The sequence below is a fragment of the Prionailurus viverrinus genome, chromosome B3 (genome assembly GCF_022837055.1).
Source record: "Prionailurus viverrinus isolate Anna chromosome B3, UM_Priviv_1.0, whole genome shotgun sequence".
NCBI lineage: Eukaryota > Metazoa > Chordata > Mammalia > Carnivora > Felidae > Prionailurus > Prionailurus viverrinus.
In genome coordinates, this window is record NC_062566.1 from 111,643,416 (window position 1) to 111,787,594 (window position 144,179).

Consider the following 144,179-nt stretch of genomic DNA (forward strand, 5'->3'; position numbering starts at 1 on the left):
ACAAGTCTCTAGTGTATGGCAAGTGCTTAATAAGTGTTCAATGAACGAATGATGATGTAAGTGATTTTAATAAAAGTCTTCTCTGCCGGTCCCTTTATCAAGTTGGTGCTGTGAAGGAGTTCTGTGGCACACTTCGTTCGCTCAAAAACACTTTCTCCCTTGGTTTGGAAGAAAAAGCAGCTGGAGTGAGCCAAAGAACTGAGCTGTTTTAAAGCTTCTGGCTCTGTGCTGCCCACTAGAGGAGCCTGAACTATACCAAGTGGAGCCTGTTTTAACATTCTTCATTGAATAAACATTTTTTAGCATGTGTTCACCTAGCACTGTTACAAATGTCAAAAACAGTGTCCCTGCTCTCAGGAGCTTGTATCCTCACACATAGTCACAAATGGAGATATGCAGGCTTTATGACCTTTAGAAAAAAATAATGGTCCCTACCCGACCCTTTGAACTGCGAGTGAACAGGAGGGTTTGTTCAATTGGTAGTCAGGATAACTAACGTTCAGCCCAGAATCATCTACTAAATCACCTGGGTGACCTTGGGCAACTCGTCTCTTTTCCTCTGGCTTCATATTCCTCTTCTGTAAAATAAGGATCTTATTCAAAGATGGGTGATCTTTTGAGAAAATTTCACATTCTCTTATTCTGACACCTTAATAAATGCAGGCCCTACATCAATTGTAGGAGAAACGGAGGCTTTTAGCTGGCATAAACTGATGAAGCGTCTAGATTTTTTTCTAGCAAAGAGTAGGAGATGTTATTTTCTGGGGCCAACTGTGGCCTGAGTGCATGGATTGGCACTTGGCTATCTATGGGCTTCTCTGATCTTTACATACCAGAACTTAAGAGAAAGATCATGGTAAAAGCAATTAGCAAAGGAAAAGGGGGAAAGAGGGAACAAGACAACTGTGGTGCTTCTTGATTTCCTTAATGGGAAAGGAAGGAAGCAGATAGGGGACAGAAGGCTGCCCTTGGGGCCTTCACAATATTGTAAAGTCCAAGGACCTGCTTAGGAGTGGACACCTTTACACCACTTTTTCAAGATGTTTTCCCTGTGTGCTTCCCAATATTCTTAGTCTGCTCGCCCAGGCCCTTCCCACAAAAATCACCAAACAAGCCTGAAGAACCTCCCTGCTGGGTCTTTGTTGGTGAAGAGCTGGGATTTCCAAAAGTGGGGTGTTTTCTCACACACGGTGTCCAGTGTAGGATTTGGGAGTTTCTTTTCTTGTTCCTCAATGCCTGAGGAAAACTTGATTTGCCCAGAAGAAATTCTCTAGATCAAGGAAAAGGTGATGTGCAAGGACATCATCCCTTTATGGCACAGGACTAAACATGCCCCCCGGTGATGACATGGACTGGTGACTCATGCTGCTGAGGGCAGACCTCAGAGCAACCTGCCAGGGCCACTGTCCCAGATGGTCCCTCCCCACTCAGGTGCCCACCATGTGCGTCTGGGTATGTGTACATGTGTCTGTGGGGAGCAGGATGTTTGTGAAGCAGCAGGTGCAACGGCCCAGCAGGAAGCTTTGATTATTACTGCCTGCAGGCATCTGATGCTCAGGAGCCCTGGTTTCTGGTGTCAAGGTTTATGTTGGCAAGAAAAGGGAGGTGAGAAAAAAATAGGAGAAAGCGGAGCACAAAGCATGAAGGCAGAGGGAACAGCTGTAGAAAGGGAGTAGAGCCCAGCTGGTTGGCAGCTCCTCAGAACACCAGATGTGGAAGATTTTCTCATCTGTGCTTTGTTAGGACTCCTGGTTGTGGAGTGCAGGGTTTACGTGGTTCTGATGCGCTGAAGGTGTCTGCAGGTCCTTGGGGAGCCAACTCTGCACACAGAGGACACAAGTAGCTGAGGCGGCCAAGGCGATTCGCCCAGCCTGGAATCTCCTGGCCTCACGGGATCTAAAGGGAGAATGCAGAGGGAGAACAGTCAGGATTCAGGATTATGGGACCCCTGTAGAGAGAGCAGCCCTACGCCGGGGCTGGGCTTCACTGAGTCAGAGCTGCCAAATTCAGTCTTGTGTGGTCTTAGCACGCCCTCTGCTGGCGTTAGGCAGTGACTCTAAGGCTTTCTCACACCGGGATGCTGGATGGGAGCATCACAGACGTCTCATGCCTCTCAACCCTGTCATCCTTGAATCTAGTCTCCACTCTCACAGTCTAAAAAATCCCACTGCAGAAATCCGTCGTCCACTTTCCCCCTATCATTTGCTGAGGCATCTAGAAGGTTTAAACATTGTTTAAGGGTCAAAAGGCAGAAAACCAGTTTAAAAAAAAAAGTTTTTAATGAATTATTTGAAGCCATGACTTCAGACAGAATGTCTATCATCTGTAAGCAAACCATTTTTCATCTACTGGCCAATGATAGTACCAACCACTCCTTTATCACCTATCTTCTCTGCCTGTTTCTCTGAGTGCCTCGCATACTTCACTAGGTTAACTGGCTGAGACAACTACAAAACTCCCAATTCACAGGCAAGTTAACGGAGACTGAAGTGGGTTATGTAATCTGTGTAAGATTTGTAATCTGTTTGTCATGTTTGTAATCTGACAAACTGACAAGATTCCAGTTCAAGTCTATCAGTTTGTGTATTTTCCCACTGAACTTTGCTGTGTGCAGAAGGGACATAGATCATGCAGATCTTTCCACACAGGACTGTTACTGATCGATGTCTGTGCAATGTTATTAAAATACTGTTTTAGATGTGACATTTTGTGAAGAACTTCGTTATTACTAATAATTGTTACCTATTTAATAGCTAACATCTGTCGAGTACTTTCTCTATGCCATTGTTGTAAGCTTTACATAACTAACTCACATCAACTCTATGATGTTGCTACTGTTATTCCCATTTTCCACATGAGGAAACAGGGCCACCAAGTAGTTAAATATTTTTCCCAAGACTATACATGTATATTTAAATTATAGCATGTAATGTTCCTCACTATGGTTCCTCACTAGTTCCCTGTGGCAGAAAAGAGCTTATTTTCTGTCAAGTGGTTTTCTGCATCTTGATAGGATTATGTGGTTTTTACTCTTAATTCTATTGATGTGGTATTACGTACTAATTTTTTAATGTTGTCAATCTTGCATTCCTGAGATAAACCTCACTTGATCATGATGTATAACTCTGTTATTGGATTCGCGTGCTCATATTTTGTTGAGAGTTTTTACATCTACATTCACAGGAGGTACTGGTCAGTTAACTTTCTCGTTATGTCTTTGCCTGGTATTTTTATCAGGATACTAGTTTCATAAAATGAGTTAGGAAATGTTCCATTCTCTTCTACTTTTTTGGAAACGTTTGTAAAGAATTGGCATTTGTTCTTCTTTTGAATATTTGGTAGAATTCACAACAAAGCCATCCGGGTCTGGGTTTTTCTTTGTGGGTATTTTTTTTAAAAACCAATTCAGTACCTTGTTATAGGTCTATTCAGATTTATATTCCTTCTTGAATCAGTTTTGGTAGTTTGTGTCTTTCTAGGAATTTGTTTATTTAACCTAAATTACCTAACTCATTGGCATAGAATTGCTTATAGCATTCCCTTAAAGTTTTTTTAACTTTTAATTTCTGTAAGGTTGCTAGTAATGTCCCCCTTACATTCCTGACTTTAATAGTTTGAGTCTTGTTTCTTTCTTTCTTTATTTATTTATTTTAATTTTTTTTTCAACGTTTATTTATTTTTGGGACAGAGAGAGACAGAGCATGAACGGGGGAGGGGCAGAGAGAGAGGGAGACACAGAATCGGAAACTGGCTCCAGGCTCTGAGCCACCAGCCCAGAGCCTGACGCGGGGCTCGAACTCACGGACCGCGAGATCGTGACCTGGCTGAAGTCGGACGCTTAACCGACTGCGCCACCCAGGCGCCCCTCTTTTTTTATTTTAATCAATCTAAAGGCTTGTCAATTTTGTTGCTCTTAAAAAAAAAAAAAAGAACCTTTGGTTCCATGGATTTCTCTATTGTGTTTCTGTTCTCTTCCGTTTACTTCTTTCTAATCTTTATTTACTTTGTTTGCTTTAGGTTTTGTTCACTCTTCTTTTTCAAGTGTGTTAAGGTGAAAGGTTAAGTCAATAATTTGAGATCTTTTCTTGACATAGGTGTCTATAGCTACACATTTCAATCTAAGTGCTGTTTTGAAGCATCCCATAGTTTTGGTATGTTGTATCTTCATTTGGATTCACCTCAAAGTATTTATTATTTCCGTTTTGATTTCTTCTCCAACCAGTCGGGACATTCAATTACACTTCATTTTCATATACATGTAAATTTCCAAAATTTTCTCTATAGTTGATTTCTTACAGTCCTAGAACATGTTTGAAATTAGTATGATTGAAATCCTTTTAAATTTATTGAGGCTTGTTTTATGGCAAAATGTTTATCCTGGAGAATGTTTCATGTGCACCTGAAAAGAATGTCTTCTTCTCTCGTTGGGTAATCCATAGATGTCAGGTCAAGTTGGTTTACAGTGTTGTTCAAGTTTTCTATTAACGTAGATAGATGGTCTTCTGCCTAGTTGTTCTATCCATTATTAAAGGTGGAGTACTTAGGTCTCCCACTGTAATTATAAAATTGTCTTTTTCTACATTTTTGCTTCTTATATTATTGGAATGTGTTGTTAGTTGTATATATGTTTTATAATCGTTATATCTTGACTATTGACCATTTATCATTATAAAATGTTCTTCTTTGTCTCTTGGAATAATTTTTGCCTCAAAGTATACTTTTTCTGATATTAGACAGCCAAAGCAACTCTCTTTGGTTACTATTTGCATGGTATACATTTTTCCATCCTTATACTCTGAACTTACAGTTTCTCTGAATCTAAAGTGAGCCTCTTGTAGACAGCATACAACTGGATCATGTTTTTTTATCCATTCTGTCAATCTCTGCTTTTAAATTTGTGAATATAATTCTTTTATACTTAATGTAAATTGATAGGGGCACCTGGATGGCTCAGTCGGTTAAGCATCCAACTTCAGCTCAGGTCATGATCTCACGGTTTGTGGGTTCGAGCCCCACATCGGGCTCTGTGCTGACAACTCAGAGCCTGGAACCTGCTTCGGATTTTGTGTCTCCCTCTCTATCTGCCCCCCCCCCCCGCTCTCTCTCTCTCAAAAATAAACATTAAAAAAAATTTCATTAATGTAAATTGATAAGTACCCTTTCGTCTATTTTTACTATTTTCTACCTGTCTTTTGTATTTGTTTCTTTTGCTTTCTTTTGTATTAGGAAGATATTTTCTAGTGTAACATTTAATACCTTTTATGATTTTTAACTACATTTTTGAGGGATTTTCTTAAAGCTTACTCTAGGGCTTACAATATACATATTACTTACCAGAATCTACTTCAGATTTATACTAACTTAATTCCAGTAAGATATAAAAACTTTCTTCCTATTTACCCTGATCTTTCCCTACTTTCTTGGTGCTATTATTTTTATACATATTATAGCTATGCATTTCACAAACCCAACAAACATTATAATTATTGATTTATGCTCTTCTATGTATTTGGAAGAAGTTTTAAAAAATTATAAACTTAAATACTAGCCTTCTTATTTATCATGTTTGGTTCTCTTCTTTGCTTCCTGTGGATTCAGTTATCTGGTATCATTTCCTTGCCCCAATAAAGCTTCATTCCCACTCCATTCTTTTACTGTATTATTGTCTAATATATTACATTTCTATATGTAGACCTCAAAATACATTTTATAGAAAGGGTTCTACTTGTTCTTAAACAAATTAAGAAGGGGAAAAATTGTAATTGTACTTTTTTTTAAGTTTATTTATTTATTTTGAGAGGTGGGAGGGGCAGAGAGAAAGAAAGAAAGAAAGAGAATCCCAAGGAGGCTTCATGCTGTCAGTACAGAGTCTGATGTGGGGCTCGGACTCACAAACTGTGAGATCATGACCTGAGCCAAAATCAACAGTCGGATACTTAAGCAACTGAGCCACCCAGGCGCCCCTGTAGTTGTACTTTGTAAAAAATAATTACCCAATTACCTTTATCAGTGCTCTTTTGTCATTTCTTATGGATTTAATTACTTTCTGGTATCATTTCCCTCTCTCTTTCCTCAGTCATATCTTCTTTTTTTTTTTTCTTTAGTCATGTCTATTCTATTGATGACCCCATCAAAGGCATTTCTGTTACACAGTTTTTGATTTCTAGAATTTCCCTTTAATTCTTTTTTTTTTTTTTAACGTTTATTTATTTTTGAGACAGAGAGAGACAGAGCATGAACGGGGGAGGGTCAGAGAGAGAGGGAGACACAGAATCTGAAACAGGCTCCAGGCTCTGAGCTGTCAGCACAGAGCCCGATGCGGGGCTCAAACTCACAGACCACAAGATCATGACCTGAGCCGAAGTCGGACGCTTAACCGACCAAGCCACCCAGGTGCCCCTTCCCTTTAATTCTTAAAACTTCCATCTCACTGCTTACATTACCCATCTGTTCTTGCATGTTGTGTATTTTTTCCATCAGAACTCTAAACATCTTAATTATAGTTATTTTAAAGTATCAACATGATAAATCCAATATTCCTACCATATATGAATCTGATTATAATGCTTGGCCTTTTCAAACTGTGCCTTTTGTATTTTCGTATGCCTTGTAGTTTCTTTGTTCAAATTTGGACATGATATCCAGTTGGACTGGGTAAAAGAAACTCCAGTGAAGAGCCTTTAGGGATGTGGTGGTAATGTGAAGGGGGAGGGGAACATTCTATAATCTTATGATTAGGTCTCAGTCTTCTAGTCATCGTGGTCCCACATGACCTTCACGACTACTTTTCAGTCTTCCTCCCCACATCCTCACCCCATTTAGGTGAACAGGAAGGCTAGAAGGGGCTGATGTCGGGTATTTCCCTTACCCCAGAGTTGGTTAGACTCTGGTAAAATCCAGTGTGATTAGTCTCTAGCAAAAGTCTCCTTTGAGGCCAGGCTTTTGTTAAAGAGAACAAAATTTAGGGGACATATTTCAGAATAGTTAATTTTTCCTCCCCCTACTGAAACCACAAGATTTTCCTCTACTATTCACTGCAAGAACCTGGTGGGGCCCCAGGAAGTAAACCTCATAAAAGTGTGCCCCTGGCCTGGTCTCTAGGAGTTTTTAACTCAAATTAGTCCATGCTCAGTCTCCAGTAATTAGGCAATTGCCCTTTAAGCATTCCTACCTGATGTGGCTTCCAGGTGGTTTCTCCTCCAGGTAACCTGTGATCCTCTGTATTTGCGTGTCTCAAATTTTCCAGTGGTGGTTTTGTTCTGTGTCCTCAATTCTCTCATGGATCAAAGAATAGTTGTTGATTTTCAGTTTTTTCAGCTTATCCTTTGTGTGAGGATGGGAGGTGTGACTTCCAAGGTTGCTATCTGTTGGACCGGAAACTGAAGTCCCCTATGCAGTTTTTAAAGAAACTGCCAAAGAATTTTCCAGACCACTTGTACCATTTTACATTATACCAGCAATGTGTTTGAGATCTAGTTTCTCCACATCTTTGCCAGCATTTGGAATTGTCCCTTTTTTATTTTAGCTGTTCTAATAAATGTGTAGTGATTTCTCAGTGTAGTCTAAATTTGTATTTCCCTAATGACTAGTGATGTCAATCATTCTTTTCAGGTGTCTGTTTGCCATTCATATACCCTCTTCAGTGAAATGTCACTTTATATCTTTTGACCATTTTCTGATTGGATTGTTTGCTTTTTTACAATTGAGTTTTTGGAGCTCTTTATATATTCTAGATATGAGTCTTTTAGCAGATATGTGGTCGACAAATATTTTCTCTCAGTCTGGAGAGGTATTTTCTTAACATGTTCTAATGGTATCAATGCAATCATCAGGTTAAGACTTTGGAGACTGATTAGTAGTATTATAAGCAAAACCAAAACTCTTATCAGCCTGTGATCAGTATTATTTTTCTACATAGGTTTGACATAAAATCACTGTGTGATGTTACTTTGACTTTTATCAAAAGTATCTGTCATCACATTGCTCGCATCCAGGCTTCTGCAGGTCTGAGATTTTCTTCCCACTGAATATGTAGCAAGAATTCCAGTGGATGGCATTTTTGTCAAAAAGAAAAAAAGAAAGAAAGAAAGAATCCACTTAGGTTGTTTTAGTCTTAGTCTTAAGGATTTCTGGATTTCGTCCTTGGAGGAGGTCAGGATCTTCCCAAGGCCTGGGTCCTCGAATATTCTTCCAGTCATCAAAAGTGGAATCCTTTATTTTCTATACAGCCACAAAAATTAAAGCACATATATTAGTGTAGGAGGCATGTAGCTTTGATTAGGACATTACTGATTCATCAATGAATAAATGAGTGGAAAAAATCCAATTTTAGCAAATAAATCAACTGCATACCACGCATATCTCTTAGGGTTTGGAAGTTTTCTTGCTTGCTAGTCATGTTAGTTAGACTATCTTTCCCCCCCATCAGAATAAAATTATCAAATTATAGAGGGTCTACATGCTTTATTTCTGAGAATACAAAGAAAGGGAAGAAGCTGGGAAAACAAAAATCCAACTCCGAAGGTTAAACGAACATAATAATGACTAGCAAGAGTTAGCGTGGGTAATGGTAGTAAGTAAGAGGGGAAAAACAAAGGTAGAGACCTTAATGGCTGCTAGAAGGAAGAAAAGAGGCCAAGATGATTTGTCCTGCACATGAGAAATGAGCCTGAGCCAGAGAATGAAAAGACATTCCCCAGAGCTGCCATGAGCCAATCCCTTTCAGTCAGTAAAACCTAGTTTCAACCAATCTGGATCACTGTACCTTCAGTGAGTGTGAACTATCTCTCAGCACAGAGGTAGGATAAAGGGAAGAATATAAAGGTTTCTTCACCCTTCAACACCACTCTGACAACAAGTTTTCTACAACTGCTTTATCTGTTCTCGAATTACTGCTGAAATAATATAGAAAAAGAGACTCACAGAACACAGAATAGCTTATATCCAAAGATAAGGAAAATGACATAAATTTACATGGACCCTTGTAACAAAAATAAAAAGGAGCATTTCTCTTTTACTAAGAAGCTGTATAACCTTGGGGCACCTGGGTGGCTCAGTCAGTCAAGCATCCGACTTTGGCTCAGGTCACGATCTTGCAGTTCACGATTTCGAGCCCCTCATCAGGCTCTGTGCTGACAGCTCAGAGCCTGGAGTCTGCTTTGGATTCTGCGTTTCCCTCCTTCTCTCTGCCCGTCCCCCACTCACACTGTCTCTCTCTCCCTCTCTCTCTCTCTCTCTCTGTCAAAAATAAACATTAAAAAAAAAAAAAGAAGCGGGGCGCCTGCGTGGCTCAGTCGGTTAAGCGTCCGACTTCGGCTCAGGTCACGATCTCACGGTCCATGAGTTCGAGCCCCGCGTCGGGCTCTGGGCTGATGGCCCAGAGCCTGGAGCCTGCTTCCGATTCTGTGTCTCCCTCTCTCTCTGCTCCTCCCCCGTTCATGCTCTGTCTCTCTCTGTCTCAAAAATAAATAAACGTTAAAAAATATATATATATTAAAAAAAAAAAAAAAAGAAGAAGAAGCTGTATAACCTTGGGCAAGTGATTTAAGCTGTCTGGGCACTATTCCCTCCTAAGTAATAATAAAAAGGCTTGACCAAATGGTCTACATGGTTTCTTCAGTTCTCAAATTCTATGATTTCCAAAATAAGTAAAGGAAAATTTATCCCCAGACAAACCCTCCAGAGCCATCACTACTGACATAGTGCTTATAGACCGAGAAGGAGCAAGTTACAGGCTTTGAAAAACTAGTGGGGAAGCAGAGAACTGAACCACTCTCTAAATTCCACTTATAGGATGTCTGTATTAAATATGTGTGGATGAACAAGATTGTACTAATTTAAGGTGCAGGAGAGTAAATTATTTTAAAGTTTAGTTATGAAATGATTCAGTTACAAAAGGGTCTGAAGAAAGAATAATGGCCTCTACCCAGGTAACGTAAGATATATGCTCAAGAGAACTGAAGAATAATTCTTCGATGGGATGCAAATTGGTAGAACAACTTCATGCGAGAGGGTTCCAAGTCTTCAAAGATCTTTGGTGAATGAAAGAGTCTCTGTGGAATTCTGCAAAACATGTACAGTCACTGAAGACTACACCGTACACGTGGTGGGCAAGACCACTTACGGCTTACCACTTAACCAACTGCTACAGAACTGAGTACGGAACGGAACCAAGAAGAAAGCAGTGTCAATACTGATTTTCAGCCCTGCTGGTGTGGGACCTCTCTTTAACACCGAGTTGCTCCTTTGGCATACAGCTGAGGCACCAAAAGCTAGTCTTTAGGAATAAGGATCATGCCAAGAGGAAGACCCGCGTTAGACTCAGTCCAACAGAGCTTAAGGCCAAGCTCTGACAAGATCCTCTGGGGAGGCAATTTGGAGAATGAGTCTCATAGGGTTACAGCAGTTTAGGGAACGCCAAGTCTTTCCACAGATCCTCCCTCAAAAAGACAAAACCGAGCTCAAAATGATCAGCCAATAATTGAAGGGCCTGCTAAAATGAGAGTCAACGTTCTTCAATGTATTATTTATAATGTTCACCTTTCAAGCAAAAATGATCAAACATACACAGAAATATGGGAAAATATGACCCACAGTCACAAAAACGAACGGACTCCAAGAAATGGAGCACACCCTCCTCACCACATCCTATATTAAACACTTTGGTTTCTGATCAGATGGGTGGAAAATGACACCTCATTATAACTTTAACTAACATTCCTGTAAGTTTAGTACCTCTTTATATGTCTAAGAATGATATTTATTTCCTTTTCTCTGTAGTCTTTACACGCTTTGCCCATGTTCCTACTGCCCACCTAAATTGTTAAACTTTTCCATATTGATCTGCAGACACTCTTCATATTTAAATTAATTCATCATGATAAGATAAACAACAGTTTTAGGATGTCTCATTTAACCAGTGACTTTACATACATTTTTTAAGCCTGAACTTTTGAATTTTTATATATAAACTCATCAATCTTTCCCTGTAAAGCTTTGGAATTTTGTATCACATTTGAATCAGCTTTTCTGACTCAAGACCACAGAAAAGAATCTCCGTTTTTTTTTCTCCTAGTATTTTTAGCATTGCTTTTTTACTTTTAAATTCTTGTTCCGTCTAGAATTCATCCATTTATAGTATATGAAATATAGATCCATCCTTATTTTCTTTCCAAATGACTACATAGTTAGTTGCCCCGATACCATACTGTTTAAGGTAAATAATTTTCTTCTGCACTGGTAAGCATTTCCGTTAACCTTAAGAGAGAGCGAATCATTCACTGACTGGGAAGACGGTTACAAAAGAGAGGCTGTATTAACATACAATACATATTAACGTATGTACCTCATACTCTGATTCCAATGACACTTTATTCATTTTCAGCTTTTTTTCTAATTCAGGATCAATCTGTAGAAAAGAAAGAGGAGCCGTAAGTTGTTCAAGTCTCTTACATTCAACTGTGAATGTAAAAAGTTATATAAGGGATGGCTGGGGTGGTGTGGCAGATGACAAACACGCGACAAAATCTCTCCCACCCGATCGCGTAATGACAGCCAATGTACTACCACCACTACTATAATTATCAGCAGCCTGTATTCGCCAGCACTCTTCATATGCCAGGCATTCTGACATACATTATCTCTTGTAATCCTCACCGAAACTTATGAGATAATTATTATGATGATGATCACAAGTGAAGATAATGGGACATAAGGAGTTCGAATCACTTGTTGAAGAGGAAGAAACTGGCTTTGAAACTTGGCCCTCTGCCTCCAGAGTCCATGCTGTTAACAACCACCCTAAATGATAAATAACATAAAATACAAACAAAATAACATAAAAATACTAATAAATATAGTGCTGCTCTTGAAAACAAAAAATAAGACCTTCAATACACCTGAAAAAAAGAAGCATCGAAGAAAAAATTCAACAGGAGTCCACAGTAGTAAACAGGAGCTGATGCCATGTTACCTATGCGTGGCAGTGTTGAGGAAAGAAGAATGTGATCACTGAAATTGATAAACAAACAACAGAACCCAAATTAAAATAAATGGAATAGCAGAATAGTAACTGAACACAGCTTAAGACCATTAATACACTAGGGTGCCTGGGTGGCTCAGTTGATTGAGTGTCCGACTTCAGCTCAGGTCATGATCCCAAGGTCATGAGATCGAGCCCTGTGTCAGGCTCCACATTGAAGGTGGAGCCTGCTTGGGATTCTCTGTCTCCCTGTCTCTCTGCCTTTTCCCCCACTCATGCTCTCTCTTTCTCAAAATAAATAAACTTAATTAAAAAAAAAAAGACCATTAATACACTAGAAATACCATTAGAATAATGCACAAGAATTGGGATGAAGGAAAGAAAAGGCCTATGATGAAAGCTACATCTAAAAACCCCAATATAGTTCTGTTAGGGATTTCAGAATTAGAGAACAGAGAGAATGGAGGAAGGGATATAATTAAATAATTGACCAGTAATTAACTGAGTAATATTTAGAAAAGCATGAGTCCTCAGCCTGAAACAACACAAGAAAAAATAACCACAACAAAACAAAAACAGCTATTCTTAATTGAGTAATAGTAAAGTGGTAGAATATTAAGAATAGGGGCGCGTGGGTGGCTCAGTCTGACTGAGTGTCTGACTTCAGCTCAGGTCATGATCTCGCGTTCAGTGGAGTTCAAGCCCTATGTCAGGCTTTGTGCTGACAGCTCAGAGCCTGGAGCCTGCTTCGGATTCTGTGTCTCCTTCTCTCTCTGCCCCTCCCCAACTTGTGCTCTCTCTCTCAAAAATAAATAAACATTAAAAAAAAATAACAGTCATTTGGCTTTCTCTTTCAGTGATGTTTGGACCATGCTGGCATTGGTATTGTAATTGTTCTCATTCTCATTATCTAAATCTTAGAAAACATGATCACAACATTAACAATGTTAAGAATTAAACTAGCTCTATTTCAAAGGAAAAAGAAAGACTTAATACTCAGGATTATAATGCACTTATATGCACACTTAGGTCATACTACTTGGAGCGATGCAACAATGGATGGTCCATTATTGTAGTTCCATGGTTGTTAGTATTAAGAGTCAGGAGAACAAAAAAGAACCACCACCACTAAGAATGGCGTAGATAAGGGGTGTCTGGGTGGCTCAGGTCAAAATCTCACAGTTCGTGAGTCTGGGTTCTCTGCGTCTGGCTCTCTGCATCCAGTTCTCTACGTTGAGCTCTCTGGTGTCAGCACAGAGCCCATTTCAGATCCCACTTCAGATCCTCTATCCCCCTTTCTCTCTGCCCCTCCCCCATTTGTGCTCGATCTCTCTCAAAATAAATAAATAACCTTAAAAAAAACCAAAAGAATGGCATAGATAAACTATGCCCTATGTATTTCACACTAGAATTGAAAGCTAGTGCTTTCAGTTCATTTTTTTAGCCCACCTCTTGGATTCTGTACTTTCCTTTCCACTTTCCTTACCAATGACTGAAAAGCAGGAGTTTCTGTGTTCTGGGATGCCAGACTTTCAGCACTAAAATCAGGACATTTCCAGGCAAACTAAGATGGCCAGTCACTCCAAATCAATACTATCTTTCTCCACCCTTCTCAACACTTCTCAGCTGAACTTATCCTAGTCTTTCTCAACGGCATTTGTACTCTCAACCTCAGACTTGACCCCCCCCTTAATCTCAGCAATTCTGTCCTTTTGACTCCCCCTTGCTCTTGGTCTCTCAACCCTAATAACCCCAGTTAACCTCAATGAATCATCCTGTTAATCCCTCTCACATTCAGTCCACCTTATCCTCTTTATCTTGTCTGAACTCAATCTCACCCAAACACTGACTCTTGACTTCATCTGAGTTTGACTTCTGAACATCAACCAACCTGGACTTCTCAATCTCAGGTCTTGTCCTCTGATCCTTCTCACTTGAACTCTGTCCACTCAGCCTCCTCCCATAGACCTTGACCAACTGCATCCTCTCAACCTTGTCCTCTCAATTGCAATGAACCTCATTCTATTTCACCTTTCTTCTCTTTACTTTAAGCCCATCTTCTAAACTTCTCCTATTAATCCAATCTCCCTCATTCTCTCTCCTTAACTCGGTGAATGGCGTCACCATTTATCCAGTCCACAAAACCAAAACCTCAAGCTGTGCAAGACTTTTTCATTTTTTTATATTATATACATCACATTAGTCATCAAATACTATCAATTAGCTGCTAAAAATTTTTTTTCTGGAACCCATTTATTTCTAACTTCATTGCAAATATTTTATTTCAAGTTTCATTACTGTCCATGTGTACTACTGCCAAAGCACCCTAACAGGTCTCATCTCTCCCCTTCCACCTTGCTCAATCCCCATCCATCTTGTCCCATCCATGGCCAGAGGGATTTCTAAAATGAACATCTGACGATATGCCCAATACTCCTCCTGTGTTATAGAATATCATTTTCAGCATTTAGCTAACACTCATCCAATTTTTTTTTAAGTTTATTTTGAGAGAGAGAGAGCATGCACACGTGCTCAAGGGAGGGGAAGAAAGAGAGGGAAAGAGAGAATCCCAAACAGGCTCTATTCTGTCAGCATGTGGAGCCCCACATGGGGCTCCAACCCACAAACACTGAGATCTATGAGATCTTTGAGAAACTGTGAGATCATGACCTGGGCTGAAATCAAGAGTCAGACTGAGCTGCGCAGGTGACCCAACACTTACTCATTCGTAGGGTCGTAATTCAAAGGTTAATGCCTCTAGCAAACCTTCTGTGATACCCCTTTCCCAAGTCTAAATTGTATGTCTCTAGTAATGTTTTATGCAAAACTCTAATATAGCATTTTACTGGGCAATGATGTAATTTGTTTGACTATATTTTAAAAAAAAATTTTTTTTAACGTTTATTTATTTTTGAGACAGAGAGAGACAGAGCATGAACGGGGGAGGGTCAGAGAGAGGGAGACACAGAATCCGAAACAGGCTCCAGGCTCTAAGCTGTCAGCACGGAGCCCGACGCGGGGCTCGAAGTCACACACCGCGAGATCGTGACCCAAGCCGAAGTCGGCCACTTAACCGACTGAGCCACCCAGGCGCCCCGACTACATTTTTATACTGGATGTCTTCCAGCCTAAATTATGCCACAAGCTTTGTAAGAACTAATTTCTTGAATCTTTATCTATAGGATCTGCCACATGATAAATACATATGACAAATATTCAATTATTTTTCAAATATGTATAGTCATCCCACTTTCAAAAGTCAGATTATTATAACTTTCATCTTACAGGGAAAGGGAAAAAAATTCCTTAATAAAATAAGTAGGATGCTAACAGACACTTTTTAATACAGTTGATAATTGCTCTATTACCCCACAGAAATCACACATTCTTTTTACATTTAATATTTACTCTAATATCTAATATCTTTAAGACTAGTTGGAATTGGCGTTTCTCTTAAATCATAAAATTAACCGAGAAAACTAAATAGGCCTTTACTCTTTATTTTCCTATCGATAATTATGAATTAATATTATATATTATATATATTTCATTAGCAGACCTCAGTAATATTGGTAGTAAATCATATATATATTTCATCACACATATATATTTATATTTTTATATAATATGAATATTAAATGTTATATATATTTATCATATATAAATAACTTGGAAAAAACTCAAATATCACAAATGGCCACAAACAAAAACTACATACTTCTGAAAGAATTAACCAGGGTTCTTATGTAACACTTGGCTTGAATTTTTAAGTAACCGTGTAATCACAGAAGGTGAGAATCCTAACACTACCTCGAAATAGTCATGTAACCTTAGGCAAGTTACTTAAGTTCTCTGAACCTCAGCTTCCTCACCTGTAAATTTCATATATATATATATATGTATATATATATATGTATATATATATACGTATATATATACACACACACATATAATTTATTATTTATAATGAAAATAATTTTCTTTTACTGTTAGTATATCAGTTTATATATCCATATAATTTATAAAATTACTGGTATTAATATGAAATGGAGTAATAAAATGGGAGTGAAACTGTCCCACATTCTTCAGTCCCTCCTAAATCCTAAAAACAACTACACCAGAGTTCATTTTATTGGAGAATACAGTATTGTAAATTTTCCAATGATGAAGAAGATTACTAAATTCTTTACATTTCATGATTCATTTCCAGATCATCACTCATGTTGTTTTACAGAATAAGGAAAAGTCCAAAGATTATATGGCCACCTTGAAAAGCAAGACAAAACTCAGACTGTTTAACACTGCATATACACATGTAAGCCAGAACATACATATACACAGACACATGCTGAACACCAATTACAGTCCTTACTTTAATTTTCACAGCATCGTAGCGGATTTGTGAAAACTCACGAAGACCAAAAGAACCTCCAACAATCAGCACCTAAAACAAAGAAAGGAAACAATGAAACAAAACAGAAGCGCAAAATTCAGTCTAGCTGTAGATTATTTATCTAAATGCCAACAGTGACCGCTTATATGGAATCCTATAGATTATTTTTCCTGGTGAGTTGCCATTCATCTGTTCAGAGTAAGTGCAGTATATACCATTACAAGAAAACATTTTAGCCCGTTACCAAATACCAGAATCAGTACCCCATACCTTCACTCGACCTGGTTTGGACAAGAAGGGAAGGAAAGTAGCATTAACATACACCTGGTATTCCAAGTCCTCTTCCGTATGTTCTTGAATAAAGATCCTAGGGAAGCATTAATACTTATCCAAGAAAGGAAATAATTTCAGCTTGAAGATAAATGTAGTACAGTAATTACGGCATATTTGACTGATACTCGATGAAAAGGACGTATCTTTTGAGGTCTTTCCAGTAGTGCTGGGTTTCACAGCACTGAATTCAACATCTTCCTCTTCAGTATTATTTATATGTTTAGGACTCATATTTTGAAACATGGTCCTCTAGGTCCAGTATAGACATAGAGACAAATATAGAGTAACATGTTTGGGGGAAAGGCTACTATGGTACTTTCTATTCCAAGAAATAAAACAAAACAGGAAACCTCTAACTAAGTATCTAGAAGGTACTTCAACACTAGTGGTTTTAAGATCCGGCTTTGGTGATTTTGAAAAATAAGAAACAAAATCATACTGGCACAAATGGCACATGCAGGTGACCTCAGGTTAGTGGCCACAATCACAATGCTTCTGAATGGATCTCCTTTTTGGGGCAGAGGAATCTATAGAGAGGATGGTTTTTACACATGCCCTGTGATCTACACAAATATAATTACTACACTACCTTTTAAGACAGTTTTCTTTAAACTTTTTTTAAGGTCACTTCTCTCCTTTTGTTCTGCTAAAATGCACAAAGCTGGTATCTTCACCTACACCAACACCTATTCATTCCAAAGTAATAAACTATTATGTATTTAAAACAAAGTGGCTTTTGTCCACATGCTGTACTGAAATTGTTTCATTTACTATGACATCAAGACTTGCTGAAGCAAAATAATTTGCCAAGGTGGATCAGCAAGTAAGAGGGGTTGTTGGGCTGGATTCCAACTCTGGTTGGTGTTATGTCAACCTCAACCTGTGTCTTCAAAGATGAATGAGATCTTCAGGGAACTCAGTGAGGGCTGTAGACAAACATATAAACATCACAACTACTTTCAATGTGCCTTAAAATTATCAATTATAATTTAGCGACCTTTTCAAAGCTGTTACAGTGTGGCAGGTACGGTGCTAACCACTCAATTCACAAGGTTTTACTGAACTCCTAACAACAACCCGGGAAGAATTAAACCAGTTCACAAACCAGGAAGCTGAAATATAGAGATGCCCGAAATTGTACAGTTAAAGTAAATACATCTATTTCGACGATCCACAGCATCGTCAAAGGGTAGCAACAGGTTAAAAAGGTAAGTTTAGTAATCACCCAGTGCTGGAATAAAAGGTGGTTCTGACCTCGCTCTCTGAAGCACATCCTGGTAACTCTTAGGGAGGGTAAAAGATCCCACTACCGGCGAGGGCAGAAGTCTAAGACTGCCTAGAGGCCTCTTCCTAGCCCAGGTTGCAGCTCCCCGACGGCCGCATCACAGACCCTCGCAGCCAGGATCCTGCCCACCTCGAGGCTCCACCCCTTTCGGAATCCGGACCCACCCCTTCCGGAATCCCGCCCCACACGTTTTCCTCCCCGCGCTCACCAGCATGGGGACTCCGTAGCGAAGGGTCTTGTTCTTGCGCAGGGCGCGCATCACCGCTTGTGTAGACATGACTGAACTCTCCGACGCGCTTGGACGTCTAGCTCAACAGGCCCAGCGCGGCCTCCCGAATCTCGGCAGCTCCAGCTCCCTCCCCACGAGGAAGACCTTCACTCACCTCCTTTCCTTGGCCTCCCGATACTCGGTCCTCCCTTGATAGGCCTCCTCCAGGCAAAAGCAGTCGATGCGTCGTAACACGCTAGCGCGTCCGGGCGGAAATTCGAGTGTCGGCGGTTTGGTTCCGGCACTCTGGTTTGCAATCGGGACTCCGGCGCGTAACCCTGTCTGTAGTCATCAGCAAATGATGTCGAAACCCGTACCTCCCACGTTTGGGGTCTTGGCCAACGTCTTCTTACCTTCCCAAGCATATAGCCGCTCTATAAAGTCAGCTAACCAAAAAGAAAAAAATTTTTGAAGCTAGTACTACAGTTTCTTGTACTCTGGCTATTTGTAGGATGGGGAGTTTACCGGCTTGATAGAGATTTTTAGAAATAAATAAACCGCCACGAAAGGGTAGGTTGAGTGGCAATCAGTGTAGTACCTTGCTATCACTGAACATTTAATGCTGGTACTTTTACTGCCAGATAGCCTGTAATCTTCAGCCGTTTATGAATGTCCATTTTCCAATCACTCCGCAACCCTCCGGCACACATTTTTGCAGGTCATTCGAAGGTTCGAAGACAACAGCGATGAAAAAAATAACAATCCCCGTCTTAAAGAAAGAAGCTGGCAATTTAATGGGCAAATGAACGTGCCTTAAGTACGACGGTTGCTTAGGAAACAGCTCCCACGTGCCATTTGCCAGGTGAGTCAGAGAAAAAGCCTCACCTACCGAGTACTATTTGAGATGCCATAATAGTATAAAATACAGGTGACACAGAGTAACATTTCCCAGGCTAGCCCTGAAATCTTTCCATCTGCCCCTGCCTCTAGTGCCACCGAAACGTTCGTAGTTGAATCCTTTGTTATCTTTCCACACGCTGAAGTCACCCCTGAGTGGTCTTCAGAAGAGAAATACCAGCTCTGCCTTTCAGCCGCTCTAATAATAGGCCCATGGGGTCAAATATGATAAAACAAACAGAACCCGAATGGTGGTTCTCAAGTCTGTCTTCCACACTGCTGAAAAGTTATTCAGAAAGCATAAACAATGAGATTCTCTCGGTTGGCTTTGTTCTTTGCCTACAGTAGTGACTCCAGTTTTCTTAGCAAGGAACTTCAGGCCCTTTGTAATATAGTATGACTTTGGCCTGCATTTTCTACCGCTCTTCTGCACTCACTCCATACTCCATCTTGGAAGAGATATTATTCCATGAGTATTGCATGAACTTCCACATCTTCAAAATGCAGTTTCAGGGACACCAGTAAGCCTCCCTTACTCCACAGGCGATATAAATTCTTCCCTCCTCGGAGCTGGAGTAGCCTTTGACTAATACATATCACACAGCACTATCACATGCTTCCCTAAAGAAGCATCACATGAACTGATCCAAGGGAGAGTTTGAAGTGATCAGAACAAGCTTTATTAAAGGGAGACTGAAAATTCCTCACCCCTATTTCTCCAATCTTCTATCACCCCAATCTGTCCAAGGAAGAAACTTCTTGCAAACTGGGGAGCATTTAGCCTGAGAGGTTAAGTCAAACTACCCAGTGGGGAGTGCTGGGGAAAAACTATGTAGATTCATGGGAAAGAGTCTGGAACAGTTATAGAATGCAGGAGAATTTAGGATTGAAGGGATGGCCTTATAGTTACTATGTTTTATGAATGGGGTCTCCTTCAATGTGATTTTGTTGTACTTTATTTTGAATTGTTTGACTTTTGCTGTTTGTTGTATATTTGTTCATATAATTCATCTCTCTGCAGAGAAGGAACCAGATAGGGCCATGAGATTTCTTACAGGATGTATTGTGAAGTATGCAAATTTTGCATATAGCTTTCCTTCTTTCCTCCTTCACTTCCTTTCAATATTTCAGAACTCATAGAGCATCCAGGTTAGTTCCGTATTATTTCTCCCACTTTCCCTCATATCCTAGATGTGAAGGGCATTCCTCTAAAGTCCAGGCCTTTTCTTACCTTCTCACTATATAAAACCTCTCCCTACTGGATCAGACATCAGTAAATGCTTACTGCATTAAGCTAGTAGTTAATAATGGATTAAGTCGTACACATATATTCTAGGTAATGCTGTAGCTAATAATCTGCTACCCTTTTTAGATAAAGCATATATTCAATTTAGGTAAATATAGGTCTTCAGCCTCTCATTTGTTCCATTATTTAAGTAAGCATTTATGAGATGGCTCTGAAGGAGCAACTAAATAGTCAAAATTACAAGTATGCTGGAAGATTGTCAGGGAGCAAAATTTGGAGCAATGGGAAATTTAAATGCCTAACAAATAATATTATATAGGTGGTAAACTCCATTGTCTGTGTTTAGTGCTCACCTTAAGCATTACTACGGTATACCTCAGTTTCTCTGTTAAATCCAAATAAGTGATATTTGTCACCCTTTTTATAATTCTTACAAAACCCACAAAATTCTTCATCAGTATGGGCTCTGTTGCCTTCTCAGAAACACGACTCAAATCCCATCTGTGCTTTCAGTGTTCATCAACAGTCACAGTGTTGATTCAGCCATCCCAACTGTCATACTTCCAAGGGGGAGGATATGAAAATGCACATCCAGGAAACAAGGCATCTCCACCACCCATGCCAGTCTTTTAGGACTCATATGTTTTTGATATGTAGGCAAGTTATGTTTTCCTCCAGTATCTGCTCTACCTTCACTTAACTCGTGCCAGTATATAGGAGCATTCGTATCAAAATGACCAGTCTTGAGAGCTTTAGCACTAAGGTTAAGTTTTAGAACTGTGGCCAAACTTAATGGCTATGGGTACCAAAAGATTAGTTACTTCACGAATCTTTGTTTGCTTTCCTAATTGACACCTAATATCTAAGTTGATTCACTCAAAAACCTTACGAAGTTTGGAAGAGCACGATTCCAGATCCATTTTACAGATGAGCACATTGGGGCTCAGAAAAGTTAAGAGGCTTGTACAAGGTCAAAACTGTGTGAAGTAGCACAAATGACCCGACTAGAACTAAACATCTATAGCATTTGACAATACTGACTATCTGATTCTTGAAATTTCCTCCGCCTGTGGCTTCTGTGGATGTTTGGCTCTCGTGGATCCTCGCCAACTTCGAGCCTTATAAATAAAAACTTCAGCCTTAGAAATCTTAGCTGGAGTTGTCAGCCTATTCCAGTTTTCTTCTCTATCTCAGTGACTCTCCAAGTCTAGTGTGCACAGAATCCTTGCGAGAGCTGATCAAAACACAGATTGCTGGGCTACATCCCAAGTGTCTGATTCAGTGGGTCTGGGATGGGACTTGAAAACTGGCTTCTCTAACAAGCTTTCATTCGTGTGATCCTTCTGCTGGTCTGGGGACTACTCTGTGAGAAACACTGCTCTGTCCTTGTTCCCACGCTCTATCCTCTTTCCCTAGGTAAAGTCAATTATCACATTGGCTTCAAATTTTATCGCACTGTGGATGAATTCTGGCATATTTCCAGCAGCATAAATGGTTTTCTAACACTTCAAAGTCAACATGCCACAAAGATTTTCCTTTTTTTTTCTTTCTTTTCCTTTTTTCTTTCTTTCTTTCTTTCTTTCTTTCTTTCTTTCTTTCTTTCTTTCTTTTTTTGTCCTTCCCTCCATTCCATCTAATTTCTCTGGCTATAACCACAGTGGCTGATAGTTGGCTGCTCAGTTTCCAATCCAGTCAAATGTGAAATCAGTTAAAAGGAAACCTTTGACATTATTCAGCTAGGAAAGAAATTGTTTCTCCCTTAATGCACATCTCTCTTGTGATAGTGATCATTAACATTATAGTTTTAGAATTATTCCTGTATTTGTCTTATTACTTTTTACAGAATATGAACTATGGGATGAATGTGACCATGTCTAATACACTTCTGTCTTCCCTGACTTCCTTTGTAGCCCTAAACCACGGTCCATGACTTTTGGGAAAACAAATAAAATGGCCGCAGCAAAGGTGACAAGAACTTCCCGTACCGTGCTTTATAGCGAAGACTCCCTGAGTAGTGATTCCTAAACCAAACACAAATCTGCTCTACAACACTGTGGAGAGAATCCAAGGTAAGTCTCCTGTACCAAAAAAAAAAAAAAAAAAAAAAAAAAAAAAGTGTTGGAAATCTCTTCTGTACAGATTAATGAAACCAAAATATTAACAAAATACAAAGTTAATTACATTGTCTCAAAATGCAGTATTAGCTAGATTACAGCAAATTTCATCATGTAGAGCAAATCAGGAAAACTCTAACCTTCCAATTGCCATGGGACTAAAGCCTATCTGAAAGCTTTCTAAATATTGTCTATTAAACTAAGGCTTCCTTTCTGGGTAGACGATTAGGTGCTTTTGTGATATAAGTCAACGGTGAAGTGGGATTTTATCTATTGAAATTTATGTTCAAAAAAGCTTTGTAGAAAAACGTCTATTGAGAATTGTAAAGACATGTTTGAATAAAGAGCAAGTAAAGTGTACTTTTATCTCAAGATACATTTTTTGAAAAGGAGACCATTTAAAAATGGCCTATTTGTGTCTTTTAAGTGTTTGAGTAACGTCTTTGTCCACCACCGGTTTTAAAAAAAACATGGGGTTGGGGTGCCTGGGTGGCTCAGTCGGTTGAGCGCCCGACTTCAGCCCGGGTCACAATCTCGTGGTCTGTGAGTTTGAGCCCCGCGTCAGGCTCTGAGCTGATGGCTCAGAGCCTGGAGCCTGCTTCCGATTCTGTGTCTCCCTCTCTCTCTGCCCCTCCCCCGTTCATGCTCTGTCTCTCTCTGTCTCAAGAATAAATAAACGTTAAAAAAAAAAAAATTAAAAAAAACAATTAAAAAAAACATGGGGCGCCTGGGTGGCTCAGTCGGTTAAGCGTCTGACTTCAGCTCAGGTCTGTGAGTTCGAGCCCTGCATCAGGCTCTGTGCTGACAGCTCAGAGCCTGGAGCCTGCTTCCGATTCTGTGTCTCCCTCTCTCTCTGACCCTCCCCCATTCATGCTCTGTCTCTCTCTGTCTCAAAAATAAATAAACATTAAAAAAAAAAATTTAGGGACGCCTGGGTGGCTCAGTCAGTTGAGCAACCCACTTCGGGTCGGGTCATGATCTCACGGTTTGTGAGTTTGAGCCCTGTGTCGGGCTCTGTGCTGCCAGCTCAGAGCCTGGAGCCTGCTTCTGATTCTGTGTCTCCCTCTCTCTCTGACCCTCCCCCACTCATGCTCTCTATCTCTCTCTGCCTCAGAAATAAATAAACATTTAAAAAAAATTTTTTTAATTAAAAAAATAAATAAATAATAAAAAAACACAACAGTTAAAAATCATTGTACATATAAAGTTTCCTATAAATCAAAACATAGTGTGCATCCAATAAAACTAAAACTTGACACTCAAAAGTGAACCTACTTCCTAAAGTAACCACTGCAGTCAAGTAACACTGTTTTTCAAATTTAAATTTTCCCAGCTTTACTGATATATAACGGAGATAGAACATTGTATAAGATTAATGCATATACCATAATGATTTGATTAAGGTACATATTGTGAAATGATCACCAAAGTAAATTTAGTTAAGATCTATCACCTCACATAGTTACAAAATTTTTTTCCTTGTAATAAGAATTTTTAAGATCTCCTACAACACTATTAATGAGACTATTAGTAACACTATTTTGAATAATCCCTAAATCATGAAGGATATCAAAATAACAATTATAATTCACATGGCAATTAATAAAAAGGAAAAACCATCATATGACAGATGACAGAAAATAAACTTTTGACTTGTAATGAAGAAGAAGAACCAAAAAAAAAGTATAGAAATTAGTGAAAATAAAAGCTAAAATAAAGGAAATGGAAAACAAACAAAACCAGAAAAATGGATTAATATAAATCCAAAAGCTGGTTATTAGAAAGAATCAATTCAAAGATTAAAGAAAAAACATTTAAATCTGTTAGGAATAAGACAGAAAACAAAAACAGAGATCTATAAGAAAGTAAAAAAGGGGCGCCTGGGTGGCACAGTCGGTTAAGCGTCCGACTTCAGCCAGGTCACGATCTCACGGTCCGTGAGTTCGAGCCCCGCATCAGGCTCTGGGCTGATGGCCTGGAGCCTGTTTCCAATTCTGTGTCTCCCTCTCTCTCTGCCCCTCCCCCGTTCATGCTCTGTCTCTCTCTGTCCCCAAAATAAATAAACGTTGAAAAAAAAAAAAAATTAAAAAAAAAAAAAAAAAAAGAAAGTAAAAAAGATTGCATAAGAATTTCAAGTTCTATTACCATACATTGAACAGCAAGAGAAATTGATGGTTTTGTGATAAAACATAAAAGTCAAACATACCAATTACTGAGGAAATTGGAAACTTACCATTAAGAAGGACTAGACCCTTGGCTGTGATACAGGAAAAAACATTCATCTTAACTGAGTCTAGCCATAACTATCTTTCAAAAGTCCAGTGAAAAACTGGTCTTTCTAGCAAACAGCAGTGTGAGTAGATTGGGCGAGGTTTAACAACAGTGGAAATAAAATATATTTTACTTACTCCTCAACATCCATCACAGCACCAGTTCTTATTAAAAAGGATAGCTGGGGTCTGGGTGACAGCGGCCTGCAGGTCCCCTACTGTCATCCAGAATTCTAAGGCTTTCTGCAGAGATTTGAAAAATGGCAACAAATGAAAGTATCAGCATCTTTAGTTCAGCATCCTTGGCTGTGGAGTAGATAGAGTCACTTTTACCTGAGAACCCTCTACAAGAACCATTAAAATTGCTTGGAACTATATAGTGAGTAATTACACATAGTTCCAGATTGCAACATGGGAACCTTGATAGTTCATGAGGCCCTTTATTTCTTGTTCTGTTTACCTAGATTTTTGTTTCAATTTATACTTTACATGGAAAAGTACAAAATTCAGAAAAATAAATCAGAAACATGAGAAAGCCAATAGAAATGTTTTAAAGTACTTCTCTTTAATCAGTTTTGTATCCAGCTTCCTTTGATTTGTGGAACTTATTATTTTACAGAGTATTTAAATATTCCTTATGATTGGGAAAGAATGCCAAGACGGTATATGCTGTTGGGAAGATGCGTAGGCTGTGCGGTGATTGAGGACACCTGGCACCATTTTCTGCATAGGCTCTTACATCACAAAAGAACACATAAAATATATTCATAAAATTCATCATGAATTTCAGGCGCCATTTGGGATGGAAGCTGACTATGCATATCCGTTGGAAACTCTGATTTTCGGAACTGGATTTTCCATTGGAATCATGCTTCTGGGTGATCGTGTCATTCTTCTTTGGGCATGGGTGACCATTCGTTCGATAGACACTATTGATGTCCATAGTGGTGGTGACATTCCTATCAACCCTTTAAATCTGATCTCTTTCATTGCTGGTTCTCAACATCATGATTTCCACCACATGAAGTTCATTGGAAATTACGCTTCAGCATTTACATGGTGGGATAGAATTTTTGGAAGAGACTCTCAGTTTATTGCCCACAATGAAAAGGTGAAGAAGGTTGTAAAAAAAGACTGAGTAAATATCTCTTCTAAACCTTCCTGAAGGTACTTTTCCTGAATTGAAGCGAGTAGCTAACATTGCTTCTGCGGAGCAGAAATGAACAAGCAGAAATGAACAACGGATACAAAGGACATTAACAACCTTGAACTATCTTCCTAGTGGGAACTTTTTCTACTCTACATAAAAGTTCTGTGTGTGTAGAAATAAGTAAATAGACATCGAAGTACGATTTTCACAAGGAAGTTTCAAAGGCCACGTTGCTAACCTTACAGAAAGGTTTGAAGTAATGGAAGAAGTATTCATCTATGTCTTTCCCCCAATAACACCATATTCCTGAAGTTGAAATTGGTCTTTAAAATCTTTTAAATATATAGTGGTCATTTCAAAAACTCTTAGCAGGGTGTTGGTCTCATATTGAACTTTAAGCATCTTTTAGAATTTGCCTAAACATCAAAGTATCACGGGTTGAATCACATCAAATGACAGTGTGAGTGAGGCTGCCGAACCAGGAAGAGCCAGCACCAAGAACCTCCACTCTTGTCCTCAGCTGACCAGTTTGAGGGAATTCTCTTTCTTTGAGAAGTCCTTTTGGATTGCAAAGTACTACTGGTTTCCATAAACGAAGGCCTTTCTGAATTGTTGTAAGTGGAATATTTTAGTCTGAAGGTTTTCGGGTTACTTGAATTTTTTTTTTTAAATTGAGCTTTATTTCTGCTGTTTACCCTTTCATTTTTGTAGGTTAAGTTTTCATTATACCTAAAACTGTATCTTGAAACATTGTGAACCGACTTGCTGTATTTGCACTTTGAACTATTGAAATAAATGTGATTTTTTTTGTCTGATTATCTTGTTTCCAATTTTGAACATCAGCTGTCATTTTTATTCTTATAAGGAAAAGTACAGAAACCATTAAATTATTAAATTTTGTAATAAAAGGAATAATTCTTTTAAAAAAAGGATAGTAGGAAAAAGGGCAAGGTAGGAAATAGGAGACTAGGAGAGAGGATAACATCTCCCTTGAAAAGATACTTTATGGTCTTATTATCTAAAAGAATTAACCTCTACTTAGCACATCCACAGAAAAGCCAGATTCATTTAAAGTCTGAAATAAATTTCCTGACCCCCTAAAGTAATACTGAGATAGAGAAAAGCTTTTAATACTTTCCCCACATCAGCAGTCTGTCATTCACTTTGTTCTAGGCAAGACCAGCTTTAAACGAGCCCTGTAGTGATGCTGTTAAATTTCCCTATACTTGTACTCCACACCCCCCACCCCCACCTGCAGCCAGAGCCAGATTAAAATACACTTGTTTCCTGTATCCCCAGCGCCCTGAAACATTGTATTCCTCCTCTAGTCAGTTCTTCTTGGGGACTGTTGTATAGGTAGTTTTACTGGTACTTTAAAGGAATTTGCCATTTCGTGAATTCAAGGGCCTTTTCCTTCTGAATGTATGATCATAGGGCTTATATCAACTTCCTCTGACAGTTAAGTTTCTGAAAGCATCTGAGTTCTTACGGCCGGTCCTTTGTGTCCTCCGTGGGAGGAAAGCTTTTTTACTGTCTCTATATATTGGTGTCCGTCAAACAAACAAACAAAAAATACTATTTTCTGTGCAAACCCAGAATTGATACCCAGAGAAAATATTAGAAGGACAAGGGGAAGGATTGGAGACTAGAGCACTGAGGAGAAAAAGAACCAAATTTGAAAACAAAACGTAAATGCAGAAGTTGGCATTAGGGTGGGCCGAGGGATGGAGAAGCTGATGTTAAAGGGCTAATTTGTGGAGGCTTCTGTGGCCAGGCAGATTGGGTTACAGGGAGCAGGTGCCAGATGGAGAGGAGCTGTGCAGGATGTAGCTGGTGCCCCCAGGACCAGACAAGCTTGAAAACAGAGGCTGAGAATTGACACAGAGGAAATGACACGGAGTTAACAATCTAGAAAAGAAGTGGAGGAGAAAACACACAAACTTTAAAGTTTATAGGAAGACCCTGAGGGGAAGAGCCTGACATTTCTGAGTAACCAAAAAGTTGGGGAGGGGAGGGATCAGAGAGAGAGGGTGGAGTGTGGGGTGAAAAGGGTTTGAAGAAGCAAGCGGGAACTAGATTGTGCTGGCCTTCAAGTATTTTGGACGGAATCCTAAGTGCAATGGGAAACTTCTAGGGGTTTTTAAGCAGAGGAGAGACATGTTTGAGATTTGTTTTTACCAGAATCTTTGTCTAAGACAAGCAAACGACTAATGATGAGGGCAGTTAGAAAGCTAATGCAGTGGTCCAAGCAAAACTGGATGGTGGTTTAGACTACGACTCAAGGAACAGTGTGACAGGCTGGGAATGGTCAGTACGAGATGGAATATAAAATGTGTAAAGCGACATGCCACTGAAATAAATGGGCACAAGGACTATAGGGTACCCAGGGTCATTTGACATGGCTGGAGATGGACCATTTTCCTTTGCCTTAGATAATAGTTGCCCAGAAAAGCGAACTTAAAACTTCCTTTTCCATAAAGTGGTTTCTAATTAACCATTGACCTCAGATACAAAGTTTGAAACACCATCGCACTGTGGTTGAGGGTGGATTAAAGTTGTGATATGAGAGAATCACTCCCCATTAACTACTTGGGGCCCTGGAGGGTATATATTGCCAGACCCCGCAGGCAGTGGAACTAGCCATAATTTTAACTAGTAATTTATTATGGATTAGGAAACCAGCTAACCGAACTTGTTAGAAAATTATATAAAATAAAACTGAGGACTTTTTGCACATGGATTTGGTGATATGTAGTTCTTTGGGTTTAAAAAAAAATCTTGTTGCTGCTTCTGTCCTTCTTGGTTATTTTCTAGATAGTTCAGATTACCTTTGGATATCTCAGTCACGTCTGTAGGTTTGGGAGTAAAGGTAGAAATTAGAGGGACAGAGAGCCCACTATAGTAGTAATGGTAGTGTATTCACTATGTAATTTATTTTCTGTATTTTGATGTTTTGACATCTGGGGCCTTGCTGACCCAGAAGGGACTGCTCCTCCCAGGGTTAGCCGGTTTTTAGAGTAAACAGCTGACTCTCTCATGAGCCTACTTTTCAAATACAAACCAACCAACCTGGAGCCTATGCTCCTTTGTGGAGCTCTCACACTCAGGGTCATTTATACACATGCCCTAAACACCCCAAGGCCAGGTACCAGAAAACTAGGGAGAGCTCCTCTGCCACACAGGCCACTGCAGTTGTTCAAAGTAGCCAATCCTAACCCTATATATCTGGTCTTGCCCGTTCCTTCCCATGCCACCATTGTGAAGGTTCTTGTCCATACTTCCTCCCTTTCCCTCTGCCTTATGCCCAATGCTAGTACTTCCCTGTATGGTCCCCATGGCATGGTGTGTCCCCTTCTCTTGGGAACTGTGCGTAACGAACTATCTTTTCAATGTCAGCAGTCTCCTGATCTTCTGGTCTTACTATACCTCAATTACTCTATTAAAACTACCAACCCTTTCTGATTCCCCATCTTCTATCTGCACCCAAATAGGCTTCTAGCAAACACATTTTCCATGAAAAAGTTATTATTCATTCTTCTACATTCTTCATTATTACTCATTCTTATATATTACTTATTATATATATTTTTCCTCTTTAACACACAAGCCAAGAGCAATGTGATGGAGTATAAGGAGCACAGACAAAGTTCTGGTCTGGCTTCAAATCTTGACCCCGATCCCCCATACTGTGAAGAGCTCAATCTAGCCTATTGGAAGATGAGAGGCCATGTGAAGAATCAAGGCACCCTAGCCAATAGCCAGCACTAAACGCCAAAATAAGGCCATTCTGGACTACCTACTTCTGTTCCACCATCAGATGGATGAAGCTGCATGTGACCCAGGTGTTAGCAGAAGAAACACTCTGAAACCCACAGAATATCACTAAAATATTGTGTTAACCCACTAGGTTTTGCAGTGGTGTATTACGTAATTGACAACTGACATATCTTCTTAGCTCCTCAAGGGAGAAAAGCCATTCTGTACACACAACGATAGACTAGTCCTTGGACTTCAGGTCTGAACTTTGTTTAAGCCATGTGACAGAGCAATGATGACCAAGATAAACTGCCTTTTCTCTTCATACCAAGGTCAGCTACATGCAAAGTAACTTGGACCAAAGGTCAATATTCAGTTTTGACAAGTCCGTTCTCATTCTGTGGCACAAACCTATTTCTGCCTTCTACGTATCTTGTCAGGCTTTGGGGGAGTAGAGAGGGTGCAAATAAGATAGTAAATGTTGGTAACTGTATGTGCCCTTATCCTTATCTCCTGTATCAAAGCTAAGCCCAAACTGGTCATTTAGATTTCTTCCTTTCCTCTTTCCATTATTCTGTCAGAATGCTATGCTGTTAGAAAAATAAGGACGTATTTATTCAATAGCCTCCAGAATAATGTGGAAAAAATATTGTAAAGGTTCACTGACAAATGCAACAAGTTTTTGTTGAATGCCAATAGGGCTAGGCAGTTAGATCTACTTTTACTTCATTTGCTATACCTGGTATCAATAGCAAAGCTTAGGAGAGATTATCAGCTATTTTAATGGCTTCCTTTACACATTTAATCTCTGGTGATATTCCCTAGGGACTAGGGTTTCATGTCCATGTGTCTTCCATTCCAAGTTGCAACAGGGCATCTATTTGATCTGAGAAACTGACAGCTGTTCAGATCCAGGCATCATAAGATCAAAGTAGAAAGGAAGCAAAATAAGGTTCATAAGGAAAATAATCTTATAAGAACTAACATTTTAGCCTGTGGGTAAAATGCACATATATTCAGGAATAAGAAACTCGTATTCAAATCAGCATTGCAAATACAGAATTAAATTGGAATTCAATTCAGAAATCTATAAACTAGTAAGAAGGGTCATCCCATTTGCCTGTGATTGGTTAATAAATTTAATGATTACAGTAAATACAAAGTTCTTTTGTAAATGACTCTGTTAATGATTGTCTTGCATTTGAAAACACACTTCAGCCCTCTCCCCCTGAAAAAAGAACATGAACAGTATGGAAAACGTTTAGGAACAAGACCTAATGTTTGTATAACTTCTTTAGACACAGCAATACTTTCTTTATAATATAGGCTGATATGGTCCCAAGTGCATCAGGTAAGCAGACCAAGTGCTTTATAGTATGTGTGTGTATATATACACGTCAACATCAGGCAAGAGTCTATGGCAGTTAAGAACCTGGTTCCGATCAGAACAGAATTCCTTCAAATACTGTCCTCCTTCTGATCACAGTTGTCCTTTTGGATGTGAATGCTGGTCTCAAGATCTGCAGACAAAAGAGGAACAGCAAAAGGGGCCTATTCCAGGACAGTAACCAAGTCTAAACCCATTATAGGTAAGAGGTTGAGAGCTTCGTAACTTAATCACCTACTTCTAGATGATGTTAGCAAAATACTTTAACATCAAGATCCCCAACAAATACCCCCCCCACGATCAGATAATGAGCCATTTCAGCTTAGAGTGACTGTATCTTATTTATCTTTGTATCCACCACCTAGTGCACACTAGACGCTCACTTGTTGAGAGAAACAACTCTCATCCGTCTAAAGATAAATTCTGACTAAAATTGACTAGAGTAAAATCTTTATTGGCTCCACGTGAGATTACATGAATACCACTCCCCCTCCATACTTGACAGCCTAATGGTTATGTTCCGTTTCTTTACATATTCCGTTTAAATTGCTATTTACACAATAAAAACAATGTCCAACATCAAAACACACACACACTTCTCTAGTTTAAAACTACTGGAATTTGTTTTAGAAGAGCTTGTGTGATTGAATTTGATATTAGAGCTTTCACAGATGATTCTGTGGATCTCCCAGTTTTGCCCAATGGCCTGCAATACCCTTCAGCTGTCAGTTCTTCCCGTCTCTGTTCAAGGCCCAAAGACAGAAGATACAAGTGGACGGAGATAGAAAGGACATTGTCTATGTTCATGTAGTGGATACATTCAAGTCACAAATATGAGATGGAAAGGGCACTTCTACAATAGACGAAGTCTTTGATCTGACTTAGATCTCAGATCTGTCAGTTTCCTCTCTGAGCTTGGATTTTCTCATCTCTAAAATAGATTAATCCTAGAATCTTTCTGGTTCCCTTTTAGCTCTAATGTTCTATGATTTGGCTCTAATTTATTTACTAGCTGCACACACTGAATCACTAATAACATTTTGCTGGCCAGTCCTTAGCAAATCAGAAGCCACAGAATGCTCCACTTCTCATTCCACATCCACACTTGGGCAGAAGCTCACAGTTCGGCTCTAAAAGGCCCAAGTGAGGGGCGCCTGGGTGGCTCAGTCGGTTAAACATCCGACTTCAGCTCAGATCATGATCTCACAGTCCGTGAGTTTGAGCCCCGCGTCGGGCTCTGTGCTGACAGCTCGGGGCCTGGAGCCTGCTTCAGATTCTGTGTCTCCCTCTCTCTCTGCCCCTCACCTGCTCATGTGCTGTCTCTGTCTCAAAAATAAATAAAAACATAAAAAAAAAAAAAAAAGGCCCAAGTGAAATTCTCATTTTAGACTGGAGCAATGCCTGCATGTGATTTGACAATTCAAGTTATTTAAGAATTTAAATGCCACAGAGCATTGTTTACTGACACTGCATACTGGAATGACCTGATGAACTTTATTTTACTGCTGCCTGAGTCCCACCCCCAGAGATTCTATTGAGTTGGTCTAGGTGCATCCGGGAACCAGAATTTTAAAAGCTCTCCAGATGATTCTAGCCTAAGAAAAAGAGGACGACTATTGGCATAGAGCAGCGATTCTCAAAGTTCACGGTCAACCAGTCACCTGGAGGGATTGTTACAACACAGATTACTTAGTGCTGTACTGCTTCTGATTCAGCAGGTCTGGGATGAAGCCCAAGAATTTACTTTTCTAACAAGGTCCCCAGTGATGCTGATGTTTTGACACTTTGATAACCACTGCGAATAAGAAATATCACTGACAGTGGCATCCAATGTCCTGAGTTAAATCCTGATTCTACCACTACCACCTATGTAATCTTAGAAAAGTAATTTATTATCTTTCCTTTGGTGTCTTTTTAAACAATACTTAGATCTCAGAGTTGTGAGTCATAAACATACAGTGTACCAATCAGGATTTAGTACACTATCTAGCACAAAATATGGTAACAAGTATTAATTTCCTTTTCTATTGTACATGGCTAGATGGTGTGAATAATTAAGTTAAATCAATAGCACAGATTAAAACTTGGCAGGAAAAGAAAACAGAGACAGTGGAAGCAAATGATGTCTTATTAAAATTATTCATATAAGATGATAAATACAGAAGAGTTTTAAGTATATTGTCTTAAAATACTTTCATTCAATTTTTAAAACTTGTACATAGTAATTTAGGTAGCAGGAATATTAGACACAATCTATAAAGTGAAAGATCTATATAGATCATGAATTTTTTAAATGACCTACAATGGACTTCAATACTTCATCCAGAATAAAAGTTTTCTAGAGAATCAGGAAAGTTGAATGGCATACTTGCCTAAAACTTGAATCATGCCTAAAACTTGGATCTTTTAATGCTGTTTAATTCCAGAAAAAAACTAAATTATTAAAGTGCATAAGAATCCCTATTATTAGACAAAGCAAAACTTCTACCAACAAGGGGATAAGTGTCCTATTTATTTTGAATGTCTCAAGGTCCTCTCAAGAGTTGATGTCCAAACCCTGAGATGAGTCCCAGGAGGTAAGCAGGCCCTTTGCGGAAGCTTCTGCACCAGCCTCCAAACACAGGGCGGGCATCCAGCGTGGTGCCTCCACAGCAGGACTGGTTGAGGTGAGAACTGGAATACCGTCCGTGCTCTCTGTGGGCCCTACAGGTACAGTCGTCTAAGTGAGTCTCAAAGGTACTGAACAGTTCAGGTGTAAGAGACTAAGTCCTACTGCGATTGTTTAAAGCAAGTTTCTCCTTAGAGCAATGGTTGGCCCAGAGGAAAGGTCTTACTAAGGTTTTTATTTTTAAAAGCCTTCCCTTTACACTCTGGCCTGATGTCATTATGTGACAGCTTTCTTTTTTGGAATTCCTGAAAAAAAAAAAAAAGTGATGGCTGCCTGCACATCTCTGTTGCTACATCATGTTCTGAGTTTCTTTTTCCATTTATTGTTTTCAACTGTTACTTAACCTGATGATATACTTTTAACTTCTCATCTATTTATGAATTGCCTTAATTAGACTGTGAGCTCCTCAAGGGTCCTCAATTTGTCCCCTTTCTCCAGGGAACTTTCCCAAGTGTTTTGAGTCTCAGGAACTGTTCCCTTTTGCTGTCTGCAGTATAAATTTGACATTCTTTGTACAAGTGTCTTAACAAAGCTGGTATCCAACCAACAAGTGTAAAATATTGACTAGATTATCCACGCTAAAAGTCGACACGGCTGGTTGCCTCAGGGCAGGTGTTCACACTATTGCTGTCGGGATCATGTAAGGCCTGTAGCTGATAGCCAGTATATCTGGAGGGCGGAAATGATTTCTTTTTAAGCTAGAGAATCTGTCTTGGTTCAGCTCTCCTTAGTTAGGGCCTTAAAACCAACATTCAGTAGCACATGAATGGACTGGTTCCTATCTCATTAATGTCTTTGGTATTCCTGAGCATCCATTCATCCATCTCCTTCTCTCAAGGTCTCCCCATGAAACATCCACCAAACTTCCCTGTCCACTAAGATAAATCTCTTTTCTTCCCCTTCCCTGCAAAATGGTTTGTTCATTAAAAGCCACAGCCGGTGTTCAGATCCTCTCAAAACTACCTGTGATCCGAACCCTCTCAACTGAGTTGTAAGCAGAGCTGCTTCATGCCTGTCCTGACAGAGAGCGGCTCCATCACTCAGAATTTGCCTATTTCTAGAGACCAAAAGTCTGTTAGATGGCCTGAGAGGGTTCAGGTGCCACCTGGGAGGCACCGTCCTTTTGCCTTTTAGAGTTTTCTCACTGGTTTGGTTTGGCCCCATCACTATAGCTCTGACCACAATCATGCCAGCTGATCCTTTAACAGGACTGTGAGGTACCAAAAAGGTCCCTAGGGCAGCCCAGAGACCAGTCAGATTTATCTTTGCATTTCAAAGGTTGGGGAACAGACTGACTTACATGAAGCTGGATTATGGCATTTTACCTCCACTCCACCACAGCTATTGTAAGAAGAAATATTGTTCTAAGATTTCTGATTAGTTGGTTTGGTCTTTTCTTTTTCTTTTTGGGCATCTTTGTAAGGCTCACTCCCTCAACTTCTGCTATGCATCGCATTCTTCCATTTAGAACATCCCTTATAACAGAAACCTGAAACCACAGAGCCGCTTTCCACTTCTTTAATTCTCCACGAGGCATCACTATTGTACTGTCATATATGGATGTGTATGTGTGTGTGTGCGTGTGTGTGTGTGCATTTGCTTTTTTGAAAAAGCAAAAATGCTCTCCTCACCATCCTGTGTTTGATATAGGCACCCAAGTATGTAGTTAGAAATTAAATAAAGGCCACAAAAACTTCCCAAGGAAGATCATTAAGGAGAAAAATCCTCTCTTCTCTTGCAGCACACAGCTGGCCTTTGAGGCATGCCAGCTAAGGAACAGGCATCACCCGTGCTGATGGGAAGACTGGACCTTTCCCTCTTTGGGTTGTAGCTGAACTTCTATTGGTGGTCCTAGCAAAACAGATTAACTCCCCATTTGTTCCAAGCCAAGTCTTGTCTTCAAACAATGCCTTCACTCTCCCCTTAGAATATAAGGACTTGGAGATTTGGGTGGCGAGGTCCTGGCTAGGTAGCAGTCTCTTAAAATGATGTGTTGGCTACGCAGAGAGGGAAGGATATGGGAGAATGGCAGGGGAGGAGGGTGAGAGGGAGAGAGAAATGTATCTTCTATTGGGAGCACTGGAAGACAGCAAGCTTTTCAAAGTCGTTGCCGGTATCTCATGAAGGCCCATGCTGCTACCATGGCGAGGGCAAACACTGGGACCAGCACCAGAGCTATGGGGATACCACTCGGCTCCCCTTCACTTCGATGTCCTATAGGCCCATTCTGCACCTGTAACTGGAAGGAAAAGAAAAACATTACTCTAGTGACCAATGTGTGTTTACCCCAACTGAAATGTCCACGCTGACACATGACCCGGGTCCAGACCACCCAAAGCTGTAACCTCCAAGAACTATCTAGCGGGAGCCCTCTCTGTTTGTTCCAGATTGACACATCAGCGTCATCAATTCTCTGGAAATAAGTCTGATGGGGAGGTGTTTAACCTTGCTGTGCTACTGGCCTAAAAGGATCCGAAGGTAAGCAGATAACCTCTTTCTGTTTCTGTACTGCCTCCACCAAGCTCTATGTCTATCATATTAGGACAATGAAGACATGAGCTGAAGCCTATTGATCCTGTGGGAAGCTAGAAATTATTGGGCGGGGGCAGGGAGTGTCGACCTTCCTAGAAATGTTTACTTAGAAAGATTGCCAGTCATCAGAAAACAGTAAGAGCAGATCTGAGCAATGTTAACACAGGTACGGTGCCATTTTGGGAAATACTTTGCAATTCCCAAAAGGCACCCACTCCCTCCTAATATAGGGTCATGTCCTTCATCTCTACTTTCTAGCACTGGGCACAGTAAAGATGAAATTTATATGAAACAGAAGTAAAAGACTCGGAGGGAAATAAGGAAAAAGAAAAAATCATATCCAAGTGGTAATAACCTTCCACTGCCTAGGCATTCCCTTTTGAGGCTGGTGGCCTTTCTTAATATTAACTTTTAATAGCTAACTTGCAATTATGAGTCATAATACCATCTTGTTTCAGTTCAATGGTATCGACCTCCTCATTGCAACCAGTGAAAAGTCTGACCATTCCATCTGAAAGGCAACACCGCACAAACTACCTTTTCTATCCTCTCTCCCACCTACCTCTACATCTTTCACTCATTTCCTGTTGAGATTTCCTGAGAAGGCATGCCAATAGTAAGATATGGTTTTTAGGGCTAGGCCAATTCTCTGACCAGAAATTTTATCAGGAGTTATTTATGGATGGTTCCTAAAATGTGAACTTTGAAAATCATTTCCCACATGCCTTCAAAAACACTAATCATACCTGAAGTGTATACCTGTGTTCGTTACTTGCCTTTATCTATTGCACAAAGCCTTCCATGCTTTAGAAACAGAAGAGCCAAGGCAGAAACAGCTGATTACCAATATTGTCACTTATGGATCTGTTTTCGAATCCAACACATGCAGATTCTGCTTGCAACCATGGCTGTTTTCTCAAGTGTCTTTCATGCCTAGCCCCTTCCAATTTTGTACTATCTCCTGTTAGGCCCTTCTTCACCCTCTGAAGCCTCACTCAAGAGCTGAGTGAGGCAGGACATCATTAATTTAAGAGGGAGTAACTTTAAAGGCACACTGAACCTATGCTGTAAACGCACTCTGAAGTCCTTGGTGCTATGGAAAGAATTAGGTCTACCTGGCTTCTCCACCCATCATCCAAATTATAAAACACTAGAAACTAAGACGTGGATGCAGGGACAGGTGCTGCTTTGATGAAACTCTGAAATCCATTTCCTTTTTCCTGGAGTTCCCCTTTGAGCATTATAGCTTTGGTCAACAGTGTCATCAAGATGGTAAGAAATGGGGTTCATGGTAGTGATAGGGAAAAGCACATAGTGGGTATCAAAAAATCCACCATCTTTCGTTTACACTTTGAGTTTCCTTAATAAGTATGTTCAAGGGCAGACATAGGCTTCCCTCCCTACTAAAAATAAAACTGATGCTGGTTGTATTTTTCCCCATTTATTTAAATTTTGTTGTCACGCTTCATATTTAAGGCACGTCACCTTGAAGCCAGGACCTAGGCTGCAAGCATACTGTTTGAATTTCCTATCATGATAAGCAGAAGTCCCTGCAGACCCCTGCCTGTGCCAGAGAAGCTCTTTAAAAAAGTGAGAATGGGAGGGAGAAAAAAAGCCAAACGCACTACCGAAGAGGCTTTATTCCCACAAAAGCCTGGTGCCAGCTCACTGGCTGCAAATAACACCTACCCTGTGCTGTACTCTTAGGGACACAGCATAGCCTGCGTTACGAAAGAGGTCTACAGCATCCTGGTGCAGCAAGTTCTTTAGGTCTTGGCCATTTACCTGTCAAAAACAGCAAGAAAAGTAGTAAGAGAGGGAGAATGTGAATTTTCCTAAGTCAAAGATTTACATTCATGTGACTGGACATTTAAAAAACTACAGAGCAAATTCCAAGGGCTAGGAGAATGGGAATGTTACGTAGAACTCAGAGTAACTTTTGTCATTTTTAAAGCTATGTTTTCCTAGAACTGAGGTTCCATGGGCCATGTGAAGAGCACCAAGGTTAAAAAAAAAAAAAGTCTCTCCTTCACCTTAGCTCTTACTGCCTGTCTCATTTTGACACTTGGGTTTCTGTTACAGTATTTGTGTGTCTTCCATGAGCATCAGCCTGCTTCCCTACAGCCGACATGGTCTTCCGAGTTATCCTCTATCCTTTATATTCCTAATCCTTGGCATTGCCAGTGTCAACTCCAGAAATATAACTTGATGAAACTCCACAAATGTAACTCTACGAAACAAACCTACTAGCCCATTTTATTGGTCTTGTTCAATTGTGAACAATTTCCCTTGATTCCATGAATACTCCCATCCTTCTCCAATTTACTAATTTTACACTATTTCTTTGATGATATAAAGTCCTAAAAAATGTTTCAGTGTAGGTCAGTCCTACCATTTAGAGGTGAGAGGTGACCGGTGGTAGTAATACTTTTTAGCGTCAGGAGTGACAGTGTCCACAAGTGACATCTATCCTATGCTGTACTCAGTGACACAGCATAGCCCACTCTACGCAAGATTTACACATCTTTGGTACATGTTGGTGTCTGCAACAGCAACAGCACCAAGAACGCTTAATGTATTTACTTGGTAGGTTCTGTGCTGTATGCTTCACATATACTACGTAATGTACTTCTCACAATAATCCTATGAGGTAGACACCGTTTTTATCTTGTCTTCACAATGAAGAAACTCTACCCTAAGTCATAGTAGGTATAGGAGCTAGGGCTAGTGTTTTTAAATACTGGAAGGTTAAAGTGCCCTTGCAATTTACTGTTCCTTCTGTGCTATTATTCTTCCACCTTGACTATTCTATTCCACCTTGACTATTCTTTTTTTGTTCATTTATTTTGAGAGAGAGAGACAGAGAGATAGCACTAGTAGGGGAGGGGCAGAGAGACAGAGAGGGAGAGAAAGAATCCCAAGCTTTACTGCATCCTTACCCATCTAGGAGTTCTTGCTGTCAGCAAGGAGCCTGATGTGAGCCTTGATCCCATTAACCATGAGATCATGACCTGAGCTGAAATCAAGTGCTTTGTTGAAATAACAGCACTTGCTGTTGGTTAAGAGTTGGACACTTAACCAACTATTGTCAGCTGAAGCTCAAGCCATTGACTTATTCAAGCCTCTCAACTTGTTACTATCTTCCTTCTCCAAGAGGTTCTCCATACAATCCCCTGCCAATGCCCTTGGTGAATTAATCTAACTAACAACACTTTGGTGTTACAGACTGTCTACCTTTCCATATTAACAGTTTCCTGCTCTATTCCACTTTAGCCACCAACTGGCGTATGCCTTTGACTTCAGCAATGGTCATGCTTCAGCTCCAATATCTCAAACTCCCGGACCACAATTTATACTCCTTTCACACTTCATATTCCTCTACTCAATGTGCTCATTATCCTCATCAAAATCTTTTAACCTTTTTAGGCTTTACTTGCATCCTTACCCATCTAGGAGTTCTTGCTGTTATTTCAACAAAGCACTTGGTAAACTATTCGAATCCCTAGCCCCTATGATCTTCTGCCATCTTTCCAGACCTGTACAACACACTGCATTTACTTTCCTTGTCCTAAGTTTAATGTTCCTGGGGAAAAATACACACACACACTTTCCAGCACAGATCCATGCTGGCTGACATTTGCTATATCCTCATGACCTCTCTACTAACCTGGTGAAACCCCTAATGAATTCCCAGCGGCAGCTGTTCCAGACCATTCCTACCATCAAACCCCAACTCCAACCCCATCTCTTCTCTCTGCAGATTCCTTTGCCTTATCTTTCTTGAGAATATGGATAACTTTCTACACACTCTCCATTTTCTTTCCTCCTCGTTCCAAGTTTCATGACAGCCTCCCACTGCTGCTTTGCCCTTCTTTCTGAACTAGATGTTTCCTTTACCAAGGCTAAGCTATTCCCTAGTGCTCTTGGTCATATCCCTTCTAGCCTTCTTACAGAACTTAAGTGGTCCCTTGCTCCTCTTGATTCCTTTATTATTGCTCTTGGCTCCTTCTCAACTAAAATTATCCTCATTTACACAGAAAACAATATAAATATTTCTTGAACCCACTATCACCCTCTTCCCATCTTTTCTCCTCTTCCTTTCATTGCAAACTTCGTTTGAAAGCACTATCCTCCACTTCTTCAGCAGCCATTCACTCTTTATTCCCTGGTACTGTCGTAATATAAGGTGGGAGGAAAGCATATGCTGTCCTGCAGCTCAGCAGTGACTTCCCATTACCAAATCCTACAGCCCTTCCTGTCTTCAGACCTCCTCCCTTTTGCAGTTCTCTCCAATCTCAGCTTATGCATACGTAGCTCTCCTAGTTCTTGAATGATTCCTTTCCTGATGCCTCTTCCCTTCCTTCCTCTTTAAGGCGAGTAAATATTCCTCCATGTCAGTAGTCCTCTGTCTTCTGAACTTCTCTGCCATGATGACCTTTCACAATTTCACCTGTAATCTGCAACACAACTCCCAAATGTTTATCCTTATTCCTACTTCTGGATTTGCCAGTTTCTTGTTGGGTGCCTGAACCCAAATATTCTGTTAGATCCCAATCAATATATCCAACGCCTCCTTTTTTACTTCCCACAAAACCAGACTATCCCAACTTCCCTCTTCTTGCTACTACCATTCCTTCAGACTAAAACTCTGATAATATTTTTAAACTCCACTCTTTGTCAATCTTCACATACAACAGACTATCAAATCCTATAGCCTAACATAGTATAATTCCTCGTACATGATTTTCTTTGAATTGCCTCTCTCTTTAGGCTGTGGATGCTTTCAGATGAACTATCATGATCACCTTCTCTCTGATTCATTTTCCTCTAGGCCCTCCCCCACTCTAACCTATTCAAACACTATGTCTCCAGATCAATCCTCCTAAAGTACAATCCTATGTATACCACTTTACTGCTTAAAAACAAAAACAAAACTGAGGCAGGGAGAATGACTGATTTTTCATTCTGGTATGCAAAGTCCTCCAGGAAATGGCTCCAACCCACATTCCCAGTTTAATCTCACGTGATTCCTTTTCATAACTGTGCTCTAAGTCATATAACTCACTGTCCCTAGGACATAAAACATATATTCTTACCTTCATACCTGTGCCCTAGCTATTTCCACCATCTGAATACACTTCCCTTTTTAAAAATTCTATGTACCTAACAAGATCAGTCTTGCTATCTATAATGTAGAAGTGAATATAGTTTTCTAGTTGATGGACTTTAATTTCATGCTACAAAGCCACCTTCTGATTAGTGTTGTTTTTTTTTTTTTTTTTTTTTTTTTGGTAGCCATGCCACAGGGAAAGAACTTCAGGAGTCCTAGAACCATCACAATGAATTCTCAACAACTCAACTTTCCAGTTAATTCCTGAGGGAGAGAATAGGTGTGAGACTGCTGATTATACTGAGAAGGCTCCTGTAACTAATCTACCCCATGTGATAACTGTATTTTTCATTGTAAGGAAATAAGTGTTTTCTCTTAGAGACAAATAATGAAGCAGTCATGTCAACAAATGCCAAAGATACCAGAGCTCAGTATGAGAGCCAAGTTTCATAATGACATGAACGCAAGTGGGAGAACTGAGTCACTACAAGACATGCGATGGCAGGAGTACTAAGGTCAAAGTCATCTTTGCAATCACAGCCAACACTAATTGCTAGGAATCACTCCATATTTATCATCATGTCTGGAGAGGTCTCTTCATTTTACATGTACTAACCTATTTAGTCTTCGCGATGATTCCATGAGTTAGGAACCCCCCATGTTATAGATGAAAAACTTGAAAGGCTATGCAGCTTGTCCACAGGCATAAAGAATGGAAGCAGCAAAGCCAGGACTCAAATAGCCTGGCCGCAAAACCTTCACTTTAAAATGCAAAACCATACGGGTGCCTGGATGGCTCAGTTGGTTAAGCAGCCCACTTCGGCTCAGGTCATGATCTCGCAGGTTCGTGGGTTCGAGCCCCGCTTTGGGCTCTGTGCTGACAGCTCAGAGTCTGGAGCCTGCTTTGGATTCTGTGTCTCCCTCTCTCTCTTTCTCTGCCCCTCCCCCACTCCTGTTCTCTCAAAAATAAAAAAACAACAACACGAAACCATAGAAGTTTACATCGTAAGTAAGGATTTGATTTCAGGAACATATCACTATCCATCATATTGGTGTTGTTCACTGAATTTTTACTGGTTTTACAGTTTCATTTGTTTCAAATGTTATACATTTAAAAATTTTTAGTTGTATAAAATATAAGTTGTTTATATATTTTCATTCATGTGCATATATTGAAGCAGCATTAAAATTTAAGAAGCTAAAATTTAGTCAAGTGCCACTTCATTGACAAGACCTTTCCAAAGAATTCTAGTGTGAGTGATTTACTTTTCTGTATCTCCATACTATTTAGTGATCTTAAAGCTCAAAGCGAACTCTGTCCTATATCACATCACTTTACATTGTACTGTAAATAACTTGGAAAGGCTGTATTGCAAAACTCATCATTATAACTCCTGTTATATCTAAAGAGTACTTTGAACAACACTTGAGTAGAATAAATGTTACGTGATCTCCTGAGGTTTGCTCATAGACTGCACCCTGTAAGAGCCCGACTGACCTATTATCAGTATTATACAATGCTGAAAGGCCTGGACTCTGACAGCAGCTTTATCTGCCAGTGACTCAGTGTGTAACCTTGGTCCTCACCTGAGCCTCCTTCTGCCAATGGGGAAAAAAGACATTGGTAATATCAGGCAAAAGAAGGTGCTAGACAGGGCACACGCCAATTATACCAATTATGCCTTTCAACTCTCCTAGTTAAGCCTAAAGGTATTCTAATATAAAAGGACACTTACTCTAATTACTTAAAAAAACAAAACAAAACCCACGGGGGCGCCTGGGTGGCTCAGTTAGTTAAGCATCTGACTCTTGATTTTGGCTCAGGTCATGGTCTCGTGGTTTCGTGGTTTTGAGGCCCACTCTGTGCACTGACTGCATATGGAGCCTGCTTAGGATTCTCCTCTCTCCACCCCTCCTCTGCTTGTACTCTCTCTGCCTCTCTCAAAATAAATAAATAAACTAAAAAAAACAAAAAAACAAAAACCAAACAAGAGGCTTTTAGACATTCCAAGGGAATTTCTTTTTTAAACCATTTCTTATCCTCAAGGTAAAACATCCCCATAAAACAAATTATGATTCTTTGTCTCATGACAAGGCCACCTCTAATCCAAAGCCAAACTGGCTTTCCAAAATCTGCCTCCTCTAAGCATTTTTAGATTCTACCTCATACTGACTAACCACCAAGTTCTGTAGATTTTACCCCTAAATGTATGTGGAGCTCACTCTTTGTCACCACCCATACTAATAAATGGAGGTTCTCGATATGTGATCCCAGAACCAGCAGCATTAGCATTCACTTGGGAACTTAAAAGTTAAAAGCAATCCATGCTTTCACAAGCCATCCACGTGATTCTGAGTTTGAGTTAATTCTAATCTAAACTAACTGAAACAAACTTTAGTGGTCTCTACATCCAGCCTACTTACCCTATTTAATACATATGCTGTGCATACACAGGTTTCATCAGTGATTTTCCATTTACCAAAGTAGTGATTTTCAAATATGAGTCTATTGACCCATCACAGAAGATAGTGAGGTCAATCCAGTGGGTCAAGAGCAGTATTTAACTTTAAAAAAGTGAAATTAGAAGAAAACATAACAGAATGTATCACATATAGAAGAGATATTATTTTCTTAAACTTTGCTTCAATTATGTCTGTATGCATGTGCATGTGTATTACCTACTATATAGGTCATAACGTGAAACGTTTCAATAGCACTTGCCTACAGTAATGCCGCTCAGAATTTATTCACATTTTTTATTCATACCCCAGGGATCGTGTTATAATGAAGATTTTGATTCCAGTAAGTCTGGGAGGGTTTCTGAGACTGCATTTCTAATAAGATCGCAAGTAATGGCCAGATGGTCCATGGATCTCACTTTTAGTACCAAGCTACTCAACCAAGAAACCTAGAACATTGCTAAACTTGCTACTTCAGCTTCCTTAACTCATGGCATAGTTTTATTGAACTTGAGATATGGCAGATTTGCAACATGCGAGAAAATTTTGCTGACTGAATATTCAGAGAACTATAATGGTGGTATTCTAGTTAACATATAGGGAAACATACATGTTTTTCCCTTTAACTATAGTTGTTAGCAGTCTTCAAAATGGAGTTTCCTATTTTCTGTCTTAGGAAATTAATAAACTGAGTTAAATTTAGTTTTCTTTGATGATTAAAAATTTTGAATAGCCTGAAAAAATTTTTTTGAATTGCCTCAAGAGCTCTAACTATAGAATAATATCAATATAAATGTATAAAATGTAGAGAAGAAATGGACTCAATTTAATAAGCATTGACTTCTGATTATACTCTGGATATTTTAATTTCTTGCCAAGATCCTGAAATGAACTTTCAGTCACCAAATTAAGAATTATATTTGACAAGAACAAGAAATGGAGCTGACTAGTGGCTCAATCTGTGTGTACCATTTTGTTATACAAGGGGTTTGGTCAAAATGGAATATTCATTTATTCAATGCAAAACTCAGCCACATCACCTTGAACTCCTGAGCTTCATAAAAATGTAGAGTTGGCCAAGGACTGACTATTCTTGACTATCCACCTCCCTTCATTGAGGCAGACACACAAGGAAAATAAACCTAGGCAGTTTAATTTTTTTCAGAAAAATAAAATTTCCCCAGGTTCCCTGGTAACCTATACAAATATTAAATCACCCTCACTATCACATGCACAAAATAAACTTTGGTGAGGAATCTCCATCTCCAGCCCTCATGTCAACCTCAGCTCTATTCCATCGGTAATATGTTTTTGTTTCATGGTGGTCAGATGCAATAGGGCCTTAAATTGCATGGTAAGTCATGCAATTATTTAATATTCCTTGAAAAACATGGGCATAATCTGGGGAGAAATGGAAAGATTGAATTGTTAATAATAATTCATAGGAAACCTAGATCCCTTAATGATACTTCTATTAGTTATCCAAAATGAATGTGCTAAGGAAGTGACTCCAAAGCCAGTAATCGGGTACTTAAGTACATCAAAGGGATAAAGTGAGTTACACAGGAGACATAACCATTTAGTGGTTAATGCCTAACAAGTTAACCTAAGGACAGAAAGGGGATAAGATGGTGAGGCAACAGAAGCTTATTTCTTAAGGAACAGGGTCTAGAAAGAAGAATTTTGGAGCAAACTCCTGGAAGGGAAACTGGAGTCAAATAAGATAGCCCCAGAAAGAACAGAGAAGGGTGCCTGGGTGGCTCAGTCGGCTAAGTGTCCAACTTCAGCTCAGGTCATGAGTTTGTGAGATCAAGCCCTGTGTCAGGCTCTATGCTGACAGCTCAGAGCCTGGAGCCTGCTTCGGAGTCTATGTCTCCCTCTCTCTGCCCCTCTCCCGCTCACGTTCTGTCTCCCTTTCTCTCAAAAATTAACATAAAGAAATTTAAAAAAAGAAAAAAGAATGGAGAGAATATACTGGCCTTGTCCTCCTGTACATGCTTTTTCTCTTTCTCAGCTTTCCTTTATTTCTCTCCATATCTGTCTTAAAATTTTGCCTTTTCTTTGCTGGGCATTTCCTCCCTCTTTTCTTTGCCATGTCTTAACTGGCCAAAACATAAACTTGAATCATTCTTTGTTATGTGTCTTACAGATATTTGTTTAATACTTAATATCTTTTATAGATCTTTGTAATATTTCTCATATTTCTTTTACTTTGATAAAGTAAAATCCTCCTTGCTATAAATTTTAAAAAGAAGCGAGTTGAGTTTTTTCGACATCTACTTTTTCTTTTCATGGACATTTATCTCCTACCATACCCTTTTAAAAAACTCGAGCGGACCTTCCAGTAATTTCTTTTCTCCGTGAGGCAATGACCCACATAAGTAAGGCCCCTCATCTCAGCTTATGTCTAATAAATTCTCTCATAGTGAGCTTTATGTCCTTTTTCCCCCTAATTCTATCCCTTATATTCAGTTTTTATATGAAACCATACATAAAATCTATTAATTCACATGCAACTTTCTGTTTAGGAGAACTAGTCTGAGCTCCTCATTTACCTCTTAGGAAGCAGTACAGTATACTGATTAAGAGTAAAGGCTCCCGGGGCGCCTGGGTGGCGCAGTCGGTTAAGCGTCTGACTTCAGCCGGGTCACGATCTCGCGGTCCGTGAGTTCGAGCCCCGCGTCAGGCTCTGGGCTGATGGCTCAGAGCCTGGAGCCTGCTTCCGATTCTGTGTCTCCCTCTCTCTCTGCCCCTCCCCCGTTCATGCTCTGTCTCTCTCTGTCCCAAAAAAAATAAATAAACTAAAAAAAAAAATAAACTAAAAAAAAAAAAAAAAAAAAAAAGTAAAGGCTCCAAATTCAGACAGACCAGTTTTAGCCCTCTGCCACCTACTAGCTGTGTGACCTTGGGCGAGCGGCTTGACTTCACTAAGAACTCAGCTTCTTTAGCTGCAAAATAGTCATAATAAACGTATCCACCTCGTAGGATTACCACAATATTAAACAAATTTAAAGTTCTCAGCATATTGCTCAGCATATGGTGCTCAAAAACTAACCATTCTCATTCTTCAATAATCTATCTTTTACCAAACTTTTTTGAATAACATGGTTGTTCTCCCCTATACTTTTCAAATGTAACCCAGGCCCCAGTTTCCTGGAGACAATGTGGTAAATGGCACTTTAAAATGCACAGTTTCTAACTACATGCTATACCTTTAACAACTCACTCTCAAATTTTCCTTAATGTACCATTCAAGCTGATTTCATGTTTTTAGGATATCTTTCTCCAGGGAGCCATAGGAAATAATCTGCTTGTAAGCTTCTCAGGATCGTTTTGGGATAAAGGTATTTATCACTGTACCTCTCAAATTAATAAACAGGATCTAGCAGCTCAATGGACTGAAAAGAGGCAAAACAGTTGGTGAGAAGGACGAAAATAGGATGTTACCATCCATGACACTGTATTTATATTTTGGATCAGCCAACCTTTCTGGGCTTGCCTGGATTTCTCAACCTGTTCATCTGTTAAATATATATTGAACATTGTGCAAGGATACAAAAAATTTAAAAAGATCCAGTCCCTGCCCTTGAGGAACTTCTAGAACATTAAAAAAACAAAAACAAAAACCTAATGCTTACCATGTAGTGTCTTATTACAAAATACATAGCAGAGTGAAATGGGAGCATAGTGGACACATATCCAAATGAGAATGCATTCCAATTTCCAATTCTTAGTAACAGGTGAGAAAGGATCTGAGTCTAAAAAGGACACTTTAATTCCTACCTTCCTTTTTTGTCTCTTTGGAGTAAAGGAAGACACACATTAGTGTTTCAATTAACAAAAGGGAGGTGATAAAGTATAACTGAAGAAAGACAACAATTGTGGGTTTTAAGTCCTTTTCCCCCATATCGGTCCCTCACCCTCCCTGTTCCCTGTTTTTTCAATTTGGGTAAGTAGCTTCATATTCTGGACTTACAGGCCTTGCTATCAAGTGAGGTATTATCCTCCTTGCTCCATGGCAGGGCTGGAAAAGGTGATTGATCAAGGTCCCTCCCACCGAATTCTAGAATCCAGAAATTTCCAGATCCAAAAAGGCAGGCAGAAATCTTCCCAAAGAAGGGGCCAAGGGTAAGAACTGGGGTCTAGGGAGCAAGGAACAGTGAAGGAGGCCGAAGCCAGTTCTCACCGAGAGGATCTTATCACCCTCCTGGAGCCGCCCATCCAGGGCCGCAGCCCCATTCTCTTTGATGCGGCTGACGTAGATGCCACTGTCGTTGGAGACATACTGCTGATCTGTCCCACCGACGATGTTGAAGCCCAGCCCTGAGAAAATCATGGAGGAGTTGTGAAGGAGAGAGTAGCGAAGAAGAAAGGGATTAGAGAAGAAGAGGAAAAAGAAAGAGGAAAGGCCTACTGGGGAGGGGAGGCTGGCGAGTCAACTGTGACGTAACTAGTCAATAGACCCAGGCAAGGTCAATGAAAAGTATCATCAACAGAGGTCAACAGTACCCAGAGTTGCCCACTTAGACCAAGCTAGACTAAAAATACAAACAGGGTAATCAACATAGTTTGTTGAGTATGAAAAGAAAAATCTATACTAAACTCAGTTAAAGAATAATGGTGATTCTTGTAAGATGTGCTTCTGTTCACATCTGATTTTGATTCTGCTGGTGGCTTTCAGAGGACCCAATTCTCGACTTTCTCGATATTAATGTAACAGGGTAAGCAGTGTTCATGAGAAGAAGCCATGCATTTAACTAATTAGCAAATGAGCTTTTTTTTTTTTTTAATACTTATTTAAGTAATCTCTACACACAAAGTGGGGCCTGAACTCACAACCCAGAGATAAAGCATTGTGCATGTTGTTCTGACTGAGCCAGCCAGGTGCCCCTGAACTATTTTCAATTTAGTGGAGGAGAGATTCCTAACCAAACCTTCCCCTTCATACTTCTCTTCTCCCAACCTTGAGGACAATTTGTGTATGGAGGTGTTTTGGAGGAAATGGTCTTAGGAGTTTCATTTTTTCTTCTATTTAGCATGAAGGGAACTAGGGAGGTAACTGAAGCTTCATGATGGGACCAAATCACCAAATTCACTCTTGTTTCCTTTTCTACTTTCAGTGCAAACAACTACATATTCAAGTAGTTTGCCAAGTTTTATCCACTGTAGAGAACGGACTACCCACTGATTAGCAACTCTCCATCTTGCCCCTCACCCTCACCCCTGGCAACTACCCTTCGATTCTTTGCTTCTGTGAGTCATTTAAATAGGTATAAAATTTCAGTTATGCAAGATGAGTAAGTTCTAGAGATCTGAGGTACAACATGGTGCCTACAGATAATAACAGTGTTACCGTACTCTTAAAAATCAGTTAAGAGAGCAGGTCTCATCTGACCACCAAAGTATCATTTCCATGGACCCACCACTCAGCTGTTGGAAGAATTTCACTTTACAAAAACCACTTTTATAAAGGAAAGAAAAGGAAAAGAAAGAATATAAAAGAAAAGGAAAGAACCTCCTGGGGTTTTCTTTATGTCAGATACTGTAGAATTCATAGCCACAGTGAAAAGAGAAAAGGGTTTGGAAACAATGAAAAAACAAAAGTCTGGTGGCACGATTAGAAGGAATGGCCGTAATCACTAGCTTACTATTGGTTTCAACAGAAAAGATACTTAAGGAGACATACGTGGGCTTTCTTAAAAATTCTCCCCATTGATAGGATGAAAGCTTCCATGTAAAGCTCACAGTGTTAACACAAGTACTAGCAAATCAATCTGTGAGTGAAAGAAACACATGGCCAAAAGGAGAGAAGCAGCAGGAAACATCTCATTTACATAGCATACCTTGTGCACAGAGTCTCTGCAGGTAGAGAATGAAAAGGATTTAAGATACATGATAGAAAGCTACTTCTAGAAGATGACTATTTCAACTTCCTTGAAGGGTAGGGTATGAAAACTTAAGTTATTAAATGGGTTTTCTTAGAACACTCTTAATTTGTTTCATAGTGGGTGGGAGGTACTGGAAAGGGGATAGTGGGTAGTTATAACTATGAGAAAGGGGACGGTGGGTAGTTATGAGAGAAGACAGAAAGGTAGGTGAAGCCTGATTGTTGAAGGCTTTGAAACCACTTCAAAACTGTGACTGGTTTGAGCAAGGTGGCTGAGGACAACCAGCCTCTCACAATACTAGCACAAACTATTTGGAGCAAATCTTTCAAATCTAACATCTTTACTAAACACTATAGATGACTGGGGATTTGGGGAATAGGAAGCATGTGTTAAGCAGCCTAATGCAATATAACTGTTAGAAAGAGGAAGGAATTTGCTACTGTTATTCAAAGCTACAGAAGAGTGCCTAAAAAAAGGAGAGTGGGAGAAATCTAATCGAAATTTTCTATGAACACATAAGTACAGTCTACTCTCACCCAGAAGTCACGCTTCAATGGCATGTTTATAAGCGATCGCTATGTCAGTTGTAAATGCACTACGCCATTTAACATGAAAACTCTGAGGCTGGCAGGAAGTCTCTTTCTTCATTAAGAGCATTTAGAGAACTGAACTCACCCATAATTCGAAGCATTGCTGAAATAAAATGGGAGTCACCAAAGCACTGGGCAGCAGTACTACCAATTCAAACCTGGGCCCTACATTAATCCCCAAGTCATCTGTTCATTAAAAATTCCCGATCATTTACTATGCGTCAGGCACTGTGTTATGTTCTGAGGAAGACATAAAGCTAAACTGGATAGTCCCTGCTTTAACCACAAACAGAAATTTACCCTCTTGCCTGTCCCTTTTAGATTGTGCAGAGGCTAATCAGAGGCAGAACACCTGGTCATAAATTCAACTCCATAACTTACCACATGTGTGGACTTACTAAGTCAGTGTACCTCTAATCCTCGGTTTCCTTTTCTGTAATGTTAAGGATTACAAGTTCTGCCCTCTCTACCTCAAAAGGTAATTGCTAGGGTCTAATAACATCAAATCTGAAAAAATCCTTCATAATCTACAAAGTAGTTACTGTAAGAGCAGTTGTCAATAAACAGTGGTGCCTGCTACAGCCCAAACTGGACAGTTTGATGGAAAAAAGATTAAAAAAGACACAGTACAAATGTGGAAAGTCCTAAAATATAAGAAGACAGATAAAAAGTCCATCCAACTATTAGAACAAGACTGGTTTGGAACTCATACTTATTGAAATTAAGTATATCTATGGTGACCCAGACATCCCCATCATGAAGAGTTTCTAGCAAGGGTGGTATTTAAAATACACAACAGTCAGTCCAGCACACGTACCAATCAATTGCAACAGATGTCAGCTAGAAACAACCAGGAGGAGAAGGGCTCTCCCAGTATGTATCTGCTGATTACCAACTGTGTCTCAGGAAAATCTTCCATAAATAGGGTAGACCACCGATCCTAGTTTGTCTGGGAGTCTTGATGAATACCTGTTATAATTAAAATAGTCCCCTTCAACTTAAAAAGCATCTCATTTTGGACCACTGTGATCATCCTATCTATAAAGGATAATGTAAAAATGTTAACTGCAGCATGTTTTGTGGTAGGGTAAAACTGATGGTAATTTAGATGTCTATACTTTAGGGAACTGATAACTAAAATATAGTTAAAAGTCAGAAGCACTAAGTAATCGTATCTAAGGTAACAGGGTTTTAAAATGTAATGTTGGTTATTAATAGCCCAATATCTTCTTATAAATTAGAAACCCATGCACACAAAACAGTATTACCTACTTACAAAAATGCATGTATGTATAGGGGCACCTGGGTGGCTCAGTTGGTTAAGCATCTGACTCTCGATTTCAGCTCAGGTCATGATTTCACGGTTCATGAGATCGAGCCTCAAGTTGGACTCTGCCCTGACAATGCAAAGCCTTCTTGGGATTCTCTCTTTCCTTCTCTCTCTCTCTCTCAAAATAAATAAATATTTTTAAAAAAACACAAAAGACAAAAGTACATGTATTGTTAAAGACATGTAAAGACACATTAGAATGGGTACCTATGGGGGAAAGGGTACAAGATGAAGTTTAGGGATAAAGGACAAAAATCAAACCAGAGAGGGACCTTGCATTTACTGATGATGACAATGTTTTATGGACCTAAAGGATACAATTAATTCAGCTCTCAGCATCTATGATCCAAAAGGGGCTGAGGGAGAGGAAAAAAGAAAAAGACTAGGACTCAATGGCTTTTTAAAAAGTGAGTGAATGAAGAAGTATTACATAGTGAACTCGGGTTATAATGTGCCAATAATTTTTTTTAAACGTGATAAGATTAAAATGCACTGCTTGGTCTCTAATTTGGAAAAGAACTCTAAATGCAAGAAAGTAAAGATGGCATAAGAATTACACCACTGTAGGACTAGGAGAGAAAGAAAGTACATCTTGTATAGGAGCTTTGCAAAGTCAAACAAGAAATGCCTTCTTGTGGACACCCCCCAACCTGTCTCCAAGTCTGGACCTTGGGCTCATTTATGTATAAGAGCAGTAATAGTAGAAGCAACAGATAATATTTACGGAGCATTTAATATGTACCAGCTACCATGCTATGCACTTTGCATACATTATCTCATTTAATCTTCTCAACAAACAGGTGAAGTGATTATTACATTTTACAGATGAATTTGAAGATGAGGCATGAAGAGATTAAGTAATTTTACAAAAGGTTAATCTGGATGTTTGATTCCAAAGTGTGAGTTTTAAATCATTTTGCCATACTCTATTGTTGTAGAAAATAGAAACAACTGCTTTAGGAAAAAAAATCTGCTAAGCAAGGCTGGCTATCTTGGGAGGCAACTTGCCTTTGAGCTGGCCGGACAAGCAATGTTGGAATAATGCTTGTAGAACAGTTCCCAACAGTAATATATTCCAGAGGAAGAACTGGTCATTCTGGAGTTCTGTCACTTGAATCACGGTCCCTAGTGCTTACTTTCAGGCCAAAGAAAGAAAAGCCCTTCATTTATTTTAGATTCTTGTCTTTAAAATTTGTAAGTTATAAGGTAAAAAACAATGTTTAACCATATTGCTCTAGAAATAATAATTCTGGACATAATGAAAATGAAACAAAATAGTCCATTAACACCAATGATGGTAGCCACTTCTTGAATTAGGAATACCGGATTAACAAAACACCCTTATTTCCCTCACTATCAGCATGCAGGTTTTTTTTTTTTTAATCCCAAGATAATCTCACTAATTTTCCCTAGATGTCAATCAAACTTACTGTTTGTTTAGTGGTAAAATATATGTAACATAAAATTTAACTTTTTAGCCACTTTTTAAAAATGTTTATTTGTTTTTGAGAGGAAGAGAGAGAGAGAAAGAAGCAGAGAGACAGAATCCCAAGCAGGCTCCCCACTGTGAGCACAGAGCCGGACCCAGGGTTCGAACTCACAAACCATGAAATCACGACCTGAGCTGAAATTGAATGGATGCTTAACCAACTGAGCCACCCAGTGCCTCTAGCCATTAAAAACATTTTTTTAAATAATATTTTAATGTTTATTTATATTTGAGAGAGACAGAGTGTGAACAGGGGAGGGGCAGAGAGAGAGGGAGACAGAATCTGAAGCAGGCTCCAGGCTCTGAGCTGTCAGCACAGAGCCCGATGCGGGGCTTGAGCCCACAAACTGCAAGATCATGACCTTAGCCAAAGTCGGACACTTAACTGGCTGAGCCACCCAGGCACCCCTAAAAATTTTTTTTAATGTTTATTTATTTTTGAGAGAAAGACACAACACGACTGGGGGAGGGGCAGATACAGGGAGACACAGAATCTGAAGCAGGCTCCAGGCTGTAAGCTGTCAGCACAAAGCCCAATGCATGGCTTGAACTCACAAACCATGAGATCATAAACTGAGACGAAGTCCAACACTTAACCAACTGAGCCACCCACGCGACCTACCACTAGCCATTTTTGAATGTATAATTAAATGGCATTAAGTACATGCACAATGTTGTGCAACCATCACCACTATCCATATCCAGAACTTTCTCATCATACCAAACAAAAATTCTGTACCCATTAAACAGTAATTCCTCCCCTTCACCTTGGTAACCTCTATTATACTTTAGGTCTCTAGGAGTTTGCATATTCTGTATACCTCACGTAAGTGGAATCATACAATATTTGTTCTTTTGCGACTTGCTTCTTTTTCATTTAGCATAGTATCTTCCAGGTTCATCCATGTTGTAACATGTATCAGAATTTCATTCTTTTTAAAGGCTGAATAATATTCCATTGTATGTGCGTACCATATTTTGTGTATCTACTCATCTCTCAGGGGACATTTGGTTATTTCCACATTTTGGCTACCATGAATAATGCTATGAACATTGGTGTACAAGTATCTATTTGAGTCCCTGCTTTCAATTCCTTTGGGCAATTATCTAGGAACTGAATTGCTGGATCACATAGCAATTTTTTAACAATTTGAGGAACTGCTCTAATGTTTCCCACAGTGGCTGCATCATTTAAGATTCCAACAAGCAGTGCGCAGGGTTCAAATTTCTCCATATCCTTGCCAATACTTATTTTTACTTGTCTTTTAGATAATAGTCATTCTAGCGGATGTGAAGTGGTATATCATTGTGATTTTGATTTGCACTTTCCTAAGGCTGTGATGTTGAATATCTTTTCATGAGTTTATTGGCCCATATGCATATCTTCTCTAGAGAAATATCTTTCAAGTCCTTTGCTTATTCTGAATTGGTTTTGTTGTTGTTGAGTTATAAGAGTTCTTTATATACTGGATATTAATCCATTATCAGATATATGACTTGCAAATATCTTCTCTCATTCTGTGTTATCTCTAACTCTGTGTCTTTTGATGCACAAAATTTTTAATTTTGGCAAAACCCAATTATTTTTTTCGCTGCCTGTACATTTTGTCATAGCCAAAAAAAAAAAAAAAAAAAAAAATCACCAAACTCAAAAATGTAAATATTTTCCCTATCTTTTCTTTTAAGAGTTTTATAGTATTCGCTTTGGAGGGGGGGGGGGGGGGGGGAGAAGGGTGTAGGGGGACAGATAGTCTGCTCACTTGCTTTACTTATTTATAAGTTTTTATTTAAATTCCTGTTAGTAAACATACAGTGTAATATTAGTTTCAGGTGTGCAGTATAGTTGTTCAACACTTCCATACAATACCCAGTGCTCATCACAACAAATGTACTTCTTAATCCCCATCACCTACTTAACCCATCCCCTGGCCCACCTCCTTTATGGTAACCCTCAGTTTGTTCTGTATAGTTAAGAGTCTGTTTCTTGGTTTGCCTCTCTCTCTTTTCCCTTTGCCCATTTGTTCTGTTTCTTAAATTTCACATATGAGTGAAATCATGTATTTGTCTTTCTCTGACTTATTTCACTTAGCATAATAGTCTCCAGCTCCATCCATGTTGTAAATGGCAAGATTTCATTCTTTTTTTATGGCTGAATAATACTCTATTGTGTAACATATATTCCAAACCTTCTTTATCCACTCATCAATCAATGGACAGAGTTAGCTCTTACATTTCGGTATCTGATGCACTTTTAATTTTTGTTATGAGATGTAAGGCAAGAATCCAACTTCAGTGCTTTGCATTTGCAGATCCAGTTTTCCCAACACCATTTATTGGAAACTGTCCTTCCACACAACGAATGGTCTTGGCACCCTTTCCAAAATCATTTAACCGTATAGGAGAGGGTTTGTTTCTGGCCCCCCTGTTTTATGCCAGTGCTCTATATATCTGTCCTTATGTCAGGGCCACACTATTTGGAACACTGTAGCTTTGTAGTAAGGCTTGAAATCAGGAAGTTTTGAGTTCCCCAACTTCACTTTTTCTTTTCAAGATTGCTCTGGCTATTAGGGGTCCTTTGACATTTCATATGAATTGTAGAGTGTGGTTTTCTATTTCTACAAAAAGGCTGATTAGATTTTGACAAAGATTGCATTACTATACAGAATGCTTTGATAGTATTGTCTGTCATCTTAACCATATTAAGTCTTCCAGTCCATGAATGTGGAATGTATTTCTACTTATTCATGTCTTCATTTTTTTTCAGCCAAAATTTGTAGTTTTCAATGTACAAATTATTGCCCCCTTGGTTAAACTCACAAGTGTCTTATTCTTTTTGATGCTACTGTAAATGGAATTATTTACTTAATTTCCTTTGCAGATTGTTCATTGTTAATGTATAGAAACTAAACTGATTTTGTGTGTTGAGTGTGTATCCTGCAACTTTACTGAATTTGTTATAAACCCTAACAGGTATTGTTTGTTTGTAGAACATTTAGAGTTTACTACATGTAAGATCATTTCATCTGTGACTAGAGACAATTTTACTTCTTTCTTTCCAATTTGTATGCCTTTTCTTTCTTTTTCTTGTCTAGCCATTCTGGTTAGGACTTTTAATACCATATTGAACAAAAGTGGTGAAAGCACACATCCTTGTCTTTATTCTTAATCTTAGCTTTCATGCTTACATAAGTGAGTATGTTGTCAGCTGTGGATTCTTCATACATTGCCATCATCATGCTGAGGAAGTTTCCTTCAATTCCTAGTTTGCTTTTAACATGGAAAAGTGTTGAATATCCTTAAATGCTTTTTCTGTATCTGCTGAGATGATCATGTGGGTTTTTTCCTTCATTCTGTTAATATGTTGTATTACTTTGAAGGATTTTTCTTTTATTGAATCATCTTTGCATTCATGGAATAAATCCCATTTTGTCATGGCCTATATTCCTCTTAATATGTTCCTAAATTAAAACAATGTAGCTCTATGATCACCCTAGTGACCTACGTGAACGCAATTTCTGATCACAACCACAGGGAGCAGGACCCAAGCAGAACCAAGTTTATTTCTGGACTCTCTATCAAAATCAATCAACTGAGTTGATGAAATGGGGATTATGGTCTGGAGAAGGTGAGGTCGCTGGAAGCTGCAGGGCAAAGTTCTGGAAAGGAGGAAGGGAGGCAGAAAAAAAAAAGAGATCCAGGTATCTTCATGAGTCTTTACAAAGTACTAGCCCAAGCAGATGCTGAGTCAAACTCCAGAAGACTGGACAAACAAAAACTAGGAAGTTGTATGCTGGATAATTCTCAGAGTTCAAAAAGGGCAGGGAGATTTTCAAGTTCTGTCCAGCCAGAATGGAAATCCTCAGTGATTCACTTGAAAATTCTGTGGATACTCACTTAGAACATAACTCATTTGTATAGATGAACTATCCCTGAAGTAAATACGACTTTAGAATCATCCTAGAAAAGGTTACAAACAGGCCTTCAGGAGGTCAAACTGATCTACAAGTTACTTAACTGCCTGCTAACACAAATTTCAGCACTGTAACATTAACAATGTTCATGTAATAAAACAAAATGCAGACAGGCAACAACGTAATAGTCACAATATCCAGAATCTAAAAACTAACATGCTAAGAAGAAAACACGACCCATAATCAAGAGAAAAATCAATCATGAGAAACACAACCAGAAACAATAAAGGATGAAACAGGCAGACAAGGATGTTTAAAAGGTTATTATAACTATGTGGAAATAATTAAAGGAAGTTAAACATAATGAAAAAATGGAAGATTTTTTTTCAAGTCTTTAATCCATTTTGAGTTGATTTTTGTATATGGTATAAGGGAGTGGTTCAGTTTCATCCTTGTGCATGTTTGCATGTCTTTTGCGTCCTGTCCAGTTTTTCCAACACCATTTTTGAAGAGACTATCTTTTCCCTATTATATATTCTTAGCCTCTTTGTTACAAATTAATTGACCATACATGCATGGGTTTATTTCTGGGCTATTTTGTTCCACTGATGTATATATTAAAATGAAAGTTGAAAGAAAAAAAAAAAGAAAACTCACAGATTTTGAAAACTACAATATCTGAAAGGAAAAATACACTAGATGTGATTAACAACCAATGTGATACCACAAGACAAAAGATCAATGAGCCTGAAGACATAGAAGGGACCCACAGTAACATGTAGGATAAAAGCGATATGTAACTGGAGTTCCAGAAGGAGAGGAAAAGGGAAACAAAAAACGTTTGAAGAATCTACTGACTCAAATTTGTGAAAAATATACACAAGCAGATCCAAGAAGCTCAACAAACTCCAATCAGAATAAACAGAAAAGAAAAAAAACAAACAGCAAAGTATATCATAACCACACTGCTCAACACCAGATATAAAGAGAATCTTGAAAGCAGTCACAGGGGAAAAGGACAAGTATATGCTAAGGAGCAAAGATGAGAATGACACCAGACTTCTCCTCAGAAACTATACAAACCTTAAGTCAATGCAACATCATCTTTAAAATGCTGAAAGAGCGGTGGGTGCCTGGGTGGCTCAGTCAGTTAAGTGTCCAACTTCGGCTCAGGTCATGATTTTGCGGTTCCTGAGTTTGAGCCCCGTGTCGGGCTCTGTGCTGACAAGTCGGGAGCCTAGAGCCTGCTTCAGGTTCTGTGTCTCCCTCTCTGCCCCTCCCCTGCTCACGCTCTGTCTCTCTCTCTCAAAAATAAATAAACATTAAAAATATTTTTTAAATAAATAAAATGCTAAAATAAAAATATAATTTAGAATTTCATGTCCAGTGAATACAGCCTTCAAAAGAAAGGCAAAATAAATATTTTTTTTCAGAAAAACAAAAGCAGGGAGAATCTGTCACAAGCAGATCTGCACTATGATAAATGTTAAAGGAAATCCTTCAGACAAAAGAGGAATAATACTGAACAGAAACTGGATCTATACGCAGGAATGAATACCACCAGAAATCATAAATACATGGATAAACACTAGTGAAAAGGAAAGGGATGGACACACACTACGCAGGTGAACTGGCCCTATGAATATTATAAAAAGTAGACTTCAGAATAAAGAATATTACAGAGAATAAAAAAGGACCTTTCCTAATGAAAAAAGTCCATTCACCAAGATGACATTAAAACACAAAATATGACCTGGGTGCCTTGGTGGCTCACGGTCAGCGGAGCATCCAACTCTTGATTTTGGCTCTGGTCATGATCTCAGGGTCATGGAACAGAGCCCGGTGTCAGGCTCTGTGCTGAGCATGGAGCTTCCTTAAGATTCTCTCTCTCTCCCTCTGTTCCTCCCCCACTCATGCTCTATCTCCCTCTCTAAAATAAAATAAAGGTTAGGGACGCCTGGGTGGTGCAGTCGGTTAAGCGTCCGACTTCAGCCAGGTCACGATCTCACGGTCTGTGAGTTCGAGCCCCGCGTCAGGCTCTGGGCTGATGGCTCGGAGCCTGGAGCCTGTTTCCGATTCTGTGTCTCCCTCTCTCTCTGCCCCTCGCCCGTTCATGCTCTGTCTCTCTCTGTCCCAAAAATAAATAAATGTTGAAAAAAAAATTTTTTTAATTTTTTTTTTTTTTTCAACGTTTATTTATTTTTGGGACAGAGAGAGACAGAGCATGAACCGGGGAGGGGCAGAGAGAGAGGGAGACACAGAATCGGAAACAGGCTCCCGGCTCTGAGCCATCAGCCCAGAGCCCGACGCGGGGCTCGAACTCGCGGACCGCGAGATCGTGACCTGGCTGAAGTCGGACGCTTAACCGACTGCGCCACCCAGGCGCCCCGAAAAAAAAAAAATTTAAATAAAATAAAGGTTAAAACATTAAATATGAACACACTAGATAAGAGAACTTAAACATTAATGGAGCAAAAACTGAAATGAGAAAAAGGCAAATAAAAAACGACAGCTGCAGATTTCAACACTTCTTAGCAACTGATAGAACAAAAAAAAAAAATCAGTAAAAATACAGAACACTTGAGCAAAACTAAGAACCAACTTCATGTAATTTATCTTTACAGAACAGCACACACAACTATGGAATAAACATTCCTTTCTAATGCCCAGGTAATGTTCACAAAGATTGACCAAAGGCTGCTCCATAAGTAAATCTCAATAAATTTCAAAAGACAGACTTAAATTAGAAATCAGCAAAATTGGGGCACCTGGGTGGCTCAGTCGGTTAAGCATCTAACTTCAGCTCAGGTCATGATCTCCGTTCATGGGTTCAACCTCCACATCGGGCTCTGCGCCGTCAGCTCAGAGCCTGGAGCCTGCTTCCGATTCTATGTCTCCCTCTCTCTCTCTGCCCCTCCCCCACTTGCTCTCTTTCTCTCTCTCTCTCTCTCTCGAAAATAAACATTAAAAAATTAAAAAAAAAAAAAGAAATCAGCAAAAATAATTGTATTAGTTTTCTTGGACTGCCAAAACAAAATACTACAGACCGTATGGCTGAAATTCTGTTCTGGAGGCTTGGCAAGTCCAATGTCAAAGTACCAGCAAGACAAATTTCATGCTGAGGCCTCTTCTCTTGACGTGTAAGTGGCCACCATCTCATTGTGTGCTCACATGACTTCTTTGTGAGTTCTGAGAGAGAGATTGTGCGCACATGCACAAGTGTGCACTCTCTGGGTCTCTATAAGGACACTGATTCTATAGGATCAAGGCTCCATCCTTAACTTCATTTAACTTTAATTACTTTTGTAAAGACCTTATCTCCAAATACAGTCATATTGAGGGTTAAGGTTTCAACTCAACATCTGAATTTCCCAGGGGGGTGGGCACATGGGGACAAACATTCAGTCCATAACAATAAGATATTGCAAAAAATCCCTCAATGTTTGGAAAACCACCTATGAGTTAAAGATGAAAGTATAAAGGAAAACAGAAAACATTTTAACTGAATGACAATGATATCACCATATATTAAAAATTGTGGGATGGAGCTAAAGCAACATTTAGAGAGAAATTTACGGCTTTACATGCTCACAATAGAAAAGAAATAATTAAAAGGTATAAAATCAATGATCTTAAATTCTATCTTAAGAAGCTAAAAAAAAAAAAAAAAACCCACTAAGTTAAACCTAAAGGAAGAAAAGAAGAAAATAATAAAATAAAAGCAGACTCAATAACAGAGGGGAGTCTGGGTAGCTCAATCAGAGTCCGACTTCGGCTCAGGTCATGATCTCACTGCTCGTGGGTTCGAGCCCTGCATCAGGCTCTGTGCTGACAGCTTGCAGCCGGAGCCTGGAGCCTGCTTGGGATTCTGTCTCCATCTCTCTGCCCCTCCCCCACTCATGCTCTGTCTCTAATATAAATAAAACATTAAAAACTTTTTTTTTTATTTAACAGAGCCAAAAGAAAGTTCTTTGAAAGGTTTAATAAAGTTGATGAACTGCTAGCAAGACTAATCTAGAAAATGTAATTTTACAAATTACCAATTTCCAGAATATAAAATGGATTATCACTATACATATCCTAAAGACATTAAAGGGATAAGGGAATATTGTGAATAATTATGGTATGTTAGATAAAACGGGAAAATTCTTTCCAAAAAAATTACAAGTTATCAAAACTGACTCAAGAAGAAACAGAATATCTGAATATCCCATCTATTAGAAATATCTTCAAGGGGCACCTGGGTGGCTCAGTCATTAAGCATCTGACTTTGGTTCAGGTCATGATCTTACAGTTGGTGAGTTCGAGTCCCACACTGGGTGAGCTTTTGCCCCACTTCTCCCTCCCCCACCCCCACCCCTCCTGGGACTCTCTCTCTCTGCCCATTGCTCACTTGCACCCTCTCTCTCTCAAAAAAAAAATCTTCAACTGTATTAAAGATATTGAATTCATAATAAAAAAGTATTCCCACAGAGACAACTTCAGGCCTCAAGTGTTACATAAGTATGTTATAGCAAACATTTAAGGAAGAAATAATTCCCTTATGTAAAAAATTCCACAATACATTCAGTAATTTCACAAAATGTTTCTCAATCCACTTTATGAGGACAAGGTAATCTTGATACCAAAACATGAAACACAGGTTGTAACATAACTACAGAAAAATATTCTGTATATGGACTCAAAAATCCTCAAGAAAATATCAGCAAAATGAATCCAGCAATATATAAAGGACGAATGTAGGGTTTACCTAAGGAATGTAGGTAAAGTGGTTTTTACATTGGTCAATCAAATGAACAAATCCACCAGTTAATAAAGAAAAAAATCATGATTATTTCAGCACATGCAGAAATAGCAGGTGGCAAAACTCAACACCTTTTCATGATAAAAATTCTTGGCAAACTGAAAATACAAGGAAATGTCAAGTCTGATTAAAAGCATCTACAAACAGCTAACATCCCTAAAACTAGGTACAAGGAAAGGATGTCCACTCTCTCCACGAGTATTTAGCATTGTACTGGAGGTCCTAGTCAACACATGGGGCACCTGGGTGGCTCAGCTGGTTGAGTGTCTGACTTCAGCTCAGGTCATGATTCTGTGATTCTGAGCCCCATGTTGGGCTCTGCACTGACAGCTCGGAGCCTGGAGCTCCGAGTAGGTCCCATGCACCACTCCTGTTTCAATTTGCAGAACACAACGAACTTTTCTGACTTTTGCCAAATGGACACATTCTTCCACTTTGGACTGAAAGAGAGATACTGTAACACCTGTTAAACAGCCAATCCTGCACTAGATAACCAGTTTAAACTCTGCCAGCACCGTTATGATTGTCTCAAACCAAGTTATGTCACCTTGTGGTTTTTACCTTTAAAAGCCTGTACTCCTGGCTCACAATTTAGGGCACAGTTTCCATTTCAGTTGACTGTCTCCCAGTGAAACCCCAAATCAACATTTTGGTTATTTTATAGCCTCCTCTTCTTGGATGACAGCTCCTTAAGTTCTCTCTGAAATACCTATGTAGGCACCTTTAGTCTCTCATTCCAGGATAAGCTTTTGCTCAAACACTAAACGAATGTATATGCCAGGTCTCCACTGGATCATGTCTCCATTTGCCTCCTTGCTTTCAAAATGTTTCAATCTCTTCATTTTTTGCCTTATACTACAATCTGTACACTCCCCCACTACCCTCTTTTCAACTTGCTCCTACTCTACTGCTTCTTGCCCAAAATATGGTAATCTGTATGCTGTAGCAGGTATGAATACACCACAGTTTTGTACAAGGGGGAGAATATTATCTACTTTGTTTCCAAAACATTTCCTAGCACATTTAGTATGGTCTTGAGTCTTATTCTGTGACTCTACAAGGAACAGAACTATCTTATGAAGGTCCATAGCTATTTTGGTTATTCTACCTCAAGGGAACTTGGTATATGCCTATTACAACTATTGAACTGCAAAATTCTTAAAAATTGGGATCTTTTATTCTTTATTCTAGTATCTATAATTCTTTTTTTAAAGTTTTTTAAATAGTTTTTTTATTTTTGAGGAAGAGAGACAAAGCATAAGCAGGGGAGGGGCAGAGAGAGAGAAAGGGAGACACAGAATCTGAAGCAGGCTCAGGCTCTGAGCTGTCAGCACAGAGCCCAACGCGGGGCTTGAACCCACAAACCGTGAGATCGTGACCTGAGCCGAAGTCAGATGCTCAACCGACTGAGCCACCCAGGCGCCCCCTAATATCTATAATTCTTAATCACAGTGTAGGCACATAGCAAACACTAAATGAATGCTTTTAAAAACAGCTACCTTTATTTCCGAGTCTCCTGAAACCAACAGTTTGTTCTGATTCTATCATCTTGGATCTTTTTCCTCAGTAAGTAATTCTGTACTTATGCAAATACACTCAGTGGCTACTTTTCTGCCTAGTCATGTGGATTTAAAAAATGCTTTTTTTTTTTTTTTTTTAAGCTTATTTATTTTGAGAGAGAGAGAAAGCATGCCCAGGAGGGGCAGAGAGTGGGAGAGAGAAAGAATCCCAAGCAGGCTCTGCACTGTCAGTATAGAGCCTAACACGGGGCTTGAACTCACCAACTGTGAGATCATGACCTCAGCTGAAACCAAGAACTGGATGCTTAACCAACTGGGCCCCTAAAAAATGTTTCTATGGTTCGGCCTCTAACAGCTTGCCTTTCTACTTCTCCAAGGTAATTACTACATGTTTTCCTTTATATTATTCATAAGGATTGTCTTGAAAAAATATTAGTAAGAATGATCCTTGAAGCAACCTTAGATACTCATATAATATGCTCTTCTCACTCTATAAGGTTTTCTAGCTCTTGTATCTCCTTGTTTCTTACATCTTAGTTTCATATCCATTGTAACACATTACATCCACATTCTTTCCTTCTTTCTTGGAGTTAGTGGAGAACCCTGTTTGACTTTTTGAAATCTGAAATAGACCATGTTACTGGTTCTCTTTACTTAACAATATTCTATTATATTTTTTCTGAGATTTATCAGTTTTCCTAGTCATTTCATGACACTTACTGACCACCCTGTGTCATGCCTGGCAAGGCAACAGGAAAACAAAAGAAGTGTATATCCTTTGAATCGGAAGAGCTCAGAGTGAAGTAGAGGGAGGAGGAGGAGACACAAATAAGGAAGCAAATATAGAAATAAACACTAAGATAGGGATATGCACAGAATCCAGTTGGAGCATAAAGAGAAAAAAGAACTTTGTATGATGGTTGAGAGCCTGGATTTTTTAAAAATTATTTTTATTTTAGACAGAAAGAGAGAGAGAGAACACATGTGAGTGGAGGAGGGAGAGTGGAGTGGAGTGAACGCATGTGGGGGAGGAGGGAAAGGGAGAGACAGAATCTTAAGTAGGCTCCACACTCAGCATGAAGCCTGACGTGGGGCTTGATCCCACAATCCTGGGATCGTGACCTAAACCAAAATCAAGAGTTGTATGCTCAAGTGACTGAGCTACCAGGGCACCACCCCAGAGCCTGGATTTTTAAGTCACACAGACCTGAATCCAATTCTTAACTCGACCCCTTAAAGAACTGTGTGACATAAGAGTCAAGGTTTTCTCATTTATAAAATGGGGTAATAACCATTTCATCTATTCCTAGTTGGGAGTACATGAGACAAAGTGTTTAGTTTGGCAATACATGACAAGCACTCAATAAATGGTATATGATACTCATAACAAGGGGGCAACTAGCCTATATAAAGCTTCCTGGAGGAGGTGATTCTTGAATTCAGTCTTAACCAATGAACAGGAAGGGGAAGGAGTCAAGATGGAACCTTAGAGAAAGGTTAAGTTTCCACACTAGCATTAAGAACTTGTCATAATCCAGTCTCTACCTCAGTAACCTCATCTCCTTAACTCTCCTAAATGAACCTTTCTTTCTATCCAGGCCAGTATAACTCACTGACCTCAGAATATGCTTAACTAATTTTCTTTTTTCTATTACTGTTTAGGCCACACCTTCCCTATGCCTGGCACTAGCCTATAGACTGTCTATAAGACCAACATAAGTTCCATCTTCTTGTAATTGATCAGTCTGGACCTTATCAATGGCTCCATTCTTTGAACTTTTCCAGGACAAGGTCCCCACCACACTTCCTTTGCCCTCTGATGACATGCATGTTCATCATAGTCCTTAACCATCCTTTACACTGAGATTTAACTTTTCACCTGTGACTGTAATGTCTCCATGGGGACATATATTCCATGAGGGTAAGACTTCACATAAGCAAGAGAAAACAGGGCAGAGATATAGCACTTTAGTCTCAGATCTACTTGGCACATGAATGAACAAATCAACAACAGATCAGCAACAGTCTCAGCGTCAAACCTAAAGCACATGACCAGTCTGTAGAGACTCACGTGCCTGGATTTAACAGGGTTTCTTGTTTTTAGGTTCTTACCTTGATATGCCCTCAGCTCTATCAACAGCAAACTATAAAAACTTTCCACTGTGGATTGTGTTAGTCATTTAAGATGCCTCAAATCCTTAACGCATGATATAACCAAATAAAGGTCAGGAGAAAGGCTGGCAGTCAACTCCTTAGACATGGCTACTATATTGGAAGGTAGTTGATGGAATAGCAGAATCAAAAGCTCTAGGTTAAACTTACTGGCTTTAGAACTTGGGCAAATCTTTAACCTCTCCGAGAGATAATTTCCTCATCTAATAATGTGGATTAATCACTTAGCACTCAGGGTTGCTGTGAAGATTAAATGAATTAATATATAAAGTAACTAACAGTGCCAGAAATATAATCCCTCTGTAACTATTCATTATTAAAACATTATACCAACCCATCATCCTCTGCAAAAAAAAAAAAAAGAAAAGTAGACACATAGAGATTCTCTTCCTTCTTTAAAGATAATATATCAAGAGCAACCTGCTGAAACCTATTGAGGCCTCAGTCCTGAACTAGGAATCCCAATCCTAACACATGGTGGGCAACAGAGCTGTCTTTATGGCCAATCTCTACCTGTTACAGTAGCGGGGGGAAAAGCGACATTCGATCCCTGTGATACTTCTTAGTGTAACCACAGCTTTTCAAAATTAAAAACTCTTAATTTGATAAAGGAAAATATAGGAGACTTAGAGACTGTTACTGAGCTGAACTCCCAAAGACTGAGTTTCTTGGTCATAATTTCCCCAAGACTTCATTCTTTCCCTTGCAGTAAACAAGATCAAACAGAATAGGTTCATTTGCCTTCCAAAATGGGCCCAAACACTGAAAATATCCAAGACTCTCGCCCTTGACGGAACACTGGCACAAAAATGCAGAATACGCATTTTTGCTGCTACCTGATTTAAACTATCAGGTCTCTGCATAGGAAGCTGTACATGAAGAGTGACAATGTTGCCTACAAACAGAAATGCATATTTCGAACTAGAGGCTTTTCCTATTTCTTCTACAGAAGGGAAGAGCTCTACGTGACTGCCAAAGTTACTGGAAGTTTCTAGCGGTGATAAGGGACGTCCCCGTGTATCTTCATGACCACACAATAAAGAAAAGCTGAATTAGGCTGTACAACATACCAGGTAATTAGCTCTGAGAGGTGATAAACAGAAACTTGAAACATTCTCTTGATAACCGAGGCAACCAAACTTCAAATGACTGTTTTTAGGCCAGTTCCATCCTAAATCTGTGGCTCTATTCTCCTAAAAACATACGTTTATCAACTTACATGAGCAAGACACGAAAATGCTTAGGAAAATTAAAGAAGTCACCTGGTGAACAAATATCCATTGTGAATAAAGGCACATATACTATAGTAATTAAACCACTTCTGAGGGAAATATATTAGCTAGATATAATTATTCTTCTAAATTAGTCCTTTGAAGTTTGTCCTAACACCAGTGATTGAGAAAAAAGGCAATACTAGGAACTATAGGTCTGCAAAATTAACAGGATCAGAAATTGTAGCGAATGGTGAGGTGAGCATTAGTCAACCCTGCTATGCAAACACCAAAAAAGCTGAAGTGATATTACACTGAACTTTAAAAATATTTAGTGAGTTCTGCTCTGCTATAGTCAGGAGACCCTGGAAGTACGGTGGATGCCACAGCAAAAGGACTATGTCAAAGTACGGTAAATTCTTAAGCAAGAGACAAGAATTAAATCCAAAATCACATCAAAACAGTTCATATAATAACTAGGGATATTTAGGCTATAGAGGAAAGAGACAAAACAGGAGAACAACTAGATATCTTTAAATACTTGCAGGACAATCAGGAAAAGAACTAGTATTATTTTAACTGGCTCCAAGAACAAGTACCAATGGATGAAAAGTTACAGGGAAGCAGATTTTGGCTTAAAAACACTTTCCCACATAGCCTCAAAAGTCAATAAATAGTAAGCCTCAAAGGTCAATAAATATTAAGAGTGAGAGAAGGAGAAATTTACATAAAGTAGGAAAAGTGCATCTAAAAGGACTGGGCATACAGAATGTGCAGTCAACAAAAGTTTAGGAGCTCACGTAAAGCATGACACTAACACATGCAGATTAGAATGAATTACATTTCCAGAAGTTGACTTCCAATCTTCCATAGCAAAAAAAAAAAAAAAAAAAGTATGGATGATTGTGAAAACCACATTTTATGAAGAATAATCTATAAGTGGTGGTCAAGATATCGCAAAATTCCACATGAGTAATGATGATGGACTGTTCTAGATAGTGGTGAATGGAAAGGAGTGACAGATTTACAGCAACATTTCAGAGACAGAGCTCACAGTACTTGATAACTTATTGGAGGCTCCTGGAATAACAATATTTAGCAGGTTTTACTGTGCTAGTCTAGCTACTCATTTGTTAATAATAACAACGACAGTAGCAAACACACAGTGCTTAAGAGGTGTCAGGCAATGTTCTGAAAGTTTTACACAGATTAACTCATTTCATTCTCATAACCCTATGAAGTATATTCTGTTATGGGGCGTCTGGGTGGCTCAGTTGGTTAAGCGTCGACTTGGGCTCAGGTCATGATCTCGCAGTTCGTGAGTTCAAGCCCTGCACCGGGCTCTGTGATGACAGCTCAGAGCCTGGAGCCTGCTTCAGATCTGTGACTCCCTCTCTCTCTGCCCTTTCCCCACTCATGCTCTGTCTCTGTCTATCAAAAAATAAATAAATATTTTTTTAAAAATGAAATGAAGTATATTCTATTATCCTGCACGTTTTATGAGAAACTAAGGCTTAGCTTACATCGGTAAAGTTAGTCAGCCAACCAATATCGAAGATCCAGTAAGAGGTTAGATACCAGATGGATCTACGTAGTCCCAAAGCTAAAGCTCTTAATCGATCCACTAGACAGCTGTAAAGGGGAGTCAACAAAACCCAAGGCATGTAGTAGTGTTAAGAGCCCAGGGAAGAGCGTGGGGTAAAAGGGTGTTGGAGGCGGAAATACGACTGAGGGCCAAGTGAGGATTTAGCTGTATCAGAATCACCCAACTTGCTTGTTTAAAAAAAAGAAAGAAAGAAAAGAAAAGAAAAACCCAAGCCAGCAAGCAAAACTCTGCTTTGAATCCAAATTCCTAGAAATGGGATCTAGGAACTAACTTTTTTTTTTTTAAAGCAAAACCGAAAAACCTCGGGTAATTTTAAGGCACAAGCAGGTTTAAGAAGTGTGGTAGCAGATCTCTGAGGTTTCTTTCCGCTTTAGCATTCCAGCTGACACGCTAAATGAATTTCCCAAAAATGGAAGGAAGGAGAGAGGGATTCTAGCACCAAGAAAACGGCTGTGCCTTTACAGTCGACGCCGCTGATGCTCCCCTTTTTACTCAACAGTCTGTCACAGGCACAGGAATAAAGTAGGCAATGGAAGGGGGGGGGGTGTTAAAAAGCAGGCTTTGGGACAGGATTTTCTGGTACTATTAGCACCCGAAAAAACCCTTCCTGACTATAAACACATGGGATAATCCGACTGAAAAATGACGTGGGTTCCTCAGATCCCGCTCTGGCTAACGGTGGATGCCAACACAGTCTTCTACGTGCTCAAAAAGGTGCAGGAAACCTCTAGGCTGGGGCCTGCCTGCTCCAAGGCCAAAGGAATCGGCTCAGCAGGAGACGGGGCTACTCTGCAATGACAACCTCAAGCACCCTGCTCCCGGAGGCAACCTGTGCCGCACATACCCGAGGGTCCTCTAGTAAGATTGATTTCCTCCTCGGTGACCAAATAATCCACTCTTCCGTTCATGTCTTACTGCTCGTCGGGGTTCCCCACTGAATCGGCTGGGGCTCGCGCAGGTGAAGGTGAGCGAATCTCCGCGCGGTGCTCCAAACACTACACTTTCGGTTTCAGCGGCCCGCGGACCGGAAGAGGAAGTTGGGAGCGCTGGGCGCGCAGGGGATGCTGGGAGTCGTGGTTCCGGCGGCCGGCGCGCGAGTCTCTCTCTTCGTCCCCGCGGCGAACCGCTCGGTGAGCGACGGCCCGGTTACCATTCCACTTTACCGTGGGGGGTGGGGGCCGTAAAGGTAGGAGACATGAATACATCGATTTTGTGAAGGAGAAGTTAAATGTAAAATCCTCACGCCTCAGAAAATCGTTACAAATGGGGGGGGGGGGGGGGGGCGGGAGTTCTCTTATTCAGTATTCAGGATTCCAGACTAGGACGGGCGTATCAGGCAATCCGCTAATATGATTTCAGAGAATGAAATCTCACAGCCTTTTATATATCCAGGCAAATACAATCCATTTCATACATGGTCTCTGGCAAGAGGACTTAACACAGTTTGCTGTATACATTCTTTGGTAAGTCACCCCGTAAGTGATCATCTGTGATAGTTAATTGTCATTCAAAGGAAAAATAAAACTCTGACAGGCAGGTGCTTAAACCTGGAGCAAGGCCCCTAGCCTAACTGCTATGGGGGAGAGGGGGCACGATTTTCCTCGATATTTACATTTCAAAGAGAGTTGTACCTGACAAGAGGCTTTTTGGCTTTTACAAAATTTTATATACATATAAAAGAGAGAAGGAAAGATTTATAATCACAAGCTTGCTCAAAAAGAATCTAAGGGCACCTGGGTGGCTCAGTCGTTTAAGCATCCAACTCTTGGTTTTGGCTCAGGTCATGATCTCGTGGTTTGTGAGTTCAAGCCCTGCATCCGGCTCTATGCTGACCGTGCAGAGCCTGCTTGGGATTCTCTCTCTCCCTTTCTCTCTGCCCCTCCCCCGCTCATTCTGTCTCTCCAATATACATAAATAAACTTTAAAAATTAAAAAAAAAATCTAAAAAAAGGGAGAGAAGGTAAAGGTTTCTTCTTTTTGGTAACAGGGAAAATTCAAGTTTTTATTTGGTTGTTTGTTTAATTCTTACAGTAAGACTAGTGGATGGACTTACTGTGACTTCAGCCCAGTCTTCCTGACTTTTGAAGTACACTTCCAAAACATGGCTCTAAGGAACCCTCACAGATCAAAAACATAAAAGCCTTAAAGGGCAGGAAGAGGACCTAAATGTGGGAAACAACCTGGAATTAGACCACAGGGATTTGTGGGGACCTTGGAGGGTTGAAAAGCACAGTTCCAATTAAGGCATTTGAGTTCACATTAAATAATCACACCGGAACCTACTGTGTTTACGAAACAAAACAAGAAAGAAGCAGATTCAGCAGACAAGCCTCTTATTTGCTAATCCTTTGAGAAGTTAATATGGAATAATAGAAAGAACACAGGAGATGATGGCAGACCTGGCCTCAAGTTTCAGTTCCATCTTCTTTTTTTTTTTTTTACTTTTTTTTTTTTAACATTTTTATTTATTTTTGAGACAGAGAGAGACAGAGCATGAATGGGGGAGGGGCAGAGAGAGAAGGAGACACAGAATCGGAAGCAGGCTCCAGGCTCCGAGCCATCAGCCCAGAGCCCGACGCGGGGCTCGAACCCACGGACCGTGAGACCGTGACCTGAGCCAAAGTCGGATGCTTAGCCGACTGAGCCACCCAGGCGCCCCCAGTTCCATCTTCTTAAGAGTTGTCTGGCTTTAAGCAAGTAACCTAACATTTCCTAACTATGATTCTCCATCCAAAAAAAGGCATGGTAATAGATCTTTAAAATGTTGTGGAAAGGATTAAATGAGATGAAACTTTAAACATCACTTCTCACCTTCAAACTCAGATTCATTCCACCCTCACTTCCAAGCCTCCTTAACATGTTGATTGATTGAATGAATAAAATGATCATAATAAAAAGCGGAATATGATAAGTGAAAAAAGTATAAGTGAGATTGAAATATCAAGAGAGAAGAGAGAAAATAGAAATGGGAAAAGAAAATCACCAGTGGAGAAATATGCAACAAATGAACAAACAAAAGAGAAATAGACTGGTAGATAAAGGGGGAAAAAAACCCAACTATTGATTACTCAAGTAGGGAGGGATTGGAGGGTGAGCAAAATAGGTGAAGGGGATAAAGAGGTACAAAATTCCAGTTATAAAATAAGTCTTGGGGATATAATGTACAGTATAGGGAAGATAGCCAATATTCTAGTAACTTTGTATAGTGACTGGTAATTAGATTTATCATGGGAATCATTTCATAATGTAAATAAATAAAGATATAATATGATGTACACCTGAAACTAAAAGGATATTGTATGTCAGTCATGCTTTACTTAAAAACTAATTAGTTAATTTGGAAGAAAAAAAACAAAGCTTCAAAGCTTCTTCTAGACTACGGAAGGGGAGATCACTACCCTGTACCTGGAAGATTGCCCTTCTCACATGAGCACACAACTTCAAAAGGAACACATAGGGCACTAAAAGAAAACAGGTCACCAAATAAATTTACAAAATGCTGGTAATAAGTGGGAGTGACAGATTAGGCATGTAAATTGCCTTTATACCTTAATGTAAACATAGTTCTCTTAAAGTTTATTTTGAGAGAGAGCAAGAATCCCAAGCAGGTTCTGCATTGTCAGTGCAGAGACGGATGAGGGGCTTGAACCCACGAAATCATGAGATCATGACCAAGAGTTGGATGCTTAACTGACTGAGCCACCCAGGCACCCCATGTGTCTCTCACTTTAAATCAAAAGCTAGGAAATTAAGCTTAGCAAGGAAGGCATGTGGAAAGCTGAGACAGGCCAAAAGCTAGATCTGTTGTGCCCGTTATCCAAGTTGTGAATTCAAAGAAAAAGTTCTTGAAGGAAATGAAAAAGTGGTGTGAATGTAAGAAAGTGATACAGCCTTATTGCTAATATGGAGAAAGATTAGTGGTCTGGATAGAAGATCAAACCAGCCACAACATTATCTTAAGCCAAAGCCTAATCCAGAGCAAGGCCCTAACTCTCCAATTCTATGAAGGCTGAGAGAGGTGAAGAAGTTTCAGAAAAGCTTGAAGCTAGCAGGAGTGGGTTCATGAGGTTTAAGGAAAGAAGCCATCTCCATAATAAAAGTGCAAGGTGAAGCAGCAAGTTCTGTTGTAGAAGTTGCAAGTTTTCCAGAAGACCTAACTAAGATAATTAATGAAGGTGGCTACACTAAACAATAGATTTTCAATGTGGATGAAACATCTATTGGAAGAAGATGTCATCTGGGACTTTTATAGCTAGAGAGAAGTCAGTGCCTGGCTACAAAGCTTCAAAGGCCAGCCTGACTTTCTTGTTAGAGGCTAATGCAGCTGGTGACTTTCAGTTGAAGCCAGTGCTCACTGACCTTTTCAAAAGTCCTAGGGCCTTTAAGAATTAGGCTAAATCTACTCTGCCTGTGCTTTATAAATAAAACAAAGCCTGGATGATGGCACGTCTGTTTACAACATGGTTTACTGAATATTTTAAGCCTACTGTTGGGAGAAACTGCTCAAAAAAAAAAAAAAAAGGATTCCTATCAAAATAGTACAGCTCATTGATAATATACCCAAGTGCTCTGATGAAGATGTACAGTGAGATTAATGTTGGTTTCATGCCTGCTAACACAAGGTACAGCACATGGGTCAAGAAGTAATTTCAACTTTCAAGTCTTATTATTTAAGAAATGGATTTCATAAGGCTATAGTTGCCCAGATAGTAACTCCTCTGATGGATCTGGGCAAAATAAATTTAAGAACTTTCAGAAAAGATTCACCATTCTAGATGGCAGTGAGAACATTTGCAATTCATGGGAAGAGGTCAAAATATCATTAGCCAGATGTTGGAAGTTAATTCCAACCTTCATGGATGACTTCGAGGGGTTCGAGACTTCAGTGGAAGAAGTAACTGCAGCTGTGGTAGAAATAGCAAGAGAACTAGAATTAGAAGTGGAGCCTGAAGATAGGACTGAACTGCTGCGATCTCAGCATAAAACTTTAACTGAGGAGGAATTGCTTCTTATGACTGAGCAAAGAAAGTGGTTTCTGGAGATGGCATCTACTCCTGGTGAAGATGCTGTGAAGATTGTTGAAATTACAGCAAAGTATTTAGAATCTTATTACATAAACTTAGTTGATCAGCAGGATTTGAGAGGATGACTCCACTTTAGAAAGAAGTTCTGTGGTCTCTACAGTGATTCTACTGTGCTATCAAATGACTACAGGAAATTGTTTGTTAGAGGAAGAGCTCATTGATGCAGCAAACTTCATTGTTGTCTTCCCTGTTTTTTTTTTTTTTCAACGTTTATTTATTTTTGGGACAGAGAGAGACAGAGCATGAACGGGGGAGGGGCAGAGAGAGAGGGAGACACAGAATTGGAACCAGGCTCCAGGCTCTGAGCCATCAGCCCAGAGCCTGATGCGGGGCTCGAACTCATGGACCGCGAGATCGTGACCTGGCTGAAGTCGGACGCTTAACCGACTGTGCCACCCAGGCACCCCTGTCTTCCCTGTTTGAGGAAAGCATCCTAAGACCTTGTTTGGAAAATAAGAACTATTGAAAAATGCACTAACCAACCAATCTGCCTCTATAGACTGTTTCCAGCCTGCTGTTCTACTCTAGTGTAGACCCCGATCTCGAGCTGCAGCCTCCAACTAGTTTTCCAACTTCCAGCCCAGCCATCCTTGCTTACTGCAGACTGGTGCGAGCCAGTTCTTTCATCTATCATATTGCTACTATTTCTCCTGACTAATGGGGATTTTGTACAAGTCACTGGCTTTTGTACACTGACTCCTTAGTTTGTCTAAAGTCTGAAATCAAGGAGAGATTCTCATCAGCAACCAAGAACCTCTCCCTTTAGTTCTGAGCAGGTTTTTCCTCCAATTGCAACCCAAAGTTTTACATGTCTTCCTGTCCCTATTGTTTATTTATATTTGTGCCACTAAATGTTTAAATGTTGTATAGACAGAATTTACCACCCCATAGATTCTCTAATTATTTAATACATTCTATATATAGCCTAAGAGCTATCTGTTTACTTTTTACATTTCAAAAATCTTGACATAAAGCCAGCATATATTTAGGCTCAATATTAATAGTGAAATTGAAATATGCATAATAAAACATGAAAACTATAAGATAAATTCATTGTTGTCTTGTTTTAAGAAATTGCCACAGCCACCCCAACCTCTAGCAGCCACCTCCCTGATCAGTCAGCAGCCATCAACATCAAGGCAAGACCCTCTGCCAGCAAAAAAGATTAGAGCTCACTGAAACCTCAGATGATCGTTAGTACTTTTTAGCAATTAAGTGCTTTTTTTTTTCTTGGTAATAAAGTATTTTTAAGTTAAGGTATGTACATTGTTTTCTTTTAGACATAATGCTATTGCACATTAAGACTACACTGTAATGTAAATATAACTTATGTGCACTGGGAAACAAAAAAAATTTTTTTTGCAATAATTAATTTTTTTCAATATTCACTTTATTGCAGTGGTCTGAAACCAAACCCGTAGCATCTCTAAAGGTGTGCTACCCAGGGCTCACAGGTAGCTAATGGTGGTACTTCAGCTGGGATAGCATTGCTGGTAATGAAATCACCAAAACAAGGTAGAGGTTGGAGCCAGAGCTGTGTTTTGCTGCTAGAGAAATGCTGACAGAGATTACAAACAGGAAAGAAGTCTCTTTTCCCAGATTGCAAACTCTTGCCAATGTTTCCAAGTTGGCAAAACCTAGCCAGAAGGTAGCTGTCAAGGGAATATGGGAAATGTAGTTTGTAGAGAGTCCCAGCATCAGCATTAAAGAGTACTAGAGAAGGGTAGACCTGCTGCTGTGATACAAATGAGTAAGTAGCAAAACACACACACACACACACACAAACACACTTTTTTAAAAAAAGTGTCACATTATAAATAGGTGAACTGGGGCGCCTGGGTGGCTCAGTCGGTTGAGCATCCGACTTCAGCTCAGGTCATGATCTCACCACTTGTGGGTTCCAGCCCCACATCGGGCTCTGTGCTGACAGCTCAGAGCCTGGAGCCTGCTTCCGATTCTGTGTCCCACTCTCTCTCTGCCCCTCCCTCGCTCATGCTCTGTCTCTCTCTCTCTCTCTCAAGAATAAATAAAACATTTAAAATTAATTAATTAATTAATTAGGTGAACCAAATAATATTAGCACACCTCTTTCTCTCTGGATTCTTTCTAGTGGAAAAAACAAAATGATCACTAGGTATATCACAAATTGGTACCAATTTTATTAATTTGGGAAGTACCCCAACCCCCCAATATTAGTGCTTCTCATGAAACTGTGTCAGAAAATACAGCTTATATATGAGGCTAGTGTGCAGTATACACTTTAGTAGCCTGCAGGTTTTCCTGAAGAGGTATGGCTAATGCTGTTGCTGCATCAATGGGGACTTCCACCTGCCTCTGGGAGGATGCACAAAGAGGGTTAGAGAACAGCTAGGGAGCCTTGGCATACAATGAATTGGCCTATAAAGTTGATTCTAAGAGGGTCAAACCCTGACCCATCAGATAAACTGTTAACGTTCATTAAGCAGGTGGTTGTGGGGTTGATTTGTTTAACAGTGTAATTAGGCTGTCTGATTCACATACTATCCATAGTATAATATAGTTCATATTGCAGATGTTTCATAAGATTTTAATTTCTACTTATAGGTATTTTGGTTATTTAAAATTTTATTCCTACAACAAGCAATTCTAAGTGAAAATTTAGAATCAGTGTGAGTGTCAGGAGAGTAAAATTCTAGAAGGGGATCTTCTGGGTCAGAGGGTAGGTATATACTAACTTGTGGAAAATATTACCAAATTTTACTTCAAAGATCTTGTGCAGTTATCCCTCTATGAACATTATATGAGGATGCTGTTTTCCATACTGGAATTATCATCACATCTCACATCCTTGCCAAAATGCTAAGTGGAAAATAATATTTTAATTTGAAATTTTCACTTATGAATGCTGTTGAGATTATTTTAAACATTTTTATGGCTCTTTATTTTTTATCCTTTTTTGTTTCTCTGAAAAATCTTGCCCTTTGTCCACTTTTCTGTTGGAATGTTTTTCTTTTTTCATATAGGAAATACTCAGTCTTACAGAGAAGTTACAAGAAGATGACATAGAACTTCCAGATACCTTTTACCCATTTCTCCAGTTTCTTACAATTGACCTCTCTTCACTTTATTCTCTCTCTTGCTCACTCTCGTGCATGTGCTTTCTTAGTATGTGAATATATATATACACAAACATACATATGTACACATACATGTACATATTCATGTACATATATATGTATCCTAGACATAGATTAATAGAAAGAAAGAAGATAGTGGGAGAAAAGAAAGGAAAGCAAGGAAAAAGACAGATGGATAGGGACATATATACATGAAAAGGCATTCTAGTATATAAGTTACAATATAGTTATCAAAATCAAGATTTTTAATATTGATACAATACTATTATCTATTTTGTATATGTTCATGAACTGTTCCCTAAATGCCCTTTACATCTTTTTTTTTCCCCTGCCCAAAGTCCAAGGATCACACACTCCATTCAGTTGCCATGTCTCTTTAATCTCCTTTAACCTGGAATAGTTCCTTAGTCTTTCATTGTCTGTCATGACAAGAATACAGAACAATCATTTTGTAGAGAGCCCGTCGATTGTTGTTTAGGTACTGCTTTATTTTTAGAAGCAGTACCACAAAAGTAATGTTATGTCCATCTCAGTCCACGTTATCAGTAGGCACAAGATGTTGGTCCCATTATTGGTTAACTTTGAACACTTAATTACAGTGTTGTCCACTAGATGGCTCCACTGAAAAGTGACTATATTTCCTTTTACAATGAATAGGAAGTTTATGGAGAATTACTTTAAGTAATTATTCTTTTTTTCATCAAATTTTCACCCAGTTATTTTAGCATTCAATGATTACCCTCAATTGAAGCAGTTGTTAACTGGGAAGATTGTCAAATGATGACTTTTTTATCCATAATTCCACCTACATCTATTATTTGGCATTCTACTATAAGAAACAACTTTCCCCTTTCCCTTATTTCATTTATTTATCATCATCAGTATGGACTCATGAATTTCTGTATAATTGAATGGCTTATAATCCATTACTCTTATTTATTTTAAAACTAAATTGTGTTAGATTTGACCCATGGGAGCACCTTTAAACTGGCATCTTTGTCCTTTCCACATATCTCCATCATTCTTTGAGCATTTCATTACTTTTTGGCACACAGTGTTTTAGGCTCATCTTGTATTTCACCTGCTCCAGTCCTGGAATTATCATTTTCTCAAAGGATCTCTGTTTCCTTTGAGCAGACAATGGTATTTATAAAACAAGATCTGGGGACTAAGTCTGCTCATTATTACTGGGGCATACTTGCTTCTAGTCCCTCTCAGAAGACTGAATTAGATAATAAATTTGTCTCTATTGAAATTACTATATCCTTATCTATTGGGAGACAATTCTCCATGTATCTCTTATATTTGTATACATCTTACATGCAGATGACAGATATTATTCCAGATTATCTTTTCAAAGATCTTTGTGTAGTGGACCAGTTTGGAAGGTAAAAGGTCATTCTTCAGGAGCGCCTGGGTGACTCAGTCGTTTGCTCATCCGACTCTTGATTTCAGCTTCGGTCATAATCCCAAGGTCGTGGGATCGAGCCTTATGTCGTCCTCCATGCTGAGCGTGGAGCCTGCTGAAGAATCTGTCTTTCCCTTTGCCACTCCCCCTCAATCTGTCTGTCTAAAATAAAACTTTTTAAAAAATGTCACCCTTCAGCGCAGAAGGCAGGTTTGCTTACTGCCTATTATAATAAAGATAATGTCTTCCTCCAGAGCAGAAATTGGGCAGATTTGCAAGCAGCCTATCATAAAAGACATTTCCTAAAGCTCAGAGTTCCTTAGCTCTAATGTAAAGTCATTATATGTGCAGTATCCTCAGGAGCCCTCTGCATTGCCCCCATGAGACTTTGGAATAAGTTAAACTGACAAGAGCATGAAATTCCTGCTCCTTGCTGTGCCATGAGAAAGAAAGTCCTTTGTCTCTGAACCGGGCATCTCGTTATCTTCTGCTACCATCCATGATATTTGTAGAGGCCGCTTTTAGGCAACAAGCTTGAGCAATAGAAACCCGAGTAAGGTAAAAGGGCCCATGGTGACCACCAAGCAGAATGCAAACAGGCTCACTAAGTGGTCCACCTCGAAGTAGCCATAGACTCTAACTGACCAACCAGGCACAGTTCCTAAGGTTACCAAAAGGAAAATTCCATACATTCCCATACCTCCTCACTCTGCCCTATAATTGAGGTCCTTCACCATCACTTCTCACAGACCGTCTCTCCTTTGCTATCCTGCCTGCTGCTCCCTTGTGGTATATTCAGTAAACTTCTGTCTCTTGTCCTGCCTTGGGTGAATTCTTTCACCACCCATGCTGCTGGACCCTACCCAATTGGGACACCCCATATTTAGTGGCCCCCAATCTGATCAGAGTGCCCTACAAAACTGTGGCAGGCTAACTTGTTACCTTGAAGATAGGGTAAAATCTTAGACCTATCACATTTCTTGACAGTTTTTGGTGACTAAGATGGGACGCTAACAGAAACATGCTTTTCTGGAACAAAAAGAACAAAGTCCTCTACAGGCCAGAGTAGAGGATTAAAGAGGACTCCCCAGGATCCACTAGCGAATGCTCTTGATCAAGTGGTGGACAGGAAGGGACTAAGGTTTCCTCTCTGCCCTACCTTCAATAGATGCTTAGACGCTGAGCAGTAAGTTAGGATTAAAACAAGTCAATCAAATGCTCCTTTGATTGTTGTTCATTCTCCTCCAAAGTGGGATGGGAAAGGGTTGTCATTATGACAATAGAGGCAGAAATCCCTGCAGCCCTAGCCAAAATGCAACGTGGCTGTAGCTGCTGAGTCAAAGCCTCCTCAAAGCAGTAACAAATCATGTCCACAATAAAGAGGTAGAAATTGAGTGGACCAAAAACATTAGAAGCTAATTTAATTGAGCCTTAAGTAGAGTGGGTCAGGGTTTAGTGCAGGCGCCTCTATCCTCTGTTACACTTTTGAAAGAGGATTTCAACTACCTCCATTTTGACCTCAAACTTTCTAATTGATCAAGTTCTTCTTTCTGGCTTATCTCTTAACTCAGGCAAAAGACCCTGTGAGCCAAGCATCCCCTGAAGGGAACTGATACTACCCCTTCAAGCAGTAAGGGCTGCACTGAACCAGCAAGACCCCACCCATGACAATGAAGACCTGACCTTTACTGCCCACCTGCAAGTACCTACTTACCTTTGTCCCACATTTTCCTGGTATAAACCTAGAAGTATTTTTGGCACTTTGGAGAAAGTCTTTGAGATGTTAGTCTGCCGTCTTTGTCTTCCAGTGTTGGGCTCACTGAAATAAATTCCTTTCTTATTTCATCTCCACTCATCTCTCTGCATTTTTTAAATAAGTTTATTTATTTTGAAAGAGAGCGTGAGAGAGCGTGTGCTCATGGGAGCAGAAGAGGGGCAGAGAGCAACAGGGAGAGAAAGAATCCCAAGCAGGGTCCATGCTGTCAGTGTGGAGCCCAACTTGGGACTCAATCTCATGAACCATGAAATCATGGCCTGAGTCGAAATCAAGAGTCTGAGGCTTAACTATCTGAGCCGCCCAGGTGCCCCCATCTCTCTGCATTTGGATTTTGTCAGTGGTTAGTGGCTGACCTGGTCTGTTTGGGACCCCCTGAAACCAGGTGTTCTTGCACCCCTGCAATCCCTGATGTGGTCTGAAGTGGGGTTCAGGAGCAAATGGCCAAGAAACAATTCTTGAGACGTTTTTGGTGCAAAAAGGGTGTTTTTATTATAGCATGGGGACAGGACCTGTGGGCAGAAAGAGCTGCACTGGGGTTGTGAAGAGAGACTGTTTATATAAGATTTTCTATCCTGTGGGGGGACGGTGATGTTAGAGCTCCAGGAAATTGAATCTGTAGGGTTCTGGAGATTGCTTTTTTCTTGTAAATCATTAAGACAGTTGCAAACTGATGGAGACTCAGGCCCTGAATAACTGTGATCTCTGTCAGTTAACCATTTGCTTTTTCCTCTCCTTTTTTGTTGGGCATCCAGGAGTGCCTGAAGAATGTGACACATATCTCACCTGGGGCATGGTTGTGGGGTGTTAGCTTGTGCTTTGTTTTCAGCTTCACCCCTGGCTAACACTTCTATTGATTCTTCCCTATTGCCAAGGGCCTGTGTGTTTTAGTCTGCTACTTAGAATACAACAGACTGGCACATTAATGCCACCCCTTTGGGGCCATGAACTCTGGAAACAAATTGTAGACACTGAACCATCTGGGTCACTCATGTAGTTGTTCCTGGTAAAGACCTATTCTCTGATGAGATCAGCAGGAATCAAACTGGTGATTAAGCTTTGTATTACCTATCATACCACATATGGCAGAACATCTACCATCATATCCTGGGCAGGAATTACAAGTATAGAACACATCAATTTCTACTATACCTGGCAGAAAATAAAAGACTATGTTTCTGATGCAGAGGCTACCATTGTGTGCTAGGCTTGTGATTCTTGTCAAAAGCTTATGTTTGTTTCAAGGTAAGAGAGCCCAAGTTGCATGCGTGCTATCTCTGCCTGCTCCTGGCAGACTGACTACATCAGGACTTTGATCCCTTCTTGGGGCTACCAGTGGTGCCTTGCCACTGTTGACACTTTTTGAAGTTACAGTACTCCTGTTTCAATCAGATCAGCTGACCTCGGCCACCCATTTGTGGCCTTTGAAACTACTGTGGGTCATATTTTCAGCTTTCTGAACCATTTGCAGCCTGACAATGGGACACATTGTAGTGTGAATGCATGACATTAAGCTTTTGATTGCCGAGGCACCCATTTCAAAGATATCCGTCTCAAATATATTGTTAGCTACACAAATAGATAAACAGCTAGGCCACTCCACCCATGAAGCTCCTCTTTTGCAAAGCTCTGGGTAATCTAGATAACTGACCACTTGAATGACAGTGCTTTTCCTTTCCCGCACTTTAATTCCTACTCTTTTAAACATTTTTTAAAAATTTGGGGCACCTGGGTAGCTCAGTCAGTTGAGTGTCCAACTTTGGCTCTGGTCATGATCTCATGGTTCGTGGCTTTGAGCCCTGCATCCGGCTCTGTGCTGACAACTCAGAGCCTGGAGCCTGCTTTGGATTCTGTGTCTCCCTCTCTCTCTCTCTGCCCCTCCCACTCATGCTCTGTCTCTCTCTCAAAAATAAACACTAAATAAACATCTTTAATTAAAAAAAATTTTAAGTTTATTTATTTATTTTGAGAGAGAGAAAGAGCCAGGAAGGGGCAGAGAGAGAGAAGAAGAGAGAATCCCAAGCAGTCCCTGCGCTGTCGCACAGAGCCTGACTCGAGCCTGGAACTCACAAACTGTGAAATCATGACCTGAGCTGAAACCAAGAGTCAGAGGCTTAACTGACTGAGCCACCCAGGCGCGTGCGCCCCCCACCTCCCACCTTTTTTGTTTTAAATTTACCAATAAAGAGTAAACCAGTGAGGCCCTCCACCCCAATAAAGATAGAACCCCAGATCCATACACTCTCCCCCCACCCTAACCTGGCCATGTGCTCCCAGGTATACTGTGTACACATGCAGGACTTGTGAGTAATAAACCTCACTTTTTGAAAGTTCCCTGATGGTTGTCCCTGAGGTGTGTCAGGCATTCATAATAAGAACCACAAGGGGCAGTCCGGCCACAACATTGGCTCCAGTGGGGGAAATGTCCTTGGAGAGTCACAAGGAGTAGTACAAGCCCAGGTGAATGCCCCCAGGCATTCTTAGCCAATAGCATCACTACAGGTAGGCTGAGACCTACACAAAGCACACATTTTATGCCTAAAGCCACTCATAGTGAACGGACAGTAGAGTTATTCAACAAACCATCAACATTCCCAGACATGAGGTATTATGTGAGTGTTGGAATAGCCTCCAAGAACTTGACTTGGAGCATAAAAGAAGATTTACGCTTCTGCCTCTCTCACCTACTGTTGGTTCACACACATTATAAGATGATTTAATCACTTAACGAAGCTATCTCTAGAAAGGGATCATTGCCTCTTTATTAGAGTAGGCAGTTAGGCTTTCACAGGATGCCTGGAGGCCAGCAAAGGGGGAGTTCTGGCCCCCTATCAGGAGAGTCGGAGGACTGTGCAGGCAGCACTCTAAAAACAAAGCCACCAGAAGTTGGACCAAACCAGGCAGGTCCAAGACAAAGGAGGCCACAAACCCTGACCAAGTAAGGGAGAAAAGGCACATACCTCGCTTCCAAGGAAAAAAATCCCTTTCCCAAGTAATAAATATTCTACCCCCTAGTTGACAACTGTCAAGAAAAGATAGAAAACCACCAGGGGCATGTAGCTCTCTCTTGAGCGTACCTGTCTCACATCTCCAGAGTGTACTCCCACTTTAATAAACCCTTCACTTGCGTCACCCAACTGTTTTGTCTAGTCTGTCCTTGAATTCTTTCTTGCCAAGAGACCAAGAGCCTCTGGCGATTCCCGGGGACTAGCTGGGTGGAGACCTCAGGGGCCAGGGGTCTCCCCACACTGCCCAGCAACATCTTAACCACTTCTTCCTAGATTATGATAAGGATACAAGGGATGGATGTTTATATAGCACTATTTGTAAAATTCTGCATTCTGCTGTGACCATTCCTAGGCATGATTCATCTTTCATTTCCCTGGTATATCACCCTGGCAGTGCTTCCTCTCAGTGCAGCCCGACTAGAAGGAGGCTTAGAGAATTTAAACCTAATTCTTTTCTAATATTATAAAAGTGCCCTAGTACCACTTCTACCAGCCCCTTCCAGAGAGAAGGTCTGGGTCTCAGTAGGAGATTTTACAAAGATTTTAGGGGCACCTGGATGGCTCAGGCAGTAGAGCATGCTCCTTTTGATCTCAGGGTCCCGAGTTTAAGGCCCATGTGAGGCACAGAGCCTACCTGGTTAAAAAAAAAAATTTTTTTTTAATTGGGGAATTTTTTGTTATCTACAGGGACGACAAAAACCAATTTTGTCGTAGCAGAAACAGAACAACAACCCTGGAACTATAGGAGGGAATACCTGTGTCCCAGGGAGGTAAAGAGGAAAAAGGGATATTAATGATCTTTATCTTTCAGAACTTCCATTTGAACCTTCCTCATGAAGGACATTGCCCTAACGCAGCTCTCCCAAACTCTTGCAGGAATCTAAAATTTAACTACCTACTGAGTCTGCCATCCCATAGCAGGCAGCTCTGGCCATGATTTGACTACCTTATCTAACCTTATGGAGAAGTCCATTGGAAAAAACAGGAGTGGCCCCAGTTCCTGCACCATGCAAAACACCAGACAACACCTTCAGATGCCTCCTTCATCCCCAAGCAATAGCTTTCACTCAGTCCCGAAGGTGGGCAGATACCACCCCGACGGGTGAACTAGACATGACAAATCAGAGAACTGTATTCAGTCCCTGAAACACAAGGACAGTTTTCCAGTTTGAACGGAACTGGGAAACATAAGGCTTACCGGCCACTAGAAAATCACACTGGAGGTACTGTAAACCTAATACTCTCAGATTTAAATGCCGTATGAAAGGACCTCAAAATGTTAAACAACATTTTTTTAGGCATTAGGTGTACCTTTGTGGTATAATTTTTGTGTATAACAGGAATTAACTGGCCTCCCTTCCCAAAACACTTTCATCTTAGGAATGATCATAGGGGTCTCAGTGTGTTTAAGGAAACATGACCAGTAGATCATGTAGCCCTCAAATGACTGCAGAGTTCTCTCCAAAATGAGGATACTCTCATTCATTTGGGGAAGACTGCCAGACAGATAATCGACTTATCATTTCTGCACATGGTAATGGCAGCTTCCTTACAATGCTGAGAAACTTATTCCAGGTTTTAGCTAGTATGATCAATGACACCACCTAAGCATTGGAAGACAAGAAAATCCACCAGCTAGTTATGTTTCCGGGGAGGGCCCAGAAGGCATCTCTTCACTGAATAGGTAAAGAATGACTAATGAAAGGCGATACTGGCACGTCTGAGCAGCTCAGTAGCGGCTATCTTCTGGTAGACCTGGGCTGATGCTGCCATGGACCTGGACTCCTAGTCTCATTGAACGAGACAGGATTCCAGAGAGGCAGGGGCCACAAGGAAGCATTTAACCATCAAAGGCAAAGCATTTGTAATTAATGTAACATTAATCAAATTGGAATGTCAAACCAGTAAACGTTCAGACACAGGGGTCTATGATGATGTCTCACAGAACATGATATTCCTATGAGAAAAATAGATGGGAATCAATCAGGGCATAGCGTGATTTATGCAAGCAAAAATCTCTAAAGAATGATGTTAGTAGCCACAATGGAAAATGATGAGCTTTCACCCAGTTGCCAGACCTGGACCAGTTCTCAGACCCAGACTGCTTGACTGAAGTGGAAGCAAGTCCTTTCAAAGACTCTGGAGGCAATAGTGCATGTATTTATAGAACTCATGCCCTCACTCCTTCCTCAGACGATACTCAGATCTTGGAGAAAGGGAAGTGTTCACATCTTAGCAGCGTTGTCAGCTACAGGATGTGAGCTGCCATTAATAACAAGAGAGACAAATGTTATGGTGATTGTCCCTGAGTGTGGGGGCATGTGGAGGCAAGGTAACAGCTGGCACAGGTTTTTGTCATAACCTATGCCGTGTCTGTTGTCATTCTCCTGGCCCTTCATGAAAAATTGACAGATGTACTTAGCAGCTGGCAGAATGCTTTCACTGGTTCCATGATAGAGGGAGTAAGGGTCACTATAGCAACAAAAGCCAAGAGAAAGCCCCTCGGACAGCCTCCTCTACCAGCATAGGAGCAATATGCAGCTAAGACAGTAGCAGAGATCATGTTTACCTAAAAGACTTAAGAATGGTGGGCCACATTTATTCCCATTCAAGATTCCTGTGTGGCCCCTAAAATAACCTCCCTGGTTGTGGCAGTTGCTTATTCTGTGACCCCCTCAGGTCACCGTTCAGGGGAGTAGTCCACTACAGGGAGCATGGATGAGTGGCAGTCTCCAAGTATCTTACCTTAGCAGCCATGAGAAATTAACCCCAGGCCCTGTTTCCCCTGGGAAGCCCTAGCCAATGTCTGAGTGTGTTGGCACTAAGCAGGGCCACTGCTGCCCAACACAGGAGGCTGTCAAGGGTCACCCTGGCTCAAGGGCTCCTGGATGAATCTGATTCACACCAACTCTGATGTCTGAGGCCCTTCCACTGTGATTCAGACTTTTTCTCCCCCCTTTCACAGAAGAAGTATTGCGGCCTGAAGTCTCTCTTGGTCTACTCTTACTCCTCCCCCTTTGTCCTTAGAGACATTTCCTTCAACAAATCTCCTGAAGGTCAAGACATCTGTCTTGACATCTGCTTCTCCAAAGACAGTGGTGCTGTGATCTGACAAAACAGCTGGATGGGCTTGGGGACATGCTCAATCAACACTCTAACACTCTTGGCAAGGAGGACTCTGTCCTAAGAGGAATGTGAAGAAACAAAGATAAACCCTAGACTGCCCTACGTGGCAGGTAGCCCAATACTGAGGAATTTACCAACGGTGGCCCAGGCAAAGGTCCTGATGGAGGGCAACCCTCCCTCATGTGCAACGATTTAGGCATTTGGACCATACGGAAGCCACAATGTCTACAAGGATGGCTGAGTTGACAGGTTATGACTAAGTTGTGTCGATGAACTGTAAAAGGTAATGAGAATGAGAGGAACTACCCTAGTTTACTAAATGTTAAAGGCCATGTGTGAATGCCAGAAGGCTTTTTGGGTTGCTTACCGAAGGGCCCTTCTGTCCTGGCATGGAAGAGAGATCACAGCTGAGGAGCAATCTCAGGATCAGATAGGCTTCCAACAGCAACAGGGACTTTTACATGGTCATCCAGAACAAGTATGTTATGCTGGGGAAACTCAGGAGTTCAAAACATGAGATGGTGACATCTGGGTGGATAGCCCTGAAAATATTGGCTCTGCACAGCCATATGAATGCCCAGAGCTTGTCCCGCCACAAGAGACTGTCCCCACTTCTCTTCCTGGCTGCTGTGCCACACCAAGCATAACCCGGCTGGACAAGCTGCGCTGTGAGAGGAATGAGATTCCACCAAAGTAGCTGCAAGAATCACCCTGGCAAAGAATCACCCTGGCAAGGACACCATCCCAGGGGATGGGGCTCACGCACTTCTACGGGGACTCTCAGAAGCACACAGAAAGCAATCGCCCATCCTGGGCAAAGTGGAAATGCTTAATTTTCCATGGAAGTAGGCAGAACAAGGCTGAGAGAAGTAGGCATGCTACACTGCATATATCATGTGAGGCCAGAGGACCCAGCAGAATGCACTGGGAAAGACACAGAGAACAGATCAGTGGTTTCCAGAGGACGGGGGAGAGGGGAGAGCAAAATGGGAGAAGGGGCTCAAAAGGTGCATTTTCCAGTCATATAATAAGCAAGACCTGGGGAGGCAGCATACAGTGTGGTGACTATAGTGAATGAGACTGTATCGTAGATTTGAAAGTGGCTGAGTAGATCTTAAAAGTTCCCATCACAAGAAAAAACTCTTTTGTAACTATGTATGGTGACAGATGCTAACTGGACTTAACTGTGGTGAGCGAGCGTTTTGCAATATACACAAATATCGAGCTATTACACTGTATGTACACTTGAAACTGATATCATGCCACATGTCGATTACACCTCAATGAAAGGAAGAAACACGAACTGTGCTGGTGCAAGGAGAAGCATCACCTCTCGGAAGTTCTGTCGTGTCTCTCCTCCACAGTCCAGTTTAATGATAAGACAGATTGGCCCAGATCGGTGTTTGGTAACAACTATGGCGGTAATGAAGTCTCTGTAAGTAGTAGAGGCCAGGTGCCTGCTCTTCACAGGCCAAAGCTAGGGAACCACAATTACCATACAGTTTGTCAAGGTTAGAGAGGCAGCTAAGGGGAGTCACCTGTAGGGACTTTTGAGGTGGTAGGAAGCATAGCATCTCTGGTGGCAAACAGATGAGTGGTCACCAAAGAGAGTGCTGCCTCCCATCTACGATGGGAAGAAGGTAAAATTGGCGGGGCAGGAGGCTGAGAACGGTTGCCCCAGTAAAAAGTCATGATCCTTGTGCAGTTCCTGGAACAAAGATGATTTTCAGAGGCAGTAGCTGTTGATTGAAGAGATTGCGGGGTTCCCAGGAGGAAGGACCTATCAATATCATGACACATGGATAACGTAATGATTCTCCCAGTCCTTCTCCCACAAAGCCTATAGCCCTTTTCCTGACAGTCTGCCTCCTCATGTTATAATAACGATACAAAGCTGAACTCATTATACTAGAATACCTCAGGTTTAGCATAACCCAAGAAAATAATGAGAATAATGGGAATAATGGCACGTATTAAGTGCTTAACATGTTCCAGGCCTTTCTTGGGTGCTTTCTTTTGATCATGACAAAATCCTAGCAAAGTGCATTTCACCTCCCAATGGAATGTGGACCTTGAAACTGTCACAGCCTAAGATTTTGTCCAAGAGCACATATTTTGCAGGTGGTAGATCTGTTGACACTCATGTGCCATGACACAAAACTTCTTATGTTTCCACTATATCTCCCAACTGTTACTTTAAATGCTATTTGTTTAGGGGTGCTTGGGTGGCTCAGTTGGTTGAGAGTCTGGCTCTTGATCTAGGCTCAAGTCTTCATTTCAGGTTCATGAATTCAAGCCCTGTGTTGGCCTCCTTACTGGGTATGAAACCTACTTTAAAAAAAAATAGCACCAATAAAATGAACAAATAACAGAAATTCAGGATATAACCAATTGGAAAATGGTCCAATAACAAGTGTATACCAGTGCAAACAGGATTGCTATACGGGCATGTATAAAACATTAGAATCCATGTCTTAATGAAATTAAGAGCTCCTAATGTCATCTATGGAATTAGTAAGAATATGACCAGACAGGAAATGTAAAATAATTTAAACACATAGACCCCTTTGTATTGCCAGGGCATTTTATTCCAAGGTGGCAATCTCAGGATAAGATTGTGTAATTATCAGAGGAATTATTTTTCATTGCTCCCAGTAGGTGTCAATATGATTTTCTCTATTTTGTGCATTTCAGTATTATTTACTAACAGGAATATTGGTGCTTCCACAGTTTATTTTTCAGCTCTCATCAAAACTTCTTTTAATTGGATAAGGCCACCAATGATTAATGCAAGCAGAAAAACAAACATACGAATAAACAGTAGAGCTAGTGCCTGGTGTATATTAATAATTATTTTGGGTGTGAGACCGACTTCTCTGTCAGGTGGGGGGCCACTGTCTATACTACCACCCAATCCTCTCTCGTCACACGATGGCGGTTTCCAACCTTTCATACAGTGACAATGTTTCTTGTTGTTGCACACCCCTCTGAAGTTGCACGTCTTGACATCGCAGTCAAAACCCATGTCTTCGTAAAAAGTACAATTCTGTTTCAAACAGTATTTTCCTGGGCCACATGTTGCACCATCCACTACAAGCCCCATTTCTGGCGTATCTGTCCCATGGTGTGTGTCATATCCAAAGCATTTTTTTTCTGTAACACCTGGTATTATTATATGACGAAATGTAGTGTGCTCACCTCCACCAGGAATTTCATGGACATTACTACAGTGCAGCATTCCACAAAGAACATCATCTTCTTCACATTTAAAAGGTCTTCCTCCTCCTTGTGACACCCTCACTCCACAGTTGCCAAATTGGTCACCTAGTATATTCAATTTTTTATAGCATTCTGGTGAAGCATCTTTAATTTGGAAGCCAAAAAGGGATTGACACTGCATGTCACGGTCACTACAGTTTCCTCTCACACAAACAGCTAATGCTGAACATGGGGTTCCGTCTTGGGTATACATGTCATTTGGACAATTATGCGTTTTCCCATCACAGTATTCTGGCAGATCACAAATACCAAGTAGGTCTCTGCAAATCTTTCCAGGTTGAGCAAATGTGCAGTTAACACAGCAGGGTCCTTCACTGCAGTCACTGCCAAGGGAGAGGTAACAATTGGTCTCACAACATTTATTCTCTTTACAATCTTTTAAGGAGCCACAGTCACATTCTTCTGCCTCATTTATGATCTTGTCACCACAACGAGGTGCTACATAAGGAAAATTTTTGTTTAGGACATTTGGTATGCTCATAAAAGGATCCCACCTAGAAATCCAGTGATGCAGTCTCGCATAAGAACAATTGCTCATTATATCCATTAAACCAGGCTCAGGAGTCATAACACAGTAGCTTCTTCGAAAACATATGCAGCCAGGTACATCATGGTGGAGCCCCATATTATGACCTAATACATGTGCTGAAATGGTTGCAGCCAAAAATATGTGGTAATTTGCTACATATACAAATAATGATCCCCAGTTGGGGTTGCATGTTCCATCCAGGTGACCATAAAAATGCTGTCCTGAGATTTTATGTCCTGTAAGAAGCAATGAAGTATCATGTTCAATAAATCTGTGAATATTATAAAATTTCCACAACCCAAAGCTCTGTATAGCTTTGAATGCACTACTTTTTTTTGTTACATCTGTAGGATCCCGACCATTCCATATGCACAAAAGACGTACGTAGATGTCTATAAGACCCTGTTTGTAAATCGTATGGAGTACGTTGTTTATCATCACCACACCCTCTATTGCCTGTGTCACATTAGGCCTCATTAAATATAATGAGTGAGAAACTGTGTAGTGAATTTTTAAATATTTCTTATGTGGCCACCACAAATAAACGGGGGCTGCCCTAGGAGCTCCGGAAAGTATTGCCTCTTCATATGCGTGATTTGTAGATTGTTCTTCAATCTTACACCTTTGAGACTCTGACAGTCTTCCTTCTGACACAAGTAGAGAAATCACATGCTCGAATCTGGAAGAAGCCTCCAATGGTTTTATTTCATAAGTGAAGTCATCCACCTGCAGCATGCCATGCAGACCCCCGTAGCAGGTGTCCAGTGTGCCCATGGACCCAGGAACCCCTTCCAGGTAGCTGTGGTAGTAACAGTCTCGAGGGACAAACGGGTAGTCCTCCTGCATGGCACCTTGATCATTGTCGGTGATAACAGGAAAATGTTTGGGCAGCAAACTCTTCTTGACTTTCATGTGAACCACGTGTCTTTGGCCTCTGAAGTGGATCTTATAGGAAAGTTGGCCTTGTCTCTCAGCTCCACTCACCCTGTGGGACACCTTCCTGGGGATCACAACTTCAGAGGAAGTGAAGCGCCATCCCGGGAGGGCATGGGAGCAGCAGACCGGGGACAAGAGTAGCCAGAGCAGAGGCAGCCAGAGATCACCTGTCAAGTGGGCCTGGGCCCAGGCAGGCCCCATGAGTGAGGGAGCCTGTGACCACAGAAGATGCAGTCAGGTGGAGGGCAGGCAAGATGCTCCCTGAAACAGCAGCTTTCCTGGCAGTGGAGTCCTGAGGAGACCAGAGAGAGACTGGGGGCTGGGCAGAGGCCAGACAGGTGGAGGAGGGAGGGGAAGCTATTACATAATAATGGTGTGCTCATTAAGGAGGGGAGGGGAGGTGCTGTGCTCAGTGAGTTGGGTGTCCTAGCACAGGGGACCTAGAGAAGAGGACAAATGGGAGGAATTGGGAACAGTGTGAATACCTGAGCTGAAAGGTCCCATGGTCTCTTGGAGAAGTCACAGGGGAAGAATAAGGGCATTTGGTGGAATTTTAAGTGAGCGAAGGACTTTTCTTTCTCAAACCTAAATGACATCAGGGATCAACATGTAATTAAAACAAAGGATGGAGGCTCAGTTGGTTAAGTGTCTGACTTCGGCTCAGGCCATGATCTTGCGGTTCGTGAGTTTGAGCCCCACCTCAGGCTCTCTGCTGTCAGCACAGAGCCCGCTTTGGATCCTCTGTCCCCCTCTCTTTCTGTCCCTCCCCTGCTTGTTCTCTCTCTCTCTCTCTCTCTCAAAAATAAACAAACATTTAAAAAAATTAAGGAAAAGAGAAAACAAAGGATGGAGAGGAGAGTGGAAGCTTCTTAAAAGAATTTTGAGGAGAGAATTAGATTCTCTCATACTTCATAAGAACTGAATGCACTTGGGGTGATGGATGGAAAGAAGGAGTAAATAGAGGCCATAAGTAGAAAAATTAGCGTGTATGATAATAGTTTCTTATAAAGTTAAACTTCTATCCACCCTGTGTCCCAGCAATTCTGGCCCTAGGAAATTCCCCACAAAGACTTGTATGTGAATCTTCAGAGCAGTGTTATTCATGAAATTTATTCCACAAACTGGGAATAAACAACCAGTCCTTAATAGCTGAATGGTTAAAGAAACTGGCATATTCATCCAGTGGAATAATCCCTCATAAGTCAGAACTAACTTTTGATCCATGTAAGAACATGGATTTATCTCACAGGTATGATGATGACAGAAACAATCAGACCAAAGGAACTGAATACATGATTTAATTTGAATGAATTCTAGAATAGTCTAGAATAGGCTGTAATTTACGGAAATAGAATTTAAATCAGTAGTTTCCTGATGTGGCTGATGTGGCAATGGAGGAACGGAAGGAACTTTCTGGAGTGATAGGAAACTTCTGTATCTTCATTGAGGTGTGCTATGGATTCAATGTTTGTGTCCCTGCAAAATTCATAGGTTGAAATCCTAAGCCCAAAGGCGACGGTATTAGGAGCTGGGGCCTTTGGAACGTCTTTAGGTCATGAAGGTGGAGCCCTCACGAATGGGATCAGTGTCTTTATAACAGAGACCCTGGAGAGCTCTCTCACCCCTTCTGCCATGTGGCTTCACAGCAAGAGGTGCCATCTATAAAGCAAGAAGCCGTTCTCACCAGACAATAGATGTGTGGTTGACTTGATCTTGGACTTTGTATCTCCACAAGTGTGAGAAATAAAGTTCTCTTGTTTGTAAGACACACAGTCTAAGGTATTTTGTTATAGTGGCCAAAACAGGCTAAGGTAGGGTGGTGGTTATAAATCAAAAGTCATCAAGATCCACTTTGAAATCTGTGTATTTTATTGTATGCTAAGTATACCTCAAAAAAAAAAAAGCATACGTCTTGTATGCTACGTATATTTCATTGTATGCTAAGTATAGAGGTGTAACTGATGTACAATATTACATTCGTTTCAGGCATACACCAGAGTGATTTGACAATAAATAAAATAAAATAAAATAAAATAATTATTACATATTTCTCTTTCCACTTTCAAGGTAATCAAGGGAGAAGAGAGAAGTTACCATGTTATTAGACAAACTTCACAGTCTGTCACTGTCACCTTATATATGAAAGGATATTGTAATGAGACATATTGAGTATTCCTAGGAAACTACTGGAATGATAATCTCTCTCTCCTAAAGGACCCCCATGCTTTTTTTTTCCAAGTAAAAAAACAAATAGTATTTGGATATTGGCATCTTTATTCCCATTTACCAGAAATTGTTCAAAGAACATGAACGATTTATCTACTGATCAGAAAAAAAAAGTTTTATAACCTGAAAACATGTTTACTCACTATGAGCTGTAAATTGATTAAATTGGAGATTTCGGTGAGGTGTGTTTTTTTGTTTTTTTGTTTTTTTGTTTTTTTTTTTTTTTGCAGTAAATAAATATCCAAAGCTGCAAACCACTTAGGAAGCCATCAATTATATATTTCCTACATTTCTGAAAACCTTTCTTCTGGAATCATTCTTTGTTTTTATTTTCAAATATGACTACTATAAATGACCATATTCATTAGCCTGCCACCTAAAAAGCATTAGCCATTAATTTGTGGAATGAACAAATAAGCAAGTTTTCTTGTGTTCTTGAAGTACAATATAGTTCCTTCACTTAAGTGCAGGATGCAGGAAGTATAAACTCCTAATGTGAATCCACCTGTACTCCACGATGAGGGCACTGAGGTCTAGACAAGGGCAGTGACCTGGCCAAGGTCACACAGCAAGCAGAACCCAGGTCTCTGACCCTCAGTTCAGAGAGGCCTGGGGCTCAGAAATAGGTCTCCTCTATCCCCAACTGGCAGAGAAGTGAACCTAGGACAAGACAGATACCCAACCTGGGGCAGTGGCAGACCTGAACATTTTGGAAATGCCCTGAGGGCTCTGACTGCCTCATACACACAGCCTGGAATGGAAAGGTGTAAGATGGGCCTGAGGGAACAGCCATACCAGGAGTAGGAATGACTCTTGCCCCATGGCCCGGAGAGGGGACATGAAGATGGCCTGGCAGGGCTACTGGGTGGAGGTGGGATGAGCAGATGGCTATGGCTTTTGGGCCATCAACACTTGCTCAAATTCCACTACCTGAGTGTGACTGTTACCACTGAGCCAGGGGTCATATATCCCCAAATCTCTCTTTCTTCACCCTGTCCATCATAGCAAGCCTCACCAGTGATTGGCTATGTTTCCTGCTTTGTCCACCTCTGTTCTTAGACTGTGAGTTTTCCAATTCAGGTTAGTTCTTTGCTCCTAGCACCCAGCATGGGTCCCAGCCCAAATAGATAGATATCTGGTGAATGTTCAGGATAAACCAGAGGTATGAGTACTAATGGTAGAATTTGAGGCACACAAATATGGCTATTCCTCGTGGAGACAGTCCTCTTCAGGAGGACCACACACAGTTCTGGGCTTACCTGCAGAATTGAGAGGCACAGCTATCCCCATAGGGGTGGGGCCAAGGTGGAGGAAAGAGGGTGCCCAAGGGGTGTGAGAGGGTCTTGGGAGAATATGAAGATAGGTGCTCCACTGGGCAGAGAGCAAACTGGCCCTGGGCTTGGACCTGGGTGTACAGCAGGGGGCAGGATGGTGGATAAGGTCCTCACAGAATTCAGTCCAGTGGAGAGGACAGATGACAAATGAGAAAAGCAGCCAACAGAGGATGCCAGGTGTTGGGGAGGACATTTCAGCAAGACATGAGGTCTAGAAGAAGCTGCAGTGCAGGGGGGACAGCGCCCTAGGCCAAGGGCACAAAGGCCTGCATGTCAGGAACCCCCAGTGCAGTGGTAGCAAAATGAATGGGGTGGTGGGCTGAATCTGGTGAGGGACACATGGGGCCTCTCAGAGGTAGCAAGGAGAGTCCCCAAACTTAGGGTGCTTGAAAGGATCCTGGGTGTCCTATCTTGGCCACCATCCTCTTGGGTCAACAATCCTGATATAGCTATACCTCCTAACTGGGCAGGGCTAGGCAGGTTTGGAATGCAGTGGGCCTGGAATATTCCCCTGGAGGTAGTGCCTCTATCATCATCACCTTCTTTGTGGCAGCTGCCCTTACTGACTGCCACCACATGTCAGAGTGTCATGACCAGGTGGTGGAGACAGGCAGAGGGCACCAAAGGACCTGCCTAAAAGTCACAAGGGCAGCAGCAGGACTCATGCCTGCATACCACTTCAAGGGGTCCTTACTCAGGATTTGGGGGCAAGGTTTAAGTTACAGCTTTACCTTTGCCCAGGACAAAGGCTCCTCTCACCTATGTTCTGGATCTAGTAGGAGTCTGCCGGCCTGCAGCTTACAAGTTACATGCGTCCTTGGCTCTGGCAGGTGCCTGAACCGGCCTCCAGAGCCCAGTGGCCAGGAGACCTACACCTGCCCAAACCCTCTATACTTGCGGCTCCCCCTCTCCAGCCTGTAACATGGTGAGCCCTTCTCCCCCAGGTAGTGCTCTGCAAGGCTGGGCTGCAGGGATTTAATTTTATTTTATTAAAGTATAGTTGACATACAATGTTACATTGGTTTCAGGTGTACAACAGTGAGATGACAAGTACATACAACACAACATCTATGCTCACCACAAGTGTAGTTACCATCTTTCACCATACCTGGGCTGCAGTGATTTAAAAAATCACAATTTGCAAAGCTCAGTGTTCCTTGAAAGGCCAAGTGAGCCCCAGAGCAACTCTCCCTATCCCCTTACCTTACTCCAATGGGAACAGATCACCCTGGACAGGGTCTTGTGTCAGGGTCTCCAGTAGCTTGATGTGGTCTGATCCTCTAAATCACTGGCAAATTCAGAGCTGGAGAGGAATTGGTTCCAGCGAATCCAGCCTTCCCAGGCCCCCCCAAAGATCAATGGGAAAACTGCTATCCATGGATAAAAACAGATTTGGGAGACTCCTAGAGTCCATGTAGAAAGTTTTAGCAACACTGGGGAACAATAACAACAACAGCAACAACAACAACAACAACAAACAAAACTCAGAATAATCATACAAGAAGAGAAGTAAGTCTTCATTTTGCCTGCATCATCCCATCCCACGCCAGCATTGTTCAGCACCAAGAAAGGACTTCCAAACTAGAAACTTTTCCTCTTACCAGCAAAAGAAGAACAGAGTGAGTGAACAGCTTCTCCAGCCTCATGGGGCAGTGCACAAAGGTCCCACCTTAGTTTCATTCCACCTAGACCAGCAAAGTTAACACATAATGAGCTGACTAGAAGCAAGGAGGAAAAGAAGAGGCTGTTATTAGCAGACACACAGTGGGAACAATGGTGGTTTACAAATACCTGCTTTGCAAACAAACTCAGATTTGGCCACTCATGAAGCCAGCCACCTACTCAGACTCCATGGACTCACTGTGGATCTTGCCAACTTTCTCCCCCCAGATATTTGCACTTACTGACACCAGCCTCCTTGTTCTCTCCCCCTGTCCCCAGTGGAGACCAAGAGGACCAAGAGCCATGCCTGCAGCCAAATCACACTTCTTTAACCATACAAGTATAAGTGGTGGAGTCCCATCAGCATTCCAGCACTTGGGCTTAGCCTCTTTAGCTGTACCTGCATACCACAGGCCTGATGCCCATCATTGGCCTCCACTGCAATGTGCACGCCTAGGGGGAGAGTGGGTAGCCACAGGTGAGTGCACAATATCTAGCCCTTCCCCCTACAGCTGCTTGCAGGTCTGGACTAGGCCCTGATTCTCTCATTGGCTGGTACCACCATGCCCACCAGTAGCTATTCTCTCCAGCTGTATACCTACACACCCCCAGCCCAACACCCATCACTGGCCTCAGTGTGGTGTGTATACTTGGGGAGACAGAAACGCCTCAGAGCTGCCAGTCAGTCCATAGTTGGCCCCACTCCTTGCTACCTGCCCTGGTCCTCATCACTAAAAGCATGTCTGCAAAAGGCATCTGCCACTGCATTGGCACCTACAGCTTTCCCCACAACTGAGGGTGTGCACATCACTGGCTCTGGTAACCCTTACTGCCTTCCCTGGTCCCTAGCTACCAGACCTGGAGGTACCACTAAGGAACTCAACAACTTTGCAGCTCCTGTACTTGCCAAGGACTGCATAGTTGGCAATGCTGTGAACTTCAGTGGTCCAAGCTGAGGAGACATCAGGTCCCCCCACCCCCAGACCCAGTGAGAGCCATCACATATTCCCATACTTGGCACCCAGGTCACACAGCATGATCTCGTGTGCCATCCACCTGAAGGTGAAAGGCTTCCCATACTAAACTCAGTCCATGATGTCTGGAAGAGGTGACTGCATCTTCAAATGTACTGACACCTATGAAAGTCTACGTGGATCATGAATATTCAGGAATATGTGTTTCCTCCAAAGAAATACAGTAAACCTCCAGTAACTGGCTCCAAAGAAATGGAGATCTAGGAATTGTCTGACAAGGAATTCAAAATAATTGTTAAACAGGTGCTCAGAGAATTACAAGAGAATACAGATAAACCATTCCACGAAATCAGAAAAAATAATGCGAAAACAAAAGAAGTTCAACAAAGAGAGAAAACAAAAAGGAACAAAACAGAAATATTGGAGCTGAAGAATACAACACTGACCTGCAGAACAGAGAGCTTCAGCAGGAAACCTGGACAAGCAGAAAGGGAATCAGTGAACTCAAAGACAGTTCAATTCAAACTAACCAATCAGAGAAGAAAAACATGAATGAAAGGGAAAAAAGAAGGCCTACAGGAATTACAGGACATCATCAAAAAAAGAAAGAAGGAAGGAAGGAAGAAAAGGGGAGGGGAGGGGAGGGAAGGGAAGGAAAAAAGACAAGGTACACATCATTAGAGTCCCAGAAGAAAAACAGAGAGAGAAGGGGTAGAAATTTATTTAAAGTAATCATGACTGAGAACCTCTCAAACTCGGGGAGAGATTTGGATGTCCAAGTTCATGAAACTAATATGTTGCCTCAAAATCTCAGTGCAAATGTTCTTCTGTAAGATACATAATCATTAAACTGGTTCATAGGGTAGGCATAATTTTAATTAAAAAAAAATAAGTATCTTCCACACTGGTTGTGTTGCACCACAGTCCCACCAGACACATACATGAGTTTCAGTAGTTCCACATCCTCACCCAAACCAACGACTCTTGCGCATGCCAGGGGATGAGAAATAGTATCTCATTCCAATTGCAATGTGCATTGCCCTGATAACTAATGATGTTATGTGTCACTATTATGTTTATTGGACACATCTATATTTTTTGTTATGAAGTGACAGTTCAAGTCTTTCTTGCCCATTTTTGTATTGGGCTATTTGTCTTAGTGTTATTGAATATAAGAGTTCTTCAAATACTTTGGATACACATTTCTTTGTTCTTATGTGTTGTGCACAAGTATTCTCTTCTGGTTTAAGGCTTCCTATTCATTTTGTGAATGGTGCCTTTTAAAGAGCTGATACTTTTCATTTTTATGAATCCCAATTTATCATTTTTGTTATCATTAATACATATTATGTCCTAAAAAATCTTTGTTTAATCTGTTACTAAGAATATTTGTCTTATTAAAATTTCTAGAAAGGTAAGCATCTTAGCCATTACATGTAATTGTAAGATCCTCCCCCTGTTAATTTTTGTGTATGGTAAGGATAGGAGTTGAGGCTAATTTTTTTCCTATATAAACATCCAGTTTTCCTACCACTTTTTGTTATAGACTATGCTTTCCCTATTAAATTATCTTGGGGCATGTATTAGTTTTCCATTGCAATTGTAAAAATTACCATATCCTTGCTGCTTTAAAGTAGGAAATTTATTTTATTTTTTTCCATTTAAAAAGGTTATTTTATTTGCATAGTATTTTTGTAAAGATTTTTTTAGTAATTTTTTTTTCTTTTCAAATTTTTTAAATTCCAGTTAGTTAACACACAGTGTGATACTGATTTCAGGAGTAGAAGTCAGTGATTCATCACTTACATACAACCCCAGTGCTCATCATAACAACTGCCGTCCTTAATACCCATCTCCCACCTAGCCCATCCCTGACCCTCCTCCCTCCATCAACCCTCAGATTGTTCTCTATCTTTAAGAGTCTCCTATGGTTTGTTTCCCTCTCCCTTTTTTCTTTGTTTCTCCTTTCCAGCTGTTTATCTGTTTCTTAAATTCCACATATGAGTGAAATCATATGATACTTGTCTTTCTCTGACTGATTTATTTCACTTAGCATAATACCCTCTAGTTCCATCCACCTTGTTGCAAATGGAAAGATTTCATTCTCTTTGATGGCTGAGTAATATTCCATTGTATATATGTATATACATATATACCACATTTTCTCTATCCATTCATGAGTCAATGGACATTTGGGCTCTTTCCATAATTTGGGTATTGTTGATAATGCTGGTATAAACATTGAGGTGCATGTACCCTTTCAAATCTGTATTTTTGTATCCTTTGGGTAAATATCTAGTATTGCAACTGCTGCGTTATAGGGTAGTTCTACTTCTAACTTTTTGAGGACCTCCATACCGTTTTCCAGAGTAGCTGCACCAGTTTCCATTACCACCAACAGTGTAAGAGGATTCCCATTTCTCCACATCCTCACCAACATCTGTTGTTTCCTGTGTTGTTGATTTTAGCCATTCTGACAGGTGTGAGATGATATCTCATTGTGGTTTTATTTGTATTTCCCTGATTATGAGTGATGTTGAGCATCCATTCATGTATCTGTTAGTCATCTAGATGTCTTCTTTGAAAAAGTGTCTATCCATGTCTTCTGCCCATTTCTTAACTGGATTATTTGTTTTTGGGTGTTGAGTTTGATAAGTTCTTTATGTATTTTGGATATTAACCCTTTATCATTTGCAAATGTCATTTGCAAATACCTTCTACCATTCCAAAGGTTGCCTTTTAATTCTGTTGATTGTTTCCTTTGCTGTGTAGAAGATTCTTATCTTGATGAAGTCCTAATAGTATATTTTTGCTTTTATTTCCCTTGCCTCAAAGATGAATCTAATAAGTTGCTATGGCCAATGTCAAAGAGGTTACTGCCTGTGTTCTCCTCTAGGATTTTGATGATTTCCTGTCTCATATTTAGCCCTTTCATCCATTTTGAATTTATTTTTGTGTATAGTGTAAGAAAGTTGTCCAGTTTTATTTTTCAGCATGTTGCTGTCCAGTTTTCCCAACACCATTTGCTGAAAAGACTGTCTTTATTCCATTGGATACTCTGCTATTTTGTTGAAGATTAGTTGACCATATAGTTGTAGGTCCATTTCTGGGTTTTTCATTCTGTTCCATTGATCTATATGTCTGTTTTTGTGCCAGTACCATACTGTCTTGATAATTACAGCTTTTTCATCATCATACCTGTGAGATAAATCCATATTCTTACATGGATCAAAAGTTAGTTCTGACTTATGAGGGATTATTCCACTGGATGAATATGCCAGTTTCTTTAACCATTCAGCTATTAAGGACTGGTTGTTTATTCCCAGTTTGTGGAATAAATTTCATGAATAACACTGCTCTGAAGATTCACATACAAGTCTTTGTGGGGAATTTCCTAGGGCCAGAATTGCTGGGACACAGGGTGGATAGAAGTTTAACTTTATAAGAAACTATTATCATACACGCTAATTTTTCTACTTATGGCCTCTATTTACTCCTTCTTTCCATCCATCACCCCAAGTGCATTCAGTTCTTATGAAGTATGAGAGAATCTAATTCTCTCCTCAAAATTCTTTTAAGAAGCTTCCACTCTCCTCTCCATCCTTTGTTTTCTCTTTTCCTTAATTTTTTTAAATGTTTGTTTATTTTTGAGAGAGAGAGAGAGAGAGAGAACAGCAGGGGAGGGACAGAAAGAGAGGGGACAGAGGATCCAAAGCAGGCTCTGTGCTGACAGCAGAGAGCCTGAGGTGGGGCTCAAACTCACGAACCGCAAGATCATGGCCTGAGCCAAAGTCAGACACTTAACCAACTGAGCCTCCATCCTTTGTTTTAATTACATGTTGATCCCTGATGTCATTTAGGTTTGAGAAAGAAAAGTCCTTTGCTCACTTAAAATTCCACCAAATGCCCTTATTCTTCCCCTGTGACTTCTCCAAGAGACCATGGGACCTTTCAGCTCAGGTATACACACTGTTGTTCCCAATTCCTCCCATTTGTCCTCTTCTCTAGGTCCCCTGTGCTAGGACACCCAACTCACTGAGCACAGCACCCCCCTCTCCTTAATGAGCACACCATTATTATGTAATAGCTTCCCCTCCCTCCTCCACCTGTCTGGCCTCTGCCCAGCCCCCAGTCTCTCTCTGGTCTCCTCAGGACTCCACTGCCAGGAAAGCTGCTGTTTCAGGGAGCATCTTGCCTGCCCTCCACCTGACTGCATCTTCTGTGGTCACAGGCTCCCTCACTCATGGGGCCTGCCTGGGCCCAGGCCCACTTGACAGGTGATCTCTGGCTGCCTCTGCTCTGGCTACTCTTGTCCCCGGTCTGCTGCTCCCATGCCCTCCCGGGATGGCGCTTCACTTCCTCTGAAGTTGTGATCCCCAGGAAGGTGTCCCACAGGGTGAGTGGAGCTGAGAGACAAGGCCAACTTTCCTATAAGATCCACTTCAGAGGCCAAAGACACGTGGTTCACATGAAAGTCAAGAAGAGTTTGCTGCCCAAACATTTTCCTGTTATCACCGACAATGATCAAGGTGCCATGCAGGAGGACTACCCGTTTGTCCCTCGAGACTGTTACTACCACAGCTACCTGGAAGGGGTTCCTGGGTCCATGGGCACACTGGACACCTGCTACGGGGGTCTGCATGGCATGCTGCAGGTGGATGACTTCACTTATGAAATAAAACCATTGGAGGCTTCTTCCAGATTCGAGCATGTGATTTCTCTACTTGTGTCAGAAGGAAGACCGTCAGAGTCTCAAAGGTGTAAGATTGAAGAACAATCTACAAATCAGGCATATGAAGAGGCAATACTTTCCGGAGCTCCTAGGGCAGCCCCCGTTTATTTGTGGTGGCCACATAAGAAATATTTAAAAATTCACTACACGGTTTCTAACACGTTAACTGTACGGAATACTAATTACACTCGTATAATTGAAAATGTAGTGATTTTGAACAACATATTACATACCATTTACAAACCGAGTCTCCTAGATGTCAACATACGTGCTTTGTGCATATGGGATGGAATGGACAGGATTAATTTTTATGAGTTCTCGACTATTCAAGCAGCTATAACTGAATATGGTTTGTGGAAGTTCTATGCTTTGTATGATGCAATTCGTCATGATACCTCAATACTTCTTACAGGACATAGACTCTTTGGGGCTTTATATTATGCCCACCACAATGGAATGTGCAACCCCAACTGGGGAGCAGCATATGTATGTGTAACAAATTATCACATATTTTTAGCTGCAGCTATTTCAGCACATATAGTAGGTCATAGTTTGGGCATACGACATGATGTACCCGGTTGTCATTGCTTTCGAAGAGAACACTGTGTCATGTCTCCAGTACCTGGTTTATTGGATATGATGAGCAATTGTTCTTATGCAAGTTTGCATCACCGGATTTCTGGTTGGGATCCTTGTTTGAGCATACCTAATGTCCCATACAGAAATTTTCCTTATGTAGCTGCTCGTTGTGGTGACCTAATTGTAGATCGGAATGAACAATGTGATTGTGGCTCCTTAAAACAATGTTCTAAGAATAAGTGTTGCAAGACCAATTGTGTCCTTTTCCGTGGCAGTGATTGCAGTGAAGGACCCTGCTGTGCTAACTGCAAATTTGCTCAACCTGGAAAGATTTGCAGAGACCAACTTGGTATTTGTGATCTGCCAGAATACTGTGATGGGAAAACGCATAATTGTCCAAATGACATGTATACCCAAGACGGAACCCCATGTTCAGCATTAGCTGTTTGTGTGAGAGGAAACTGTAGTGACCGTGACATGCAGTGTCAATCCCTTTTTGGCTTCCAAATTAAAGATGCTTCACCAGAGTGTTATGAACATTTGAATATACTAGGTGACCGATTTGGCAACTGTGGAGTGAGGGTGTCACAAGGAGGAGCAAGACCTTTCAAATGTGAAGAAGATGATGTTCTTTGTGGAATGCTGCACTGTAGTAATGTCCATGAAATTCCTGGTGGAGGTGAGCACACTACATTTCGTCATATAATAATACCAGGTGTTACAAAAGAAAAATGCTTTGGATATGACACACACCATGGGACAGATACGCCAGAAATGGGGCTTGTAGTGGATGGTGCAACATGTGGCCCAGGAAAATACTGTTTGAAACAGAATTGTACTTTTTACGAAGACATGGGTTTTGACTGCGATGTCAAGACGTGCAACTTCAGAGGGGTGTGCAACAACAAGAAACATTGTCACTGTATGAAAGGTTGGAAACCGCCATCGTGTGACGAGAGAGGATTGGGTGGTAGTATAGACAGTGGCCCCCCACCTGACAGAGAAGTAGGTCTCACACCCAAAATAATTGTGAAGGTAAACAAGGCAGTACTTCTACTGACTCTTCGCTTAATTCTTTTTGTGACTTCAATCATCATTGGTAGGTTTCATCATTTAGAAGAGATACCAGAAGAGGAGAGACAAAGAAAACCCCCTAAACGCAAGTAAATACTAACTGGAATGCACCAGATGGGGAAAGTCACAATGGCATATATAAGGAGAAATGATCAATAATGTGATAATTACATAATCTTATAGCCATTCTGAAATTGTCATCTGAAAATAAAATGGCAATTTAAAAAAGTTCTGTGTGTTTAAATTTATTTAACGTTTCCTGTCTAGTCATATTCTTATTATTATTAGAGATGATAGTAGAGACTCTTAGATTCATTAACAAGAAGACCAGTACTCTTCTAAGGTGTGGATTCTAACATTTTATAGATGCCTGCATAGCAAATCTTGTTTGCTCTGGTATGTACTGGTTTTAACGAGTTATTGGACCATTTCCCAATTGGCAATATCCTAGACTATTGTTCTTTGTTCATTTTATTGATACTGTTAAACAAATAGCACTTATTTATTTTTAATTTTTTTTAAATGTTTATTTATTTTGGAGAGAGACAGAGTGCGAGTGGGGGAGGGGCATAGAGAGAGGGAGACACAGAATCCGAAGCAGACTCCAGGCTCTGAGCTGTCAGCACAGGGCCCAATGCAGGGCTCAAAACCACAAACTGTGAGATCGAGACCGGAGACAAAGTTGGACCTTAACTGACTGTGCCACCCAGGCACCCCAAACAAATAGCATTTAAAGTAACAGTTGGGAGATACAATGTGAACATAAGAAGTTTTGTGGCATGGGACATGAGTGTCAACAGATCTACCACCTGCAAAATATGTGCCCTTGGACAAAGTCTTAGGCTGTGACAGTTTCAAGGTCCACATTCCACTGGGAAATGAAATGCACTTTGCTAGGATTTTGTAATGCTCAAAAGAAAGCACCTAAGAAGGGTCTCGCACATGTTAAGCATGTAATACATGCCATTATTCCCATTTTCTCATTATTACTCTTGGGTTTTGCTAAACCTGAGGTATTCCAGTATAGTGAGTTTGGCATTGTATCTTTATTATAAGACCATCATATGAGGAGCCATCTATTACTGACTGATGTATCACTGCTTAAGGCTTCTGGTTACTGAAGTTGTAGTAACTCACATACAAATCTTAGGAAGTGTCTGAACATAGCCTGTCTGTAAAGTACAGGGTGGAACTGTCTGATACATGTACAGAGAAAAAACTTACACTAAAGGAAACAGGAAGCAATCACTTCAGAAATCATGCTCGAGAAGGGGGTCTCATAAGTGATGTGTGGTAGACTTGTGCTATGTAAATGCCTTAGGCCTCAGATCCAATTTCTTTCCAAAAATATGGTGTCCAGATGAGAACAGCACCAAAGGGTAGAGGAAGGATACAGCAGTAGAGAATCAACAAGAGTGCCACTCTGCACCGTTGTAATCTGTCCATTTTTTATAGAGCTCTTACTCAGCACTTCTTGTCCAGATAGCTTATCTGGTAGAGTGATCTGGTTCCCTGGTCTCGGTGGCGTGAGCCCCTGTTTACTGTGCCCTTGTCAAACTTGTGTTTCTGCATTTGCACTTGGCACCAGTATCTACTATCTACTAATGAATAAATCATGGGAATAAAAGGCCCAGCATAGGGAATATAGTTAATGATATTGTAATGGATTGTATGGTGACAGATGGTAGCTTCACTTGTGGTGAGCAAATCAGGATGTACAGACAAATAGAATCACTGTGATGAGTGACAGGCTGCAAACACCCCCACCCCCACCCCCACCCCCAGGGGGATATGTATGTTATTCCTTGGGCACTCCTGGCTGCCCAAGAACAAAGGAGAGGGGGGAAACAAATGGTTAACTGATAGAGATCACAGTTCTTCAGGACATGAGTCTCCATCAGTTTACAAATATCTTAGTAAATTACAAGAAAAAGACAATATTATCAATAGTCTAATCTCCAGAAACCTATAGACTCAGTTTCCTGGAGCCCCAACATCACCCTCTCCTCCATAGTGATGTGGGGAACAAAGGCAAGAAGGAAATGGCAGGTAAAATTAAATTTTCTTATAACCTGCAGCCCACTGACAAATACTTGAGGCTGGCAGAGTAAAACGTTTCTCCAGAAACTCCCTACTGTCTTAATGTTAATGCCTTACTAGAGGAAAAACATCTTTAGCTTGACAATAGCAAGGCCTCAGGAATTTTAGAAGTCCTCTTTAGCATATCAAAGTCCCTCTGGAGGCCGCTCTTTAGTCTTTACCTCCCCCAATTCCATAAGTATATAACTAGTTCTTCACAACTTCAGCACAGCTCTCCCTGCCCATGGGTCCTGTTCCCATGCTTTAATCAAAATCACCTTTTTGCACCAAAGACGTCTTCAAGAATTCTTTCTTGGCCATCAGCTCTGGAACCCATGAACCCCCATCACCCCTAAACTTCATCAACTGTGTTACACCACATTAAGGGGCATCTGGGTGGTTCAGTCGGTTAAGCATCTGACTCTTGATTTCAGCTCACGTCATAATCTGTCATAAGATCAAGCCTTGCATTGGGCTCCATGCTGGACTGGGCATGGAACTTGTTTAAGATTCCCTCTCTCCCTCCCTCTGCCCTTCAATCCCTCACACTTTTCGCTCTCAAAAAAAACAAACAAAAACAACCCACATTAAGATACCACTGCATAGCTACTGGAATAGTAAAAACATTTTAAGACTGACAATAACAAGTGCTAATGAGGATATGAAGCAACTCTCATCTATTGCTGGTGGGAGGCAAAACTATAGAGTTCTTTGAAAAAACCATTTGGCTGTTTCTCATCAAGGTAAACATATACTGGACTATACACTCAGCAATCCTACTTCTAAATATTTATCCTAGTGCATTGAGAACATAAGTCCATACAAAGATCTGTATGCAAATACTCATAGAAGCTTTGTTCATAATAGCCCCAAACTGGAAACAATCCAAATGTCAATCAATGGTGAATGAATAAGCAAACAGTGGTTTATCCATACAATGGACGGCCACTCAGAAATAAAAAGGAACCAATTCCTGATTCATGCAACAACATGGGAGGATCTCAAACTAATGCTGAGTTAAAGAAGTCAGATCCAATACACTGCAATACGGGATGACTATTTTATATGACATTTTGGAAAAGGCAAACCTATGGAGCCAGTCAGTGGTGTAAGGGGTTGGAGGGAGGGGGCTGACTGCGAAGAGGCACAGTGAAAGTTTTTGGGGTAAAAAATGTTCTACATCTAGCCTGGGATAGTGGTTTCATGACTACGCATATTTGGCAAATTTTACTGTCTACAAATTATACCTCAATAAATCTTTTTTTCAATAAATCTTTTAAAAATAACAACAGCAACAACAAAGAGTCTTCCACCTGCAGTGTGATGATGATAGCGGTTATTCTGCATGCCAAGCACCCTGTGGGGATGTTATTCTAACTGCTAAAGATACCAGGCCCAATTATATACATGGAGATTTGGGGAAGTGACCACTGGCTTGGACTATAGACCACTGAATTCACAGTAATCTGGATATCAGCTAGGATTCCACTTATTGCCTGACAATCATAAGCTTTGGGGCTCTGAGTATCCACGTCAATGCTGAAATTTAGTCCAATTACCCTGGGTATTTCTCTCTAAAATAAAAAAAGTGATAACTGATATAGTTGATTAATATCTACCATATTTGTAAACATTTTCTGTTCATTATGCTTGTTCTTTGTCTTTCACTTTTTTTGTCTTCTGTGGTTTTAATTATGAAAATTTTTCTCATTCAAATGAAGTGTAGAAACTTCAGTTTCATTAAGCCCTTTTGCCATTCCCTTTTTGGTGTATTTGTCTTAAATATTTCCATGTATATTTCCACCATATACACTGAGAATTACATTAGACAATATTTTTTTCAGCAATCAAACATAATTTACTAAATTCAAGAAAAGGAAAGTCCATTGTGTTTACTCATGTTTTTACTTCCATTCTCCTTCCTTAGGGCTGTTGTAAGTGAAAGGGCAGGCCTACGCCAGCCGACTCCATCTTGTTCTGTGTCCTTCACCTTGACCACACCTCCTCCCCTTGAGTAAACCCTCCCTCACCTGCCTAACAGGACTCGGACCTTTCCCCAGCCAATCCGCTGAGGCCATAGCCATTACCTCACCAACTGCCCCCAGGCCCCAATAAAACCTTTGTCCTTTTGAAACTCGCTCTCTTTCCCTGGTATCCCACCGCTGCGTCGGTGCAGGTAGGGGATTGAGCTCGAGCTAGCTCGAATAAAGGCTCTTTGCTTTTGCATCGGACTCGGCTCCCTAGTGGTCTTTGGGGATCACGAATTCTGGGCATAACAGTAAGATTCATTGTTTTATAATTTATTTTCTGCCTCAAGAATTTGCTTTAGCCATTGTTTTGGCTGGTCTGTGACAACTTCTCTTAGTTTACCTTAATTTGAAAATGTCTTGATTTCCTCTTCATTCTTGATGGATATTTTTACTGTATATAAAATTCTGGATTATTATTTTCTTTTAACTCTTGTGGAATATTTTGCTACTTCCTTCCCACCTCCATGGTTTCTAATGAGAAATCTACTATTTTTCAATTTATTTTTCCTCTGTAGGTAATATTAGGCAAGATGTTTCTCTCTGTGCATTTTCAAGATTTTTTCTTTGTCTTTAGTTTTCAAATTTTTATTATGATATGTCATAGTATGGATTTCTTTGGGTATATCCTGTTTGTGGCTCTCTCACATCTTGAATGTGTAGGCTATTTTGCAAAATTTGAGAAATCTTCAGTCATGAATTCTTTAGGTAATTTTTAGCCCAGCCCTATTTTTCTCTTTTTTTGCAACTGTGATAAACCTGAATGTTAGATCTTTTGTTATAGTCCTACAGATCCCAGAGGCTCTTCATATTTTTTCCAGTCTATTTTCTCTCTGCTTTCCAGATTTGGTAACAACTCTTCTGCACATTCAAGTTCACCATTTGTTTCCTTTGTTCTATTTTGTTGTTGAGCCCATCCAGTGGGTTTTTGGCTTTAGGTTTTGTACTTATTTGTTACAAAATTTTCATTACTTTGTTTTCTCTCTCTTATACTTCTTTGGTGAAACTATTTCTGCAAGTTTTTGTTTTTTCAACTGTTTCCATCATATTTGTTATTGCCAACTGAAACATTTTATGATTGCTGCTTCAAAATCCTCATCAGATACCTCCAACATCTGTTAGAGTTGGCATATACAGATTGTCTTTCATCATTTAAGTTGAAACTTTCCTAGTTTGTTCTATGTTAGGTAAATTTTCATTTTATTCTGAGCACTTTGGGTGCTATATTTTGGAGCTTGAGATATTATTTAAATATCAGGCCCCCCTCTGATATTGCACTAGCAGTGGAAGCATTGCATTGTTATTGCTAGTGGTGATAGATGTCCAGGTTTCAGATGACATGCCAAGAGGAAGGAGAACCTCATACTGATAAGGTGTGGAAGTTCACTTTCACCCCTTTTGACCTCTTCTAATATTACCCTTGCTATGAGGTTGAAGGATGCCTCATTACTGCTACCCAATCCACTAATACTGCCAAATGAGGACCCCATTACTACATGACGAGAATGAAAGTCCCAGAACTCTATTTGACCTTCTCTGACACCATCCCAGTGCAGGGCCTGAGACAACTCATTAGAAGTGGGTGTGATTGGATATTTAATCCCTCATGTGGCTCATGCTAATGAGGATGCATATAGAGTTACAATACTTCCCATGACATTTGGTTGGTGTAAGACAGTTATTTTGTAAAAGCTTTCTGTCCAGGCTGCTCCTTTCCTGGTCCTCTGGTTAGAGAGAGCAAACTTGTCTTGGAGGCTTTTTTTTTTTTTTGTCTGTGTCTATTGCATTTCAAGGTTGTAGACTTCTCCAGACTGCAAGGGGGTAAGAGAAAATGCGGAGACACATCAATAAAAGAAAGGACAAGAACCACATGATCCTCTCAATAGATGCAGAGAAAGCATTTGACAAAAAAAAAAGCATCCTTTCTTAATTAAAAACCCTCAAGAAAGTAGGGATAAAAGGATCATACCTGGAGATCATAAAAGCCATATATGAAAGACCCAACGCTAATATCATCCTCAAGAGGGAAAAACTTAGAACTTTCCCCCTAAGGTCAGGAACAAGACAGAGATGTCCACTCTTGACACTGTTATTCAACATAGTATGGAACTCTTAGCCTCAGCAATCAGACAACACAAAGAAACAAAAGGCATCCAAATCGGCCAGGAGGAGGTCAAACTTTCACTCTTTGCAGGTGACATGATACTCTATATGGAAAACTCAAAAGATTCCACCAAAAAACTGCTAGAAGTGATTCATGAATTCAGCAAAGTTGCAGGATACAAAATCAATGCACAGATACTGGTTGCATTCCAATACACCAACAATGAAGCAACAGAAAGAGAAATCATGGAATCAATCCCATTTTCAGTGACACAAAGAAAACACAAAATACCTAGGAATAAATCTCTAACCAGAGAGGTGAAAAATCTATACACTGAAAACTATAGAAAGCTTATGAAAGAAATTGAAGAAAACACACACACACAAATGGAAAAAGATTCCATGCTCCTGGATAGGAAGAACAAATATTGTTAAAATGTCGATAGTACCCAAAGCAATCTACATATTCAATGCAATCCCTATCAAGATAACACCAGCATTCTTCACAGAGCTAGAACAAACAATCCTAAAAGTTGTATGGAACCAGAAAAGGCCTCGAATAGCCAAAGCAGTCTTGAAAAAACAAAACCAAAGCAGGAGGCATCACAATCCCAGACTTCAAGCTGTATTACAAAGCTGTTATCATCAAGACAGTATGGTACTGGCACAAAAACAGACACTCAGATCAGTGGAACAGAATAGAGAACCCAGAAATGGACCCACAAACATACAGCCAACTAATCTTTGACAAAGCAGGAAAGAATATTCAGTGGAATAAAGACAGCCTCTTCAGCAAGTGGTGCTGGGAAAACGGGACAGTGACATGCAGAAAAATGAACCTGGACCACTTTTGTATAGCATACACAAAAATAAACTCAAAATGGATGAAAGACCTAAATGTAAGACAGGAAGCCATCAAAATTCTCGAGGAGAAAGCAGGCAAAAACCTCTTTGATCTTGGCCGCAGCAACTTCTTACTCAACACATCTCCAGAGGCAAGGGAAACAAAAGCAAAAATGAACTGTTGGGGCCTCATCAAAATAAGAAGCTTCTGCACAGGGAAGGAAACAATCAGCAAAACTAAAAGGCAACTGACGGAATGGGAGAAGATATTTGCAAACAACATATCAGATAAAGGGTTAGTATCCAAAATCTATAGAGAACTTATCAAACTCAACACCAAAATAAATTAAATAAATAAATAAATAAATAATCCAGTGAAGAAATGGGCAAAAGACATGAACAGACACTTTTCCAAAGAAGACATCCAGATGGCCAACCGACACATGAAAAAATGCTCAACATCACTCATCATCATGGAAATACAAATCAAAACCACAATGAGATACCACCTCACACCTGTCAGAATGGCTAACATTAACAACTCTGGCAACAACAGATGTTAGCGAGAATGTGGAGAAAGAGGTCCCTTTTGCACTGCTAGTGGAATGCAGACTAGTGAAGCCACTCTGAAAAACAGTATGGAGGTTCCTCAAAAAATTAAAAATAGAACCACCCTGCGATCCAGCAATTGCACTATTAGGTATTTATCCAAGGGATACAGGGATGCTGTTTTGAAGGGGCACACGCACCCCAATGTTTACAGCAGCACTATCAACGATAGCTTAAGTATGGGAAGAGCCCAAATGTCCATCGATGGATGAATGGATAAAGAAGATGTGGTATATATATACAATGGAGTATTACTCAGCAATCAAAAAGAATGAAATCTTGCCATTTGCAACTACACGGATGGAACTGGAGGGTATTATGCTAAGTGAAATTAGTCAAGAGAAAGACAAATATCATATGACTTCACTCATATGAGGCCTTTAAGATACAAAACAGATGAACCTAAGGGAAGGGAAGCAAAAATAATAAAAGCAGGGAGGGGACAAAACATAAGAGACTCTTAAATATGGAGAATAAACAGAGGATTGCTGGAGGGGTTGTGGGAGGGGGGATGGGCTAAATGGGTAAGGGGCATTATGCTAACTCTCTTGGATGTAACTTAAATAAAAGAAAAGAAAAAAGAAAAAAAGAAACAGCCACATCTTAAACTCGACAAGTTGTGCACATTTAATATGTATAGCTTTTTGTATGTCAATCATTTGTCAATAAAGTGGTTTTAAAAATTTAAAAAGTTAAAAAAAAAGAAAAGAAAGAAATTGGAGAGAAATTCCTGCCATGTTGTTCCTTAGGTCCCAATGTCCTTAGCTGGTTTGTATTCTTTGCTCCACCTTTCTGAACTTATGTTTGTTTTATACATAAAGAATGATGTTTTAACTTATAGTGAGCAAGAGCAATAGGGGTAAGAGTGTTTATCTTTTCTGAAAGCAGAAGTCCTCAATGCTATTTTAAAAGGAAATGGTCTTCTTCAGCAAGAGAAACGATCTTCTTTCAGCAAGAGAGATCAAGCCAAAACTACTTTTGGAAGCTTTCAATCCTTCCCTACCTCTAGATCTCCCAGGATACCATCCTATCAGAAGCAGGCACTCTAGTCTTGCTATCAAAACTTTTCTAGGATTAAGCATCTGTAGTGTCCTATACTCTCATTTCCTGGGATAGGTTTTCCTAATTTTTAAAAATATTTTTATTTTATTTTTGAAAGAGACAGAGTGTGAGCTGGGGAGGGGCAGAGAGAGAGGGAGACACAGAACATAAAGCAGGCTCCAGGCTCTGAGCCATCATCACAGAGCCTGAAGTGGGGCTTGAACTCACAGACCATGAGATCATGACCTGAGCTGAAGTTGGACACCCAGAAAACTGAGCCAGCCAGGTGCCCCAGTTTTCTTAATTGTTAATCATCCTCGGCATAGGAGCAAATTTTACCCCCCCAGTTCAGTTCTAGACAAAAGTTTTTAATGCACCTTTCCTAAGACAGGGGTTGTCTAGTTCTACCTGGATGAATGAGACAGTTTATGAAAAGGAACCTCCAAGCAAGTGTTAAAAGGTGGAAGAGGAACAGTAATCCTCCAGACTGAGAAGGCACATTGAAACAGAAAAATGAAGGAAGTCGTTTCATACTGTTTACACAGGGTTTTATTCAGGGTAACTTACAAGAGTACCGAGTGAACAGTGATCCTGGCACTATGCAGCAATTCTCTGCAAAGTCAGGACCCTAACCCACAGATTTTATAAGACAAAGGGTAGTTATCTAAAGTGGTGCCATCTGTGCACCAGAGGAAAGATTAGAAGGCTTCTTGCATTCTGGTCAGAGTGTACATTAACCTCCCTGAGGCCTGGAACACAGAGCCCCAAGGGAGTCATTGCATGGACATGAACAAGATGGAGGGCCAAAGGTGGAGTCAGTGTTGTCAGCACTCCTACAGCAGGTTTCTGAGAAAACCAGCATGAATAGAAGAAACTTTTTCTGAGATGAAATTGAAAAGGACTATCATCAAAAATGCTTCCAATTGATAGTTGTAGAGCTCTTAATCTCCTAGTTAAATTAAAAGGTGGCAAGACTCATTGGCCAAGAATCCTTTTAAAACAGAATCTACTCAGTGTTAGCATTAATATTTTACTGAATTGATTTTTACTCTATGTAATGTTTACATAGTTAAAGTCATCTTACAGATTATATGTTTTGCCAAACACTATGTCATAAATTCTCTACCAAATGATTTTGAGTATATTTTTCTCAAAAACATGAAAGGAGATACAATTTTTAGAACTTGTATATAAAACAAAAACTCAAAGCTATAAACTCTATAAAAATATTGAATATGGTAATTATAAAGGGAATTATATCAATGTTGTCTAGATTATTTAGAAAATATTTGATACTGAATGTAGAATTTGATCTTGACAGAGTACAGAGTCATGATACAACTTAATTCCATAGTGAAAAGTGATTGTACAGTCTAGGCCACACAGTAGCATGAGGAAAATTATGAAGCAGAAATGAAGCTACATTGTAAGAGGACATAGAATGGAGTAGAGGAGGCTAGCCAGTTCTAATTATATTGAAGTTGCATAGAATTAGTGGAGCCAGAGCATCCTTGACAGCCAGTTGTTTCTTTCTTTTTTTTTTTTTTTAATTTTTTTTTTCAACGTTTATTTATTTTTGGGACAGAGAGAGACAGAGCATGAACGGGGGAGGAGCAGAGAGAGAGGGAGACACAGAATCGGAAACAGGCTCCAGGCTCTGAGCCATCAGCCCAGAGCCTGACGCGGGGCTCGAACTCCCGGACCGCGAGATCGTGACCTGGCTGAAGTCGGACGCTTAACCGACTGCGCCACCCAGGCGCCCCAACAGCCAGTTGTTTCTGAAAAAGTGAAAGATCCATGTTGCTAAGCAGGTGAATTTAGAACTTAGTTACCTGGGAGATAAAAGGAGGAGGGCTTATGTTTCCCTTTGTTATGTGAGGTCAACTACCAACCTTTGCTCATCGATAAGTGTGGTACAAACCATTAAGAAAGAAAAGACCATGGAAATAACTGTTTATTGTGTTGGTAAGTCATCTGTTAAGTTTGGTTTTCTGCATGAGTTGGGAGCCAGAGTAGGACCATGGATAATGTGAAGTTTCTTAATTTTTGTTTTGTTTTCCTTTTTAAAGATGGAAGAAACTTGAGCATGGGTGGGGAGTAAGGTGCTGCAGTAGGGTGATCAACTACTCCAGTTTTCCTCAGACTGAGGACATGCCTGGGATGCGGGGCTTTCAGTTTTAAAACAAGGACAGTCCTGGGTGAACTAGAATGAGTTGGTTACTCTAACTGCCAGTAAAGAACAGATGAAATAGAGTTGAAAGTAGAGAACATTAACAGAATCAGTCCACATGTAGGTAAGAGATGTGATGTGGAACAGAAGATGAGGGGCTACTACCTGAATTTGGGGGAGAACTACTTTTCCACTGAGACTGGGATATGGAGTGGGATAGAAGAGAGGTAGAAATGTGTATGGATTCAGATAGGTATGTAACAGTGAAAATCGTAGAAAGCATTTCATCTTTAGATTTGGCATCACTAGGGGCACCTGGGTGGCTCAGTCGGTAAAGCGTCCGACTTCAGCTCGGGTCATGATCTTGCAGTTTATGAGTTTGAGTCCTGAGTCAGACTCTGTTCATTCTGTGTCTTCCCCTCTCTCTGCCCCTCCCATGCTCATGCTCTGTCTGTCTCTGTCTCTCAATAATAAATAAATGTTAAAAAAAATTTATAGATTTGGCATCACTATATATATATATATATATATATATATATATATATATATATAGTGTGTTGAAGAATAAGAAATCCATTTTATATTGTGATTCAGTGGCCACACATATACAAACACCCCCAAAATTTTGGCACCATCTGTATGAGTTGCTAAGGGACTTCTAGGAATGGCCTCTAATATTTTTACTCAATTTCCTTTAAAAACATCCTGCAGGTCATGATCCATTAAATTGATTTTATGACTCTCTAATTCAGACATTGGTGACAGACAGATGGGAAAATAGTGCATTCAAGCATGATGGAATAAGAGAGGAGATGCACAGGTAGAGAGGTCTTTAGGAATTTGACATAGCTGTAGGGAAAGAAAGAGTTGATAAAACATATGGAGGAGGGCTGTTGTCTACTTTGAGATTCCGATAACATTAGAAAACAAAGATTTTTTTTTTAATTTTTTTTTAACGTTTAATTATTTTTGAGACAGAGAGAGACAGAGCATGAACGGGGGAGGGTCAGAGAGAGGGAGACACAGAATCTGAAACAGGCTCCAGGCTCTGAGCTGTCAGCACAGAGCCCGACGCGGGGCTCGAACTCACGGACTGCGAGATCATGACCCGAGCGGAAGTCGGCCGCCCAACCGACTGAGCCACCCAGGCGCCCCAGAAAACAAAGATTTTTAATGACACTGCTTCACAGTATTAATGGAGGGTGATGTTCCTTTAAGAATTTGGGTGTCTGAGGTCCTAAGAATAATATAAGGAGGACAACGAGTATGGCTCAAAGATTCTTTGGAGAATTTCCTTTTGTTGTCTGCTCTCAAGATGAGCTCTAAGTATAATAGGACATGGTTTATAGAGCTCAGCAGCCTTCTCTCCAACACTCTTTTGGCCCTTCTCACTTTCCATCCTCCCATCCACAATGATTCCCACTCCATAATAAACAACAAACATACAAAGAAAGCTATGAAGAGCAAATCTAGAAGTCAGGATTTCACCCAATTCAGAGATCTTTATCCTTGGAAGTTTTCATATAGTTGAATTTGTCTATGAACTTTGCTGTTCCCTTGTGGGCTACTTGCACCTTGGAATAAAGTGTTTATCCACTGCTCACATGGGTCCAAGCTCTCTAGGCAGGTTAACACTAAGAATATTGTTCAGATCAATACATCCTCCTATCTACCAGCACACATATAGCAAATCTAGAATAAATAATAAACTAAGATAATGTATATTAAGAAGGAAAAGATGAAGTCTACTTGGTTAACTATTTAACTCTGTGACTGAAAGGCAATCAGAATGAATGGATTTTTAGCTACTGACACTATACACAAATGAGGAAACCCAGAATATTAGGGATGTGTAAATGTAATGTCCTAGAAAATGAAGAAAAGAGCAATAAGGCATAGGAAAGTTTGAAATATCAGCTGATTTCTTGTCTGCATTTCTTAGGATGGAGAACCCAGACAAACTATTCCAGTTCCAATTGTGGATTCCCTTTTTAAGATCTTCACACATATTGTTTTGAGCATCCCCCTGCCCCCACGGCAGTAGTGCATGCTAGTTTTGATAGAGAAATGGAAAAAGTATGTGACAGAATTAATCCAAGTTTTGTTTTGTTTGTTTGAAAAGAATCTAGCCTCACAACTTGTTATTGGTAACAAAAAATTACATAAATTATTGAATTTCAGAAAAACTTTATCAAGTTTTTTATATATGAGTTACAATATTTCAAGGCATTTCAAATTTTCCTGTGTAGGGCTAATTTTGAACACTCTTATATTGATGAGTTTCATAAACTACATTGCTTAAAATTTCCCAGGGGTTTATGGAGGTCTATACATTAAGAGTCCCTAAATCATAACCTTTATTAGTCTTAGATTAATCTGGTTCAGATCATAATTATAATGGTCTGATTGCGTGTCTGTTTTCCCACAAACTCAGTGCTTCTTAGCCTAATTTTTGTCATTTAGCTGAGACTATGATGAAGTCTACAGACACTCTCCTCAGCAAAAGAACACAAAACATTTACAATATTAAATACAATATTATAGGCACCTTAAAGCTAATTCTTGTGCCTGCCACAAATTTCTGCCCTAAACGGATAATTTATTTAATGCTCTCTATTTTTTAGTTCTCTAGTATCTAGCACAATGTCTGTACTTCATATACTTCAAACACATAAATTCTTGTTTAACACATAAGGAAAGAAATGCTTGAGTGTTGCTAGTCAGACTGCATGCCATGTACAGAAATTATCCACTGTCAAAAGCTGTCAGTAAATATATTTGAGCAAACATTAGGAATTTCCCCAATCCTAAAATTCCAATAACTCTGATGATGTTGCCTCAAGAAGACAGAGTTCCTTTTCCCAAGCCTTTGAACTTTATAGATTCTCATTTTCTCTTTATAAAGCATTTTCTTTTGTCTTTGACATCCTTCTACAGATAACAATGTTGTTCTCCCCATTCCTTTAGAGGATATTAGCTTTTTAGGAATCTTTTCCTCTTCTAAAAATAATAATCAAATACGAACACATTTTAAGTAGCATTCATCCATAATCCAAGTACTTCACCTTTTTTCATTTTTCACTGTATAAAGAACTATAAGGGCATCTGGGTGGCTCTGTCAGTTGAGCATCTGACTCTTTGTTTTGGCTCAGGTCATGATCCCAGGGTGGTAAGATTGAGGCCTGTGTCAGGCTCCACACTGGCCGTGGAGCCTGTTTAAGATTTTCTCTCTTTCCCCCCTTCCTGCCCTTCTCCCCGACTTGCATGTGCTCTCCGTCTCGAATTAAAAAAAAAAAAAAAAAAGAACTATACTAGGCATTATAGGGATACTAAAATGAGTTAAAATCATAAATCTGGCACTCAGCAATCTTGCAGTCCACAGAGCTGTGAATGAATGCAAACACAGCGAGGAGACAAGTAAATAACTTGCAATAAAGAAAGATTAAAGCAAATGATAAGACCAATGCAAACTGACATTAAGAAGTGTATTGTTTATGATCTCTCCAGTTTTGACAGTCAAAGGGGAAAGTATCAGTAGTTATACAGGGGCAACAGGCATAGACCAACATGGTCTTGGACAAATTGAGATACAGAGTCACCCTACTCTTAAGTCTCTTTAGTTTGGCGTTAAGTTTTTATTGTGGAGATTTTCATACCGCCTACATGGGTTGAGATAATTGTATGAAAAACCCAAGTACTTATCATCAATCTTCAACCATATCAACATATGGTCAATACTGTCTTATTATACCCCTCTAAATTCCCACCCCCATCTATTGAAAGCAACTCCCAAGCATTTTAATTCATTAATCACTTTTTTGTCATTCAATTCTTTCTCATTTTCCTTATCCAATCCCACCACCTCCCCACCCTTTTATTTTCACTTTCAGCACCGCAGCTGATGTCCATTTCTGCCAGGACGCAGATCCTTAAAGGTCAGCTCTACACAATGACCAATTAGGAGGAACCAGAACAGCAGTGCCTCACACTCTTTTTCCCTCGGAAGATGACTTCATAACGGTGGCTGGTGAGGCTGAGGTGGCCATGAGAATTGTTCTCCTGCTGTTCTGGGTTGGAATGTCTCTGTTCCCTGCCAGCTTCTCCCAGGCCGGGCCCTCCCAATGCCTCAGCAACCCGGAAGTTGTGGTCCCCTTAAAGGTGACTGGCAAGGGCAGAAGCGCAAAAACTCCAGGCTGGCTCTCCTACAGCCTACAGTTTGGGGGCTGGAGACATGTTGTCCATATGAAGATCAAGAAGCTCTTGGTTTCCAGCCACTTCCCGGTATTCACATACACAGATCAGCATGCTCTTCTCCAGGATGAGCCTTTTGTTCCCGACGACTGCTACTATCATGGTTATGTGGAAGGAGTCCCTGAGTCCCTGGTTGCCCTCAGTACCTGTTCTGGAGGTTTTCGAGGAATGCTGCAGATAAATGACCTTGCTTATGAAATTGAGCCCATCAGGCACTCTACCACATTTGAACACTTGGTTTATGAGATAAACACCAATGAGACACAATTCCCACCTATGAGATGTGGCTTAACAATGAAGGAAATTGCACTCCAACAGCTGAGATTTGAAGAGGCTAACAAACCAACTCTGAAGCAAAATTCTAATGATAAATGGTGGACCCACTCATGGTTTCTGGAGCTGATTGTGGTGGTAGAGAGCAATTTCTTAGTTTATTCTCAAAGCAACTTCTCAAAGGTACAGGAGGATGTGTTTCTTGTTGTCAACATAGTAGATTCCATTTATGAGCAGTTGGGTACTTATGTGATTTTGATTGGGATTGAGATTTGGAATCAAGGAAATGTTTTCCAAATGATAAGCATAGAACAGGTTCTGAAGGATTTCTCTCAGTGGAAACAAATCAGTCTTTCCTGGCTACAGTATGATGTTGCACATTTTTTCATAAAAAATTCACTTATAAATGTACTTGGTATAGCCTATGTTGCAGGAATATGTCATCCTCCTATTGATTGTGGTGTTAACAATTTCCAAGGAGACTCGTGGTCTCTTTTTGCCCTCACTGTCGCCCATGAATTAGGACATACTTTGGGTATGCAGCATGATGAAGAATTCTGTTTGTGTGAGCAAAGTGGCTGCATCATGAATGCTACCAGAGTTCCAGCAAAGAAATTCACCAATTGTAGTTACACAGATTTTACAAAGACCACTTTAAACCAGGGATCATGTCTACACAATATTCCACATCCAGGGGAAGTCTTTATGCTTAAGCGCTGTGGGAATGGTGTGGTTGAAGGAGAAGAGGAATGTGACTGTGGATCTATAAAGCAGTGTCAACAGGATCCCTGTTGTCTGTTGAGCTGCACTCTGAGGCCTGGGGCTGCTTGTGCTTTTGGGCTTTGTTGCAAAGACTGTAAGTTCATGCCATCAGGGAAACTCTGTAGACATCAGGTCAATAAATGTGACCTTCCAGAGTGGTGCAATGGGACATCCCATCAGTGCCCCGAAGATGTATATGTGCAGGACGGGGTTCCCTGTGGTGACAATGCCTACTGCTATAGAGGGAGGTGTAACAACCATGAAGAACAATGCAGGGAGATTTTTGGTGAAGGTGCAAAGGGTGCATCTCAGAGTTGCTACAAAGAAATCAACACTCTGGGAAACCGTTTTGGCCACTGTGGTATAAATGGCACGACATACCTAAAATGTAATACCTCAGATATCTTTTGTGGCAGAGTTCAATGTGAGAATGTGAGGGTTATTCCCCATCTGAGAGATCACTCTAATTTGCAGCAAACTCACATCAATGGTGTCATCTGCTGGAGTGTTGACTATCATGTAGGAATGGACACACCTGATGTTGGGGAAGTAAAAGATGGCACTATGTGTGGTCCAGGAAAGATCTGCATTCACAAGAAGTGTGTCAGTCTGTCTCTCTTATCACAAGTCTGCCTGGCTGAGACCTGCAACATGAAGGGGATCTGCAATAATAAACATCACTGCCACTGTGACTACGGGTGGTCCCCACCGTACTGCCTGCACAGAGGCTATGGAGGCAGTGTTGACAGTGGCCCAGCATCTGCCAAAAAAGTTTTCTTGCTGCTAGTTGTGAGTCTTACTTTGTCTGTTTTGTTTTTACTGTCAACTGCTATATTTATGTACTTTAGAAAACATTTTGGTCCCAAGGAGACTAAGGCACCGTCTTCAGGTTAGGAAAATGCCTCTAATTTAATATCCTGTGCATTATTAAGTTTTAGTCTCTTGGCAGGGAAAATGTTACTACATGCCCCAAACCAAGCACATTACTGACAATTTACAGAAAAATGCAGGAAACTTCCCTTTTGTCAGTATCAGAAGTATCAGAAACATTGCCATTAAGCAAAGGTAATTCCTAACATCTTCCTATCTACTGTTCATTGTTATAAGCAGCAAATAAAGCTCCATTTCCCCCAAATTTATCCTCTTTGTGTTTCTTGAGCACAGATATGATTCATGGGAAACGCAGGAGACAGGTATGTGAGAACACAGACTTCATTTACTTCCAAAGTAACTTTTCAAAGGTGCAGAGAATGTATTTCTTGTTGACACAGTGGATTCCATTAATCAGCAGTTGGGTACTTATGTGATTTTGAGTGGGATTGGGATTTGGGATATTGGAAATGTTTTCCCAATGATAAGCACAGAACAAACAGACTGCCAAGTTCATGCCATCAGGGGAACTCTGTAGACATCAGGTCAATAAATGTGACCTTCTGGCATAGTGCAATGGGACATCCCATCAGTGGCCAGCAGATGGGTATGTGCAGAATGGGATTCCCTGTAGCAACAGTGCCCACTGCTATCAAAAGAGATGTATAAAGGAGGAGAGATTACTCAAATGTTTCTAACATTCTGCTCCAAAATCTGAAAAGAAAAATGATGATAATGTTTGTCCCACCCAACCTCCTGGGTTTATTTGGTAACCAAAAGAGAGAAAGAAATGAATTTTTATTAAAGTGTAAACAAATTGTTTGTTTAATAAAAACTCCTGACCCTCTTCTTTCTGTCCTTCCTGGCTTTCTTTGCTTTAATTTGGCAGTTTGGGTATGCTCTTGAAATATTTGTTTTGAATATCAGAACTTAATCTCTATGAGGTCAAGGTTGTTTTTGTCTTTTGTTGTAGATATCCCAATACCAAGAACAGTGCCTAATACAGAATACCTTCCTGGATGAAGTAATTAATTTGAATGAATTAACTGCATGAAATTTATTAGGAAGTAAAAATAATACTTTGGTCCTCTTTTTAAAACCAATGCAGCTCTTGCTCAAAATTAAATTTTAAATATTTAAAATACATGCCATTTATAATGTTCCCTTTGGCACCTTCCCAGTTTCTTTGTCCTCAAATTTTTCTTCTCAGTCCATTTGGAAATCCTGTCTCTTAAAAATACGTGTCTAATCAGACACCTTCTATATATGGTCCAGATGATTTCTGAATGCCACTCTTTGTAAATTGAGTCAAACAACCTTTATAATATAATTTTCCATTATGCTTTGCACATATTGCATCCTCTGGCTATTTTCTGTTTTGAATATACTTGGCTGTGTCATGATTCTGCACACCTGTACATGTAATTTCCATTGCCAAAATGCTGCTTACCATCCTCCCCCACTCCCTTGCCCTTGGAAACTCTAATTTTCCTCTTAGAGGTCAAACATCTTATCTTTGGAAAAGCATTTCCTTGTGAAATATTAGATGTTCTACTTGTGTACTCCTGTCACTTTGTAGTCATCTCTTTGATGTACTCTGGAATAGATGAGGAGAAAGTCTAACAGCCAGAAAGAAGAAAAGGATGTCTAGTGGAACCATAGAAACAGGGGAGGATGAACCAAGAAGACAATCTGATTAAACCTAGTTTTAGAAGATAAGTCAGAGAAAGGTTCACATGTTTTAAGCATATATGTTCACATAGAGACAAAAGGCAGCTGCTCCAATTTATTGATCCTCTTTTAAAATTGAGCATTTGGGGCACCAATTGACCATTTGGGGAGCCTGGGTGGCTCACCACATCGAGCTCTGTGCTGACAGCTCAGTGTCTGGAGCCTGCTTCGGATTCTGTGTCTCCCTCTCTCTCTGCCCCTCCCCGGCTCATTCTATCTCTCTCTCAAAAATAAGCATTAAAAAAATTAAAACAAAACAAAAGAAGGTTAAATTTGATTACAGTCAAATTTACCAATATAATATTCTTTATTTTTAATTTGAGAGAGAGCACACAAGCTGAGGAGAGGGACAGAGGGGGAGACAGAATCTTAAGCAGGCTCCACGTTCAGCACAGAGCCTGATTCAGGGCTCAATCCCATGACCCTGGGATCAGACCTGAACCGAAATCAAGAGTCAGACACTCAACCGACTGAGCCACCCAGGATCCCCTATTAATCTAATATTCTATTTACTGGGTTTTATATTTTTGCTTGAGATTACTTTGAGAGAATCTTTTTTATATTTGGTAACATGTTGGCTTCAGTTTTTTTTTTTTCAACGTTTATTTATTTTTGGAACAGAGAGAGACAGAGCATGAATGGGCGAGGGGCAGAGAGAGAGGGAGACACAGAATCGGAAACAGGCTCCAGGCTCTGAGCCATCAGCCCAGAGCCCGACGCGGGGCTCGAACTCACGGACCGCGAGATCGTGACCTGGCCGAAGTCGGATGCTTAACCGACTGCGCCACCCAGGCGCCCCTTGGCTTCAGTTTTTTTTTTTTTTTAATTTTTTTTTTTTTTAACGTTTTTATTTATTTTTGGGACAGAGAGAGACAGAGCATGAACGGGGGAGGGGCAGAGAGAGAGGGAGACACAGAATCGGAAACAGGCTCCAGGCTCCGAGCCATCAGCCCAGAGCCTGACGCGGGGCTCGAACTCACGGACCGCGAGATCGTGACCTGGCTGAAGTCGGACGCTCAACCGACTGCGCCACCCAGGCGCCCCATGGCTTCAGTTTTAATGGTTAAATCTGGATTTTATTTTGCTATAAGGAGTGAAATAGGACTCCAACCATATATTTTTCAATTGGCTAGTCAGTTGTTCCAATATATTTTATAAGCCATTGTTTACTGTTTTACTGGTAAGTTAAGATTTTGTATTATATTTTAATGTTAATTTGTTAGTCACATTATTTTACTGGTAAGTTTTTATAAGAAGCCACACCTTTTGCATTATTTCTAATTTTAGGAAAACTGCATTATTACTTTGTTAGTTGAGTTCACTAGGGCTGGATATCAAGATTAGTGGGTAGAATTTAACCTCCTTATAACAAACATATAGTCTTTTACCTATTGTTTTAATCTGGGTCCTCCAAAAAGCAGACAGACCAGGATTTAAGTGGAGTTAGTTTATTTGGGAAGCACAATCAGGAGTATATTAATGAGCAAGTTTCCACTGTGGGGTCATCCCCTGTGAACTCTCTAAGAAGTCATATGAAATATACTTTGGAATATGCCTCCGTGGTACAGGAGAAAATATTCTGGAAGAGAAGTGAAATAAAGATGTTTCATTTATTATTATTTGGTGTTCACTGGAGCAGAACTTTTAATTTTCTTTAGGAACTTTTCCTTTGCATTCACAACTTGACCATTTGGCACCATCGATCTAGCTTTTGGTCTGTCTCAGATTTCAACATGCTTTCCTCCCTAAGCTTAACCATTGCTAGCTTTTCATTTAATATGAGAGACGTGCAACTTTTGCTTTCACTTGAACACTGAGAAGCCATTGTAGTTATTAATTAGCCTAATTTCAATATGGTTGTGCCTTAGGGAATTGGGAGGCCCAAGAAGAGGGAGAGAGGTCAGTGCAACAGTCAGAAAACAGAAAACATCATCAATTAAGTTTACCATCTTAAATGGGCATGGTTCACGACAACCCAAAACAATCACGAACCCAAAACAATCACAACAGCAACATCAAAAATCACTGATCACAGACCATCATGACAAATATAATGAAAATGTTTGAAATAATATAAGGATTACCAAAATGTAACACAGAAAACTGAAGTGAGAAAATGCTGTTGGAAAAATGGAGCTGACAGACCTGCTCAGAGTTGCCAAAACCCAATTAAAAAAAAAAAAAAGTTCTCTGCCAAGTACAAAAAACCCAAAGCAAACAAAGAAAATGAAGTATGCCTATATACATCCAAAATCTTGCTTCAAAGCTATGTTAACTCTTCTTTTCACAGTATAATAACAAAATAATTTATATTTGAATAAAATATAAAACCCAGTAAACAGAATATTAGATAATTTGACACTCCTCAGAACGTCACACTGGTCCACCATATTGGTGGAAGCATGCTAACCAAATCTGGGGAATGGCAAGTATTGTGAATCCATGTCAGAGTATGGGAGAAAAGCTACACAAATATTTAGGGGCCTGTCACACTGGGGATATTTTCAGGGGTACAACAGTGGGAGCACACTAAGACATTCCTTTCAATCTAAAGAACAAATTAATAAAACCCAAGTCTCCTATCACTGATAAAGAAGCATACTGCCTGATAGGGTAAGTCACTCTGGCCCCACCCCTTCTCCTTCTCTGCTTCCTTCTCTTTTTCCCTCACCTTCTTTCCCTTCTTTCTCTTTGATTTTCTGCATTCATTTAAACATAGATCTGCAAAAACACCTACAAAAATTTCTAGGCCTTTAAAAACTTCATTGAAATGTTCCTGAAGATTTCAAGTATATGTAAAAATGGAAACAGTATAATTATGAACTCATATACTCCCAGTAGCCACATTCAACACACAAGATTTTGCGACTCCTGCTTTGTTTATCCCAATTTTTCTGCTGAAATATCTGTAGAACAAGTCCTAGATTTTGTGCTATTATACTCCAATTCACTTCAATATGCATATCTAGAATAGCTTCTATATTTTCGAGGTGGTAGTAAATTAAATAATATATTATCTGAAAACAGAATGTAACAAGTTAATGATGTATATTATAAACCCCAGAGCAACAACTAAAATATTTTAAATTGTTTTTTTAATGTTTTTATTTATTTTTGAGACAGAGAGAGACAGAGCATGAGCAGGGGAGGGGCAGAGAGAGAGGGAGACACAGAATCCGAAGCAGGCTCCAGGCTCCAAGGTGTCAGCATAAAGCCTGACGTGGGGCTCAAACTCACGGACTGTGAGATCATGACCTGAGCTGAGGTTGGACGCTTAACTGACTGAACCACCCAGGTGCCCCTAACTAAAAAATTTTTTAAAAGAGATATTAGTAGTAAGCCAATAATGGAGATAAAATAAAATTCAAAGAAATATTCAACCAAAGAAGGCACAGAAATAGAAAAAAAAAGTTATGAAGAGCAGATGACACAAACAGAAAACCAATATAGGTCCAGCTATAAAAATAATTACAAAAAATTTATATAGCCCAAATACACCAATCAAAGGTAGACATTACAAAATTGGTTTAAAAAGGAAGGTGTAATCGTATGTCTATAAGAAACATTCTTCAAGCAAGTCATATAGATTAAGATACTAGGAGGGGCGCCTGGGTGGCGCAGTCGGTTAAGCGTCCGACTTCAGCCAGGTCACGATCTCACGCTCTGTGAGTTCGAGCCCCGCGTCAGGCTCTGGGCTGATGGCTCAGAGCCTGGAGCCTGTTTCTGATTCTGTGTCTCCCTCTCTCTCTGCCCCTCCCCCGTTCATGCTCTGTCTCACTCTATCCCAAAAATAAATAAACATTGAAAAAAAAAAAAAATTAAAAAAAAAAAAGATACTAGGATGGTAAATGTTAGCTACATAAACATTAATTGTAAGTAAGGAGAATTGCTAAATTGACATCAGAAGATGTGGACCTCAAGACAAAAAAGTACTTAGAGATAGAGACATTTCATAATGATAAAAAATGGTCACTACATCAATAAAACATAACAATCCAAATTGCATAGGCACATGATAACAAAAATATAATAAATGTATGTAAAAAACTGGCAGGTAAAAGGAGAAATACACAAGCTACTATTTGTGGAGTGATTATTTCAACATTCCTCCCTCTCTAATTAATAGAACAGGTAGATGGAAAATCAGTAAAGATATAGAAGACTTGAGTAGCTGTATCAACCGACTTGACTCATGTGACATTTATAAAACATTACATCCAACATTAGCAGTATACAGATTCTTTTCAAGTACACGTGGAACATTCACTATGCTGGTCTATGAAACAAGTCTTTAGAAATTTAAGAGATTTTATTTATTTATTTATTTATTTATTTATTTATTATTTTTTTATTTTTTTAGAGAGTGTGAGCAGGGGAGAGGGGCAGAGGGGGAGAGAGAGAGAGAATCCTGAAGAGGCCCCACACTGAGTGATTAAGCCTGACATGGGCATTAATCCCACAACCCTGGGATCATGACCTGAGCCAAAATCAAGTCTGTTGCTCAATCGAGTGAACCACCCAGGTGCCCAAGAAGTTTAAAATTATGCAAGTAAGTTAGAAAACAAAATGTAAGTAAGTTAGAAAACAATTACAAAAACATACTGTGAAACTCACCCAAATATATGGACATTAATCAACACATCTTTTACTTGTGAATGACAGGAGAAATCATGAGAGAAATTGGAAAATATTTGAACTGAATGAAAATAAACTTACTGCATGTAAAAATTTGTGAAATGTAGTGAAAGCAATACCAATACAATTCCTAGCTGCATTTTTGTAAACATAGACAAGTTAATTCTAAAATTTACATGGGAGGGCAAATGAACAAGTATAACTAAAATAATTTTGAAAAATGAAGAGAAAGAAGAATCATACTACCCTATTTAAAGATTTAATACAGGTGCACCTGGGTGGCTCAGTTTATTAAGTGTCTAACTCTTGATTTTGACTCAGCTCAAGATCTCATGGTTCTTGAGTTCGAGCCCTGCGTCAGGGCTCAGTGCTGTGCTCTGAACTGTCAGTGCACAGCCTGGTTGGAATTCTCTGTCTCCCTCTCTCCCTGCCCCTCCCCTACTCCCTTTCTCTCTTTTTCTCTCTCAAAATAAATAAATAAACTTAAAAAAAAGATTTAACACCAAGCTACAGTAATAAAGACAGTGTAGTACAGGCAAAGGGATAAACGTACAGATCAGTGAAACAATAGAAAATCAAACTGACAAATATAAATATCACCATTTGGTCTTTGATGAAGGTGCAAAACCAACTCTATGGAGATAGCAATCCATCAAACAAATGGTGTTTTAACTTTTAAACATCCTTATGCAAAAAAAGTGAATGCTTACACTTTCTACAAAAATTAACTCAAAATGGACCATAAATCTGAATATAAAATGTAACCTATCAACTTTTAAAAGAAAACGTAGGAAAATCTTTGTATCCTTCAGTTAGGCAGACCTCTCAGAATTGACACCAAAAGCACAAGCCATGAAACATTAATACATAGGACTTTGTCAGAAATCTTTTGCTCTATGAAAGGCACTATCAAAAGAATGAAAAAACAAGCAAAGTTTGGAAGAAAATATATGTAAATCACATATTCAGTAAGGGACTTGTATCCAGAGTATATAAAGGGAATCTTAAAACTCAACAAGCAAAACAACAACCCAATTTTTAACAGCAAAGGACTTGATAAAAGTTCTTTATCAAAGAGCATGGAAAGATAATAAACAGGCACCTGAATAGTTGTTTAACACCATTATCCAATAAAGAAATGCACATTAAAACTACCATGAGATGAGTATGAAAGCTTTTTTTGTGTTTCGCGTCCATGAAATACAGTCAGACCAGCACTAAACCATCCTCCACACCTAGAAAACTGATCTGAGGATTAACACAACAAGCTGCACAACCTGAACTACAGAACTCAGCAGGTACGTGGTGAAGAAGGTGAACTGGGGGAGAGAGAAGCCACGGAGGGCAGGGAGCTGTTTTTGTGTGCGGAGAGAGGACACAGATGGGGTGGGGGGAGGGAGAATATCGGAAAAGCACCCCCCCAAAAAAAAGCAGCTGGAGAGAAAGTGGAAAAGTGGAAACAGCCGCAGGGACTGAACTAAAAAGGGAGAAAGGAGAAAGGAGAGGGCTTAAATTCCATTAAAACTCTATAAAGAGGGGGAGTACAGAGTCTGAAACTGCGCAGCTCAATACCTGGCCATGCTCTGGTGAGAAGGGCAAATCCCTGGGAGCAGAGTGAAGTCTGGGGTTCTTCAGGCCACACAGGGAGGGGCGGTTCCCCTGCTGGGAGGACATCTGGTAGAGGCTGTGTGGCTCCCCCAAAGGCCCCAGTGGACCCAGGAGAACAACCACATTTGCTGGTGCTGGAACAAGGTCATTGTGGGTGAAACTTGGTGCCAGATGTGTGTTGTGATTTTCCATAATCCCTGAAACCCTGCTGCCACCTGATCACACGAACTTTTTCTGGGGTGGGCTGGCACCCAGCCCCAGTCTCTGGGCATTGGCATTGGCAGCAGCACAATCCCGCAAATGTTTCTGGGTGCAGCCGGCACCCAGGGAGGTGCTGCCTGGGGTTTGGTCATGGATGGTGTAAAAGCAGGGAGTGGAAGGAAGCCAAGGAAAAAGGACAGGTATGCGATTGCTGGTCGGGGAGCGCACAGAGTTCCAGTACTAGAGACTGGGTAGCTGGGTGATACCATTTTCACCGCTCCCGCGCATGCGCATGCACATACACCCCTACAAGCGCCACAACAATCCACCCCAATAGGCTAGCAGCGCCATCTAGTGGAGAATGGAGCCATTACACCAAGCCCTGCCCAACTGGGCCAACCTTGCTCTTCAGGAACACAAGTCTCTCTGCCTACTTAGTTTACAGACTATAAAGCGCTTCATAGGTTGACTTCTAGGGGAAAATGAAGTAATTTCAGTCATATTTCAGTCTATTCAGTGGTCCATCTATTCAATTTTCTTTTTTTTTTCTTTTTTTTCCCTTTTTTGTTTCTTTTCTTTTTATTGAATACAGAAAGAGAAAAAATTTATTTTCATTTTCAAATTTTATTAAAAATATTTTTAATTTTTTTCTGCTATATTTTTTACTTTTGGGTAAATTTTTTCAAATTCTATTTTATTTCCATCTTTTCATTTTATTCTATTTCAGTGTATTCATTTTTTCAAATTTTCAAATGATTTCCTTTTTTATTTTCCTTTCCCCTTTTTTCTATAATCTATCAAGCTCCTTTCAACACCCAGGCCAAAACACATCTAGTATCTAGCATCATTTATTTGATTTTTTTTGTTTGTTGTTTTTAATTTTGTAATTTTTAAAAAATTTTAATTGTTTTTAATTCTTTTTACCTCATTAATTCCTTTTCTCCCTTCAAAATGACAAAATGAAGGAATTTACCCCAAAAGAAAGAGCAGGAAGAAACGACAGCCAGGGACATAACTAACACAGATACAAGCAAGACGTCTGAATCAGAATTTAGAACCACAATAATAAGAATACTAGATGGAGTTAAAAATAGATTAGAATCCCTTTCTGTGGAGATAAAAGAAGTAAATGCTAGTCAGAATGAAATAAAAAATGTAACTGAGCTGCAATCTCGAATGGATGCCACGGTGGCAAGGATGGATGTGCAGAGCAGAGAATCAGTGATATATAGGACAAACTTCTCGAGAATAATGAAGCAGAAAAAAAAGAGGGAGACTAAGGCAAAAGAGCACAATTTAAGAATTAGAGAAATCAGTGACTCATTAAAAAGGAACGTCAGAATCATAGGTGTCTCAGAAGATAAAGAGAGAGAAAAAGGGGTAGAAGTGTTATGTGAGCAAATCATAATGGAAAACTTTCCTAACCTGGGGAAAGACACAGACACCAAAATCCAGAAAACACAGAGGACTCCCATTACATTCAACAAAAACTGACCATCAACTAGGCATATCGTAGTCAAATTCACAAAATACTCAGGCAAGGAGAGAATCATGAAAGCAGCAAGGGGAAAAAAGTCCTTAACCTACAAGGGAATACAGATCAGGTTTGCAGCAGACCTATCCACAGAACCTTCATGGGCCAGAAAGGAGTGGCAGGATATAGTCAATGTTCTGAATCAGAAAAATATGCAGCCAAGAATTCTTTATCCAGCAAGGCTGTCATTCAAAATAGGAGAGATTAAAAGTTTCCCAGACAAACACAAATTAAAGGAGTTTGTGACCACTAAACCAGCCCTGCAAGAAGTTTTAAGGGGGACTCTCTGAAGGGAGAAAATAAAAACAAACAAACAAATAAATAAATAAAGACCAAAAGCAACAAAGACTAGAAAGGACCTGAGAACACCACCAGAAACTCCAACTCTACAAGTAATATAATGGCAATAAATTCATATCTTTTGATACTCACTCTAAACATCAATGGACTAAATCGCCAATCAAAAGACATAGGGTAACAGAATGGATAAGAAAACAAGATCCATCTACATGCTGTTTACAAGAGACCCACTTTCAACCCAAAGGCACCTTCAGATTGAAAGTGAGGGGATGGAGAACCATCTATCATGCTAATGGTCAACGAAAGAAAGCTGGAATAGCCATACTTATATCAGACAATCTAGACCTTAATTTTTTTTATGTTTATTTATTTTTTAAGAAAGAGAAAGAGCATGAGTGGGGGAGAGGCAGAGAAAGAGGGAGACACAGAATCCAAAGTAGGCTCCAGGCTTTGAGCTGTCACCACTGAGCATGATATGGGGCTTGAACTCAGAGAACATGGGATCATGACCTGAGCCAAAGTCGGATGCCTAACCGACTGAGCTACCCAGGCACCCCTAATTAACTTAAAAAAAAAGTTTTTAATGTTTATTTATTTTTTAAGAATGAGAAAGAAGACAATCTAGACTTTAAAATAAAGACTGTAACAAGAGATGAAGAAGGGCATTATATCATAATTAATGCCAAGAAGACCTAACAATTGTAAATATTTATGTTCCAAATGTGGAAGCACCCAAATATATAAATCAATTAATCACAAACATAAAGAAACTCATTGATAATAATACCAGAATAGTAGGGAACTTCAACATACCACTTATAGGAATGGATAGATCATCTAATGAGAAAATCAACAAGGAAACAATGGCCTTGAATGACAGACTGGACCAGATGCACTTAACAGATATGTTCAGAACATTTCATCCTAAAGCAGCAGAATATACATTCTTCTCCAGTGCACATGGAACATTCTCCAGAATAGACCACATACTGGGACACATATCAACAAGTACAAAAATTGAGATCATACCATGCATATTCTCAGACCACAATGCTTTGAAACTCGAAATCAACCACAAGAAAAAATGTAGAAAGGTAACAAATACTTGGAGACTAAAGAACATCCTACTGAAGAATGAATGGGCTAACAAAGAAGTTAAAGAGGAAATTAAAAAGTACATGGAAGGCAAGGAAAATGATAACACAACCCAAAACCTCTGGGACACAGCAAAGGTGGTCATAAGAGGAAAGTATACAGCAATCCAGGCCTTCCTAAAGAAAGAAGAAACGTCTCAGATACAAAACCTAACCCCACACCTTGAAGAGCTGGAAAAAACAAATAAAACCCACAACCAGCAGAAGACAGAAAATAATAGATTAGAGCAGAAACCAATGCTATCGAAACCAAAAAAATAATGGAACAGATCAATGAAACCAGAAGCTTGTTCTTTGAAGGAATTAACAAAACTGATAAACCACTAGCGAGTTTGATCAAAAAGAAAAAGGAAAGGCCCAAATAAATAAAATCAAGAATGAAAGAGGAGAGATCACAACCAACACAGCAGAACAAAAATAAGAGAATATTACAAGTAATTATATGCCAATAAAATGGGCAATCTGGAAGAAATGGACAAATTCCTAGAAACATTTAAACTACCAAAACTGAAACAGAAAGAAATAGAAAATTTGAACAGACCCATAACCAGTAAAGAAATCGAATTAGTAATCAAAATTCTCCCAAAAAACAAGAGTCCAGGGCCAGATGGCATTCCAGGGCAATTCTACCAAACATTTAAGGAAGAGTTAACACTTATTCTCTTGAAGCTGTTCCAAAAAATAGAATTGGAAGGCAAACTTCCAAACTCTTCCTATGAAGCCAGCCTTGATTCCAAAACCAGACAAAGACCCCACTAAAAAGGAGAATTATAGACCAATTTCCCTGATAAACATGGATGCAAAAATCCTCAACAAGATATTAGCCAACTGGATCCAGCAATACATTAAAAAAAATTATTCACCACGACCAAGTGGGATTTATACTGGGATGCAGGGCTGGTTCAATATCCGCAAAACAATCAATGTGATTCATCACATCAATAAAAGAAAGGACAAGAACCACATTATCCTCTCAATAGATGCAGAGAAACCATTTGACAAAATACAACATTCGTTTCTTGATTAAAAACCTTCAAGAAGGGGGACGCCTGGGTGGCTCAGTCGGTTGAGCGTCAGACTTTGGCTCAGGTCATGATCTCGCGGTTTGTGAGTTCAAGCCCCACGTCCAGCTCTGGGCTCATGGCTCCAAGCCTGGAGCCTGTTCCAGATTCTGTGTCTCCCCTCTCTCTGCTCCTCCCCCACTCAGGCTCTGTCTCTGTCTCTCTCTCAAAAAAAATAAGTACACGTTAAAAAAATAAATAAAAATTAAAAAAAAAAACCTTCAAGAAAGTAGAGATAGAAGGATCATACCTTGAGATCATAAAAGCCATATATGAAAGACCCAACGCTAATAACATCCTCAAGAGGGAAAAACTTAGAACTTTCCCCCTAAGGTCAGGAACAAGACAGAGATGCCCACTCTTGACACTGTAATTCAACATAGTATTGGAAGTCTTAGCCTCAGCAATCAGACAACACAAAGAAACAAAAGGCATCCAAATTGGCCAGGAGGAGGTCAAACTTTCACTCTTTGCAGATGACATGATACTCTATATGGAAAACCCAAAATATTCCACCAAAAAACTGCTAGAAGTGATTCATGAATTCAGCAAAGTTGCAGGATATAAAATCAATGCACAGATATCGGTTGCATTCCAATACACCAACAATGAAGCAACAGAAAGAGAAATCATGGAATCGATCCCATTTACAATGGCACCAAAACCCATAAAATACCTAGGAATAAATCTAACCAAAGACGTAAAAAACCTATACACTGAAAACTATAGAAAACTTATGAAAGAAAATGAAGAAGACACAAAAAAATGGAAAAAGATTCCATGCTCCTGGATAGGAAGAACAAATATTGTTAAAATATCAATACTACTCAAAGCAATCTACATATTCAATGCAATCCCTATCAAGATAATACCAGCATTCTTCACAGAGCTAGAACAAACAATCCTAAAAGTTGTATGGAGCCAGAAAGACCTCGAATGGCCAAAGCAATCTTGAAAAAACAAAACCAAAGCAGGAGGCATCACAATCCCAGACTTCAAGCTGTATTACAAAGCTGTTATCATCAAGGCAGTATGGTACTGGCACAAAAACAGACACTCAGATCAGTGGAACAGAATAGAGAACCTAGAAATGGACTCACAAACATATGGCCAACTAATCTTTGACAAAGCAGGAAAGAATATTCAGTGGAATAAAGCAGCCTCTTCAGCAAGTGGTGCTGGGAAAACGGGACAGTGACATGCAGAAAAATGAACCTGGATCACTTTCATATACCATACACAAAAATAAACTCAAAATGGATGAAAGACCTAAATGTAAGACAGGAAGCCATCAAAATTCTCGAGGAGAAAGCAGGCAAAAACCTCTTTGATCTTGGCCGCAGCAACTTCTTACTCAACACATCTCCAGAGGCAAGGGAAACAAAAGCAAAAATGAACTGTTGGGGCCTCATCAAAATAAGAAGCTTCTGCACAGGGAAGGAAACTAAAAACAAAAAAACTAAAAGGCAACTGACGGAATGGGAGAAGATATTTGCAAACAACATATCAGATAAAGGGTTAGTATCCAAAATCTATAGAGAACTTATCAAACTCAACACCAAAATAAATTAAATAAATAAATAAATAAATAAATAAATAATCCAGTGAAGAAATGGGCAAAAGACATGAACAGACACTTTTCCAAAGAAGACATCCAGATGGCCAACCGACACATGAAAAAATGCTCAACATCACTCATCATCATGGAAATACAAATCAAAACCACAATGAGATACCACCTCACACCTGTCAGAATGGCTAACATTAACAACTCTGGCAACAACAGATGTTAGGGAGGATGCGGAGAAAGAGGATCCCTTTTGCACTGCTGGTGGGAATGCAGATTGGTGCAGCCACTCTGAAAAACAGTATGGAGGTTCTGGGTGGGGGGTGGAGTTGTTCTGTATTCTGATTGTGGTAGCAATTTACAGGAATCTGTACATTTGCTGAAATTCTTAGAACTATTCACTAAAATAAAGTCAATTGTACTGTATGACAATTAAAAAATTAAAAAGAAATCAATGTAATTCACCACATTTACAGACTAGAGGAGAAAAATTCTATAATTGCCTTAATGGATGCAGCAAATTATTTGACAATATTTAACCCTCATTTATGACTAAAATGGTCAGCTAACAGTAATAAAAGGATATTTCCTCAACCTTGGTAGGCATGTATGAAAAATCTACAGCTAATATCATATTTCATGGCAAAGCACTGAACATTTTCTATATGACTGGGAGCAGGGCAAGGGAGTCTGCTATCCTCACTCTTCTTTATCATTATTCTGGAGGTCTTAGACATGCAATAGACAAAGAAAAAGAAAGGCATACGGATTGGATAGGAAAAAAAATGAAATTCACTTTTATTAATGAAGATATCATTGTGTATACTAAATTTACAAAAAAATCTATCAAAAACCACATAGGGTACATTTAACAAGGTCACATGATATAAGGTCAATATGGAAACATAAATTATATTCTATGTAGAGTAAGTATTTGGAAAATAGTAGTAAAACAATATTAGTTAAAGTAGAATAAGAATTTTAAATACATAGGGATAAATTCAACAAAGTATGTGTAAACCCTGTACAATTAAAGTTATTTAAAAAATACTGAGAGAAATGTTAAGAGACCACAATAAATCCCTGTTTCTGGATTATAAAACTGGATTAGATATTGTTAATATGTGTTCAATTCTTCCCAAATTGATCTACAGATTCAATGTCATGCCAATAAAAATACCAGAAGACTCTTATGTAGGAACAGACAGCTGACTTAGAATCTTATGGAAATGTAAATAACTTTGATTAGCCAAAACAATTTTGAAAGGAACTAGACAATTACCCTCAAATTTTCTTATGCCCTTCAGCAGCTAACTCCCCACCCCTTACCTTATGCAGCTACTGATATGATTTCTGTCACTATAGAATTTTGTCCATTTTAAGATTTCATATAAATTCAAATAGTATGTATTCTTTTTAATCTTGCTTCTTTCACTCAGCATATTTTTTTAAGTTCTTATTTAAATTTCAGTTAGTTAACATACAGTGTAATATTAGTTTCAGGTGTAGAATTTAGTGATTCAACACTTACATACAATAAATACCCAGTGCTCACCACAGGTGTCCTCCTTAATCCCCATCACCTATTTAACCCATCCCCCCTCCCCACCTCCCCTCTGGTAACTCAGTTTGTTCTCTATAGTTAAGAGTCTTGTTTCTTGGTTTTCCTCTCTTTTTCTTCCCTGTATGTTTGTTTTGTTTCTTAAAATACACCTATGAGTGAAATCATATGGTATTTGTCTCTGACTGGCTTATTTCACTTAGCATAATACTCTCTAGCTGCATCCACATCATTGCAAATGACAAGATTTCATTCTTTTTTATGGTTGAGATATCACCTCACACCTGTCAGAATGGCTAAAATTAACAACACAGGAAACAACAGGTGTTGGTGATGATGTGGAGAAAGAGGAACCCTCCTGCACTGTTGTTGGGAATGCAGACTGGTGCAGTCACTCTGGAAAACAGTATGGAGATTCCTCAAAAAGTTAAAAATAGAACTACTCTACCATCCAGCAATTGCACTACTAGGTATTTACCTAAAGGATATAAAAATACTAATTCGAAGGGACACATGCACCCCGATGTTTATTGAAACATTATCGTTACTCAGCATATTTTTTGAAAGTCATCCATTCATCAGGATTGTGTAGAACTGGCATAAGCAACAACACATAGATCAATGAGAGACAAAAGAGTCCAGAAAGAGATCCATGCATAAATACTCCATTGATTTTATGGCAAATTTTTAAAAGTTTGTTTGTTTGTTTTAAGAGAGAGAGAGCACGCACTCATACAAGCTGGGAAGGGGCAGAGAGAGAGGGAGAGGGAGAGAGTGAGAGAGAGAAAGAGAGAGAGAGAGAATCCCAAACAGGCTCTGTGCTGACAGCAGAGAACTGGATGCAGGGCTCAGTCTCACGAACCATGAGATCATGACCTCAGCCAAAGTCGAACACTTAACCAACTGAGCCACCCAGGCGCCCCGATTTTGTGGCAAATTTGCCAAAGTAAATCAAGGAGGAAATGAAAATCATTTTAATAGGGACTCTGGCACAACTGTATATGCTTATTGAAAAAAATTACCATCATCTTTCATAGTGTAGAGAAATAAACTCGAGATGCATTACAGATGCAACTATAAAAGTTAAAACAATACGACTTCTAAAAAAAAATAGGACTTCCTAAAAAATCAACATAACATTAGGATAAGCAATGACTTTTTATAAAATGTATAAAAAGGACTAACCTTAAAGTAATTGGTAAATGGATTTAATCAAAATTAAAATTCTCTGTTTTTCCAAGAACACTGGTAAGAAAATGGGAGAAAATATTCAGTTACACACACATAAAAATACTCCCAAAAGAAGACGTAAAAATGGTTAATAAACGCATGAAAAAATGTTCAACATCATTAGTCATCAGAGAAATGCAAGTTAAACCACAGTGGCAGACCAGTACAGACTCACTAAAATGAGTAAAGATTAAGTCCAATGGTACCAGGAGTCTGGGGGATAGAGCCAGCTGGAGTTCTCATCCATTATTACTGGCAGTGTACATTGTTACAACCACTTTACAACACATTTTTGGTGGCTTCTTGGTAAATATACTCATTGCATGCCCAATAATCCTCCTCTTAGATGTTGGTTTACCCAGCAGAAATTAAGCACGTGTTCTACTTGTGTATGAACAAGACTTACATATAAACATCCACTGCAACTTTACTCATGAAACAGCCAAAATACTGGAAACAACCCAAAGATTCATTAACAGCCCTAGTGGAATTGAACTGGTCTCCCCAGCGACAGTGGGAACAGCTTTTCCATCTACATCTGAGGGGTTAACCTGGCATTACCTGAGGAAATGGTAATGATCTCCCCTGAGATAACCACCATATAAGACAGTGCTAATGCTGATTCTCCTTGGGACCCACCCCCACCACCTTTCTTTGCTTCTAGACCTATAACTAGAGTCAAATCCCAGAGGACCCCTAATGATGAGGCATAAAACATGACCCACGAGAAGGTGCACTATACTCAAAAAGAACAATTTAAGTTTTCTAATTTATACCAACAGACATCCAGGGAACACGGATGGATACTGAGGGTGTGGGATAATGGTGGAAGAAACATAAAGTTGGGTCAGGCCGAATTTATTGATATGGGCTCACTAAGCAGAGGTTTTGCATTTAACGCTGAGGCCTGGGGAGTTAGAAAGGGCTCTAACAGTTTGTTGGTTAATTGGCTGAAACATGGACCAAAAGAAGGCCAATCTTGAACCAATTGTAAATGCCTGACCTGCCTTGGCTTAACATAGAGGAAGGGATTTGGAGGCTTAGGGACACTGGAATGTTAGAGTGGACTTGTCATTTAAGACCTACTCACCCACACTGAGGGTCCAGAGGACATATCTTTCACTAATACTTTGAGAAATTTGTGAGGGGAACCAGCATCCTTGAAGATCTCTGTGATGGCTCTTCTATGTAGGTCAGACTTTAGAGTGGGAACCATAGCCACTCAATTGTAAACCTAGAAGTATTAGGAATATATGGGTCCCAGGGAAATAGGGGGTCAAATGGCAGCACTCGACCACCAAAGATAACGTAGGCATGGTTACCATAATGAACATAAGAGTCAAAATAATCTGACTCATGCACACCCATGGTGTTGGCTAGTTAATCATGATGTTCCTAGAAGTGAAATAGAAATTCTTACTTGATCTATATAAGCATAGAAGTTCCAAGTCAACAGGAAGTCTAACTCCAATCATAAAAGCAGTGAATTGCAGTCCTTCAATCAATTCCGAGTTGAGCCAGTTTACAGACCAAGAACCTTTTGAATACATGGGAAGCCAAGTACCCTTTAGGAAGAACCCTGATACACCAGTGAAAATTTACATGGTTAATCTTTCTCCCAGTCTTTCCCAGAGGGACCTATAGCCTTTTAACAGGGTTGTACATTGGGGGAAAGGAAATAACCATACCTTTCAGAGACTACTGGACCTTGGCTCTGAAGTGACACTGATTCCAGAAGACCCATAATGTCACTGTGGCTCTCCAGAGCCAGTCAGAGTAGGAGAGCTTATAGAGGTCAGGTGATCAATGGGAATTTGGCTCAGGTTTGTCTCACAGTAGGTTCAGTGGCTCCCTGAATGCATCCTATGGTTATTTCCCCAGTTGCAGAATATGTAATTAGAATAAATATACTTAACAGGTGGCAAAATCCTCACAATAGTTCCTTGACCTGTAGAGTATGGGCCAGTATGGTGGAACAGGCCAAGTGGAAGCCATTTACTACTGTCCCTACCTAGGAAAATAAACAAAAAGCAATACACATCCCTAGAAGGATTGCAAAGATAAGCACCACCATTTGAAAGGTGCAGGGGTGGTGATCTCCATCACATTCCCACTCAACTCTCCTATTTGGGCTGCACAGAAAACATATAAATCTTAGAGAATGACAGTGTATTATTTTATTACACAGCTGCTGTACCAGATGCAGTCTCATTGCTTGAGAAAATTAACACATCCTTTGGTACCTGGTATGCAGCTATTGATCTAGCAAATGCATTTTTCTTCCATACTTGTCCATAAGGCCCACTAGAAGCAGTTTGCTTTCAGCTGGTAAGGCCAGTGATATATATATACATATACCTCTTTAGGGTTATAGCAACCCTCCATCCTTATGTCATCATTTAGTTCGCAAGGATTTTGTCTTTCCCTCCCGCAAGATATCACACTAGTCCGTTGCACTGAGGACATTATGCTGACTGGACCTAGCGAGTGAGAAGAAGCAGCAACTACTCTAGGCTTATTGGTAAGACACTTGCACATCAAGGTGGGAAGTAAATCTAAAATTCACTTCTACCTCAGAATGTTTAGGGGTCCTGTTACTTAGGACATGTTGAGATATCCCTTCTAAGATGAAGAATAAGTTGTACCTGGCTCTCCTACAACTAAGAAAGAGGCACAATACCTCTTTGGATTTTGGAGGCAACATATTCCTCACTCGAGTGTTACTCCAGTCCATTTACCAAGTGACCTGAGAAGCTGCTAGTTTTGAGCAGGGCCCAGAAGAAAAGGAGGCTCTGCTACAGGTCCAGGTTGCTGTACGAACTGCTCTTCCACTTGGGTCTTATGATCCAACAGATCTGCTCGTGTTCGAATTGTCAGTGGCAGAGAGAGAGATGCTGTTTGGAGCCTTTGGCAGGTCCCTAGAGATGAATTACAATGCAGGCTTTTAAGATTTGGGGGCAAGGCTCTGCCATCACCTTCAGATGAGAAATAGCTTTCCTTTTGAGAAATAACTTTCCTTTTGAGAAATAGCTCTTGGCCTATTACTAGGTCTTAATAGAGACCAAATGCTTGCTCATGGGCACCATGTTACCATGTGACCTGAGGTAACTGTCACGACCTGGTTGTTCTCTGACCATCAACCCACAAAGTGAACCTGTACACCAACACTCTATCAAACAGAAGTGATATATACAAGATCAGGCCTGAGCAGACCCTGAAGTAAGTTACATGAAGAAGTGGCCCAAGTGTCCAAAGTCCCCACTCCTGCTCCACTGCCTTCTCTCTCCCAGCCTGCATATACAGCCTCATGGGGAGTTCCCTGTGATCAGTTGACAGGAGAAGAGAAGACTCAGGCCTGGCTTACAGATGGTTCTGCATGGTATGCACATCTGACTGTGGACAGCTACAGCACTGCTGCCCCTCTCTGAGACATCCCTGAAGGCAGTGGTGAAGGGAAATCCCCCCATGGGCAGAACTCTGGGCAGTGCACCAGTGGGCAGTTTGGGCAGTTTTTCACTTTGTTTAGGAGAAATGGCAAGATGTGGGATTACATAACAATGTGTGGGCTGTGGCCACATGGTCAGGGACTTAGAAGGAACATGATTTGAAAATAAGTGACAAAGAAATTTAGGAAAGAGGCATGTGGATCGGACTCTCTGAATGGCCAAAAAAAACACAAACATATTTGTGTCCCATGTGAATGCTCACCAAAGGGTTACCTCAGCAGATGATTTTAACAAATAGAATGACCCATTCTGTGGATACCAGTCAGCCTCTTTCCCCAGTCACCCATCATGACCCAATGGTTTCATGAACTTCATTAAAGTAGTTATGGTTGCAGTGTGGCAGTTACACTTGGGCTCAGCAACAAAGACTTCCACTCACTATGCATGACCAGGCTACAGCAACAATTAATTGCCCAATCTGCAGTGGTAAGGCCAACATCGAGCCCTGAGTATGGCACCTTTCTCTGAGGTAATCAGCCAGCTACCTGCATGTCAGAAGGTGGTCCATCACATTGAACTGTTTCCATCAGGGAAGGGGCAACATTTTATCCTTACTGGAGTGGACACTATGCATACAGATTTTCCTTCCCTGAACACAATGCTTCCATGGACTTACAGAAAGCTTTATTCATCATCACTGTATTCTACACAGCATTGCTTCTGATCAAGGAACTCACTTCACAGCAAAAGAAGTGCAGCAATGGGCCCATGGTCATGGAATTCACTGGTATTACCATGTTCCCCACCATCTTGAAGAAGCTGTCTTTTTTGTTTGTTTGCTTGTTTATTTTTAGAGAGAGAGAGTGGGGGGGGGGCGGTGAGGGGCAGAGATCGAGGGAGACACAGAAACCAAACCAGGCTCCAGCTCTGAGCTGTCAGCACAGAACCCAACCAGAGCTTGAACTCACGAACCACAAGATCATGATCTGAGCCGAAGTCGGACACTTAACCAACTGAGCCAACCAGGTGTCCCTTGAAGAAGCTGTCTTAATAGAATGGTGGAATAACCTTTTCAAGACTAAGTCACAGCACCAGCTAGATGGCAATACCTTGCAGGACTGAGGCCAGGCTCTCCAGAAGGCTGTATATGCCCTGAATTAGTGTCCAACATATGATGTTATTTCTCTCATAGCCCAGATTCATGGGTCCAGGAATCAAGAGGTGGAAATGGGAGTGGCAGAAGTCACTATTAACCTTAATGACCTACCAGCAAAAGTTTTGCTTCCTGTTCCCACAACTTCATGTTTTGCTGGCTCAGAAGGCTTAGTCCCAGAGGGAACAGTACTTCTCCCAGGAGACAAACGATTCCATTGACTGTAAGCCAAGACTGCCACCTGGCCACTTTGGGCTCCTCATGCCTCTGAATCCACAGGCAATGAAGGGAGTTATGGTGATGGTTGGGGTGATTAATCCTGCTAACCAAAGGGAAATTGGACTACTACTTCACAGTAAATCAGTCAGAGTAAAATGGCAAGTAAGAGTGTCTGGAATACAGCAGATCCCCTAACATGTCTTTCAGTACTACAATGCCCTGTGACTAAGGTCAGTGGAAAACTACAACCCAATCCAGGCAGAACTATTAATGGTTCAGACCATTTAGGAATGAGGGTTTTGGGTCACATCACCAGATAAATAACTATGATCAGATGAAGTGCTTGCTGAAGGCAAAGGCAATAGAATGGGAGGTGGAAGAAGATGGTTACAAATACCAGCTGCAATCAGGTGAACAATTATAGAAACAGGACTGCAAGAGCCATGACTATTTCTTTTGCTATGAGTACAGTTGTATTCACATTTCCTGTTTTCTTCTTTCCATTTTCCTCTTTCCTATTCCCTTATCACGTGGCATGAAATATTGAACTTATTTCACAGTATCTAGGTATTGTTAATTTCACATCATAGTATTTAACTTACAGGATATCAAGAAGAGTAAAAATCACTCAAGGGCTTTATATACTCTTCTGGGGATGGGGTAAATATGTAAATCCCATATCTTATTGGTTCTGTTTCTCTGAACAGAACTCTAATACAGATTCCATTCCAGGATGGATTGTATGCACTGAACCAGAGATCGTTTCTTGGGTCTGGGAACCAAGAACTGGAAGCCAGAGTGGGCACCACATATCACCATTTCCTATGACTCACTGGGGTGGTCTGTGCTTCCTGTCCCATTCAATTCTGTAATGTTAGAGGTTCTGATCTCCAAAGGGGTCACATTTTCACGAGGGGACAAAGCTAGAGTCCCAATGGAATTATAAGCTAACGTTGCCACCTGGGATTTTTGGGCTCCTTGTGTCCCTTCTCTAATAGCAAGAAGAGGTTTCACAGTCTTGGAAGGTGTAATTGAGCCCAATCATTGAGAAGAGATAGGACTGTTGTTAAATCATGGAGATGCAGGGAATATGTATGGAACCCAGGTGATCTCTTTTGGTGCTCCTTGGTATTCTCTAGTCCCACTGTGACTTTAAATGGAGAGACTTCAGCAATCCCAGCATGAGAATGGTGACTAGACACTCTGGTGCTTTGGATACAAGAACCTGGGTATAGACAGTGGGTTATCACCCAAAGCCAGCAGAATATTATCTAAAGGTGAGGGAAACTAGAATGGATAGTGGAGGAGAGAGACAATAAGTGTCAATTTCAGCCCCAATACCAAACACGGTAGTAGGGACTGTGCTTCATCTCACTAATTTCCCTCTTATAACGTTTCCCACAGGCAGAGATGCCTATTAGCATCCTGGATGAGCTGTTCCCAGAACATATATGGAAAAATGATTCAGGGCAATGCAAAAACTGGACTGTGAAATATCCAAATAAGCCACTTTTTAAAAAAAAATTTTTTTTCAACGTTTTTTTTAAATTTATTTTTGGGACAGAGAGAGACAGAGCATGAACGGGGGAGGGGCAGAGAGAGAGGGAGACACAGAATCGGAAACAGGCTCCAGGCTCTGAGCTGTCAGCACAGAGCCCGACGCGGGGCTCGAACTCACGGACCGCGAGATCGTGACCTGGCTGAAGTCAGACGCTCAACCGACTGCGCCACCCAGGCGCCCCCAAATAAGCCACTTAAAAAAAAAATGTCTATTTTTGAGAGAGACAGAGGATGATTGGGGGAGGGGGAGAGAAAGAGGGAGACACAGAATCTGAAGCAGGCTGCAGGCTCTGAGCTGTCAGCACAGAGCCTGATGTGGGGCTCAAACCCACCAACCGTGAGATCATAACCTGAGCCAAAGTTGGATGCTTAACTGACTGAGCCACCCAGGAGCCCCAAATAAGCCACTTTGATTCTCCTTCAAGGAAAGTCTTGCTGAACAGCTGCGGAGATTATAATCAGCAGAGAGTCTCCAGATGTCAGCTATTTAGGATAGCCTCGGTTGCCTTCCCAGGTCACCCCACATCCAGTGAATGAGCAAGAGAGGGTATGAAGACCTTGCCATTTTGGGCCAAATCTGTCACGCAGTATTTATTCCAGAGCTTGCTGCTGGGCTGGCCATGGCTTCAGTGCAGTACCATTTCTCTCTGCACAACTGATTTCCTCCCCTTTTCACAGTAGTTGGTCCCTATCAAAATCTCACAATCTAAGCTCTAACTTTGCTTCTGACTATCACAGTGAAATAACTACTGAAAGCACTTGATAGCCCTAGGGTGAGGGGAACAAAGGAAAGAACAAAGGAAAGTGGTTTATCAATATGCCGGTGATTCAAAGAGGTCCCTTGCAGAGCAGGGCAAGGGACCAGTTGCTGGTCAGAAATCAGAGGAGGACCACCCTGCTAAGCTCAGAGCTGCACGTCAGACCTCTGAGGGTGTCAGTGACCAAGAATGAAGGTGGTTCTAAAGAGCCAACAAAACTGGAGTCCAAAACCAAACTTGGCTACTAGAATGAATGGCCCCAGCCAAAATGATAGAGTTACT

The 144,179-nt window shown here is 40.2% G+C and overlaps 4 protein-coding genes and 1 pseudogene across 4 annotated transcripts; 3 read left to right on the plus strand and 2 right to left on the minus strand.

Moving 5' to 3' along the window:
* Positions 1-7,939: 7,939 nt before the first annotated feature.
* LOC125168616 (cytochrome c oxidase assembly protein COX16 homolog, mitochondrial) lies at positions 7,940-18,407 on the minus strand. The gene is made up of 4 exons (XM_047863782.1): positions 18,200-18,407; positions 16,353-16,424; positions 11,345-11,407; positions 7,940-8,220 (listed from the first exon to the last, which is right to left on the minus strand). The coding sequence occupies exons 1-4, from the start codon at positions 18,266-18,268 to the stop codon at positions 8,098-8,100; spliced, it is 327 nt and encodes a 108-aa protein (XP_047719738.1). The 5' UTR covers positions 18,269-18,407; the 3' UTR covers positions 7,940-8,097.
* Positions 18,408-18,642: 235 nt separating this feature from the next.
* On the plus strand, positions 18,643-26,652 carry LOC125168614 (methylsterol monooxygenase 1-like; annotated as a pseudogene).
* Positions 26,653-31,452: 4,800 nt separating this feature from the next.
* Positions 31,453-69,324, minus strand: SYNJ2BP (synaptojanin 2 binding protein). The gene is made up of 4 exons (XM_047863781.1): positions 69,155-69,324; positions 47,976-48,112; positions 37,909-38,004; positions 31,453-35,926 (listed from the first exon to the last, which is right to left on the minus strand). The coding sequence occupies exons 1-4, from the start codon at positions 69,216-69,218 to the stop codon at positions 35,786-35,788; spliced, it is 438 nt and encodes a 145-aa protein (XP_047719737.1). The 5' UTR covers positions 69,219-69,324; the 3' UTR covers positions 31,453-35,785.
* A 31,685-nt stretch (positions 69,325-101,009) lies between these two features.
* LOC125168136 (disintegrin and metalloproteinase domain-containing protein 20-like) lies at positions 101,010-103,244 on the plus strand. The gene has a single exon (XM_047863060.1). It carries the CDS (start codon positions 101,010-101,012, stop codon positions 103,242-103,244), a length of 2,235 nt encoding a protein of 744 aa, XP_047719016.1.
* Positions 103,245-113,701: 10,457 nt separating this feature from the next.
* On the plus strand, positions 113,702-120,448 carry LOC125168613 (disintegrin and metalloproteinase domain-containing protein 21-like). Its single transcript, XM_047863780.1, has 2 exons — positions 113,702-113,818; positions 117,914-120,448. Exon 2 carries the CDS (start codon positions 118,068-118,070, stop codon positions 120,201-120,203), a length of 2,136 nt encoding a protein of 711 aa, XP_047719736.1. The 5' UTR covers positions 113,702-113,818; positions 117,914-118,067; the 3' UTR covers positions 120,204-120,448.
* The last annotated feature ends 23,731 nt before the right edge of the window (positions 120,449-144,179 follow it).

Excerpts from the sequence above, each read along its gene's own strand:
- LOC125168616 (XM_047863782.1), bottom strand. The coding sequence starts at position 18,268 with ATGTCTACACAAGCGGTGATGCGCGCCCTGCGCAAGAACAAGACCCTT. Across the intron at positions 11,408-16,352 it reads ACGATGCTGTGAAAATTAAA|ATTGATCCTGAATTAGAAAA; the intron begins GTAAGGACTGTA and ends TCTTTTCTACAG. Across the intron at positions 8,221-11,344 it reads CATTGGAATCAGAGTATGAG|AAAATAAAGGATTCCACTTT; the intron begins GTACATACGTTA and ends GTGGCTGTATAG.
- SYNJ2BP (XM_047863781.1), bottom strand. The coding sequence starts at position 69,218 with ATGAACGGAAGAGTGGATTATTTGGTCACCGAGGAGGAAATCAATCTT. Across the intron at positions 48,113-69,154 it reads TCTTACTAGAGGACCCTCGG|GGCTGGGCTTCAACATCGTC; the intron begins GTATGTGCGGCA and ends TGATTTTCTCAG. Across the intron at positions 38,005-47,975 it reads AGGGTGATAAGATCCTCTCG|GTAAATGGCCAAGACCTAAA; the intron begins GTGAGAACTGGC and ends TGTTTTTGACAG.
- LOC125168136 (XM_047863060.1), top strand. The coding sequence starts at position 101,010 with ATGGGGCCTGCCTGGGCCCAGGCCCACTTGACAGGTGATCTCTGGCTG.
- LOC125168613 (XM_047863780.1), top strand. The coding sequence starts at position 118,068 with ATGAGAATTGTTCTCCTGCTGTTCTGGGTTGGAATGTCTCTGTTCCCT.